Here is a 102,868-nt window from a genome sequence, read left to right as displayed (position 1 = left end):
ATACTTTCAATGTATTCCACATATGTTTATATTTTACATCCTCAAATCTTTATTGTTGTTATTGTAAATATTCTTCTCTCTTTTTGCACTATTTTATTTATCTTATTTGCACCATGTATGTTGAGTTGTTGGAGGACCATGGGATATAAGAGTTTCATTGCCAACATATACGTTGTATATGCTGTGATATGACAAATAAAACCTTGAAACCTTGAAACATATCTCTCCGTGAGACTACTTTTGTTTTTGGAAATGAAGCAAGGGTAATTATGAAAAAATGTTGCTTATAGTATGTATCATAGAAAGAGTATATACTGTGCAGGTCATTGTTACTAGGACTAACTATTGTTACTAGCCTTATTTCACAGTTAACAATGAATTGAACAGATGGGATTTACAAGTAAAATAAGATGCTTTTGCAGAAGTCCAGCTGCTTTCATTGTTGCAGTGCTCAGGGAAACACTTCAGTCATATCAGCAGTGTAGGAGGAGAGAGAACAGACTCCTGTTGGCAAGCTGACAAGTAACTGATCGGTGTTCTCATCCTACGCATCACATTTCAGCTTAAGACAGCAATGTATGCATATTAATGAGCCTAAATACATAAAGCTGTTATTGTCACCATTGTTACTGTTATACTGGTACAGTAGACTTCTTAACTGACATTTTCCCTGTCTCAAAGCAACAATTATGAAAACCATGAAGCTGTCAAGAGTCATCCTCTTTCGCTCAACTTGACTTTCCTCCTGAGTATTAGCTTCAGGGCTTTAGAATTGTTTTATGTGTTAATGAACAGTGAGCAAAACAAATTTCTCAGAAAACCCTAATTCTGGGTCACTCTCAGTTCAAATATGATCCTTCTCCTGCATGTTGAAATCCAACAAAACTACCCAAAGCCATCGGCTTTACACAAACAGGGATTTGTAAACTATGTATATCATCTTTCTCTTTTTTAAGCTTTAGAAAGGAATGTGTGTAAATGTTTAATAATTTATCCCAGACACAACATAGAACAAGCCAGAGCAGACGTCATTTTAGCACAATAAGACCTCGGGGATCTGCCAGTGGGTATAAACCACAGCCAGACATATTACAGCATGAGTCAGTGTATTACCTAGAAGCAGCAGATGCATTCATAAACAACAGCAGTGTGGGATCAGTTGCTTTACTGCAGCACTGTGGTTTTTAAAGTAGTGGTAGCATAGGCAAATCTGACGTGATTTGTTTATTTGGGGATTAGATTTGCCCAGAGTGCTCTCTAAAATCTGGATTAAAGACGGATGTGCGTCACACAGGAAGGTTGTGTCTGATACATTATTCTTGGAAGTTATGAATGTTTTCAGTGAAGCTGCCTCTTAGCCATTGATGTCTTGAAAAAAAAGAGAGAGGGAACCAGACAGCAGTGTTGCCCGTGGTGGTCCGATCTTCAAAGCAAAAAATCAGGACTCATTTATATGTGTAAGAAGGTTTTTATTTATGAAATTTGCTGTGAAAGAATTACATTCTGAGCGTTTTCTGAAAATAAAGATAGAAGTGATGTTGGTTTGGAAGCTAACGGATGTGCAGGCGTGCTCGTCTTTCTTTTTTTGGTTTTGCATGGAGAAATCAAGTAATATGCTGTTATGAGAGTTTCATTCCAAAATGATATGCACCATTAAAATAAAGATATAAAAATCACAATAGCTGTGGCGAATGGTTGCTGCCATTAAGCAAATAGAATGATAGTTACTGAAAATGAATCGGGTCGACAACTTTGTTTAGACATTTCGCCCAATGTGACTTTTCACTTCTGACCGAGAGCTAGATGAAAGATCAATGCCACCGAATCTGTGGAAGAACTGTGGAGCTAGAGCTTAGAGGTGATTAAATTAGTTTAGCATAAAGACTGGGAGAAACCTATCCTGGTTCCCGCCTGTGAATCACCTCACATGTGTTAGTTTAATCCAAAAGGTCTGGTGCTGTCCTCCCTTATGTCTGCATGCTCCTGACTCATTGAAATGGGTAAAAAATATCTAAGTTACCTCCATATCAAACAGCAGTGGCATATTAACACAATATCAAGCTAAATAACGTTTGTCTTTTCCTAAGTTTCTTCCTACATCTCTGTTTGATAGAAATACAATAAGATCAAACATGGTAAGTAATGCGCTTTAGAGTTGTTGATGGCTTCTAGCCTTTATGCTAAGCTAAGCTAATGATATGAGTTTAAAACACATCTTCTCATCTAACTCTCAGTAAAGTGAAAACTCCCAACATGTCGAACCATATCTTTAAGAAAGTGATATTTTTGAAGGTAAAATCTGCCTTTGAAATACTGAAATTGCAGAACATCACTGCATTGCTAGCCTAGCAATAGCTTCAAGCTTACTATTTCCCCACATGATTAAACCCCAAAATAAGTATGCAGTCAATATGCAGTCTCAACTATGCAAGTACTCAAACAAACACATTAAAAAAACAAGATTACAGCCATTAAACCATGTTGATGTATAAAAAATGTTAATTTAAGGCGCTTCAAGTTGGTTACATCACTGTTAAAGCTTTCCCTGTTTTTTTTTTTAAGTCATTCCGAAGAAATATACATACGGTTTTCCACATCTGTAGCATGCATGCAAACCCTGATTCCTGCATCTTTGCAAACTTCAGGTATAATAGCACATGGATCTAATGCTGCACTGACTTAAATAAATAAATAAATAAATATCAAATTAAAGAAAACAAGCAGACCAACAAGCTGTAAATGCATAAATACATAAGATTCTCAGCAACAGTTGTGTGGTGCTTTAAAACTCCTGCTGTAGCAACATCCTGCGAAGTCCTGGCTTTATGGGATTGTTCAGTCTGGAAATGCCAACAGTAGTCCATGTTTCACACAGTGCAGTCGCATTACTGTCACTTTCATTGAAATGTGATCACTGTAGTAGGAGCGTGGTATTTAGCTCACTCACTGCCTCATTAGCCATCTGCTCTCGTCACATTTAGTGGTGTGACTCAGTCAGATCCAGAGGTTACAGAGGCAAAGCAGACAAATTATCTGCTCTTATTATTTTTGACAGTTTCATCATGAACATCTTCAGATAGGAGAGTGGTATTTGAAGTCTGGACGGGGGCTGGTTCTACAAAGATTTGACTGGCTCAGATCAAACAGTCTAACTTCAAAAATTCTTCAGTTGTGCAAATCTCTCCTAATAATCTCAACGGTCGGTGCGAATGGCCTTTATTCCCACCGACACATGACATTTCAAAACACAGCAAGTTTTCTCAGGAGTCAATGGAGACTTGACCAGAGATTTTGGCGCTTTACTATAGTTTTTGTTGGCCTACAAACACATATTTGCTAATATTGCTCAGGACCTGCTGTGGGTGTACAAATCAAATTGGACAATGTTTATAGGATGACAAAATGTGCTTGTTTGTGCTTTTAAGCTTGCTTTAAAGTTCATCTTTAGCCTTGTCCTAGACCTTTACTTATCAAACAATTCTCCAATGTATTTAACAAATGAAATACATAGATCTGGTGACTTTATCATACCAGATATTTTCCCCCCATTGAAGGAACAATTACTCACCCTGACTTCTGTTGCCAGATTAAGAATAAGGACCTCAAATATATAAAATCATGACCAGTGACATAAAGGCAGCCGGAAATGGTAGCCCAAGAGGGTGCTATGTACGCAGCTGTACAGAAATAACATCCCTTAAATCAGCTTGTTTAAAACATCATGATATTTGATGGGCAGCTCTAAAGCAGCCCACGGGAGGTGGAGCATTACCAGTTGGATCTGGTGGGGCTCACCTCTCCACACAGCGTCGGCTCTGGAACCTTACTTCTTGATAGGGGTTGGACTCTATACTTCTCCGGAGTTGCCCAAGGTGTGAGGCGCCGAGCGGGTGTGGGGATACTCACAAGCCCCCGGTTGAGTGCCGCTGTGTTGGAGTTTACACCAGTGGACGAGAGGGTCGCCTCCCTACACCTGCGGGTCATGGGGGGGGAAAACTCTTGACTGTTGTGTGTGCTTATGCACCAAACAGCAGTTCAGAGTATTCGGCCTTCTTGGAGACCCTGAAAAGAGTCCTGTATGGGGCTCCCAAAGGGGACTCCTTAGTCTTGCTGGGAGACTTCAACGCACACGTGGGCAATGATGGAGACACTTGGAGGGGCGTGATTGGGAGGAGCGGCCCCCACGATCTGAACTGGAGTGGTGGTTTGTTACTGGACTTCTGTGCTAGTCATGGATTGGCCATAACAAACACCATGTTCGAACATAAGGATGCTCATAAGTGTACGTGGGTACTCCTGACGCAGTTGCAAGGTATCGACAGGCCCGAAGGGCAGCATCCTCAGCCGTGGCCGAGGCAAAGCAGCGGGTGTGGGCGAAGTTCGGAGAAGCCATGGAGAAGGACTTTCAGTCGGCACCAAAGTTGTTCTGGAAAACCGTCCGACACCTCAGGAGGGGGAAGCAGGGAACCATCCAAGCTGTGTACAGTAAGGATGGGACGCTGTTGAACTCAACTGATAGGGTGTTAGGGCGGTGGAAGGAGCACTTTGAGGAACTCCTGAACCCGACAACTCCGCCCTCTATGTTAGAGGCGGAGCTGGAGTATGAAGGGTGATCAACTCCGATTTCACGGGGGGAAGTCACTGTGGTAGTTAAACAGCTCCACAGTGGCAAAGCCCCGGGGTGGATGAGATCCGCCCAGAAATGCTGAAGGCTCTTGGTGTTGACACGTCTCATCAACATTGCGTGGAAGTCGGAAACAGTACCGAAGGAGTGGCAGACCGGGGTGGTGGTTCCTCTTTTTAAAAAGGGGGATCAGAGGGTGTGTGCCAATTACAGAGGCATCACATTACTCAGCCTCCCCAGGAAAGTTTACTCTAAGGTGCTGGAAAGGAGGGTCCAGTCGATTGTCGAACCTCAGTTTGAAGAGGAACAATGCGGATTTCGTCCTGGTTGTGGAACGACAGACCAGCTTTTTAGTCTCGCAAGGTTCCTGGAGGGGGCCTGGGAGTATGCTCATCCGGTGTACATGTGTTTTGTATATTTGGATAAGGCGTATGACCGGGTTCACAGGGAGATACTGCGGGAGTATGGGGGGAGGGGGTCTCTACTCAGGGCCATCCAATCTCTGTACTCCCAAAGCGAGAGCTGTGTCTGGGTCCTCGGTAGCACGTCGGACCGATTTGTGGTGAGGGTTGGCCTCTGCCAGGGCTGCGCTTTGTCACCAATCTTGTTTGTGATATTCATGGACAGGATTTTGAGGTGTAGTCGTGGGGGAGGGGGTCTGAAGTTTGGTGGGCTAAGGGATTATATCTCTTCGCTGGCCTGGGAGCGCCTTAGAATTCCCCAATCAGAACTGGTTGATGTGGCCAGGGAAAGAGAAGTTTGGGGCTCTCTGCTGGAGCTGTTACCTCCGCGACCCTGACGGATAAGCGGGAGAAGATGGATGGATAGATGGAGCTCTAAAGATCAATAGAAACCATAATAAATTGAAGCAGACTTTCCTGCTTAAATCCACATGATGTGATGTACAGTTCACATTGCACGGTTTTACAGTCCTGCTGACGTTTTTCTGTTTAACAACTAACAACGATTTCTTATTTATTTTGAAGTACTTTACCATAATCATAACCACGGCAAAAAGTAATGCAACATTTGCATTGATTTATTTTCGTAAAACTTTCATTAGACTGGTTAAGGTGGCAACTTGTGCAACCAGCCCCACAAGGTATAATTGGTGTAAAAATGAGTTGGGCCAGGTCAGCGTTGATCTAAGAGTTGGAGATATTCACACCCAGAAGTCTCTGATATTCTCAAGCCTCACTGCCAAACTAGTTCATCCATCTGAACACGCAGAATGGAAACAACTGAATCTGTCTTCTAAAGTCAACGCTAGCATTCGGAGTGGTTTCTTTCACTGCGTCAGTTTAGGGTTAAATGCAGACATTCAGCAGTACACACACCAGTAGATCAGGTTAAATAGGATGTATGCGCCGGGGAAGATCATGCGAGAGTAGGTATCGATGGCGTGGGTGTTCTGAATAATCCGGAAGCCCTTCTTCTTCTTGGTCTCTGTGGGCTCGTTGTCCAGTGAGAGATGCACCACTATTCGCTCTGGTTTTTCCGACGCATCATCAGGCGCCATGGAGCCCCGTGTGTACCCTGCCAGGCTGTTGGCGTCCGCCTCGCTGTAAGTTCCGTCCAGCATCATGGTCCTGCCGTGGGACATGCCACAGGTGCAGGGGAGGTTCTGAGACTGAGGAAAGGGGGGGAAAGAAGTTGATTAGGAATGTAGAAAATATCAATTTGACACGTTAAACTGTTCTGGAAAGGACTCTGTACCTGTTCCCTGGCTTTTTCTCTGAGCTTACGGTCTTTCCCGTCCCTCACCGTCGTAAGGTAGTTGACAGCAGCGTATTCAAGCACTGACAGGAAGACGAAGACGAAACTGACCCAGAGGTAAATGTCCACAGCTTTGATGTAGGACACCCTGGGCATGGAGGCGTTGACTCCAGTGATGATGGTGGACATGGTGAGCACCGTGGTTATACCTGAGGCACACAGAGCATACAACCTCATGAAGATTTGAAAAGCAAACCACAGACATTTCTTTGGACTGCTGTGGCTTTCCTGGCGTGGCTAAAGAACCCCTAGGCCTTTTTCTGGCACAACCTAAAGTTCTCGGATAAGCAGAGCAAACACTAAAAACTGTGGAAACAAACAGATAGGAGGAGGAGGTTCCCAGACAAAGAATAGAAATCAGGTATTAGCTCTCTCTATAAACATTCTCCATATGAATGTAGAATCGGAAGATAAAAGGACAAGATTTTGGTATTGGAAGCATTCTGGTGTCCGTTTGTAATATCTTTGTAGTCCAAGTAGTATTGAAGAATAATCAAAGGGGTTTGGTTGCAGTAAGGTGAGCGGTCAGAGCAGAATAGGCGGTCATGCGTCAGCTATCATGATGATGATTTAGCTTTTGTAGAAAGTGACCATAAACAAAGCCCCGGGGGTGGATGAGATCCACCATGAAATGTTGAAGGCTCTGGGTGTTGAGGGACTGTCATGGTTGACACGTCTCATCAACATTGCGTGGAAGTCGGAAACAGTACCGAAGGAGTGGCAGACCGGGGTGGTGGTTCCCCTTTTAAAAAAGGGGGATCAGAAGGTGTGTGCCAATTACAGAGGCATCACATTACTCAGCCTCCCCGGGAAAGTTTACTCTAAGGTGCTGGAAAGGAGGGTCCGGTCGATTGTCGAACCTCAGATTGAGGAGGAACAATGCGGATTTCGTCCTGGTCGTGGAACGACGGACCAGCTTTTTACTCTCGCAAGGATCCTGGAGGGGGCCTGGAAGTATGCTCATCCGGTCTACATGTGCTTTGTGGATTTGGAGAAGGCATATGACCGGGTTCCCAGGGAGATACTGTGGGAGGTGCTGCGGGAGTATGGGGTGAGGGGGTCTCTACTCAGGGCCATCCAATCTCTGTACTCCCAAAGCGAGAGCTGTGTCCGGGTCCTCGGCAGCACGTCGGACTGATTTCCAGTGAGGGTTGGCCTCCGCCAGGGCTGCGCTTTGTCACCAATCCTGTTTGTGATACTCATGGACAGGATTTCTAGGCGTAGTCGTCGGGGAGGGGGTCTGCAGTTCGGTGGACTAAGGATTGCACCACTGCTTTTTGCAGATGATGTGGTCCTAATGGCTTCATCGGTCTGTGACCTTCAGCACTCACTGGATCGGTTCGCAGCCGAGTGTGAAGGGGCTGGGATGAGGATCAGCACCTCCAAATCTGAGGCCATGGTTCTCAGAAGGAAACCGATGGACTGTCCACTCCAGGTAGAGAATGAAGCCTTACCCCAAGTGAAAGAGTTCAAGTATCTCGGGGTCTTGTTCTCGGGTGAGGGAACAATGGAGTGTGAGATGGGCCGGAAAATCGGAGCAGCGGGAGCGGTACTGCAGTCGCTTTACCGCACCGTTGTGACGAAAAGAGAGCTGAGCCAGAAGGCAAAGCTCTCTGTCTACCGGGTCATCTTTGTTCCTACCCTCACCTATGGTCATGAAGGATGGGTCATGACCGAAAGAACGAGATCGCGGATACAAGCGGCCGAAATGGGATTTCTCCGCAGGGTGGCTGGCATCTCCCTTAGGGATAAGGTGAGAAGTTCAGTCATCAGGGAGGGACTCGGAGTAGAACCGCTGCTCCTTCGCGTTGAAAGGAGCCAGTTGAGGTGGTTCGGGCACCTAGTGAGGATGCCACCTGGGCGCCTCCCTAGGGAGGTGTTCCAGGCACGTCCAGCTGGGAAGAGACCGAGGGGTAGACCTAGGACCAGGTGGAGGGATTATATCTCTTCGCTGGCCTGGGAGCATCTTGGAATTCCCCAGTCAGAACTGGTTGATGTGGCCAGGGAAAGAGAAGTTTGGGGCTCTCTGCTGGAGCTGTTACCTTGGCGACTCTGACGGATAAGTGGGAGAAGATGGATGGATGGAGGGACCATAAACAAAGTAAAACTATTTGGTCGGATATCTATTCTATGTCGATTGCATATCCGCTAGCTAGGATTTATCGTCGTCATATCGATAGCCAATGAGTTTTGAGATTGTGTACACACATTCACAGCTCAATCATGTTTGTGTCTGGCTGCTGATTGGTCGACTGCACATGCTGCTGCTCTCCTCCGCTCAGTGAACCCAGTCAGCCAAGACACATGAGAGCACACTTATTTACAATTATGAATTATGAGTGCCAAAAACAAGCTAGGTGTTTCACAAAAAGGTCTCCGAGGGGTTATGCAGTGCTCGAATTACGTGGGAGCCAGAGGGAGCCGAGCTCCCATAGAGTGATGACTGGCTCCCATGAAAGCAACAAAGTCACATTTTTGAGGGGGTCTCTCATATCTGAAGGTGTCTGCCATATATTGCATTGTAATTTAATCGTAAACAACACTCATTATCCATCCCTTTGCGGTCTCCAACCTTTAAAGACGTTACATTAAAATAGGCTAATACCGGACGTGCTTATACGCTCAAGAGCGCAGCATACTGCACTTCACCACCACACCACTAGGCTACGTGAGCAAACTGGATAAGATCGATTTGACAGCACTCGCAAGTCCGAAGAAGTCACATAAAAATGTGCTTTTGAGGTAAAGACCAACAACACATCTTAAATTTAAATGTAATTGCCAGTTATGCCGCCGAAAAAAAGGCAACCTGCACCGAATTCATATTCGGCCCTGACCAGTTTCGGTTTTACCACTAAAAAAACAAAAATAGTTGCAGATTTAGAATCAGAAAATGGCCTAGCAACAGCTAGTTCTAGCCAGGCGCCTAACTCTACTGAGCCAGAGGACGTTGTGGCTACAACCAGTCATCATGATGTTTTAGCTGGGACACTTACCAATGACGATGAGGACGTTGAGGAGGAATTGGACGGAGAAGAGGCTGCGGAGACGGGGTCGGGGTCGGGGTCCGGGACCGATATGGAACTGAAGCCCCTGCGCCACCTGCCTCAGAACTGGGGGCTCACACAGTGGCGATCGTGGAAGGAGAGAAATCCATGGTTGTGTACAAGTGAGAGTGGCCTTGGGTGCGCTCCCTGCCAGGCAGCAAAAACTCTCTTGCTCCATGAAAAAAAGACTGGGGTGCACCTTTCGGATGCATGGGTTAATGGGACCGTCAGTAGCTCATTGCAAAAGCAATTACGTAAGAAGATTTACCTGCACCGGGACAGCCTTGCTCATAAAAGAGCAGTGGAGATAGCAGAATTAAAACAAAAAGATGTTCTGCCCACCAAAGTTGTAGAGCTGAGTTTGGCTGCCATCGACGTTACATCAAGCTCATTTAGGGCGGCGTACACTATAGCCAAAGAGAGATTGCCATACACCAAAATGACGCCGATCATGACAGTTAATGAGCTTAATGGTGCAACAGTGGGCCCTGCACACAGCTCCGATCACTCCTGTGCTGCTATTGTGAAACATATAGCAGATGAAATGAAAAGAAGACTTGTTTCCCATGTCTTGAAACTCGACTCACGTATCAGCATAACGTTGGATGAAAGCACTGTGCATGGACGCTCCTATATGATTATCTACATGAGGTGCGATGTAACAGGTAATGGAGACGTAGAGAACGTGTTTTTGGACATTGTTGAGTTGGAAAAAGGAGATGCAGGATCTCTTTACAATGCGTTAAAAGACAGTCTTCAAAATGTGGGGATAGAGGCAGAATTTCTTAAGAGGAACTTCATCAGCATAGCCACAGACGGAGCCGCTGTCCTTACCGGTAGGCATACAGGACTCATTGAAAGACTTAAACAAGACTTCCATCGACTGCAGGATGTACATTGCCTGGCACACCGATTAGAACTAGCTGTTAATGATTCTTTGAAGGCTGTGGCTGGGTGCAACCATTTTGACATTTTTATTTCAAAGCTTCATAGTCTGTATCACCAATCCACCAAAAACGCACGGGAGCTTGAAAATGCTGCTAGGGAACTAAACATGCAGATTTTAAAAATAGGCAAAGTCTTCACAATCAGGTGGGTGGCAAGCAGTTTCCGGACAGTTAAAGCTGTGGTGAAAGATTTTCCTGTTTTGGCACAGCACTTTACAATGGCCAGCGAAGATGCCTCACGCAACGGTGTGGAGAGGGCGAAGTATGGTGGCCTACTCAAGCATCTGACATCTACTGGCTTCCTCTCCGATTTGGCAGTGATGAAAGATGTGCTTCGTGAACTGCAGGGGCTCTCATTGAGGCTACAGAGAAGGGACACGTCTCTGGTGGATGGCAGCAGACAAATCCATCAAACCATCGAGATACTGTCTGCTATGAAAGAAGATGCCGGTAAAACGGAATCCAAGATTCGCGCAGGCATAGCAAGTGGTCGGTTCAAAGGCGTTGTGCTTAGGGAAACGCAGCCTAAGATTAATAAACCCCAGTTTTATCAGTCCATCCTTGATAATCTCAGATCACGTCTTCCTGACAGTGAACTTATTGCCATGCTCAAGCCTCTAGATCAGCACTTTTGGCCTGCAGAGAGGTCAGACCTAATGCTATTTGGAGAGCGCGAAGTGGGGAGATTCGCAAAACTCCTCTGTGAATCTTCTACCGAGGCTATCGAGGAATTCCGAGATTGGAAGCTTCAAGGTTCTCAGGGGAATACTCTTAAGAAACTTATCGTCGCATGCCGCACTATACTCCCGACCTCAGCAGAGTGTGAGAGGGGTTTCTCGGCTTGCAATGACACAGACGATAAAACTAGGAACGGACTGCGTGCAGCGAGCCTCACTGCCCTGCTATTCATTGACTTGAATGGACCTCCTACTGAGAAATTCAACCCCGTGCCGTTTGTCCACTCATGGATTAAGAGTGGCCACCGGACATCAGCATCATGGATTCCTGGGCGCAGGCCCCAGCCAGCTGAGAGCAGGGCAGTTTGGTCTCTTTTGTCTCCGTAAAGCCCAACAAACATGATCAGAGCATCGAACTGAATTGTTACATGATGGGTGAGTTTTGTCTATATATGCGTTCATTGGGTTACATTATTTGACAAGTCCTGAGAATGTCATGTTTGCTGTTGAACTTGTGCTTTCTTCTATGTTGTTTGACAAAGCCATAGGCTACATAATGCATAACAGTTCACAGTCTAGCCTGTCCCTAAACTGAAATTCAAAAGAATATGTTTAATCTATTTCCGTAAAGCCCAACACGGTCAAACATGATCAGAGCATCGAACTGAATTGTTAGGCCTACATGATGCGAGTGTTTTGTCTATATATGCGTTCATTGGGTTACATGATTTGACAAGTGCTGAGAATGTCTGTTGAAGTTGCGCTTTCTTCTATGTTGTTTGACAAAGCCAATATAGGCTACATAATGCATAAGTTCACAGTCTAGCTAAACTGAAATTCAAAAGAATATGTTTAATCTATGTATTTGTATGTATTGCGATATTGGAATGAAATATGGACAATCAATAATATGTTTAAATTAAATGGAACCGATTTCTGTAAAACAAACCCCAAAAAATCTGTCTGTTGTGTTGTGCGTGTGTTACGTGTGTAAGTTGTGTCTACCGTGCGCAAAAGCGCCATTCGCACCTATTCGCGGCTATTTAATTGACATGTTAGGTTATGGGGGGGGGGGGCGGGGAGTCCAACTTGTTTTTATAAAATAGAGAGACCCCCTTGAAGACAAAAACATAATTCGAGCACTGGGGTTATGAAAATAACCGAGTTGAGTAAAAAGTAATTAAGGTTGTCAACATGTATTTATTTTAATTATTTAACCTTAATTTAGCCAGAAATGTCCCATGGACACAAACAATCTTCTTATCCAGAGGGGCTACAACAGCAGAATAAGCAGTTTTACATCTAAACTATTTCACATACCAACTAATTCATAAAAGATAGTAAAATAGTAAAATAGGAGATATATGCCAAACCACACTCATCCTGAGTCAAGGATCATGTCAAACCGCACCATATTTCCCTTTAAGGCGGTTTGTAAAAGACCTGTAATTGTATTGAAAGGGGGTAGTACTTCTAAGGTAATGATGTCTTGCAGCTCAGTCCATGCCCAGGGTGCAGAAAAAGAGAAAGCATTCCTACCCAGCTCTGAGCGCACCCTGGGGACATTTATAAGAATCTGATTAGTAGAAGTACTGCTGGTGTGAAAGGATTAGCACGCTCAGGCTTTAACTCCACTTAGAACCATAAATTGTTGAATTACATTCCTATATAAGCACGGATTGGGCACGTAAAAAATTTTGTTAATGCTTCCTGTCTTTGTGCTAATCTAGGCTCACCACGTCTTGACTCCAGCTCCATACTACGGGGACGTGAGAATCATATTGATCTTCTAAAATCAGGATGGTAGGAGTTGAGGTACATTTCCCAGGATGTTGAACTTTTCTTTCACAGTTTGATTCCCTCGGCAGTTCTACTGTGCAAACTGGTCCATGTTCTCAGGTCACCACGATGTGGTGTGGACACAAATCAAATATGAACGGGAAATAGGGTCCTTGTGTTGCATATCGTCTCACCTAATGAGACCCTGGCAGGGACAGCCCTACGGTCGATCCAGAAGGACACCCAGGACAGCATGACCATCAGAGTGGCAGGGAAGTAGGTCTGCAGCAGGAAGAAGAAGATGTGGCGGCGCAGGGTGAAGTTGATGTACAGACGGTTGTACCAGCCTGGAGGAGAGAAGATATGTAATAAAAAGTACCGTCAGAGGTCAGAACAAAAAGGGTTTGATAAAATTCCTCAATAAACACAGAGCCAGAAGTGAGAGTCCTTATCCGCACAGGATGATAGAACTGTGTTTGAGTATATTAAACCAAACTTAACAAAATAACATCGTAATAGAAAAATATATCTGTATTTATGACAGCAGGGCACAGCACATAAAGTAGCAAATGGCAAAACAAAAACCTGAGGGGAGTAAAAGAAAAATAAAGAAATATCCCAATGGTGTATTTTTTTAGTTACAAAACCATTTCTCAGCTCTCCTGGGCACAGTGCACATCCCACTGGAAAGCTCAGGCAAAGCCAAAGAGTCAATTTCAGTGCCTTTACATAAAGCTTCTCCAGTCTTAGCTCGGGGGACAACTTTTATTAAATGTACTTATATAATAAATATGTGTTACAATTTCGACCCTTAGTAGCACTGTGTTTTACCACAGTAACTGACGGGGTGAGTAACTAAAGACGCTGCAGAATACAAATGTGATAATGTGTTTAAAACGACACTTAACTCAGCTAGGGTGGGGATAGGTTTTTTAATTTGAAATTTGAAATTTGAACATATGACATATATTTAATCAGTCTTTGTTCAAATACAACAGGATATGCGCAATAATTGTCCTATCGCAATTCTCTTTAAGATAGTGTTCCTTTTCACAGCACTCATTTTGACAGTAATGATGGCTCCATATTCTATATTCTAGTCTAAGTGTCCTAGAGTGACACAGGACCAGGATCCTGAAACTCTGGCCTCTAAATGAAATATATGTTTCCTTATTGATATTATTTACACCTGGCTTTTCCAATTTTCTGTCAAACCCTGAAAACGTTTATTTATTGTTTTCCTTGCTCACTCAAAACTGAGAAAACGGGCATATTGAGCTAAACATATAAGCATCTCAGAAGTGAAAAGGGGACACAACTGGGATTCAAAACCATAGTGGGAAATATTCTGGTAAAGTAAGTTTGCTGCATTTTACACTAAAGTTAAAGTATCATAAATATATCTGAAAAATATCTGATATATTATATAATATATCACTTTATGGCTTCTTTGATTTCCTTTGCTATTTCTATTATTTTCTTTTTAAAACACTCAATTAAAAAAAGTGTTTCAGTTTCTTTCTGTTTTTTCTAAGCCAAAAATCCGGAACATTGGCAATGGGATTTCAAAACTATACTAAAGGATTTAGAACAACCGAATATTCAAAATAGTGCCATTCAATCACAGTGGAGGGAAAGGGAAGCACACCACTTCAGATCTCTGCTCTAGAAGACCATCTGACTCAGAGACAGGGAGGAGTGCAAGCAGATTTAAGATCTTCAAGTCAAGATGTAGCAATGTCATCACGAAAAGTTTGAAATGTGCACCATATATTAAAATATTTGGTAAAATGGTGACAAAAACATTATATTATTCTATATCAAATACAATACAAATAAATATAATTTAAACATATTCTGCACAATGCAATAAAACGCTGATGATAAGTATTAGATGCAATGACAGGTTGCACATGACAGCAAGGGATATTAAATAAGAGAGAGCTGAGGGGCCCTACTAATTTCCCCTGTGTTGACCAACTTAGTTAGTTTTTCAGAATATGCACCAAGTAAGCGTAAATTTACCTGAAATATTAGTGGTATTTAAAGTAGATTTTGACTAGGGGCCCCTTGACTACGCACGACTACCGACATACAATGAAAGTCCTTTCTATTTCCATTTATATTAACCAATTACTCAGATAACTCCATACCAAAGTCTTCATTTTTGGCCCCTGGGTAAACCAGCCGCAAATAAAACTCAGCGGTATGTGGGCAGTGTACCTGTGCTGCTGTAGAAAGCCAGTCTGGAAGTCGTGTGGAACTTCTGGATGAGGAACTGAGACAGAGAGATCCTGTCGTCGGTGCTCAGAGACTCATCGCCGCTTTTCCAGTACAGCATCAGGTCTTCATCTGTGTAAGCATCTGAAGGACAGAGAGCAGGAGGGTAAGTGTGGCCTGTATCGGTAATAACTACCCTTGACATTTAAAAAATGAATATGCAGACAAGTTTGGCCTTGTGGATGTACTGTTTACCAGTGCAGCCATTTGTCTTTTTTTTCTGTTAGTGTACATGATCCTTTTGAACCCTTTCAGACAGTTCTGGTTCCAGACTTTTAACCCCCCGACACTCCAATTGCAATTAATGTAAAGAGAACATTTATTTAAAGTCTCTACTGGGACATGTCTCCATGCTTTAATGTTCAGAAAGCTCTTTATTTTTCTCATACTGCCTGTGCTGCAGAACCTCTTTTCACCCTCTGTCTGAAACCAGAGCCCAGTCTGTTCTGATTGGTCAGCTGGCAGGCTCTGTTGTGATTGGTAAACTGCTTAGTGATGTCCCGCCCTTTAGCCTATCACACAGCATATGTTGGAGAGCTAGCCAATAGATGTGCAATTGTTAAATAGTGATGTCATTATGTTACAGAAATGAACAAAGGAGTTCAATCAAGGCGTTTCACGCCGGGGAGAGAAACTCCCTCTGTAGGGAACACAGGGATTTTACTCTTTGCAGACCATTTACATACACTTAAACATATATAACACACTACAGGAAAAGGGAAAAGGGAAACCCCAGAAAGTACAATAGGGTAACTTTATTACAAAATTATTTTACTGCTAGAATTAGTTGTATTTCTTTTCAAAAGATATCACAATTTTACATTTTTCTGGATGCGTTTGGCCACCATAGTTGTTTCATAATAGTCTGACATCAACATGCTGATGTAGATGATGTTGATTACATCCATGTTGGGCGCCTCCTTCCTCCTGATAAACAGCAGTACAGCAGTTAAACAGTAATGGATAAGAATTCAGTGATTTTACTCAATGTGCTGCTGATTGCACATATTCTTTGGGCCTTTAATAATTACTGGCACTTTATTTCCCGCAGCAGTGGGAGTGGAGCATGTATGAGTGCTTACAGCTCTCCAGCTCCAGCGTGCATGTCTGCGAGTCCAAGGGGAAGCGACTGAAATCCATGTTGCACGCAGCAGTCACTGTTACCCTGGGGAAACAGGCAGAGTGTTAACATCACCAGCTCTGGGCCGGCTCCAACCAGGCTGCCAAGTGGCATTTAGTCAGTGTGAAACAACCCTGTGATGGCAGATATGAGCGAATGTGTGTGTGGGAGGTGGGGTCTTCCTGCTGGTGTCCTCACCTCAGGCTGTACAGGACGTGACCGTCAGGGAACACCCGCAGCATGATGTTGTCAGTGGTGGTGTCGTGGATGAAGGACCTCTTGGAGTGGACGAAGAACACATCAGGCACCCAGATCTTCTTCACCAGGCGCCCGTCAAAGGTCATGCTCTTGTTGGTGGTGCTGGGGAAGGCCAGCCTCTCGTCCTTCCAGTAGTGCCTCAGATACAGGGTCATGGTGAAGTCCTGAGGCAGCGGGGGAGGGGCCACACAAGCACAAACAGCCTCTGGATTAAGTCACACTACGAGGACTCACTTGCTTGCCGCCTCTGGTTTATGGAATTCCTCTGGGATTACAGTCCCTGTTATGGAATGATTATGACTAAACATACACGGGTAAGAGAAGTGCTGAACATATGTTATCTAAGCTTCCATTGGTCCTAGATTACCCTTGTCTTCTCGCCTCCTTCCCCTGTTGCTATGCAAGCCGGCGTGACCCTGTCTCTGCACTACTCACCCGCCCCGCCTCCCTCCTCACTCGGCTACAGAGATCATCCCCCATGCCACCGTCCTCATGGCATTACATAAGAGCAGATCAGTTTGGAATAATGGCTGCAGCCGCACATTGTACTCTTGGCACCCACCATACGGCACCTTTAATGTTGCGTAAGATGAGTTCAGGGGCATGTCTGGATGAGTAATCACTGTAATGTACTATAACTTCACTAATGAGATGTTTTAAAGGGTTAGGATGGAAGTGTTCTTGACCGCATGTATAACTGCCAGCAGATTAGCTGTATAAAACCACAATTTCATTATAACGTTGCTGAAAGCTGAATTTCATAATGCAAGAAATCATTTTGTCTCTAAGGAACGAAAAGTAAAAATTATTAGCTGATCAAGTCACAGCGGGCTACACTCTCACTGCTACACTCTCGTTCTGTTGGACCCTGCAGGTTTTCACCGCTTTGTTTGCTAGCCTTGCAAATGTATATAGGAATTGCTGTGTAGCTGTCTTTTTTTTATTATATTTGCGACACATTTTAAGTTAAGAAACTATAATTAATAACAATTTAATTTAGATATAAATAATTGCAATGCATCAGTCGTTTCACTAACTTCATGACTCTTCTTTGGGCTCGTGTCGTGCTTTATTTGAGCATCCATTATCTTATCACTACCAAAAAACACTGTTATATACACCAGCAAAACCCATAGTACAGACTGGTGGTATTTTCCCTTCTTGTCATCAAATACAATGCACAAAATCAAACCAACAATAAATAATTGATTAATGTCCTGTATATGAAAGCCGGATATATCTTCTTACTCAGTGTTTCATTGCAGAGACACTTCACTAAGCCTCACTGCTGCTCTCTGTGACATGTTCCTTTATAACCATGAACACACACTGAGTTTATTTTCACTCAATCGCTCACACGGTGCTGCTGTAGCTGAAAATAGTCTCCACAAACATTTCTAGGCTCTGTGTATGCAGCCTTAGCGCATGTATAAATAACTGAATCAACAACTTAACACATGCCTCACTAATGGAATAAGGGTTATCAGTAATGAACAGTGTTGGGAACGTTACTTTAAAAAAGTAATTGGTTATAGTTACTCACTACTTGTTCCAAAAAGTAACTGAGTTACTTAAGTTAGTTAAGTTTTTTATCCAGGCTATCCAATTTGTTTCTGCCACTCCCTTCCTCCTGATGGATTACGTTAAAAACTAGTAGTCAGCTCTTTTAGGTATACTACTGATTTAGCAAAACGTAAACAATTTCTTAATCTCTGCTTCAAACCATTGCATTACATTTGCAAATCCATTTCAATCCAGATGAAATCAAGTTTCTAGGGAGTCCTATCTCTTTGCTTTGAACCTGTTTCCCTCCCAATAAAGCAGCCAAGAGTGTTTTCTGCTTAACTGTTAAGCATCCTGCAGCTTTGTGATATGACATAATGTCATTAAGGGCAGTCGTCATCTGGAATCATTCATTTTTACCCCCACCCCATGTTCCAAAACAATTAAATACACACTGGGATTCAAATTAAATGTAATCCTTGGCTGTCCTTGGAAACGGGGGCTTACACAACATCAGGACGGCAGTTCAGATCCAATTTATGGTTCCAGCACAGAAGGTTGATTTAATTACATTAATCAACATTCAGTCTGGGTTTGAGGAAAATAAACAATTCCTACCATTGAGCTTTCATAATCTGATTCTGATTATCCAACTGAAAACAACATCTGAATGACTCAAAGTTCATCTGCCAGTACAAAGTAGAGAAGCCCTCTGATGCTCAGCACACAGAGAACCGCAGAGAACTTTAAATATAAAAATAACCTATATTCCGGCTCCGCTCTTCAATCACTAAGTTGGACTGAGAAGGGTGTTCTCACAGTCTTAGTCACTGTTGTGCTCGTGTGTCCATCCTCCTGCTGCTAATGGAGAATGTTCCTGCTCATTAGCCTCTGTGTCTGAGCGGAGCGGCTCTCCATGTGTTGGAGCAGTAGGAGCTTGATTGTTGAAGTCAGCAACTTCCTGCAACTACATGCTACCAGAGACATAATCCACTGGGATAGTAGCAGTAATAATGACATCATATTTTTACGTCCTGTATAATCTCCTTACTTTGAGCTTTCTGTTGGTCTTTGCTTCCAAGACAGAATGAGTAATTCTATAGTTTTACATCCAAACTGAATGTACAGCTCCGGAGGAAATTAAGAGACCACTCCACGTGTTTCTTAAATCTTTGTCTCTACATGTATGGCAACCATTCCAGTGTCTGTTGAATTCCAACACAGAGAAAAAATGCCAGTAGTTTATAGAATACGATAAAATAAATGAACTCAAAGACAAACCTATAAATAATAAAACAAGAGAAAATGATAATGCTGAAGTGGTCTCTTCATTTTTTCCGAGGCTGTAGATTTCAATAAATGACCAGTTTCTGCAGATCTCAGGTCTTCTACATTATTTGTAATCCATTTTTCCCATAATCTTACTGTGTGTCCCAAAAGGCGTTCAACACGTTTAAGCCACTTACCATGTCCACCTCTGATATGCTGTCCAAGCTCTCCACCTGGACATCCACTCCAACAGGGACAGCTGGACCTGCAGAGGAACGCCATACAGATTACAGTTCGCTGCACATAAGACACATTGACAAGTATAGGTCCATTTACCATTTATTCCATTTTGGAAGTAACTGGCCCATCACTGATTATTACACGACCCACTTCATTGTGAGCCAGGCTGCCCTAAGGAAGCTGAGGGATGTAGTAGAAAGACAGAGTCCACCGACTGCTGTTCATGTCTCATGTCACAGCAAAAGCCAGCCCTGACTCATCTGAAGCTCCTTTTGTTATGCAACATACGTACTAAGAAACATACTGATATGAACCAATTACCAAGATATTTTCCTAACTAACCATTTGTATAGGCTGCACTGCAGGCTGTGACCAGGATAGAGTCTCCTGTAGTGTGTTCTATAGGTTTTTGTGCATGTCAATGGTTTGCAAAGAGTAAAATCCCGTGTTTCCTCTAGAGGGAATTCCTCTCCCACACCCCCTCTGCCTAAAACACCTCCATAGGAGGTAGGTAACAAGCATGGAGGAAATCAACATCATCCACATCAGCATGTTGAATTCAGACTATTATAAAACAACTATGGCCAAAAGCATTCATAGTAATGAAAGATTGTGATATCTCTTGAAAACGCGCTCAGGAAAAACATCCTACATCCCTTCTCTCTTTAGGGTTTCATTAATTTTGTTGGCAGCTCATTCCTTCAAACAGAAGCCTCAGATTGCTGATAATAACAATAAACATATGAAGGTTAAATTTCAGCTTCTTATAGAAATAAGTCATTGGGCTCTTTTTTATCAACTAAGATTTGTTAGAAAATGTTTTACATTTTAAATGACTACATTTATTTTAAAATTGGGCTCATTAATATATTTGAGCATATACATTTGAGAAATACAATATAAGACAAGAAAAAGTTTAATTTGTGGGCCATATTGCATTACACTTAGAATTTGCAGAGGGCCGATTCAAAATGACCTGCGGGCCACATTTGGCCCCCAGGCCGTAGTTTGGGCACCCCTGTTTTAGTGCATGTAAATGGTCTGCAAAGGCTCAAATCCCTCCGTTTCCTCCAGAGGGAGTTTCTCTCCTGCCTGAAAGCCCTCCATTGGACTCATTTATTTACTTCTGCAACATAGTGACATCACAATGTAACCATTGCGCTTCTATTGGCAAGTTCTCCAACACATTGTACGTGATAGGCTAAGGTGCGGGACATCTCTAAGCGTTTGACCGATCACAACAGAGCCAGCTAACCAATCAGAGCAGACTGGGCTCTGGTTTCAGACAGAGGGTGAAAAGAGGTGCTGCAGCACAGTCAGAATGAGAACAATAAAGAGCTTTTGAACAATAAAGCACGGAGACATGTCAGAGAAGAGGCATTAAATAAAGAAAATATCATGGTTATACGTGGTTTCCATTACAGGTTGGCTCACTGCATCCCACTAGTGTAGGTAGTTTTGTGTCTGAACTGACACTCTGAGGAAGAACAGAAATGAAATGCAATCATGTCATTGGATTGGAGTAGAGAAATTCACACACACTTAAAATAACAAGATGGCATATACTGCTAAGCCATAACTGCAATGACTCCAATCATTTTTATTTACAAAATATTATTTGCAATAATCAGAACACAATATTCTCATAGCTGGATTTGTATCTGACTGAGAGGATTATTGCCCAGTTTGTGATTTACATTTAGATGGAAGAGTGTAATAGTAGCCTTCTCATCCACAGCCAAACAAATTCACACAGCCTTCTGTCCCTGGAGTATTAAAGGCACATTGACCGCTGTAATACTGTTAATCTGAGCAGCATGCGGGGGCCAGCCTTACGTAACCGGTGGCAAAGCTGCTACCTGGAATGAAGGATATCAACTCATGTCCGCTTCCAGCTGTCCTCCCTACTCTTACTCACACCATATGCCACATATCAAGTGCCAGATCCAGCAGGGCCTGAGCTCCTGACATGATGCCTCATGGAACAGCGGACACCTGCCGAGAGGAGAGACCAGCGGAGCGCAGGACACAGAGGAGGAATAAAAGATCTCTCCAGAGGAGGTGTGTAGCCAGAGAGGGCAAAAGTACACACAGCCTTCACTCAAGTAATACAGATACTTGTGTTTAGAAATACTCTGGTAAAAGAAGAGTACTGACTAAACTTCTTTACTCAAGTAAAAGTAAAGAAGTGTGGGCTTTGAGATGTACTATAGTACTTAATATTCCATTCATTGCACTATGTTATCTATTATATCCTGCTTTATATTCTGTTAACTTCAATAGTGTTTATTTGTCTGGCAGTTTAGGGATTATTTATCTTTATAGTCAACTGTATATATAACTTTTCTCTAATGCTGGTTTATTTCTATTTCTTCTTTGAGATGTTTATACTTTAGAATTGTGTATTTCTTCTTTGTAATTCTAATTATGTGCAATGCCTTGTATTGTTTTATGATGCTGCAACACAAACATGTCCCAGTTTGGGATTAATAAAGTACTTCTTATCTTATTTTAGTAAAAAGTAACCATAACTACCAACTATTTTAGAGTCAAGCTGGACCTCCCTTTATATTAATAGAACATTAAACACTTCTATTTCAAATTGTAATACTGTCATTGTCATACATACACCAATTTTGTATTGCATTAGGTGGAAAATGAATCATTATGATCACTGCCCTAGATTACAACTATAATAATGAGCCTGTTTTGAAAATGTAAGAAGTGGAAAGTATAGGTATTATGGTTAAAAATGTGAGAAATAAAAGAAAAAAGTGGTCAGAAAAATAAATTGTGGAGTAAAATACTGATACCAGAAAAATCGACTTAAGTACAGAAACAAAGTATTTGTACTTCACTGCTTCCCACCTCTGGATTTGTTGACAGTTTTCAGTGCCCCAAGAGTTGGCCGATTGAACCTGAAGAAGTGACGTTCATATGTTTAGGCTGGACACTCAGGCGCACATGAGTCGTCCTGCGTGTGGGTTCGCCGGAAGATTTCCATTTGCTATTTTGAGCTGACAGCATCAGTGAATTATTCCACGTCACTGATTATCAGATGAGACCCACGAATGCGTCATAGCCAAGCCCCACATCATCATTCCTTTTGACCCCACGCTACCCTCAGTAGCACTTCCTGTTTTCAAACGGGACATGAATTACACTGAAAAAACTGAAGCGTTGACTTTAATTAAATGTATGTCAACAGAGTTCACATAACTGTATTAGGTTAGTTAAAATCAATAGCAGTTTAAACTTAATACTATTGCTTTTAACTAACCCAATACATTTATGTTAATCTGTTGACATGATACATTTAATTAAAGTAAACGCTTCAGTTTTTTCAGAGCAAGAGTGCGTGAGCCAGTGTTCTCCCTCTGACCTCACAGAACCACAAACAGGAACACTGAGTATCATCTAATAAGTCCAAATGAAAACGTATGAACAGCCTGTTTATGGGCAACATGCAGAAAAACCATATTGATAGTTTCATAGTTCTGCTTTCCGGAGAGCCCACTAAAACCCGGCAGCTTCATTTAATAACACTCAGTCTTTAAAATGGAATTATCGCCAAAGTACAGACGCGTAAACAAAAGCACATAATCCATATGCATTCACAGCGTGCCATAAAAACAACAGGTGGGGGTTTATTAAGCTACTGCATATTTTATCAGGCTAATTATTTTAGTCACTGAGTATATAGACTTTCCTTTATCCCTGTGGATGAAAATTCATAATGTGTTTAATTAAGAAAGTTACAGTTGTAGGCTACATAATGATCATTAATCTAAGGAACGCAGGATGTCAGTGTTGGGGGTGGGGTGGGGGGGGACCATTCATTCTGATGGTTACCAGCAGATGTTCAGGAATATTAAGGTGTAAGCCTAAAATTAGGCAATGGGGGAATATTCCCCTCGTGGCGGCAGTTTCCTGAGTTTTTCATCCCTTTTTTACGACTCTGTGCTAATCGAATGAATATTATCTTTATGTGTTATGAGCATAAGGCGAAGAAAAGAAGAAATAAAGGGCCAGTTCCCCCAAGCAAGCAAGTATTCATCCATTTAACGCCTGGGGAAAAAGTGAGCTGCTTTAAATGTCTACCTTCACACTGAAGAAAGCACTTTATCATCATTTCACCATAATAAATAAGACATTCTGAAAGTTTGCAGAGTGGGAAATAATTTTTTGGTAATTAGAAAAAACGATTTATACAGAATATGTCATGGACTATAGGGTTCATGCTAGACTGGGTCACAGGGTGATGTCATACACATTGTCCCGGTCATTTCTGATAGAACTGGGATTGGCTTGGTGCTTGGATAAATCAGACAAGAAAAATGAAGCTGGTGTTATTAGGGGCCCTGGGCAGTTCAGCCATGCAGATACTCTTTGTGTCCACGTTTAAGATTTAAGATTTCTGCTTCTACACAGTGCAGGAGAATTAATTTTTTTGTTGCTGGTGCTCACAGAGCTCGACATTTCATATAGGTATATTTAATATGGGTTGATAAAATGGCCTTTGTGGGTCCGGGGGTGAGGCGCTGTCTGTGTCCTGGCCCCGGAATCCTTTGTTCCTTCATTTCCTCTCACCTTTACTATCCACTATCTAATAAAGGAATAAAATACCCTCAAAATATGATTTCGAAAACAACCTTAAAAAATGTTCAGTAGTTTTGGAAGAGATTAAAATATCAGTCAGAATGTGAAGTACGGAGCTCAGAGCTCTGAGAGACATGAAAGCTGAATCCTCTGCAGGATGTGAGCAAACGTCTGCAAGTAATAACTCTCCATCTTATCGACTTCCTCTGACTTTTAATTATTTTCTTGTAAAACACTGGATTTAAAAGTCTTTTGCTTTCACATTTAAATTGAACTAAAAAGGAAAAAGCACTCTTTAGTTGATCTGCTCACAAGGCATGTCTTCACCAAAGCTATAACCAGTGAGGAGGCTCACATGAAGATGATTAATATTCCACATATTGTTTATTTCATTTTTATATATATGATGATGAGTTGATGTTTTCATCAGTCAATCGACAGAAAAATAATCGGAAATGATTTTAATAATGGTTTCAATAATTGAGTTCCTTCTTATCTGGATTTTAGTCAAACAAAACAAGCCATTTGAAGTCCTCATTAGCATGTGAGTTGGGATGGTCATACAGACAACCTCTTGACATTTCATAGAACATATTATGTCTGTTAAGAACATAAGTTCTAACACCTGTTTGTCACTTTTACGATTCAAAGTCGTTGCAAACTTTATTTTGTTTCCGCCAGTTTCCTTAAAGGTCCCCTATTATCCAAAATGCACTTTTTGATGTCTTTTATCCATAAATATGTGCCCCTGGTGTATAAGGAGACTCACAAAGTGTCAGAAAATACAACCCTCTCTCTTTTCCTCCTTACCTATATCTCTAAAAATGGGGGTACAAACGTTCAAAATGTTGGCTGACTTTACATTGAACTCCTGGCAACGTCCCCCCCACCTGACACGTTCTAACCTTCCGTCCCCCATATACAGTAGTGAGCTGAATCCCCTCCTCAGCACCTGTGTGTCTGTGTGTTCAGCAGGATGTCTGCAGGAGGGACTTAGAGTTGTTGTTTATATAATACATAATGTCTCTGTTCTAGTGGTAAACCCTGAGAAGTGTTTCAGAAATAATGCTGGATGTGGTTTGGAACATCATATGGCGTTTAATCACGGCAGCGTTTAGCTGAGTTTCTCCCGGTAGAAAACTCTCTTCAGAGGAGAGATCATGATGCCCTAAAGGGGCGTGGCCAGCAGCAGCTCCAAAGGGGCGTGGCCAGCAGCAGCTAGTTCATTTAAAGCTACAGTCACAGAATCAGCACTTCAGGAACAGGGATGAAATAGAGGGGGATGAGGCATGCTACAATGGGGGATCTGTTTGTATTTTGAGCAAAACACTTCACATATGTATGCATTTTATAGATATGGTCCTACAATATATAGTTCAATTATAGTATAATAGGAGACCTTTAACATCGACATGCTAACTTGGCCACCAAACAGTAGAATGGGAAGGGTCTGCTAGCATTAGCCACCATAAGCTAGTGGTCACACTAGGCCCAGTGAGAGTGTAGCATCAAATTAAACTGAACAAGGGACCGTTTGGATGGTGAGCGATGTATCTTACTATGCAAGGGGAATAATTAGTTACAGCTTGTTTTTGAATGAGTGCTGCAGATAATTGAATATACCAGGGGAATATTTCAAAAGTGGATTAGTTTTACTTGACCTATTTAAATGATCTTGGTGTAGAATCATACATTTCTGACCATGTAGAAGCCAAATTCAGAGGAGTACTGGAGACCTCATGGTGTTCAGTGACAGCTAACTAATTCTGCTAGTATAGAAAACTAGTATAGTAATAGTGTTGTTAATCAGCCCAGATGCTTTCTAATAAGATTCATATATAAACATGTTGTGTTTAAAATGAGACAAAAAAGCTTCTGAAAAGTTTTGTAAATAGTACGTTTGGATTCCCCATAGTGAAAAACATGTAGTTCAATACCAAAATCCCCCAAATTGATCCAATGGTTTAAAATGATGTGGTAAAATACCTTGTGATCGGCTGGAAATGGCAGACATTTTGGAAAATTGTAGCCAGGCTTCTTTAAGTAATAGGCCACAGAGGGATGGACATGGACATTTCGGTGCTTGTCTCCACTTTTGATACATTTTACAGCTATCTGCAGCACCAAAAGGTGTAGGCTAGCTTTAAGGACACATGAACCTGTCCATCACCCTCCTAACAAACATCACAGCTGATGCTAAAACATGAAAATTAATCTTGGATATTTTTCCACTAGGCACACAGGAGGCTGCACTCCCCCCCTCCCTCCAAACTCTCCCCCCTGCCCCCATTGTACCTGGACTTTAACACCCCACACATAAACACACAAACCCACACATCCAGCGTTAATTTCGTATATATTGACTGTTGTGCCTTTATTTATGTCTCTTAATGTGTGCATATGTGCCTATGTTGATTATGTATGTGTAGAGAGAGAGAGAGACCACTTCAGCATTATTATTTTATCTTGTTTTATTATTTAAAGATATGTCTTTGAGTTAAATTATTATTTTATTTTTTTCTTGTATACTATAAACTATTGACCATTTTTTTTCTGTGTTGAAATTCAACAAAAACTGAAATGGCTGCCATAAAGATTTAAGAAAAATTTGGAGTGGTTTCTTAATTTTTTCTGGAGCAGTATAAATGTATATCTTTTTTTAATTTGTATTTTTTAATCCTCAGGATTGACTTGACTTGACTTTGCAGGGAGTCTAATTGGTTCATTTCCTCTGAGACGCTCTAGCCGGTGGAATTGTCCTTGTGTTGGGTAGAGATGGAGGGGGAGCAGCACCCTATCCATTCCACCTAATAAGGCTGGACTGCCCCTCTTTTCATGGATTAGCAACTGTAATCCACAGCTGGTTTACCCTGGCTCCATTAGACAGCATTACACAATACCAGGCTGGAGAGACATCCAAGCGAGAGGATGCATTTGGTTAAAACGAGGGGGAAACATGATGTCTCTTAAATGCAAATATGACTAAAGCATGACAGATCTATCCACCCCATCGGATGAGTTTTAAACCTGAGGCATGCACGAAGGAGGAGCTCCATAAATAGATGTTCCCAGGAAAATCACAACTAGATGTGATGACAAATATTCCATCTGCAGCTTCCTGTGTGTGTTTGGTTACTGGGGCAGTGCAGGAGCTTTAATTGGGATAACATTCAAAGCTCCACCTGCACACTGTTGATAATACACACCTCGCTCACTGCTGCTCTCTGAGGCACACTGTAGATTCTTAACAAAGCAATTAACATTTCTCTTTTCAATATCTTTGTTCTTCGGGATATGGAATCACAACAAAGCAGTTATTGTGTTTATTTTGTACAATACAATTCTCCAGACTCTGGATTTGTCTGATTGTGACCTGGGAATTCCCTCCGTCCCTACACTGACATCCCTTTTTGGCATGTAAAAGCATCTTTTTTGATAACGTTCCTGTAAGAGGCTTCCATTAGTAACACTGCAGTCGCTCCTTTTGAAGCCAGTAGGAAGCACAGCAGCTGCAAACACACTTTTTCTCCTCAGCCAAATGAACGCCTGGCAGTCTCACAGGCAGCAGCAGCTTACACCAGTCAGCTTTTGATGGTCTCAGAATAAGACCATCACATTCTTCTTCTGCTGTAAAAAGCTGCCTGTGTCGGCAAATAAAGGCTGCCAGACGCAGGACAAAAAGCGCTCCTCAGTGAGACCCGAACTCCCATCTGTGGCTGCTACTATCATCCCAACGGGGCGTGTAATTCACTGCGGGACGTTTCATTTAGCTCGCCACCTCCTCCTGTGCTGAAACAGGACCCGTTTAGGCTAAATACCAGTGAATGGGACATTTTGGTTCAACAAATAAGCTTCTTATTTTTAATTGCTTCCCCAAATCCCCGCAGCAGTACCATTCAAGGTGTAAAGCTAGGACACACACGACCCCCCCTGCTGACTTCTGCTGATGGATCATGGTCACTGCTGAAAGATATCAGAAGTGACAAATAATGGCTTCAAGTAGTTTTCTACTCCATCGCCTCTGCTCAGCCCTGTGTCACCATGTGTTTACAGTGCAGCAGAACCTGCCGCGGGTTTCTTGTTAGCTCAAGGCTGTCTCCACATCTCGCCTATTTCTGTTCTCTTTAGGTTTGGCAGTGGAACGGAAGACAAGAAGTGGGAAAAACAAACCTGCCTCTCCTTTTTTTCATCAGTTTTACATCAACATTCACTGCACACTCGGGTTCAACAAAGGGTGAAGCCAAATGAATCCTGTTGGTGTGTGCCATCAATCAGATCACTCACTTCACTGGAACTCCCTCTAGGATAATGTTTCAACGTGCACTGGACTCTGATGGAGAATTCAAACTAAACCCATTCATTTGGTTCAGAGAAGAGCTGGTTTGGGTGGTAACTATAGAAACATAAAGTATATCAGAAAGATGAGTCGGCGGCTTGGGCTCAGGGAGTGAATGGGCGTCTACCAATCAGAGGGTCAGTGGATCGATCTCCAGTCCCTGTGGTCAGCAAGTTGTTGGGCAATACTTAACCCCAGAATGCTTCCATGTCTAAGGTTTTGAAGAAGACAAATCCTGCTCACGTTCAGGTTCATATTAGTATTCTGTGACATGTCTCCATGCTTTAATGTTCAGAAAGCTCTTTATTTTTCTCATACTGTCTGTGCTGCAGCACCTCTTTTCACCCTCTGTTTGAAACCAAAGCCCAGTCTGCTCTGATTGGTTATCTGGCCCTACTCTGTTGTGATGCTCAACCTCTCATGTCCTGCCCCTTAGCCTATCATGCACAATATGTTGGATCTTTAGCAAACAGAACCATGATTGTTAGAAAGTGAGGTCACTATGTTACTGAAGTAATCACACAAGTCCAATGGTGGCGTTTCAAGCGGGGGGATTTTAGTCTTTGCAGACCATTTACATGCACACAAACCTACAGGGAAAACCCCCATCAAGCAGAATAGGGCGTCTTTAAAGTGTGTGTAAGTTGCTTTGGAAATAAGTGTCAGATAATATGTTATGGACCTGACATAAACACCTGACATAGCTGATGATAAAGCTTAACTTTGGTATTTAAGTAAAGAAAGGTTAACATTTACTTTTGGTCTCCAGGGTTAAAGGTCCTGTGTTTGTTTGACCCACCCCTCACCCTCCTACACATCCTGTCCTCTCTATGTAACATCACCCGGCTTCTTCCTTCACTCCCATCATAATAACCCAGGCAGTTCAGCACACAAGGCTGACACTGGAAGTGTTGGTGGAGCCTTTGACCCGGCTGCAGGGTTTGGGAGGCAGAACCTTTTGCTCATGGAGCTCAAGGAGCTTACCTGCAAATGCCGGCCTCATGGTGAAGTCATGTTCGTCTATGCGCAGGAGATGGCTGGTCTTCAGCTTTCGGGATTTGGTTCCGTCAGCAACCTTCTTGGACAAGGGACTGGCAACAGGCAGGCAGACAGAGAGGAGAGGAGTCATTAGGGTTACTCATTCCAATAGTTCTCTAAACAAGAGGACATTGTTGGGGACTGTTTTCCGTGGCACATTCAAGTGCACATTTGGTGCTCTGTTAAGTATTTCTGGCAGCAGGACGGCGTGTGTGGGATTGAGTGAAGATAAGCCACAGAGTGTGTGTTCATGGTAATAAAGGAACATGACACGCAGTGCAACAGTGAACAACACTGATGTGTGTTTAATCATCTGGCACAGAAGAGGAGGAGATATCAGGCTTTCTAAGTAAGAGGCATTCATTTTTACTTTTGGTCTGCACATGGGATTTGTTTAAAAAAAGAACATCAGCAGGCTTTATACCAGGGCTGGGAGGAGTGTATCATGTAAGACAACAGAACAATGTAACCTTAGAAAATAAACCAAGATAATTACATTCAAAAACGATTTTATTGACAGGAAAACCTGCCTTTGCATATTCAGCCAGTGGCCCAACACTGAAACACATGAGCACATACTACACAATGAAATCTGAGCTGACAGAAAAAGCTCTGTTTTAGTTTAACACACACAGTTAAGCTCACACACAATGTTTTATGAATATATAAGTTCACCTGCTGAATTAAAAACTGAACCAATGAACCAAAGAAAACCATAAAGCAGATTCAGGCAAACAAAGTTACCATTCATATGGTTATTGATTTGTACTCCCTAAAAAATAAATACTGATGAGGTTGTAGTTCTCCTGTTAGCATTTGGTGATCCTGAAGGGGTCAGCATGTGTGCTGGACTGAAGTAGTGCTGAAACATTTAGTTGTTAAATTAATTACCAGAAAGATCATCTGCAAAATATCTGTGACTTCTTTTAGTCATTTAAATTATTTTCTAAGCAAAGCAGCCCAAATAAATCTGGTTCTAGCTTCTCAAAACTGATTTTGCTCTTATTCTGGGTCTTTTATGACAGTTAATGAAACATATTAGGGTTTTGGACTATTGGCTGAAAAAGAAATCCAATTTGAAGAGGTACATTTTGGTTCTATGGGTGAAAGACCACATTCAGATCGATAATTGGAGAAAATAATAGATTAACCAACGATGGAGGTTTGCAGTCCTAATAATATTCAGGACCCATTAAAAAAATGGAATAAAGCCCTGCAGGTAATACTACAGTATGCTAGACATAACAATCCAAGTTTTGCACGTATTATGAATTCATGCAGGCTACATGATAATAAATCTGCCTGCTGCTGAGGGATGTTTGATCCTGTTTGAAATGACAGAAGTGTGACAGTCAGGGGGAAATCGCAGCCACACAACAGGCTCAAAGAGAATATCCCTCCACTGTCCAGTCTCTCTGTTCGGAGTCCCTGAAGGCAGAAGTAATTAAAAAAAAATCACCTGAAAAAAAATTACAAAATGCTGGATCTGAGGGAAGGCTCCAACTGTGTCGTGATTATGAACCTGCTCAGTGGAGGGTTGTTTTTACGCACCGTTCGATTCCGAAAAAAAGACTCGTATTTGGATTTATTCCAATGTATATGTTCTCGTTTTAAAGCGCAAAGATAAAGCTGTTTCCCACAACCTCACTGAGGAGGGAATTCGGCTGAAAAAGGAACCGCGCCATGCGCACAAATGTTGACATTCTGGATGGAAACTAAGTGAAGGTAAAATCCACAAAGCTGCTGCATCATCTGTATCTGAACTGTCTCTGTGCTGTCAAACTAGAAGTGATTCTCCTGCCGGCCCCATGCTGTTCCCGAAGGGCAGATTTAAATTAGAGAATGAAATAAAGCATGTTCAGTACTCACGTGCCGGGCTTGTGATTCTCCGCCGGCGCGGACCAGCGCTTTCTCCGACTCCTGTGTTTCCTGCACTCCCCGAGCAGGATCAGACATACAACTATGAAGAGAATCCTGGCGTAGCACGGCATGGTGGATTTCAAAAGTCCCGCAGCGAGTTGGTGAGTGACGCCTTCGGTTCACGTGTAGGAAGCTCTGTGCACGGTACCATCTTCGTGTCAGGGGCAGGAGGAGAGAGTGCGGGTCGGAGGACGGAGGCGAAGCAGTGCGCTGGCTGCTGCGCGGAGGGGGGGGGGGGGGGGGGGGGGGGGGGGGGGGGGGGAGAGAGAGAGAGACGGGATGGGGAAGTTTGATGCACGCTCTGATTGGTCTTTGGCTCAGACGCACGCAGCATCAGCACCATGGATGCTTCTCTCATATTTCATAAAAACAATTTCATATTATTGTTGAACTAAAATGCTTTGAAAAGTTTAAATATTTAATATCACGTACAAAATTGTCTTGTTTGTGAAGTTCTGAACAGCCAACAGTTACATCAGGATGTGTTTCTCTTTCTTCTGATTGCAGTGTATGACAGTGTGAAGACATCCTCTTACACTGACGTCACACTTCCACATCTCGCGTCTCCTCTCTTCACTCCAAAAGCTTGCAGTCATAGAAAAGTTTTCGTAACAGAGTGAAAGTAATTTCTATCAGACTCAGTTTACTTATGTCTTTACATGGATTTTCTTACCATGGGCGGTTCTACGGGAGGGCCAACAGGGGCCAGAGTCCCTGTAACACTGAGCTGTGGCAACCCTCCCAAAGAAGAATCTATAATCCCATTTGAAGTGGTGTAAAGTAACATGAACTCAAGTACTGTACTTAAGAACAATTTTACTGTACTTAAGTATTGACATGTAAATGGTGTACTTTTACTCCACTAAATGCATTGAATAGCTTTAGTTACTTTACAGTTTTAGGTTAATTATGTGAAATATAATCAACTTTTAACCCTTGTGTTGTGTTCGAAAGCTGTTTCCGTTCATGGTGTTCTCGGGTCAATGGTGACCCATGATTTAAGTCAGTCCAAAACACTCAAAAATAATGATCCAATATTGTTTTTATTACATCATGACTAACTTATTATGCATTCATAACCGTACAATCCTGTTGGAATTTGATTTTATGGCCCAAAGCACATCACACCACATATTTTTAATTAAAAAATAGGATTCAATTCACTCATTAAATTCCCTATAGTGAAGACAGCGGATAATTATGTTATCTGAATATAATAGAGTAATATTAGAATACAATTTCAAATTATTGTTACAGTGGAGGAAGGAGATGGGGGTGGGGTAAAGTCAAAGATGCCTTTTGATTGGGCCAAATTTGACCCAGATTCACCCACAACAATGCACTGCTGGGTCTTCCCAGACCCGAACACGAAATTAAGTATACCTTTTTTGGGAGGTAAACCTTCAGACTTGGCTAAAATTGTCAAAATGAGTTTTGTAGTGTTTATATAGCTGTTGTGGAGGATATCATGAAGCCTTGTTCCGATAAAAAAACTGTAACCTGAGCCTAAGATAACAGGAATGTGTTTGTTCTCTTGTTTTGTGCTATAAATTTGTATTAAAAACCTGTCTCTAATGTCCTGTATTACACACTCATAAAGTAACGGTCCCCAGCTGGGCCTCCGTAAAGTTGATCTGGAACTGCCCACGTTAACTACAAATGACTGAAATGGGCTTTCCTCAGTGTAGGACAGAGAGCCTGTTACTGCTTACTGCCTGCAGTAGGAAGGGAACATTGGTTTAGTGTTTTCTAAAGGATGTTGATTGCTGATTGTTTTCATCTTGACCTTTGCCCTCACAGAGTCTGGTGTCAGCTCGTACTCCTTATGAGCTTCAACTTGAGTCTTTGTGAAAGCTAAGAAACATTGTGTTCCCTCACTCAAAGTGTTTTTGATCTCAAGAGATTAAAAAGTAATATCCAGTCCCAATTCCAATCCAGCCGCTCCCCCCCCCCCCCTTAGTCACAGAGTGAACTCCGTCTGTAGTCACACCCTCAGCTGAATGAGGTTCCATCTTCAAGGCTGAATATGAAAAAAACACACATTAGCCCAGAAAAATTGCAACAAAAGCTTTCTCAACAGTTTTGTTTAGTATTAGGCATCTTTAAAAACATACTAAAAGTCTACTGATCTGACCGTTAGAAATGGGACATTTTCAAGACGGCATCAAAGATTGCCCCAAATTCCTTAGAATACCCTAACTCCTTCATTATGTATTTCAGACAAGCCATTTCGGTGTCTAAACCTATGTGGGCCCATAAATCAATTGGACTTGTCCGAATTGCAATAATATGATTACATAATCAAATAATTTGGATGTGTGACTCTATTAAAACCTCTGAAAGGGCCAACGGTTTCAAATAAACCTCTTCCTTAATATTTAAAAAATACTGTTTAGTTTTCTTTTACTGTAATAAGGCTTCCTGATATCTAGGTGTAAACACAGCGGCAAGCTTCGGGATAAACTCCCCTTGTTTTTGTCATCAGTATGTCCAAAGAATTGTAAAGAATAACAGGAATATCACAAGTATTTTTGCTGAATTAAAAACAGAACAAATGAACCAAAGAAAACCATAAAGCAGAGTCAGGCAAACAAAGTTACCATTCATATGGTTATTGATTTGTACTCCCTAAAAAATAAATACTGATGAGGTTGTAGTTCTCCTGTAAATTAGCATTTGGTGATCCTGAAGGGGTCAGCATGTGTGCTGGACTGTCCATGAAGTAGTGCTGAAACATTTAGTTGTTAAATTAATTACCAGAAAGATCATCTGCAAAATATCTGTGACTTCTTTTAGTCATTTAAAATGAGCTAAGCAAAGCAGCCCAAATAAATCTGGTTCTAGCTTCTCAAAACTGATTTTGCTCTTATTCTGGGTCTTTTATGACAGTTAATGAAACATATTAGGGTTTTGGACTATTGGCTGAAAAAGAAATCCGATTTGAAGAGGTACATTGTGGTTTCTTTGGGTGAAAGACCACATTCAGATCGATAATTGGAGAAAATAACAGATTAACCAACGATGGAGGTTTGCAGTCCTAATAATATTCAGGACCCATTAAAAAAAAGCCCTGCAGTATGTCTAGGAAGAATTCTAAAGAATAACAGGAATAATACATGTATTTTTGTTTTTTGCAGACAGTCGCCGTGAACAAACAAAACAGTACAATCCAATAAACACAGCTACCGTTTTATAGACTAGACATGGGTACATTTGAAGAAGGAAAACAACTAAAATACTGTGTGAAACTTCAAGTTGTTAACGTCTGTACAAGGATAAAAACTGTCTGTAGTGAATGTCGGTACCTACAGCATGTTTCAGGTTGGGTTCATGTTCATGTTACTTTAAACTCACCTCCTACACACTAGCCTTAAAATTCCAGTATTTAGGATTTAGTGCCATCTAGTGGTGAGGTTACAGATCGCAACCGAATACCCCTCTGTTCACCCCTCCCATTCCCGAGTGTAACACGCCCTCTCTAGAGCTTGCTTGGTTTTTCTGTTTTCATTCTGAGCTGAACTTAGCCTTTAGCCTTTTTTCAAATTACAAAACTTTTCAATCCGTCAGATTGATTTGGTAATGAAATGCTAATACTACTGAAGTACAGCATTCTTGTGAGCCTGACTACTTTGTGTTTGGGCTGTTAGCCAAATGTTAGCATGCTAAAATTAAACATTAAACCTGTTAATTACACAGCTTTGTTGAATACATAATTCTTATTTGTCAATAGTGTAATTCTGTTAAATCAATATTTTGTGTCAAATGATTGATCTCATTAGTATAAAGCTGTGGAATAAGAGGGGTAATGTAAACCGTGACAGGGTATCCTGGACGTGAAGCATTTAGCTCAGTCACAGAGCCAAGAGCATGGCAGTAAGATCCCGTTCAAACATCAACCTCTACGTGGCTCTAACGTTACATTTTTTAAAATCTGGCCTCCCTTCTTAGATCATGTCGGGTCCCTTCACCTAGATGTGGCCCCTACTGGCTGAGCAGCCGCGCATCAAACCAACATCCTGCACCCCCTGGCCGAGTCCTGCTTTCCCCGCACTAGTAGCACACAGTATGTCGAGTAGCTTAAGGCCTTAAACTGTCTTGTATATGTTGTTATTATTATTATTATTATTATATTATTATTATTATTATTATTATTATTATTATTATTATTATATTATTATTTTATTTCAATATTGTTTTTTTGTTGTTTGTTTTTTGGTATTATTGACCCTGGTACAATGGTCTCTTTACTCCCTTTTAATTAGTCATACATATGAGGGTCTTATGTATGTATGCTTTCTGTGTTTGAACATTTCACAAATAAATCATATATAAAAAAAACATCAACCTTTAAAGTTCTAATTTGAGCGCCGGGAGAATAAGCTGTTAACATTAATCAAACCAGGTTCCACTGACACCAGAAAGAAAGAAACCGTTTTCAAACATCTGAGAAATACACAGCTCATTTCCTGTGCCACCCAGAGTCAGACATCTGTCTATATGACTGATTATTCACAGCTCCATAGAAACTGTGTGCTGACAAAGGGGAGAAAAATGTATTCTACACACATAAGGACAGGGAAATACTGGACACATTATCAGGAGTGTTGAGTGAAATTCACTTCAGCATGTGAAAGTATGGCAGCTTGACACATGACAACATTCTTTTATTCAAGTAATGTATTTTCCTTTTATGTTCGAGTAAACAAGTCTTAAGCACAATATGTGACGAGGCAGAGAGATTCTGCTTCCTTCAAGTCATACCTGGACACATGCAGGAGGTAGATGTTGCTCAGATAAAAGCAGACAGCATTCCTCCAAGCTGTTTGCATGCTGCCAAGTTGTTGTAGCACCCACGTCAGAGAGCCATCAGCTAAGAGTTCCCCGTTCCTCTGAGACTGATCTGATGAAGCCTGCACACATAAACAAGGGTTACTGTGAGACAGTGTTCGGTCCCTGTGTACAAGCAGGGGGAAATGACTGTTTGCATAGAGCTTTAACAAAATGCAAGCAAACCCAGGGATTAATGCATTTCTGTTTTAAATACTATGTGCAGGCATTTTTTATCCAACAAAACAAGTGTGTAAGGTAAAAATACACACGTATATAAAACATCCTGCTTTATGTTTTGTTTTTGTTTATTTTTTGTGTACGTTTTTAGTCCGACATAGTATAGTTTATTTTTTGGAATGCTACTTTATTTATATTGTAATGTACGATGCCTTGTCTTTACGTTTCTGCAACGCCAACATTTCCCAAATTGGGATCAATAAAGTACTTCTATTCTTCTATTCTAATAGTGGGCTGTTTTTATTTTTCGTCTCTATCTATACTGCTGTAACAATACACGTTTCCTCTGTGGGACGAATAAAGGAATTCTTATTCTGAAGCAGAATCACACTCCCATGAGTCATACCTGTGTGTGAGGTTAACAGTCGGTGGAACAAGTCATGTTCACTGGTGCAAATAATCCCTGACATTATCTCACCTGTAAACGTCGTCGTAGTGACAACAGTTCAAAGCACTCTGCCCTCACGCTGTGCTCCAGTAAACATGTTTTATTCCACCATTCCTGGATCAGTGAACTCATCCCCTCATAGCATTTCTGGAACACTCCGGGCTGCAGCTCGGCGGGTCAGTGACCAGTGCAGGCAGCGCTCATACAGTTTCTATTTTTATGACCTTGAGATTCTCTTTTTGCTTTCATCACTGTGCCCAGATCAGGTGGCAGGTTCTTTAAAAGCAGGGGTAGGAAGCAGGCAGGCTGTCTTACTGGAAGCAAAGTGCAAACACAACAGGAAGAGAGGATATCAAGGCGACAACAAAAAAGTTACCGATCATGGTAGAAAGGGGAACCAAATACAAAATAAATACAAATATATCTTTTTTTTTTTATCCTCTTTTTATGCAGGGGTTTTTTTTACTGAAAAGGATCATTATTTAAACAAATTCTGTAATACAACAATTATATTTTTGTTGTTTATCCAAATGTAAAGTCAAGTTATCAAGAGTTTTAAGCACATGTTGATGATTATCGGTATAATTCCATAATATAAGAATGGTCTTATTGTCTGAGTTGCCTAGAATAAAATGACACAACTCAACAGAATATATGACACAGGTCGAGATGTTTTTAGACATTTTAATGTTCAAATGTTACATATTATACCTGTAATGGGGGGCTGCAGGTGGTGCTGTTCCAAGGACTGTCACACAATATATCTTTTTATTACATAACATTAAAGTTTATTAGGGGTTAAAAAATAAGCATGAATAACATTTGGATGAACTTTTTTTTCTTCTAGCTATAATAGAGAGGTGCAGGAATGAGTCCTAATACCCAAAAATGTATAATTGCGGCTAACACGAGCTAAATATATTTCAACTGTTTATTACACACCATAAAATATGTCACCCCACTAATTAATGTCTGAAACCTCTATGTTATAAAAACAGTGGTTGCTAACGGTGGCTGAATGAGACTACATCGCCCCAACATTAGCCGCCTTTAACTTAGCCGTGGTGACATGAAGTCATAGTGACCGTGATGTAGTTTTGTTTAAAGCTTTCTACTTCTGGTGATTGCATTGTACGCTTCACAAATGATGAAAAGGAGGAGACCATCCTGCTGAACAAAACGAGCAAAGATCTTTTTTGCAGTTTTCTCAAATCCAATAGAAACATCCCATTGGTTTGTGTGGAGGGGGCCCTTGGGATGCTTTCAGGTCAGCCTACAAAAATACATCATCCCTGCACCCCTCTACAGGGTCACATTTAGTGATGTCAAACAGTGTGACCTACGGGCATACTCTCCACTGCTCACTTGCAGAAAGTGTGATAACATCCCTTCAGCAGCAGCCCCCCCCCCCCTCTGCAGTCACACATTACAAAGGTCAGAGAACATGGTGTATCACACATGTTGGTATAGCAGTCTGCTTACATTCATTAAGGATTACCAGCACACTGAAAAACTGAAATGTTGAATTAAATGTAGAATGTCAACAGATTTCACATAACTGCATTAGGGAAGTTGAAAGCAAAAACATTAAGTTGAACCAATTTAAACTTGAAATAATTGATTTCAACTAACCTAATACAGTTATGTGAAATTTGTTGACAAAATACATTTAAATAAAATCAACGTTTTTCAGTGTATTACAGAATCTGCTGTCCTCAGCTGCTTTAGACTGTATGGAAAGCTTCTCCTCCACCTTATTAAACCCCCCCAGCACAACACATGTTGATCATTCTGCAGCCTCTGATTACAAAAGTGACGGCATGCTCACACACACACACACACACACACACACAACGTGAGGTGCAGGACAGTTAAGGTTTAACTTCCATACCAACCACACCCAAACAAAACTGCCGGTGCAGTGGTTGTTGTATGATGTGACCTGACCAAACAGGAAGTCAAAGCTCATGAGCAGGAAGTCATTATAGCACATACACTCTATGCAGATTCTTCCATCGCCAGCTCATTACTTTAAAACAAAAACCCTATAACCCTGTTGAGATACTATGTTACAGTTCTAATTAAATAATGTGGACAAGCGGGAGCCAGGGGGCAAGACAGTCATATGGAACATGTGGTGTGTGTGTGTGTGTGTGTGTGTGTGTGTGTGTGTGTGTGTGTGTGTGTGTGTGTGTGTGTGTGTGTGTGTGTGTGTGTGTGTGTGTGTGTGTGTGTGTGTGTGTGCTGAATTCATCACAAACACAACAAAGCTTCCCCTTAAAAAGAGATGCCTTACACTCGGGTGAGCAGAATTCACATTGATTAAAAGACAGCCTGGAGGTGTTGTGGACAGGAATGAAAGTTGCCCCCCAAACCCTCTGTGGTGGAGCGGGGGCAGCAGAGACTCACAGTCAGCCCTCACCCGCGGCTCTACTTTCAATTTCAGCAGGCCATAGTTCTGTCAGGGTGGGACCGGGGGGGGGGGTAGCGAGTGCGGTCACAGCTCGTAGTCGAACTTGAACTCTTGGGCCAGGTAGATCCTGCGGAAGATGAGAGCAGCCAGGGCCAGAGTGAGCAGCACGATGAGGACCACCGAGCCCGCGTTGCTCTCCTCTTGGGGGGGGCGGGGTGCCGGGGCGAAGGGCGGCCTGCTGGCGGCCTCTCTGCCCTCCCTCTGGTTCCTCTGGCTGTGCTGCTGGGCGCGACGCTGTCGGGGGCTGAGAGGGCGCCCGGTGCTGGGAGCCGCGGGGGGGTTAAGGCCCTCTATCTCTGTGGCTGCTGGAGACACCTCTGCCTGTGGAGGAGATTCAGACAAAAGCAGTCAATAGAGGAGACACAACACCTATTACATTCCTGTTGTCCACAGGTTACCTTGGACCCGTCCTCAGATGTCGGGATAGAGGGTTATTTTTTAGAGTAATATGTTTGCTTGTATTCTATGTTTTCCACGAGAAATGAATTATGATTATGATGATTTTGTACTAAGTAGGAATAAAGTTGCTAGATAGTTCAGTGTTTGCTGAAATCTTTTATATTCTGCACACATTTACAGCTCTTTTATTTGTGATCCTATGAGGCTGTCATTTTTATAATAAGCCAGCTGCCCTTCCCTTCCTCGTCTTTTATTGGCAGTTTATTTACAGAGATATTAAGCCAATATTATCTATAAATGCATATTTCTGTCTCCTTGCCTTCGGAGGGTTTGGGGCAGTGTGTATCCTTTTATTTCCTGGGGTCACTCTTCCTGAATGTCTCTCACACAGTGTTTAATAATCTGTATTTATGTTTATTCTGCCAGACAACGTCGTCCTCAGAAAACAAGGAAGTTATTATTAACGGCTAGGAAAAAATTAAACCTTTGATTTTATTCAAATGTCATGTCAACAGATTTCACAAAACTTTATTAAGTTTAATGAAAGCAATAATATTAAGTTTTACTTGAAAATATTAGGATCAACTTATTATTATTGCTTTCAACCTAATACAGTTATATAACATTTATTGACATATTACATTTAATTAAAGTCAACATCTCAGTTTTTTCAGAGCGCTGACTAAAAGTTAGTTTTCATTAATCATTAATTAATTAATAAGTATTCCATTGTTTGACAGCAGAATTATAAACTTGTTTAAATGAGTATAATGACATTTCAATTATGGCTTTATGAAAACACAGCGAATATGAAAGAAATCATTTATTTATACAAGTCATTTACAAGCTTCCTGGATCAGCACATTAAACCCTTTTGGCCTGTTCAGCAGGAAAACCTTTAGTCTGTTAAAGAAACAGTCACGGGACTCCTGTTGATACGTAGTGACCGGTGCAAAAGCAGACAGAAAACAGCTCACCCAATTAGAGAGTGACTGGAGGGAGCATGCAGAAACGGTTCAAAGTTATCCTGCATCTCTCTGTACTCGGGGAAGAGCACAGAGGCAGTGTGGGAAGCCGCAGGACCGCGCAAGTTTTATCTCTCCAACTCCAGTGGCAGATGGTGAGTGCTATTTTTGACGTGGCCCTCCTCAAACTCAAACACTAATCTAAGTTGACCCTCCTCTGCTCCTTCAGACCAGGGTCTCTGTGGCAGCTGGCACCAAAATCAATCCTCTTAGGCAACAAAGCTTGTCCACATCATCTGAAGTGGTGAAAAGAAGTCACAGCAGCACAGGCTTCACGCTCCCATAGCACATCCCCTGTGACGATGAGAGAAAGTGCTGATATCTAGCCGCTTGACTTCACACAACTACAGTAACTCGGCAACAAATACAGCTGGCATGGCACTGCTGCTAACTCAGCATGCAGAATCATTTCCTTCCTTACATATTCAAAATAATTTTGGAGCTCAGTGGGATGTCAGCGGGGGGATGAAGCGTGCCACCAATTAAAAAGGGACAATATGAATGATGTGTAATTGACTGCATAAAAAGAGCAGCGTGTAAAGCTTCTGATTGTACACGCAGGAGCTTCAGAACACCCGCCGCCCCGTCCAATACCGTGGAGCTTAAATGGATGGGAAAAACCAACAACAGAATGCTGAAGACAGGTCAGGATTTTAATTATGCCAGACATCAGGAGAAGGAATTAGCAAAGCCCAAATAATCCTTAGTATCGACTATGCTGCATGTCAGTGGTTAAGATCCATAGTTCAGGTGGATATTTGGCATCAAGGCTCCGGTGATGTAACACATTGCAATTGTGAGGTAAGCACGAGTCAGGTTATTAGTGTCGGTCCCCCGAAGTCAGTGTTTCTACAGCATGTGTTTAGCTTCACACAGCCAGAGGTCCGCTGAAGGCAATGTACCTTCCCTTTGTGAGCACACTGACCAATATCCATCCCATAGCAGCAGAAAGTGCAGAAGGGTTGCTGACTTAATCCTGATTCATTGATCCTTTATCTGACTGGGGTTAGTGCAAGTTAGAATCCAATCTGTGAAATATCAGTAGCCTGGGTGTTGAGTGCTCCACGGTGCTGTCCAAGGTGCTGAAATACAAGACGGACAACTTATTCTCTTCCATCTGTTGGTCTTGATTCTACCATGTTATCCACATAATATAGCTGAATACAGAACCAAAAGATTTGTTAATGGGCCGCTGCACTAGTAAACAAGATATACCGTATTTTCCGGACTATAAGTCGCTCCTGTGTATTAGTCTCTCTTATCAAAATATGTGTTGTTAAGAGAAGAAAAACACATCCAAGTCGCTTCGGTGTATAAGTCGCTTTTATGTTTTATTTTTGTATGTTTATTTATGTTAACTTTTTCAGTCACCCCAAAATGTCTTTCTGCTGGTCGATTACCGTTTCAGCTGCATACTTTCAGTGGGGCACGAACAGCTTAGACAGTTATACAGGCTTCTTGTACCTTAATACATGGAGTAAAGAGCGCTATCACAAAGCAAAACTTAACAATAACAACAATCGACTCAGCATGAACACATCAGACTGTATAAGGAAAACACAGACACTCGTCACCGTGGTTACAATATCAATAAACCCAGCAGATGTTTAGCCTAAAGGCTAACACAGACATCAACATAAACTATACTTTCGCTCACCAAAGCTCCAGTAGAGGGTCAACTTCTTTCATTTTCTGTTTGTATTATTTACCGCTGGTGGTGTCTCTCTCATGTTCTCTTCATAACTACACTTTTCACCGCACACACACTTACAGCAAATCAGCTCTGACTTATGAGATGACGTTGTAGTGGGGCTGCGAGCCCTCTGCCCCACTTTTCTTTTTTTTTTGCCGCACACATTGAATAGAAAAAGACTCTGAGCATGCGCAGTGTAGTTTTCACAGCACACATTGATTTTCACTTGAACGCAGTCAGACAAAATACAATATATAAGTCGCTGCGGAGTATAAGTCGCAGCACCATCCAGATAGCTGACAAAAGAGCAACTTATAGTCTGTATACTTATCATTTTATCTTCACAATATAGCTGAATACAGAACCAAAAGATTTGTTAATGGGCTGCTGCCCTAGTCAACAACATATAGCTGACAACAACAAGGACAACAACGTCCCCATAAGCACGCACCTAATATTCACTGAATACTGAGGGAGCGAGTTGGAACATTGTTATGGGCCTTCCAAACCCCATAATTCATTTTGCATGGAGAAATGTGATTTTTTAATTTTGGATTTATTATTATTGTACTCTGCCGGTTTAAAAATAAATATTTAAAGGGCTGTTGAGTAGTTTAAAGGGGAGCTTTTAAAATATATGGGATAAAACAGTCACTGAATATTACAGACCTTATCTGAATAATCTATTCTGATTGGTCAATTTGGACCTTTCAGAGATTGTTATATTGCTATAATAGTGATAAATGCTAATTAACGCAACTTATGAGAATTGTGCTCAATTACTCAAAATATGCAAGTTAGCATCTAACAGGTTCTATGTGCTGGGGGCCCCTACTACACATTTCTCACATAAAACTTTGAGGTACTCAACATCTCCAGGTTCACAGTGCTGGCAACTACACCGATCAGCCTTAACATTCTGGCCACTGACAGGGGAAGTGAAGAACAGTGATTATCTTGGATGGCCCCTGTCAGTGGGGGGGGGGGGGGGATATGTTAGGCAGCAAGTGAACACTCTGTCCTCAAAGTTGATCTGTTGGAAGCAGGAAAAATGGGCAAGCGTTTAAGGATGTGAGTGACTTCGATAAGGGCCAAATTGTGATGGCGTCTCCGAAACTGCAGCTCTTGTGGAGGGTTCCTGGTCTGCAGCGGTCAGTACCTACCAAAAGTGGTCCAATGAAGGAAAACCGGTGAACAGTCTACAGGGTCATGGGCGACCAAGGCTCATTGATGCGCATGAGGAGCGAAGGCTGGCCGGTGTGGTCCGATCCAACAGATGAGCTGCTGTAGCACAAACTGCTGAAACACTTAGTGCTGGTTCTGTTAGAAAGGTGTCAGAACACACAGAGCATCACAGCTTGTTGGTATGGGGCTGCTTCAGGCTGACTCCTTCATGGAGACGGTATTCCCTAATGGCAGTGGCCTCTCTCAGCAGGATAACCCTGCCACACTGCAGAGATTCTTCAGGAATGGTTTGAGGAACACAACAACAAGTTCAAGAAGTTGACTTGGCCTCCAAATTCCCCAGATCTCAATCCATAGAGCATCTGTGGGATTTGCTGGATATCAAGTCTGATCCGTGGAGGCCCCGCCTCTCAACTCACACGTCTTAAAGGATCTGCTGCTAACGTCCTGGTGCCAGATATCACAGCACTCCTTCAGAGGTCTAGTGGAGTCCAGGCCTCAACGGGTGAGGGCTTTTTTGACCGCAATAGGGGGAGCTACAATATTGTGCAGGTGGTCATAATGTTTCGTCTGACTATAAGGTGAACAAGAAATTACCAATGACAAAGCCTAAAAAAGGTTGCAGGCCTCACACTGGGACATGTCAGCGTGCTGTTGGTGGAGGAGAGCACAGCTGTGACTCCCCTGACAGGCGCCGGCTCGTCCTGCTGTCATTGAGTCCAGGGGTGAGAGAGCCCACACATGTAGATTGGAATGTGCAGCACCAGTGCCGTCGGACATTGATGGACGTCCATTTCTAAAGCGTTGGCCAAGTGTATTTTAGTTCTGCGTGTCACATCAGATTCAGTCATGTCAGACTGCGATGACTCCTGAGTCACAAAGATGGTGTGTTTCTATGTCAACCAGCAACTTTCAGTCATCATGTCTTTAGCGGCAGCATCACCGTTTATCAAACTGTGAATTGGATTTGTTTTTATTGATTTTACTTCCGCTTTAATATGTTTGAAAACACTACACAGTTAATGTAAAGGTATCAAAAAAGCACATTATGGTCTATACTTGGGTTCTGTACTCATGCGGAGGACCCAGATTTGAATCTGGACTGGGACCATTTGATGTTCTGTCTCCTCCTTTTTACACTGTCACTTCAGTGAAGGCAGTGATGGCTCAAAACATCTTTAAAAAAAGAGCCAAATAAATAAACTATGATTAATCTTGCTGCAACAGACTTGGAAATCACTGGTCCAATAAAACAGCTTTCCTTTTAATGCTTGTTTTTCAGTAAAGAACTAAAAAATCAGGCTCAAAAGCACTGTGTGTTGTCTGTGTGTTGAACCAAACAGTGAGCAGCAGACCACAGATTATCATGTTTTGTTGTTGTTGACCTCCAGAATGCTGTTAGGGTGATTTGAGGAAATTAGAAAGGAAGGACCCCTTTAATATCTCTGTAGTATTGACCTTTGTTGATAAAAGCTTCAGATCAATAAGCAGAACAGATTTATGGCAATACTGGATATTGACATGGATCATGTATCAACGTGATGAGCACCCTGATGAAATAGTGACAAAATATCTTGAATCATCTATCATGATGTCTTTTTTGCAATAAGCTTAAATATTTTACACATATACAGAGGGGCAAAAAAGTATTTAGTCAGCCACCAATTGTGCAAGTTCTCCCATTCAAAAAGATGAGAGAGGCCTGTAATTTTTATCATAGGTATACCTCAACTATGAGAGACAGAATGAGAAAATAAAATCCAGGAAATCACATTGTAGGATTTTTAATGAATTTATTTTCAATGATTGTGTAAAATAAGTATTTGGTCAATAACAAAAGTTCATCTCAATACTTTGTTATATACCCTTTGTTGGCAATGACAGAGGTCAAACGTTTTCTGTAAGTCTTCACAAGGTTTTCACACACTGTTGCTGGTATTTTGGCCCATTCCTCCATGCAGATCTCCTCTAAAGCACTGATGTTTTGGGGCTGTCGCTGGGCAACATGGACTTTCAACTCCCTCCAAAGATTTTCTATGGGGTTGAGATCTGGAGACTGGCTAGGCCACTCCAGGACCTTGAAATGCTTCTTACGAAGCCACTCCTTCGTTGCCCTGGCGGTGTGTTTGGGATCATTGTCATGCTGAAAGACCCAGCCACGCTTCATCTTCAGTGCCCTTGCTGATGGAAGGAGGTTTTCACTCAAAATCTCACGATACATGGCCCCATTCATCCTTTCCTTTACACGGATCAGTCGTCCTGGTCCCTTTGCAGAAAAACAGCCCCAAAGCATGATGTTTCCACCCCCATGCTTCACAGTAGGTATGGTGTTCTTTGGATGCAACTCTGCATTCTTTCTCCTCCAAACACGACGAGTTGAGTTTTTACCAAAAAGTTCTATTTTGGTTTCATCTGACCATATGACATTCTCCCAATCCTCTTCTGGATCATCCAAATGCCCTCTAGCAAACTTCAGACGGGCCTGGACATGTACTGGCTTAAGCAGGGGGACACGTCTGGAACTGCAGGATTTAAGTCCCTGGCGGCGTAGTGTGTTACTGATGGTAGCCTCTGTTACTTTGGTCCCAGCTCTCTGCAGGTCATTCACTAGGTCCCCCCGTGTGGTTCTGGGATTTTTGCTCACCGTTCTTGTGATCATTTTGACCCCACGGGGTGAGATCTTGCGTGGAGCCCCAGATGGAGGGAGATTAGCAGTGGTCTTGTATGTCTTCCATTTTCTAATAATTGCTCCCACAGTTGATTTCTTCACACCAAGCTGCTTACCTATTGCAGATTCAGTTTTCCCAGCCTGGTGCAGGTCTACAATTTTGTCTCTGGTCTCCTTTGACAGCTCTTTGGTCTTGGCCATAGTGGAGTTTGGAGTATGACTGTTTGAGGTTGTGGACAGGTGTCTTTTATACTGATAACGAGTTCAAAAAGGTGCCATTAATACAGGCAACGAGTGGAGGACAGAGGAGCCTCTTAAAGAAGAAGTTACAGGTCTGTGAGAGCCAGAAATCTTGCTTGTTTGTAGGTGACCAAATACTTATTTTACCGAGGAATTTACCAATAAATTCTTTAAAAATCCTACAATGTGATTTCCTGGATTGTTTCCCCCATTCTGTCTCTCATAGTTGAAGTGTACCTATGATGAAAATTACAGGCCTCTCTCATCTTTTTAAATGGGAGAACTTGCACAATTGGTGGCTGACTAAATACTTTTTTGCCCCACTGTAAGTGTTTTCCGAAAAGACTACAATCATTATATTATGATTATGATATGGCAATACAAAATAAGGTAACACACTCTTTAGGCTTTGACCGGCTCACTGTTTACACATTAGAGACACAAGGCTCTTCTGATATATAACATCATGTTTCTGATTTGCCTGACACATTTGCTTGATGAGCACCACATGTTCATTCATACCTACTTGTACTTTATATGTAATTTTATTTCCGAATGACCCTTGAAAGCCTCGCAGCAGAACACTCATGGTTATTGTCACAGCAGCGACAGCACAGGTGGGACTAATAACATTAAGGAGGCTCCTTTCCTGAAATGATTGCAATAAACCTCAGCAGTAATGAAGATACTACGAACATTAATTTAACTTTCACTTCATATTCCTCCTGTGTGAAACTTCCCAAAAATGCCAGTGATATTTGTAAACAGCAACCGTTTTTGAGAGGGTGGATATTTCTCAGAAACATTATAGATAATTCGGGTTTAGATTATCAGATATTAAAACAGGCTCGCTGAAGCATCCAATGAGATTTGGATATATGGAAAAATTGTTAAATCGGTCAAGATCGAAAACCGACAAAGAGTTAATGATTTTACTTTAAGCATTTTATTCTGCCAGTGTCCGTCTTCAGCAGCAGAAGGTGCCACTGTCGTGGCTCAAAATCTGTCATTCATAGAAAAGTTTGGTCTGATTTTTAACTGGAGCATCTGCAGATAAATTCCACCAGGGAATGTTATGGTACACTCAAATAAGGCATGACACTTATTCCATCATATTCTTATCATTATTGCAATCCGGTACTGTAGGAACGATTGAGTAACTTTTTATACTTTTCTATTTGCCCTATGCAATAGATTTGCCAAACTTTCAGAATTCCCAGCTGTTATACGAATACAATGTTATCATAACACAAGCATATTAAGACATATTGGTTATTTGTATTGTTTATTTGTAGGCTTATATTTATTAGATTGGCCTGCAACATGTTTAAATGACTAATCTAGCAGTGTGGACAATTCAGGACAAAATGTAAAAAGATTGTATTTATAATGTATATTATTTAAAACACAATTTAATATTATACCGTTTACCTATAGTTTTCTTTGTCTCTGGACTGCGCAAGGTTTGTGTTCATTATTTTTTATGAGCAAGGTGGCTGAAAATGTTTTTGACCGCACGCGTCCGCACGCCTGATGGTATTTGTACTTGTGTTTATTTATTTATAAGCAGTTTAAAATGTTGAAGTCAGTAGTGGAACGCCATGATATCTATGGAATATGACGTAAATAAAACCCTCAATAAATACCCGTGACTGTGGTATTCATTAAAGGTATTTGGATGTTTTAAACGCAAGTCAACACTCAAAAAGTGTCCTTGGAAATGTGTATATTGCATAATCGGCCACCACACTATCCTTCTAGAATCTGTTGTAGGCTGAGGGCAGGTCGTATGTTGTGAGGGGGAGGGGGTAGTGTAACACCTACCTGCTCAGCCAGGGGCCCCTCAGAGTCTTGCTGCTCTGCAGACGAGGAGGGGTCTCCCTGGGAGGACGTGGAAGGCTCATTCTCTGCACCCCCGCTCTCACTGGGCTGTCTGGATAAAGTAGACTCTTCCTGCAGGAACACACCAGACACTGCAGTCACAACATGGCCTCACGTGTACGAGTTAAAACAAATATAATCACATTTACTTCAACAACGTCAAGTATAACAATACAGTCAATTATATTCCCCTCTTTCATCGTGGGTTCCCTTCAGATGGCTTGTGCTTTATGCATAAAAAAAGCACATAGCATGGCTATATCTCCAATAATAGCAGATGAGCCGAGACTGAAAATAAAAGTCTGTTTGTTGACGGATAAAATCATTAAGAAAGGCAGAATTACTGTAATGGTTCATAAGCTAAATTCAGTATAATGTACATTCACACAGTACCTATTCATTGCTCCTAGTCAGTTGCAGGGTTTTATAAAACATTGAAGATAAACTACTGATTTTGTTACAAGACACAGTTCCTCTTTATGACATTTGAGTCGTTACAGGACTTTTAATGTGAAAGATTTAGAGGAAGTGTCAATGATACGCTGACTGTATAATCATGATGGATGGATGGATGGATGGATGGATGGATGGATGGATGGATGGATGGATGGATGGATGGATGGATGGATGGATGGATGGATGGATGGATGGATGGATGGATGGATGGATGGATGGATGGATGGATGGATGGATGGATGGATGGATGGATGGATGGATGGATGGATGGATGGATGGATGGATGGATGGATGATGGATGGATGGATGACTTCGAGTGAATATGTGTGTTTCATATATTTTCACATGTTCAAAAGCCTTCATCATTGTATAAGTAATTTTATATCATGTTAACGTGTTTACATGTTGATATTTTCTGTAAATGAAATAACAAAATGGTTTAAAAACATCCTGTAATACAACACGTTTATCTGCACTGTTACAGTACTGGGGCCTGGAGCGTCCAAAGGGGTGTGCCACCCTGAATATAAAACAGTGATTCTTGAGACAAGGGACAAAACAGGTTTTCATTTTCAAAAAGAATATTTTGATAATTTGCTAAATATATGAATACAGTTTTGTTCAATTATTTATTGTCTATCCAAACATGCTTTGGTTCAACCTCCCAGTTGTATATTTTTAATATAAATTGCAATTTTGCTGGATCAGCACTCATTTTTTGTCAACACCGTCAGAAACATAAAAATACTTTTATAAATTCTTTTAAATTATGTTATCACACTGATTTTCACTCATCAGGTTTCCCAGTTCCCCTAATTATGCACAAATATTTTGAAATCAATGAAATACCAGTTTTAAAGCCAGAGAAGTCAATGATTAATTACTATAATTGAAATCGTACATATCAGATACATTTGTCTTTAACCTCCAGACTTAACAGTGACATTTTTAAGCATAAGAAATACACATGAACGTTGGACATGCGATAAAATCATCACCAACTGGAAAAATCTCATCCAAAATGTCTTTCTGAACTTTCACAAAACTCTAATACTCGAAGACACTTGATATTTAGAATTATTTTCTTGAATAACGGCTAAGAAAGGGACAATGTATTCAGGAACAGTTTACTAATCAGGTAAGAGATGAATAACATGTTGTCACGAATTGGCAGACGACACAAAGATAACTGTGATGGGAGTTTTAATAGTACTGGCAGTACAGGGTTAACAGAGGAAACACGAGCAAAAACAGGCAACTCAGAATTCAAAACACAGGAGATGTTCACAAATGGGACGCAGGATTCAAAACACAGGAGATGTTCACAAATGGGACTCAGGATTCAAAACACAGGAGAAATGTTATAAACAGGAAAGCACAAAAGATACGGGGCTAAACTAAGAACTACTGACTAAACTCAAATGCACTGTTGCGCAGGAAGAAACTTGGAACCTCACTACGAGAGTGAGGCAAACAGGACTAAACAGCGCAGTAAGGCATGAACAAACTAAAAGTCCAACAATCTGGTAATCCTGGCAAACTGTGAGCTATGACGAGATGTAGTCGTGGGGAGGACTGACGTGGCTGCAGAGGTCGGGGAGGTGTTTGAGTGTCAAAGTGACGACAGGGGGCGTGGCCAGAGTTTGGTTCAACACAGACGTGACACATGTTCCCCCTCTATGTAGTCCATTACCTCAGGATATCTGATATATCTCCCTGGTGCTGCTTAAGCGAGCCGGTGAAGATGGTGCACTCAGCTTCACCAGAACATCCGGTAAGGGAACAAAGCAGATATCTGGGCTTCCCTTTTTTTGTTGAAAACAGACATTTGGCCCATGAGGATGAAAACATTCGACTTCAACATCCTGATGCTCTGCATCAACAGATAATGCTTTTGCAAGCCACCAGTACTGGTCGTACATCACAACAAGCCAATCTTCCCTCTGGATATCACTGGGGCCTATCCCAGTTGCTGTGCCCTCAGGCACTCCACTGGGTTCATTTTCCATGGACTCCATCAATATCGCCAGAGGACTCTTTGCAGGAGTGACTTGAGGGATGCAATCCCAAGCATGGGTAACTGGACTGAAGCAAGGACAGATGCGTGGTACATTGCAAAAACAGGAAGTGTGCCTACAATGGATGACACTGCCCTCAGCCACAACTTGATGGATCTTCCTTGTTCCAGGGATAGATTTCAATGGTTGGGTAAGGAGAATGTCATAAGCCTGGAAATCATCACTGGTGACAAGTTGAAGATGGATGCCACTTAGGCTGTTGGAGACCTTCTCATAGAAGTCTTTGCCATCAACGATGTTCTGACCTCTAAGAACTATACTGTCAGCACATCTCTTCACTGTTGCCCCAATGCCATCAGGGGCACCCTTCCCATGTGATGTTGGAAAGAAATTCCAGGTTGCATTCTTGAATCCCAGCTGGGGAGGAACAGCACAGACAAGGAAAAAGTTCTTTCTGTTTTTATATTGTTTGCTTGGGCCATCTGACCAAAAGTGTGCTGTCTCAAGATTTGGAAAATCTTGCACGAATGTCTGTCAGGATTTGATGCATATGTGTCCAGATGGCTGCAGCATCCTGGCGCTTGGACTGAGAAACTGTGCAAAACCCTGCCTTTTCGTGCTTGGTGTGGAACATGCCTGTATGAAGTGTGATCTGTGGAAGGTTTTGGCCATAGTAACAGGCTTGTATTTCTGAGGCATATTTGCATTTCCAGGCCTCAGAGAAGTCCACATGCACAATAACGGTGGTATCATCACAGTTAGCTATCATGTCTCTGTACTCCTTGGTTTGGTTTTTCACCAAGTGGACATGTGTGGTCGTCTCAGTTTTGAGTTTGTCTTGGTAGAGAATCATAAGCTCAGACAGAGTACCAGTGTGTTTTACAAGTTTCGTGTTGAAGTGAACGCCTTCTTCGGTTCGATCTTCAATGCGTGCGTGTCCACTGTTCCCACTCCACTTGCGTTTCCCCTAATTGTACAGACAGACCTATGGATTTTTTTTGGCACCGAGAGCAGGTGCGCAAAAGACATGACTCACTTGTTGGAGAACAACACACAAGATTGAAACTCTCTTCAAGCCTAATTGTTGACACAGCATTGTGGAACTTCAAGACCTCAAGCATCATCTTTGCATTCTCATGATACTGACATTGACATGTCTTTCTATCAGAGGCTCTTGGTGGTGTGATGTAAAATGGGCGCAATGCACAAAAAGATGAATAACTAAGCCGAAAATCTTGGTGTTGGTGGAGAAATGTAGTGTGAAGGTTTAGCATTGTGTCGGACAGAATCATCCTTTGACGCTTTACTTTGTTCCTAGTGATTGTGTCTTGTCTGTCTGTAGTTATCCTTGAACTGTTTTCAAAAAACATTTGGACCTTTCGGGAGACGGTCTGAAGGAATGTAGGCTTCCTTTGGGAGAGTGACCTTTCTCTCAGTGTTTTGTATGACAAGCCAAATTCATGAATGCGATGTATCAGTCGATATTTCTTGAGGATTCTGCCAGACAAAGCCAGTTGTGGACGCTGTGATACAAATTTGCCTCTTTTTTGAATGTGAGGAGCATTTGTTCTCAGCTCAGCAGTCATTGCATGGTGGAAGAGCAATGACTTTTTAATTGAAGGATTTCTGATTCTACTCCCTTCAAGCATCTTCTCAGTCTGTGTCCGAGGCGAGTCATGTGTATTCTTATGAGTGTGCTCTCTGCGTTTAAGACGCTTTCTTAGCTTGTCAGCTTTTTTTGCCAACTTCTCAAGTTTGTCTGTCAATGCTGCAGTCTCTCTGGAATGTCTTTTTCTAGTTTTAGCTCTCTCCCTCAAGCCAGCATGCAGTTGTCTGTTGCTCCTTTGCTCCTCAACGCTGTTGTCTAAGGGACTCTGTGGCGGAGAACCTAAAACTTGCTGGATTCCCTCTGCTCTTTTTCTTTGCTTCTTGATTGTATCTGTGCCTGTCTCCAAAACTTTCTCCTACGCCTCTTTCTTCTCTCATCCAAATCATCGATCTTTTTAATTTTGCCCTCCTTCACCCTGTTACTCCATCTTTCCCTCTCCTTTGTCAGGAACTCCTCCTTCAACTCAGGCTGGCTATTAAGTTTTTCTCTCCTTCTCTTTTGGTAATCTCTGTTCCTTTTCTTTCGCCCCTCCACTGACAACTTCTGTCTAGCCATTCTAGTCTGAAATGCATGCCATTCTACAGTCAGTTCTTTGTTATGGATAGCATGGAACACTTCATAATATCAGGTTGGCGGTAACAGTAGGCTACGGTACATCACAACTAGTTTGAATGGGATACATGAAACTGCAATAATGGTAAAAATGCATAGGATATTGGTATAAATTACATTGAAATGCTTAAATTGGACACTAAAATGGCTTTTGTCAACACCATCAGAGAAAGTGTCAACACCGTCAAACACAAATTCTGACGGTGTTGACGTCTGATGGTGTTGACATAATAGCACATTTCTTCTTATATCATGCATGATTCTCACAGGAGCCATTTTGTTTTTCACATGTTGGTTATGGTCCTACCAATCTATATAAATCAAAGCTATATTGCAGAAACTTTTAAACAGATGTTTGACTTTTAGACACTTTGGAGTTGATACTCTATGGTTGTGACATGTGCGCATTAGTAAAAAGATAGGAAATATAAAGTATTTAAAAAAACTTACCTCAAGTTTTCTTGTGGCGCCAGCAAGACCAAAAAGGAGGGAAAGGGGTCCTTTGACTTTTAGCTGCCCTAAATTATTCCTGATTTTCCCCCCAATTTAAAAATGTCTGACGGTGTTGACGAAAACCTCGGACACATTTTCAATTGACCAGAAAGTACATTAAAAACATTTTAAATTTAATTTTCTTTAATGTTAGTGAAATAAATACTACTTTATTTGCAAATAATATTAATAAAGTTCAATTTTATATAACTTTTTGGACTTTTTAAAGAATTAAAGTGTGGTGAGACCTGCTTCCGGACATGGGTTTTTCTAGGCACTGGTCACATATCATATCATTTAAAATGAAAACAAAATGTTAGACAACTTCAAACCATAATTTGTTGTGCTACCCTTGTCTTGATTAGTGTTTGGGTTCATTTTTAAGTATATTTATTGAATATTTTAGCCAAAAAACTTTGATTTATGTCACGGACATGTTTTGTCCCACTTCTCAAGAATCACTGAAAAACAACTCGAAGTGTATTGTCTCTCTGAAGTGCAACTGTTCTCCAACTCTTTCACTACACTTGCATACATAATTCCACCTTCCTCAAAGACAGTCTGTAGAGTTTTTTGAAAATGTTAAGCCTTAACAGAAACCCAACATTCTAAGAAGCTTTTTTCCCATGTGGTCTTTCACAAAAAAGCCAAGAAATTAAATAACAGACAGGAAGCTTAGCTGTGCAATGAGATCCATCCATCAAAGAGGCAACATCATCACACTATAATGACCCTTGTCTCTCCCATCCTTGGACTGATTTACTTCATGTTTAGCATGTGTGTTGTGGACAAGCGCAAAGAAAGCAGTGTCACCTGTAAGTGTTTTCGGATCAGCAGTTGTGTAAAAAAAAAAGTGAAAACCCTGAATATCTTGCTAGAGTTTGGTTAACTCCTGCTCTAAAGCTATTAAAGTGCAAATGCATATAGATGTATCAAAGCTGGGGCATACAGCTATAATGGGGCTTTGACTTTATTAAGCCCATAACATATTCATGGGAGCTTTTGCACTCATGATGCGTATATTGTAGAGTTTCCCCCGTAATCGCGTTCATGGACTCACTAGGAAACCCACCAAGCAGCAACACAAGCATCCTGAACGCTTACTGCACCAGTAACATTAAAAATAATAATAATAATAATGTAAAGAAGTGGTGGGTAGAGGATTAATTGGAGACAGAAATCTGTATGTTTGTATTATAAGAAGTATCTAAAGTGATAGTATTAATTGTATTATTATGATATAAAGGGGCTTTGATCAACATGTTGATCAGTGAGTATGCAAAGAGAGATAAATACAGAGAAATCATAAGTCTAATGACCGACAAAATCCTCCTTTTGTTTCTTCACAACGGAGAAAATGTTGCATCTATTTTCACAAACTCTCTGAGTATTTTCCTCCCTGAGTCAGGAACCGACTTTTACTGATGACCACACTTTGCTGTCGGCCAAGAAGAGACCGTGCAGCAGAGTTTTAAGAAGGACATGAATTTAGTACCATTGTTGAGTTGGGTTTACATGAACAGCAAACACAATCAACTGCAAATATGATATATCGTAAAACGTAAAATGAAAAGCCCTTCCAAATAAAGCCGTGATTTCTCTTGACTCTTGAGATAAACAGAAATGAGTTTTCTCAGTTGTATCATACGGTATTGAAACAATTATTTGAAATGTTGATGTTAATGAGCTTTATGGAGGTTTTTTGTGCAGCACTCGTGTTGCAGCCAGCATTTGTACCTTGAAGTTGATTTGCTGAGCCAGCTCTTTAGCCTGGTCGTCCTCTGCGCTGGGGTCACTGTTGGGGGTCAGAGCCAGGAGGGCGGAGCGCATGGAGCCCCCACACGCCTCACAGCAGAAGTCCTGGGACCTGCAGGACAACAAATGTTACAGGGTGAGGTCGTCCTTCTGCAAGAGCACCTTTTAGTCTTCTCTTGTTAGAATAATAATAATAAAGCTTTATTTGTAGAGCACTTTTCATACACCAGCTGCAGCTCAAAGTGCTCTATCAACAAGGCACACATCACAATTTAAAACAGAACAAGAATTACACATCAGGACGGATGTTAAAACCTTTTAGCACAAATGCAGCATAGCAACATGACATAACAGTTTAAAGACACAGGAGGTCAAATCAAACACAATTCAATAAATAATGATCCCTTCTCGGTAAAATAAAGGACAAGATAAGATAAAGACAAAACCAATAAATACGATATAATATAAAAAACCTATAAATAAATACAAATAACTAATCAAAATAAGATAATAATAATAGTAACAATAATAATTAAAACAACTAAATCAATAATAAGAATAAAAAACCAAAAGGGAATGTCGCTAATAACATTTTGAATAAATAACAAAAGTAAAAACCTAAACAATAAATAAAACAATATACAGATAAATAAATAATCAAAAATAAAAGACTATTTATAGGTGGGGTGATCTAAAAGATGTGTCTTTAGCTGCTTAACCCATTTTATTTTGGGGGATATGTCTGTCAGAATAGACATTCAGTGTTTCCAATTATTAACCTAGATAACTTGATACATTTTTAGATGGAAGTTTGTTTCCACAGCCTTATTAAAACAAGCCTGAACATATGAATTGTGTAACTGTGGATACAATGGCAGTGGTCCAACTAAATGACCTGTGAATTATGAATGGTGCCAACATAATTGTTCTGGCTGACTTGTCACAGTACAGGTGTACCTGCCAAGTTGCCAAAATTGACCTGATTTATTGCCCAGCGGCTTGTAGATTAATTTGATTTTTCACGGGTCATGCTTGTAATTGATCACAGAGTGCAATTAGGTTTTTTTTTTTAAACCCTGACGGTTTACACTGATGCATGCGTTGGCTGCCACACAATATCTTAAATGTTGATGTCATAGCTCTGTGGTTTGAGCAAAATGCTGATGATATGTATTCCTTTTTGTGTGTCTATTCTTCCTCGCTATCAGGCTACAATTTCTCTCCCCTCCCTTGTAGAGATTTGGGAAACAGCTACAACATACTCAACTTACAAGTACTGATTAGTCAGTGTGGCTAGGTAGCTATATAGGAAGATGACGCCCCCTTTCGTTATTCCCTTAACAGTGCAAACTCTGATCAAATCCAATATAGTTAAATTCCAGATATCACCATGCGTCTCAGTTAAAGAAGTTACAGCTATGTAAATTAAACTATGTCACAAACCCAATGCTAAGCTAACCTTCTTACCCTCCAAGTGGTCAGAACAGCCACATGAAGAGGTGAAGGCCTCCTAAAAGTTCCTCTTCAATGTGATGTTAGCTCAAACATGCACACAGAATATTGTGGAGCAGTGCACCAGTTTTAAAGAGAACATATCATGCTCATTTTCAGGTTCATATAAGTATTTAGTGTCTGTACTGTGAAATGTTTCCATGCTTTAATTTTGAAAAAGCTGTGTGTTAGAGAAAATCCCTCTGAAGGAAACTTTGGGATTTAAGCCTTTTCACACTACCTATAGAAGATAGAATGGGAGGATGAAACCCTCTTTATTAGTCACATGCATGCACACAGCAGAGCACACACAGTGAAATTGGTCCTCTGCATTTAACCCATCCTAGTACTAGGAGCAGTGGGCAGCTATCGTGCAGCGCCCGGGGAGCAATGGGGAGGGGGGATTGGAGGTGTCCGGTGCCTTGCTCAAGGGCACCACACCAGGGCCAAGGAGGTGAACTGGGACCTCTCCAAGTAGCAGTCCACTTTCCATATTTCAAGTCTGTTCGGGGTCTTAACATACACACTAGTAAAGAAAAAAACCCAAAAGCATAAAAGATGCTTTCCAGATGACATTATACTTGTGTGCTACCTGGGTAGACGGTGGCACTTGGATACTTCTGCCAAAGAAAAATGTAATATCATCTGGTGCATTGGTAATTTGGCTCCTTGATATTATATGATATTATACAGAATTTTAGACTGAGCAGCTGCCCATACTTTCCAGAGCTGGGTATGAATCCCGTCAACAAACTGGCACACAAGCCATGTGCATCTGTGTGTACCAATGGGGTTGTGTTTCTGGAAATGGCTGTCTGTTTGCATTGTTGTCTTCGTAATAGTGCCACAGCGGCCGACAGGCTCAGTGTGCCTTCTCCACCTGCGGCACATTCACACGTCAGGCCCGTGTTAAGGATTTGTTATGTGCACCTTCACGCCCTCATGTCAACCACAGCCTCTTAATGCAACACATTACTGAGGTTTCTGCAGATTTGTCTCAGGAAAGCTAATCGTCCCTCACACCAGCTAATGGGCTGATGTCTCATCGATGTAAAGGAGGGATGGATCAGCTCTGAGTAACACCATGTCATCATCGCGGCGCTCCGCAGGCTAAAAGGTGGCACGGACAGATTTGGATACATTATGTTAGGAAATGATCCCAATCAGTGTCATCCTCTGGAGCCAAACTGAATTATTTTCAAGTGAAATTAGGATGAAGCTGGAAGAAAAGCTGGGCTTATTAGGCATCAGACATTTTGCAAGGCAAGGCGAATGCTCTTTGCCTCCAGTCATCATGTCAGTACCGCACCACACCGCACCACAGGCAGTCTATCTCTTTAAAGCGGACACCATGCAGACAGGCACCGTGGTTGGTTGATGGTTCCTCAGTAGAATGACTGTTTAAGTGCTGATCATCAGGAGAACATCCGATCTGAGGGGGAAAGGGCAAAGGCTGGAGATGTGGGATGACGCACACTGAGAGAACAGCAGTTTCAGATGACTTATTTAGATAATTATTGAGATTCAGTTAAGTGTGTGACCCAGTATTATCTAACATGAGTCAATAGAGCAGCACTAAAAAAACTACTATGAAAAAAATGCCGTTTAAACTTTAAAAAAAGCCTGCAACGATTATAAACGAAGGGGGGAGAACATGCTTGGGAGAACTAAGTGTGCTTTCTTGCACTTTGCTTAGTTTTACCTTGTCATGTTTAATAATTGTCCCCCTGAGCCCACCAAAGGCGATTCCCAGGGGTCTGTGAACAGACAGAGTGTTTACACAACTGGAAGCTGTGTAAAAAGCAGAGTAGAAAATGTTTTTGCCCAGGGGAAGAAAGAAACATGGCGCATAACACTATTCAACTGAGTGGTCGGGGTTTTACACTAAATATAATAAAACAACATTTAATATATATGTTATAAAAAGGTAAGAGACTATTTTTCTAGTCATCTGATTTACCTTGGGATTGCCAAGCCAGTCCCGCTCCAAAGACGTACCAACACAGGAAGTGTTTCAGCAGCGTCTTTCAGTCATCGGTCTCTCAGCTGGCTCTACTTTAATCAATAACTGCTCACGCTTCACGCACTTTCACGTCTATCTCTTTCTATTCTTCCTTTCTATCACAATAACACTGGGATTCTCTGGAGAACTCACAGAGATCAACAAAAGGAGAGGATTGAGGATTTTATTTTTTCCCCGACCAGTTTTAGAGATCAAAACATACAATTTGCCACTTTTTTTAGCATCTTTGTCTACTCTTAAAACCCATTGAGGCCACTACATCCACACACTGTAACTTACTTCTAATAATTACTATCACAAAATGCAATGAGAGAAGGTCTTCTGGTTATGAAATGCATCCTCCAGTGTCAGGAATGACTGACATTTTTCATATTCATTTCTGAGACTTCTGAATCCTCAACAGGAACCTCTATGTTTGCCCTGCAACATTACTTTGGCAGTTTACTTGTCAGTTACAAACTCAGCAAACTCTGAAAACATCCTGCTGTGCAGAGGACCTTTTAATGAATGACAGCTCTCAAAATCACCATGGGAACGGAACCAGAAGATGAGAAATCAAAGAAAGTTGCTGCCTCAGCCTTAGAGGGGAAAAAAAATGGCTTTCCATCAGGGAGATAAGCAGCCATGTATTTATAGAAAAGTGCGTCTTCCTGTCTTTCTCATCTCTGTGTGATAATGAAACAGGCAGCTGATCAAGGCCCCCGTCTGCTCTGCTAATAGAAGAGCAACTTTAGCTGAGTCCTCGCCATCGCTGGCTTTGTACTGTGTCTGCCGAGAGAAATGTAGTGTGAAATGAAGCGAGCGACATGCCCACTCATGCTCCCTCCAGATACCGAGTATTTTGGCGATAATTTCATTTTTTCATCCTCTAATACCAGGATTGGCTTGGGCACATCCTTCCCCTTTGTGACTGCTCAATTATTCAAGATTCAAGATTCAAGAAGCTTTATTTATCCCGAGGGAAATTGAGGAACTATTAACAATTATTAATGGGATGCATGTCCACCGAGGCCCAGGTGCTGATTACATTACATTCTTTTGCTTTGTTAGGGCCTGTGTCCACACAGCACCTATTTGTGAGCGCTAGTCTTTTTTCCATTGTTTCCAATGAAGAATGAGCCGAAGATGCTGCCTCGGACTTTGCATCCTGCTTCTTTTTTCAGAGCGCTTTGTTTGGCCTCTCTGAGCATTTGTATTCGAACATGATTCCACTTTTTAGAAACAGCTCCGGTGACGTCAGTACAGAAAATGGAAATTGGTAACCAAGCTCGTATCGTTGGGGAAAGAGGGGAACAATGGATAAGTTAACATTTACAATGACCAGGTGGTGAGTTCTGACAATAATGTACGTATGAGTATTAATGTTGTACCGATAATGCGTAAGTGTGCTGGCCACAGCCATACAGGGTAAAACAATTACACTGCACCCTCACCTTCAGTAGATTCGCTTCAGTTCAGCTGCAGTAAAACATGCCGATTATTAACACCACACATTTGATTTAAATGGTAACCTCTTGATTTGACTGTAATCTGACATTACTTGGTTATTTTCAAACATTTAAGTAAAGCCAACACAAGTATTTGTTTGTATTAATAAGTTTCTTTGTCTTGGAGTTACCGTGGTCATTGGGGGAGGTTACTTCCTGGTACTGCACAGAACTTCGACTGTGCAGACGCCTTTCTGCTTGCTCCTGCTTTTGCTTACTTTTTTTGATAGTTTTTCCTATTTATCCTTTCTGAAAACCTCGAGCAGCGGCTCCTGGACATTAAGTGATCACTGGGACAGTGATTCTTCAAAAATAGACGGAGGGCTTTGGCCATATTTCAGTAGTTTTACGACGACCTTAGTCTGATAGTAGCGTGGCCTAGCAACAGCTAAAGCCTAGACTGCTGGTACTGTGTGCTACTTAGCTTAAGCTAGTTAGCAGCAAAATGCCTCCCCTCTCTGCAGATGACTTCCAAACACTTCTACAGAAGATGCAGTGTTGGAAATAAAAATGCACCGGTTGGAAGTTAACGTGGAAGTGAATGGACTATGTTGGAATGACAACACTCTACCAGTTTTCCAAAAGAATCGACAAGGGCATGCTAACTCACAGCTAGTTAGCAGCTACAACGATTCCAAGGAACAGGAGGGCTTTGTGCTGTGTGATAAATCTACAAGTGGTAGTCCTCCCTGGAACTCTCTGGGTGCAAAGCCTAAGAGTAAATCATCTCCATGGGATTTGGGAGGACGAATAACCGGCAGAGCTCAGTACTCTGAGGTCTGTGATGCAACCGGCTGGCCTGCATTGATATCACCCAGGCAGAGCGCCTCCTCAACCCCAGTTCATACTAGGAATCAGCCGTGAACTGCTGCTAAAGGGAGGACTGCAAACAATCCTCCTAAACAACCAAGCGTGCCACTTCAGAACAGATATGCGCCACTGACACAGAACCCAAGATCTTTTTCTGATGACCTGGATAACCTGTCTTCTTCACACAGCAGGGTAAGGACCAAAAGTTACTCGGAAAGTAAAAGGCTACAGGGAAAGCTAACAACTAGGCCTGAAACTCTGATTGTGGGTGACTCTGCTGTAAGAGATTTAAAAAGTCTAAACAACACCAAAGTTCTCTGTTTTCCCACGGATATGGTCTCTGACTTGGCTAACAAGATCCTGCATATTGGGGCTGAACACCCGACTGTGAAAAATGTGGTACTGCACATTGGAACAAATGATGTTGTGAAACAGTAGTCAGAAGTGCTGAACGAAGACTTTAAATGTCTCTTGCAAACTGCCAGCTCTCTAAATGCTGAGGTGTTCATCAGTGGCCCTCTACCGCCAGTCAGAAGAGGAGTGGAGAGATTCAGCAGATTGTTTGCACTGAACACAAGGCTCTCAACTGCCTGTACTGAATATTCTGTCCATTTTATTGACAACTTTAACTTTTTCTGGGACCGAAGACATCTTTTTAAGGCAGGTGGACTTTTTCTGAACAAGTCAGGAGTAAAATAGTTTATTTCTAACATATTCAACTGCCTGCGTCATCAATCTGCTCCCTATGCCAAGGACAAGCAACAAGAGGAATCAAAACAGGAGAAAGACACAACACAGTACATAGAAAGCCTTGAAGACCTATCACTGCACCTTCCTGAGGAACGTCGTGATTATGGGAGACCTATGAGACAAAAGGAGGGGTCTCGACTGCCACCCATCCCCCTTATCAACGCCTTTGAGGATACTCTCCCTTCAACACCCAAACCGCCATCCGGCTTTCTGAGCCCAGATTCCAACCAGCAGCTTAGTGACCGCCTACAATCCTGCCTGAATATGGTTCACGAGATTCGCAAGCAGACCCCCGTCCCTCAACTACAATCACTGAAGCAGACACGTGCACCAGCTCCCCCGTATTCATCACCATGCCTACCACAATCATCCGAAACAAAACGGGCACAACCTCCTCCCCCTTCGAGACCGAATCAGCTGTCTCCGGTGCCTGATAAGGATGTGTGTGTAGAAAAGGCAACAAGCTCTAACTGATATGTTCTGGGTCCAGGCTCAAGGGCGTATGGCACTCTCAACTCTTTCTAGAACATGCCAGGACCCTGCCTGCCAATAGCTTGGCCGATATCTGTGTTGATAGGTTATAGATTACGAACGGTGAATCAGCTTAGAAACAGAAAGCGCTCAACTGTTTGTGTGAATTTATCAAACTTAGCTGCGATTCCACGTAGGTCACAGCTTGTCACACAAAATCAGACTGATAGTGTATTCAACAAGCTGAAACTAGCTTTATTAAATGTCAGGTCGTTTTTTTTGGGGGGGGGGCTTTTTGCCTTTAATCGGATAGGACAGTGGAGAGTGGGTTAGGGTTAGGGTTAGGTGCCCCAGCCAGTTGCGCCACAGCCGGGGCCTGGATTTTATGTTTTTAACTGAAACTTGGATAGACCAAAATAACAGCACAGCTGTTCTTATCGAATCAACCCATCCCAACTTCAGTTTTATGAGTCAGGCTAGAATGCATAAGAAAGGGGGTGGAGTTGCTATTTTGTTTAATGATTCCCTTCAACTCAAGCAGACCTCTTATGGAACCTTCTCATCTTTTGAATATGTGGCCCTTCAGCTCAAATGCTCCTCTCGAGCTATGTTCCTAAACATCTATAGAACCCCCAAATACTGTGCAAGCTTTTTTGATGACTTTGCTGAACTGCTGTCTATAATGGGTTTTGACTTTGACCGTCTAGTCCAGTGGTTCTTAACCTGGGTTCGATCGGGGTTCGGTGAGTCAGTCACAGGAGTTCGGCAGAGGTCAAGACACACACTCGACTCATATGATTCGTGATGACACGCCCCGCTTGGCCATCACTGGCTGCAGGTGATCACCGTACATCGCTTGGCCTATCTGTGCTGCCCGGAATTTGGTGCGCTCAGTAGTCGACTTGTGACTGTCGTGATGGTACGTTGTGTGATTTCTTTCTTAATATTTTAATCCCTTCATACTAATTATGTCAAGCAAAAAAGGAAAGTGGTCGGACGAATATGTACAATATGGATTCACATGTATACCGGAACGTGATGGGAGTCAGCGTCCTATCTGCATGATTTGCAATGCCAAGTTGAGCAATTCTAGTCTAGCACCGGCAAAACTAAGGGAACACTTCCTCAAGCAGCATGGAGATAGGGAATACAAGAACACAACGCTTGCTGAATTCAAGGTGAAGAGAGCCAGATTCGATGAAAAGGCTACTGTGCCTGTTCTCGGATTTGTACCCATCAACAAACCGATCCTCACAGCATCGTACGAAGTTGCTTACCTGATCGCAAAGCAGGGCAAACCACACACCATTGGTGAAACACTCATAAAACCAGCTGTGTTGAAAATGGCGAATATCATGCTGGGAAAAGCGGCTGAAGTTAAGTTAACCCAAATTCCTCTTTCAAATGACACCATCAGCGACAGAATAGAGGATATGAGCAAAGACATCTTGGCTCAAGTAGTTGCAGATCTGATTTCAAGCCCGGCAAAATTCAGCCTCCAACTCAACAAGACCACAGACGTTTCCAATCTAAGCCAGTTTGCTGTATTCGTGCGCTATGTGAAAGACGACGTGATAAAGGAAGATGTTTTATTTTGTAAGCCTCTTACAACAACAACAGCCGATGTGAAGAAACTTGTGGATGACTTATTCAGAGACAACAATCTTTCGTCGGATATGGTTTCTGCAGTTTGTTCGGACGGAGCTCCAGTCATGCTGGGAAGAAAGTCTGGTTTTGGTGCGCTAGTGAAAGCCGATGTACCACACATTGTTACGCATTGTATTCTGCACAGGCATGCGTTGGCAACAAAAACCTTGCCTCCAAAACTGGCAGAAGTATTACAAATTGTGGAATGCGTGAACTATGTGCGAAATAGTGCTCTGAGTCACCGCATCTTCAGTGAGCTGTGTAAAGAAATGGGCTCTGAATTCGAGGTACTTCTGTACCATTCTAACGTTCGGTGGTTATCCCGGGGACAGGTGCTGAATCGTGTTTTTGCCATGTGTGTGGAATTAGCCCTGTTTTTGCAAGAGCACCAACATTGTCATGCAGATTGCTTCAAAAATTCTGAGTTTATTCTCATTTTAGCGTACATGCTGATATCTTCGCAGCTCTCAATCGTCTCAATCAGCAGATGCAGGGCGGTGGAGTCAACCTCATCGAAGCGGAAGAAAACCTGAAGGCTTTTCAAAAAAAGCTTCTGTTATGGAAACGACGAACAGAGAACGATAACTTCGCAAACATTCCCCTGCTGGACGACTGTGTAAGTAAGATCGAAGATGTGTCTGGAATTGGAGACATTTCTGTACCCGCGGAACTGAAGCAAGCAATTGCCACGCACTTGGATGAGCTTGCAAAGTGTCTCGATGGATACTTCCCTACAAGAGAGTCATATGGGTGAGACAGCCGTTCACGTTTGGTGTTGAGACAGCAGATGTCAATGATGAATACCTCCACGAAATCATTGAAATTCAGCAGAGCCAGGTTCAACAGCAACTCTTCAGAACAACAACGCTCTCAACGTTTTGGTGTCAACAAATGGTAACGTACCCTGTTATTGCTAAGAAAGCCCTGGAGATTTTCATACCGTTTGTTACAACATATCTTTGCGAGCAATCCTTTTCGAAGGTGCTGGACATAAAAACGAAGAAAAGGAACAGACTTTGTTGCGAAAATGACATGAGAGTGGCACTTGCCAAGGTGAAGCCGCGCATTTCTGAACTGGTCTCTCAAAGGCAACAGCAGAAGTCACACTGTTTTGCAGTAAGTATTCATTATTATGTTTTTGTTTTTGTGTGAAAATCATGTTTTGCTGGTTTTGTTCTTTGAACACAGTGATGTTGATGCACGGTTCATTTTGTGCACCAGTAAAACATATACAGTGGGGCAAAAAAGTATTTAGTCAGCCACCAATTGTGCAAGTTCTCTCATTTAAAAAGATGAGAGAGGCCTGTAATTTTATCATAGGTACACTTCAACTATGAGAGACAGAATGAGAAAATAAAATCCAGGAAATCACATTGTCTGATTTTTAAAGAATTTATTTTCAATGATTGTGGAAAATAAGTATTTGGTCAATAACAAAAGTTCATCTCAATACTTTGTTATATACCCTTTGTTGGCAATGACAGAGGTCAAACGTTTTCTGTAAGTCTTCACAAGGTTTCACACACTGTTGCTGGTATTTTGGCCCATTCCTCCATGCAGATCTCCTCTAAAGCAGTGATGTTTTGGGGCTGTCGCTGGGCAACACAGACTTTCAACTCCCTCCAAAGATTTTCTATGGGGTTGAGATCTGGAGACTGGCTAGGCCACTCCAGGACCTTGAAATGCTTCTTACGAAGCCACTCCTTCGTTGCCCTGGCGGTGTGTTTGGGATCATTGTCATGCTGAAAGACCCAGCCACGCTTCATCTTCAGTGCCCTTGCTGATGGAAGGAGGTTTTCACTCAAAATCTCACGATACATGGCCCCATTCATTCTTTCCTTTACACGGATCAGTCGTCCTGGTCCCTTTGCAGAAAAACAGCCCCAAAGCATGATGTTTCCACCCCCATGCTTTACAGTAGGTATGGTGTTCTTTGGATGCAACTCTGCATTCTTTCTCCTCCAAACACGACGAGTTGAGTTTTTACCAAAAAGTTCTATTTTGGTTTCATCTGACCATATGACATTCTCCCAATCCTCTTCTGGATCATCCAAATGCCCTCTAGCAAACTTCAGACGGGCCCGGACATGTACTGGCTTAAGCAGGGGGACACGTCTGGAACTGCAGGATTTAAGTCCCTGGCGGCGTAGTGTGTTACTGATGGTGGCCTCTGTTACTTTGGTCCCAGCTCTCTGCAGATCATTCACTAGGTCCCCCCGTGTGGTTCTGGGATTTTTGCTCACCGTTCTTGGGATCATTTTGACCCCACGGGGTGAGATCTTGCGTGGAGCCCCAGATGGAGGGAGATTAGCAGTGGTCTTGTATGTCTTCCATTTTCTAATAATTGCTCCCACAGTTGATTTCTTCACACCAAGCTGCTTACCTATTGCAGATTCAGTTTTCCCAGCCTGGTGCAGGTCTACAATTTTGTCTCTGGTCTCCTTTGACAGCTCTTTGGTCTTGGCCACAGTGGAGTTTGGAGTATGACTGTTTGAGGTTGTGGACAGGTGTCTTTTATACTAATAACGAGTTCAAAAAGGTGCCATTAATACAGGTAACGAGTGGAGGACAGAGGAGCCTCTTAAAGAAGAAGTTACAGGTCTGTGAGAGCCAGAAATCTTGCTTGTTTGTAGGTGACCAAATACTTATTTTACCGAGGAATTTACCAATTAATTCTTTAAAAATCCTACAATGTGATTTCCTGGATTGTTTCCCCCATTCTGTCTCTCATAGTTGAAGTGTACCTATGATGAAAATTACAGGCATCTCTCATCTTTTTAAATGGGAGAACTTGCACAATTGGTGGCTGACTAAATACTTTTTTGCCCCACTGTACCTATGTCTTGAATTTGAAAAAATCATATTTTATTTTTCCAATAAAGAAGGGTTCGGTGAACGCGCATATGAAACTGATGGGGTTCAGTACCTCCAACAAGGTTAAGATCCACTGGTCTAGTCATTGTTGGTGATTTTAACATCCATGTTGACAAGCCCGAGGACAGAGGGGCTAAAGAACTGTTCTGTGTTCTTGATAACTATGGACTGACTCGGCATGTAATGGTTCCGACGCACAACAAGGGGCACACTCTCGACTTAATCATCTCAAAGGGTCTGAACATCTCTGAGGTTGCGGTGACTGATGTTGCACTCTCTGATCATTCCTGTGTTTTCTTTGAGAGCTCTATTTCTGTTCACAAAAATGTTCAAAAAGAAATTACCACAAAAAGGCACTTCTCTGAAAACACCAGGGAAATGTTTGTTCAGAAGTTTTCTCCCACACCAGCCCTTGCTAACATCTCAGTAAATGACCTAGTCGATCTTTTTAATTCAAAAGTTAAAAATGTCATAGATGTCATTGCTCCCACTAAGGTAAAGGAGGTATGTGGCAAGAAAATATCTCCATGGAGAAAGGCCATGAGCATGAGAACAGAAAAAAGAGAGTCTAGAAAAGCTGAACGCAGGTGGAAAAAAACAAATCTCCAGGTTCACTTTGAAATCTATAAAGGAAGACTTGGCTTTTATAATTTGGAATTAAAAAAGGCACGACAGTCTTTCTTCTCTGACATCATTGCCAAAAACACAAACAACTCACGTGCCTTGTTTGCTACCGTTGAGAGACTAAGAAACCCCCCAGTGTCAGTAGCCTCTGAACTTCAATCCACCAGGGCCTGCAATGAATTTGTCTCCTTCTTCACTGACAAAATTCAGAATATCTGACAGGCAGTCTGCGTTTCTGTATCAGGTACAGCAAATGCGTTGTCCTTGTGTCCACTTAAAATCAATTCAAACACCATGACACAATTCCATCAGATTAATGATAAAGACCTAGAGGACATTATTCAACATCTGAAGTCCTCCTCCTGCTGCCTTGATATTATACCTACAAGATTTTTCAAAAATGTTTTTCATAGCATGTCCTCAGATCTACTTCATATAGTAAACAGGTGTCTTCACTCAGGGGTATTTCCACAGGCCCTGAAAACTGCAGTAATTAAACCGTTCTTAAAAAAGAATAATCTGGACGCTTCAGCAATGAATAATTACAGGCCCATATCAAACCTCCCATTTCTAGGTAAGATCATTGAAAAAGTAGTTTATAAACAAGTGAGTAATTTCTTGGATGCAAATAACTGTTTTGATGTGTTCCAGTCAGACTTTCGACCGCACCACAGCAATGAGACTGCTCTTGTTAAGGTGTTAGCCCAATGGTTTAGACATCCACTTAAACTCAGACAGTGGCAGAATCTCAGTGTTAGCATTATTAGATCTCAGCACTGCATTTGACACTGTTGACCACAACATATTACTAGACCGACTAGAAAACTGGTTGGGACTTTCGGCAACAGTTCTAAATTGGTTTGAATCCTACTTAAAGGACAGGAAACACTTTGTCTCTATAGGCAGCTACACATCAGAGATGACAAATATGACATGTGGGGTTCCTCAAGGTTCCATCTTAGGGCCTCTTCTCTTTAACATCTACATGCTACCACTGGCTCAGAAAATGAAAAGCAACAAAACAAGTTACCATAGCTATGCAGATGATACACACATTTACATTAACATTTCACTAGGAGACTATGCTCCAATTAAAACACTGAGTGCATTGAACAAATCAGTGACTGGATGAGTCAGAACTTTCTCCAATTAAACAAAGACAAAACCGAGGTAATTGTTTTTGGAACAAAGGAGGAACGACAAAAAGTCAGTGCTGAGCTTCAGTCAGCAAAGTTCAAAACAACAGATACCAGAAACCTAGGTGTAGTCATGGACTCTGAATTTCAACAGTCATATTAAAACAATCACTAAGTCCGCCTACTATCACCTGAAGAACAGATCTAGGATTAAAGGACTAATGTCACAGCAGGATCTAGAAAAACGTGTCCATGCTTTTATCTTCAGTAGAATGAACTACTGTAATTGTGTCTTTAGAGGTCTCACTAAGAAATCCATTAGAAAGCTGCAGCTGATTCAGAACGCTGCAGCTCGAGTCTTCACTAACACTAAGAGAGTGGATCACATCACTCCAGTTCTGAGGTCTTTACACTGGCTCCCTGTCTGTCAAAGAATTGATTTCAAAGTTCTGCTGCTGGTTTATTACGCATTGAATGGTTTAGGCCCAAAATACATTTCTGATCTCCTGCTACATTATGAACCATCCAGAACTCTTAGGTCTTCTGGAACAGGTCAACTTTCTGTCCCCAGACTTAGAACTAAACAAGGAGAAGCAGCGTTCAGTTATTGTGCTCTAAATATCTGGAACAAACTCCCAGAACCCTGCAGGTCTGCTGCAACTCTTACTACTTTCAAATCCAGGCTGAAAACATTTATTTTTGCCGCTGCTTTTAATTGAACTGTTCTGATCTAACATTGCACTGTGACTTTTATTCTGCACTGTAACTTTTATTCATGTATTTTATACCTGTTGTGTTTATTTTATTATCTTTGCTCTTAAATGACAGTTTTTAAATGCATTTTATAATGTGTTTAAACTGCAACATTTTTTAACGCTCTTAATGTCTTTCATGTTTGTAAAGCACTTTGAATTGCCTTGTGTTGAAAGGTGCTATATAAATAAACTTGCCTTGCCTTGCCAAGCTTGCCTTCAGCAAAAGGCGTGGCTGATCACTGAGGACTCATAAATACTGCACCCAAAATGCTAACTCACCTGGAAGTGAGTTAGCATTTTACGCCTTCTGGTTCCCTCTTCTCAGAGTGAGTGGGATTTCTTCGTAGGATTTTAGAAAATAGCTCGAAATAAGGTCTGTAGTTGTCACAAATTTAAGAGACGGATCACATTTTGTTCTACAACATTAAATACATCAGCATTTTGCTTCTGGCGATTAGATTTATGATTCAAAAATGGTAAAAGTAGGGTAGACGTGGAGATTATCTGGCTGAACAAAACATACATTTATCAAACAGGTTTGTTTTCCACAGATCTTATTTTTTACAATATTCCAAAACCCTATGGAGAAATCCCATTGCTTTTTTGTCGAGGGAACCCATGCGCATATTAATACCAGGTCGGCCTACAAAAATAGTTCATCCCTACACCACTCTATTGGGACGGATTGGGACAAACCACGTGCTTCCATGTCAAAGGGGGAATTTGGGTTTTGTGGTTATGCTAATCCTAATGACCCCTTGGTTTCTACTTGGCTTGGCCGAGCCACTATACACATTCCTTGGTCTGTCATTGTAGCAGATCAGTTTGTTGAGTTAACACTTGATATGTGATATGTGAGGTAGTTGACCTAGTTATTGGAGATTTTTGGTTTATAATGTTTTCTTTGGATTTATGGGTAAATTAAAACTCCAGTTTCTTTAAACAACTCCTGTGTCCTGTTGCCTCCTCGGTCCCTGATAGTAAGCTATACCTTATTCAATTCAATGTGTTTGTTTTTTTCTTTCCCGATTTGCCGTCTGTTATATATTTACATTTATGTTTCCATGTGTTATGTATGCCTTGTAATGAAATCATCTCTTAAAATGCAAATTAAAAAATGACTCAAACAAATTGGGAAGATCAGCTGGCAAACATTGGATGCTGCAGCTAGTGAGTGTCTCACTTTTACCTCCTTTCGCAGATCGTTCCCCTTCCTTTAGAGCTGTCACACTGAGCGGTGAAGCTCATTCAGACAAGAGAAAGGGTCTTCCGGTAGGTTGGAATGATTTAAAAAATGTCAAACAAACTAAAGGCCCTTTACTCGATCGAATATATTCGATTTAATATTCCATTTCATTGTCTTATTTGTACATTTGTATATTTCTAATTTTTACTTTTATTTTTTTAGTTCTAATTATTTCTATTTGTTTTGCTTCTTTTTGTATTTGGCTGCTGCAACAGGAAAAAAAGTCCCAGTTTGGGATAAATAAAGTATTTCTGATTCCGATACGCCGCCTGACCAGCATCATGCATGTAATGTCGGCATATCTTTTAACCTGTTTGCTAACCCGGCATGCGAGCCCCTCTCATCTATGCGATACACTGTTCCACACCACTCACCTCATCAGTGTCTAGCCACAGCACACATGCCCTGCAGAGTGTGAACAAGAGAAGGATATTCATCTAGCAAATCTTACTTCTTGGCAAGGGCCCTCCTCTCTTCTGGAGTATAGTCGAGAGATCCTATGGCCCCCTCTCCTTTCGTTGGCATGAATCCGATTATAGCTATTAGGGCAGTACGGACTGAAAGAGAAAAAAGAAGGAGATCAGAGCACAGAAAGGGAATCAGAGAAGGTTGAATAACACAATGTTGCACATGTCCTCACGTTCACTGCCTATTTTACATAAGTAGGAATGACGCTTTGTTTTCTGGACATAAGCCTGGATTTACCCTGGACACCCACCTTGTCTCTGTGCTCACACCTTCTCCAGCTGGCACAGGACCCTTTGGACAGTACGGTGAAGGCCACAGGTTTGTTTGTGTCTGGGTTATGACGGCTGTGTTCGGTCTGAGCTCCAGTCTATCCAATAAAGTATCTGGAGACCCGTTATATCTGACTGTTTTAGTCAGATAAGCCTACCTTAAAGGTTATCCACATGTGACTGTATTATGATAACAACATAACATTGAATATAAGGATATACCTAGGATTAAAGGACTTATGCGGGATTGGGAGAAATACTTATCTTCAGTCGAGTCGAGTACTATATTGGTTTCTGTTCGAATATTTTGGACATTTGTACACAAGCTACCTCAGTATCTCCACAGCTTTCCATTTTTCATTACAATACTCAACATACTTCTTTAATATTCTGAGTACTTTGTCATAGTATACCATATGTAGTTTTTGGGTATATCCAGATTTCATGGTAGTCATTTTCTAAATCTTAACGTATAATCGTTTTAAATAAAAAGTATGATAGTTTTTATCTTTTTGGTTGTTTCTCATATGTAAACCTACTTGACAATAAACTGGTTTCTGATTGCTGATCCTGCAATGGCACAACTTATGACTCATTCATTCAAATATTAGAGCCCTTATTGTTAATATTATAGTAGTATAACAGAATATATATACGACCTATAAACAGACCAGGAAAACATAGAAAAAAATATAGAAATAAGCATGTATTTATAAATGAATTTAAGTCAATTGTATCTGACTTAATATATATATTGTTTTACTTTATTTTCCTTTTTCTTAAACAACAACACATTTAAACAGTGTCAAAGACAGAAAAACAGGTGTGCAGGTTGTTAATTCTATTTTAACCCCCCCACCCCCCCAGGACAAGACAACATTAATCGTAAAAAACAATTAGAATGATAAACAAACAAATGGTTGAGATAAATGTAAGTCATGGTTGACTGAATCTGTATTCTTATTAAGTTTATTATTATGTTTTATAAATAAAACATGATGAATCAGTTAGAGCAGAGTACACAGCTTCAAACTTTTCATCTACGTTAAAATGGTTGGTAAATGTAAAAGTATTCGACTGTCAATAACCCTGGAGTCACTGCTGCTGGTCTGAAGAGCACAACATGAGACACAACCTTTGTTTTGATTTGGTTATTGATTTAAAAGTGTGTTTTAGTAGGTTAAATAGTAGGATGGTAACTCCCACTGACTTTCTCCTGATTAAATGCCACAAAGTTAGTCAAAAAAGCACAACTCTAAAAAGGTCAGATAGCCTGCAGAGAACTAAAGTAGTTCTCAGGAGAATGTATTACTGGAATGGCCAGCACTAAAGACATTTCAATTCTAAGAAAATACCCAGAAAGTATAGGACCTTAATGTCAGAGCAAAAATCATTAAACATGATTCATATTGGAGTGGCAATGTGTTCGTATACATTTTTAAAATTTATATATAGAGTTTGAAAATTATAGCCGGTCCATGATCTGCAGGAGATGAGTACTGTCAGACCAAAAGGTTTCATTTTCACCAAAGACTACAGCACCTTCAGCTCTGGTTAAAGGTGATTCCTGTCAAACTGCAGGCCTTTCATTTTCAACCCAACTATCTAATAACTGTGGTGCTTTTGTAGGAAGCCTCTGTTTTCTGATCTGATCCTGTTTTAACAGTTTTGTTAACTCTTGGGGGTCAGAGCCCTTTTTTTTTATATTTGGCTCGCCTGGTCTTTTTGGGTAAAAATGCTATTAAGACATGACCCCTGTGCTGCATAATCAAGTAATCTACATGTTTTTATGCATAACAAGCTAAGCTATCAGCATATGTAGGCTACAGGGATGTCACATGGATGTAGAAATAGTAATGAGACCATAAGTACAAAAGAAAAAACAAGTGAAAAGTAGTCTGCATGTCTCTGGACATCAGAAAATAGTTCTTTCAAGGCTTGGTGACCATGGGAAAAAAAGGACATTTTTCAAAGCACCAAAATTATTATGTATCTACGATATTTACAAAAAAATTCATGGCGCTTTTATGTCAAGGTTAGTTGTGCCATTCCTCAAAGCAGTACCTGTCAGAAACAAGCCAGAGGACCCCAGTACACTGCCTTCACTGGCTGGCCTACAAAAAAACCCAACTTTTATGCAGCCCCAACAACAGCCTCTGATTCGTCAACAGACTTCATGCAATGTGTTATGGGATGCATAATTAGATCTATAATCTCTATCCAACTCCTAGAACATCTAAATCTACTAACAATATGGATAAATGTTCATAAAAGTCTTCCATTGTTTGTGAATACGTTTCTTGAAAAAACATCGTTTTTCTAGAAGAGATTACAAATCGCCTTAAAATGCTACAAACAGAGTCAAAATGTACCATGAAGGTGTGGCGCTGCGCTATATCGTGCATTTGAAAGTGAAACTAAACGTTGCTCCGTTGCGGAGAAATTCCCGGAAGAGAGCGGAAAACTTTTTCCGGGCTGCGGCGCCAGGACCGAACTCCAAGGGTTTTGTTTGACTCAAAACTTCTTCCATGTTGTCTTGGTAACTTTATAATAATGTTTATCCTAATGTTAATCCTCTAAAATTCAGCACTTCCTGCACATACTGTATGTTTCGAAATAAAGGTCTGCGCCACAATGTTCATTTGAGATCCTGTTATTATCAGAATACTGTCTTTTTCTTTTGGTGAATTTATTTCTGTTCAACAAAATATTTAGATCATTCAAGATTCCTCTCCAGAACACACTAAATAAAACTGTGCATGGACTTACAAATAAGCACAGAACATCAATAGTTTCCCATACATTTGCTAGACAATTTCCATGATTTATAGTTCTACAATTCAGACTGATTCTGATGACTAATTAGAGAAACTGGGGGCATGCACTACATGTGGGGAACTAGGACTTGTCTTTGAGCTGCTCGTACCTAATTGCCTCTTTGTGGGAGATAAAGTTGTTTTGAGTTTGAATAGAATTCAGCTGGAGGAAACTTACTGCTCCAAGAGGGCTGCCATGTCTCTGGATGGTGGCCAGAGATGCTCAAACAAATTTTCTTCCCAACTTCGAATCTTCCATTTGGCTAGGAGGGAACGTAGAAAGAGAGAAGGTGGAGGTGAGTATGTGGGTAGAATACATCAATAAAACACACACTCTCAAAATATGAGAAATATAAGTAGACAGACATAAGAGTTGAGAGTGAAAAAAAAAAACAGGCTGCTATTCAGTAAAAGTTTTCAATCAATGAATGCAAACTAAAATAGAAACATTATGAGGAGCTGCAGGAGCTGAGTAGCTGGACACAGTGAAAAAGTGTCAAGAGAAATCAGACATTTTGTCAGTCTGTGATTGGTGCAGGTGTCAGACCGATGTCTGAATATAATGAGAAGTCTTATCTTTTTTACAAAACCCGTGCAATCCCCTCTGACAGTGTGACGACAGCGCAGGCTTTCATCTGACAACTGTCACTGCGTCTGCTGCAACAGACAGTCTGATGGATCAACGACATGCTGTCCTCCTAACACTTTTTGATCATCTGATCTGACGTCTTCCTGTTCTGTTTCAGCACAAGAAGAACACTCTGTGATTGAGTGGGGGCCGTGCTCTGTGTCTTACCGTGAGGAGGATGATGCTCGGGGGCTTCATTGGATACTCTGGGGGAAGCACAATCCTGCCGTGGTAAATCCCGCCATCGAAATCAGAATCTGGGGGCCCGCGAACGGAGAAGTGCCATTCGAAGAGGTTATCCTGCAAAGAAGAGAGAAAAGTCACACAGAGCCGACATGTTCCTCCACAGAGACCAAAGCTGTGGAGTCTCAGGTCTGAAGGGACAACACTGCGTGTGTTACCAGCTGTTTGCTCTTATAAAAACATGTTCTACTACTGGGCATGATCTCACTAATAAAGATAGTCTAATTCTATTTTTAACAAAACGTCACTATATCCTATAATATGACATTAACTACATATTTCACTTGTCTTCTTTAACCCATTTGTACCGGATGCTGCGCAGCGCAACATTCCATCTACTGCCGGCTGCTGCGTAGCACAGCTTTGAAGCTCCTGCCGGCTGCAGCGTAGCGCAACATTGTTGATTTGTCGTCATTTTCATGAGGCATGCAGCATATAATGCACTGTCATTGGTTCAAATACACATAAGGTGTTTTGGTTTTTTATTAAAATGTGTTGGTATGTTATTGCTAAGGGAGCATGTTTTAATACAACCTGTGAGTCTTACCTTTTAAATGCAATTTATTTCATGTTTCTATGTGCTACAGAGGCTTAGATATTTTTATAGACGTTGCCAATTCTTAGTATTTTTTCAGAAAACCCTCAGGAGATAAGGACATTTATATCTATTATACATAGGGTTTTAGAGCCGTTTTTTTCAGGCGTTTTAGGAGTAAATGGGTTAAAGAGGACATATTCTCATTTTCAGGTTCATATCAGAACCTAGTGTCTCTACTCTAATGTTTAAAAAGCTCTTTATTTTTCTCATACTGCCTGTGCTGCAGTACTTCTTTTCACCCTGTGTCTGAAACCAGAGCCCAGTCTGTTCTGATTGGTTAGCTGGCCGACTCTGCTGTGATTGGTCACCTGCTTTGAGATGTCCCGCCACTTAGCCTGTCGCGTACAATGTGTTGGAGCGTTAACCAATAGAAGTGAGACTGCTACATAGTGATGTCTCTGGAGGGAACACGTGGTTTTTAGGCTTTGCAGACCATTTCGTGCACTAAAACCTATATGAACACTCTACAGGGGAGGGAAAACCCCAAAAAGCATAATAGGGTCTACATTTCCAATCTCCTGCTAGTCAGAATGAAACATGGAGAAGCAGTGTTCAGTTATTATGCTCCAAATATCTGGAACAAACTCCCAGAAACTCTTACTACTTTTAAATCCAGGCTGAAGACTTTTCTTTTGCCGCCGCTTTAAATTGAACTATTCTTTTCTTACATTGCACTGTAACTTTTATTCATGTATTATGTTCATGCTCTTTGCTTTTTAATAGCTGTTTTTAAATGCCATTTGTTTATGCATTTCTTAATGCTCTTAAAGTCTTTTATTTTTGTAAAGCACTTCGAATTGCCTTGTGTTGAAAGGTGTTATATAAATAAACTTGCCTTTACGAGTAAGGTTAAAGGTCCATTTATTGTCATTCCACAACAGATTTGAAAACAAAATGTTGCAGTCACTTCCTGCTAGACATGGAAATAATCAATTGAGTTGAGGGGAGAAAGATGCTGCTCTGTAGTGTGGTGTTGACAGATACTTCGGTATCGCTGCCCAGACAGCTGTAGGGTGAACAAGCTGTTGTCGGGGTTGGTATTGTATAATATATTTTTGTTCGCAGTCGTGGGTGTACAACGAGGAGGAGTATGCAGGAGTATGTGGCCGCCAATCTAAACTGCCTGGGGTCTGTTTGTAAATAAGTCTAATAACCAGTGTGATACTCAAGCCCAGAGTGCAGAGTTTACAAATCACGGGGGACACTGTGTTGAATGCCAAGCTGAAATCCACAAACAGCATTCTGATGTAGGTGTTGTTCTCTTCCAGATGTGTGAGGGCTGAGTGGATGACAGTGGAGGCGGCATCCTGTGTAGATCTTTTTGTTCTGTATGCAAACTGGCTGGCAGGGATGTTGTTTTTGATGTGCTAGAGAACCAGTTACTCAAAGGACCCTGAGAAACACATCACTACGGGGATGAGAGCTGTAGTTGTTTTGATGAGACTTGGGTTGCAGGGATGATAGTGGGATCCCCGGTGAGATATGTGGGAAATGTCTGAGCGGATATCAGTAAGCTGGTTGGCACAGGTTATCAGTACACGGCCGGTGATGGGGCGGCTGATGTGCAGATCAGATTCAGCTCACATCTGCTCTTGATCCTGACAGTGGCCGGTCCTCTGGAGGAGGGGCTGACTTGGGAGCTGCTTCTTTGTTGAGGAGATCAAATTGAGCATAAAAAGGGCTAAGCTCCTCTGGGAAATGTGGCCTCACACATGAACGACACACTCCTGCATTGAACTGTGGGATATTTGGCAAATCATACATCACTCATCCAAACGATTAATTTGAATGACCTCATTGGCACTGCAAGCTGATTAAAGAGTTTGTAGGTAAGTATTTTCTTTTAGTTTTTTATGACAATGAGTATCAACTCTTAGAACAAGGGATTTATTTTGATGCAAATAGGTCCGCTTCAAAAAGACCAACAGTTTAGCCAGATTTGATTACATCATAAGCTAGGTATATGGAAAAAGTAGAAGTTGTGATGTAACAACTCTGTTTATGACCAATCAGCTACTGAGCTTCACTACTGCTGCCAGATTATTTAAACTATTAGGAAGTACAAACTTGTAGCCCAAGAGTCGTTTGGTCACTTTGAAGACAGGATTGGCCAAATTTACACCTCTCCATCTTCCACCAGTCTCATCACTCCACCGCTGCTTTACCCGCCCACCTCTTGATGTCCTTCAGCCATTCTCCCAGTGGCATTCCTGCACCTGATCTCTTACAGAATGCATTCTTTTTTAAAGAGGCCTTATTACACTTTTTGGAGGAGTTTCCGTCCCACTCCCCCTGCCCTGATTGAAACGCCTCCATTGAACTCTTTGTTTACTTCCATATCATAATGACATCACTATGTAACACTTGCGCTTCTATTGGCTCTCACTCTGACATTATATACGTGATAAGCTAAGGGGTGGGACATCTCTAAGTGATTAACCAATCAAAACAGAGCCGGTCAACTAACTAATCAGAGCAGATTGGGCTCTGGTTTCAGACAGAGGGTGAAAAGAGGTGCTGCAGCACAGGCAGAATGAGAAAAATAAAGAGCTTTTTGAACTTTAAAGCATGGAGACATGTCAGAGAAGAGACACAAAATACAATATGAAACTGAAACAAGCAGAATAGGGCCCCTTTAAAGCCAGAGGTGTTGTGTTTTGTGATCCTCCACTGTACATGACAGGAAGTACAGCACAGTGTCCTGCAGTAAACATACCTCCAGTGGCTGGGCGTGGTAGTGCTCGGTGGGATCCCTCAGTTCAGCAGCCTCTTTCATTAGCCTCTTCACCGCTTGTGATTCAATGACACAAGAAAACAGAGGTTAAAGCATTCACTGCTGATGTAGTTAATGTCGCAGAACAAAACGTGAACCGTCTCTTAAATGTGTGTCAACCACAGACCTTATTTCAAGCTATTTTCCAAATCCTATGGAGAAATCCCACTGACTCTGAGACGAGGAAACCAGAAGTGGTAAAATGCTAACTCACTTCCGGGTTTTAGGACTTGTTCCTGCACCACTCTATGACTACAATGAGGGGCCCTATTATTTGAGTGAGGCAGAAAACATCGACAAAGTTCCAGAATTTGTTTTAAAAATATGTAATCAACTGTAAAACACATATTGTGTTAATAACTAAATTCTCGATGCTACTTGTCCTAAAAATACTGAGGTTTCCCCACCATTATGATGAAAAAATGTGATGCCAAACAGTGGTTAAATTGTAAAACATAGAATTCAGTAAAGTACATAAAGTATAAAGTCCAAAACAATGAATTTGGGAGAAAAACAGGGATTTTTTGGCCCCTATATATACCAAAAATTAGCAACTGATGGCAGAGGCAGTTTGCGGGCCAACATTTCTGATTTTCAGATGCAGAGGGCTGCAAATGTGCTGCTCCGCTGGGTAGCAGGACGCTAACACAGATGGACAGATGAGAAGAGCCTGCAGATGGACATGGCTCCATGTACTGGCATGTCTCTATTAAACATCACACTCATTCAGATAGCTGGAGTAAAAGGCTCCTTCAAATATGCAATCCAAAAAGATCTTAGTTTAACCCCACCTTAAAACTTCCACTAAACGCTTTGTTTGGTGCTGGCTTCCTGCATGGTTAAATCATACCTGTTTTGTTAAATGTGTTAGATAAAAACTTTTGAGGATATGGATACAAATCAGAGCAGAACCCACAGTAGTCAAACGTTTCTTCATAGTTGCTTTGTGAGCAGATGACAGCAGGAGTCCTGATCCTGCTGCGTGCTGAATAAAAACCTATTTTAAATAGACATGCCTTCAAACACAGTTGAACTCATGGCAGGGAGGGAGTAAACAAGTTTGTTTGTGGGGTCAATCTCTACCCATGGCAGCATGTTGTTATTTGATGTGCAGACCCAACATACTGAGACAAAATGAGGTGGAGGAGAAACATCTGCCGGCATTAACCCCTGTGCCATGACCAAGTCAACAACACTCAGGCCTGCTGTGTTAATCTGAATACAGACAACCTCATCACTCTGGGAACGATGCTTACACAAGTCCAGCTGGTCACGGTGGTGAGGACACTTGTGAAGGGGGGGTTTAATCGCTGTCCTGGCGCTAAAGGACACTATGATGCTCCTTGATGCAATAGAATGGTGCAGGGATGACGTATTTCTGTAGGGCTAACTCGGAAGTAAGATGCGCATGGGTTCCCTCGACAAAAAAGCAATGGGATTGCTCCATAAGATTTTGGAATATTGTAAAAAATAAGATCTGTGTAAAATGAACGGACAGTACAGCAGGGTTGCACAACTTTAACGCCATGCCAATTTAAGATTCTTTCAACTGACAAAAATACAGATGAATAATTGTGCAAGTTGAAGCGTTTGTTTTAAGAGTTTGCAAGAGTGCAGGTCTTTGCTTTCAAGCAGAACAGGGGCAAACCAACTTAGCTGGAGTGTTTACATGTTCGGTGTAATGACGAACAACGTCCTCGACAACTTCCTATTCAGCCACTTATCAACAACCATCGTTTTTCCAAAATCCGGGAACCGGAAGTGGTAAAATGCTAACTCACTTCCGGGTTTTAGGACTTGTTTCTGCACCACTCTTTGCTGACCATCAGGCTGCAGCTACACCAGTCCGAACAGGAGGCTAGCCTCATAGTGAGGCCACATGACAGTCCACACAGAGCAGAGCCTTGGGTTGACTATCCCATAATGCTTCAACACAAGGTCATGAGTCACATCTACAGGGCTGATGTCACAGTTTCAAGTTAGTGCTCAGCACAAGTTAAGGAGTTGTTGAGCTGACCGCATGTGCTCCTTCTTTAGGATTGCTACATCTTGAGCTATCAGCTAGCAGCCCGCTGCGAGTAGGAACAGGATAGGGCTGCAAATGAGAAAACTAATTGTGAAAAGGAAGCGGAACTAAGAAGTATTCACAGAGGCAAAATTGGTTTAGAATCCAATCGAGAGAGGACTGATATGTTGTTGAGCTGGAAATGGAGAGTGTGAAATGAACATAGGAGAAGACGAAGGGCCGCAGTGGTATTGGGTGGGAGGGCTAATAACAGGGGATGAAGGCGAGGCAGGCTGAGAGGATGTGCAGCTGCAGGGTGAGTGAAGCAGTGGAGCAGAGAGATGGCCTGACACCATGCAGCTTTCAGGGCACGTGTTCTGTGTGATCCTGCCCGGGGACAGACACTCTTCAGAGAAGATTTGAACCAACCACAGTAATCTCACATCAGAGCCACAAAGAGCAAGGGGGAATAGTGTGTGTGTGTGTGTGTGTGTGTGTGTGTGTGTGTGTGTGTGTGTGTGTGTGTGTGTGTGTGTGTGTGTGTGTGTGTGTGTGTGTTTACAAGGCTTCCCTGCCTTCTCCTATTTACAGCTGCATGCAGGGGGTCACTGACTGCTTGCAGTCTTACTCAAGTTAAAAAACTATCAAGACCAGGAGGCAGGTGAGCAAGCGATGAGCCTGTGTAAGCAGAAATTGACTATAATGTTTTGGTGATTTTTCGATTTCAAAAACCTGTATCCCTTGTTGGAAATCATGTTTTTTTTTCCAATTGATTAAATGCAAAACAGCTTTTTCCACTGAATAAAGCCTTTTTTGCTTTTCTCTTTTTTTGGGGGGGGCTGGGGGATTGTTAGAGAATGATTGCATGTGCCTTTATTGTTGTGTGCAGAGGCTTCATACATAATTCCACCTTCCTCAATGACAATCTGTAGAGTTTTTTCTAAAAATGTTAAGCTTCAACAGAAACCCCCCAAAATATGACAAAGCTGTTTTCCCATGTGATCCCCTACAAAAAGAGACAAGAAAATGAAATAACAGGCAGGAAGCATAGCTGAGCTGAACAAGCTGCTGCAGCAACCCACAGTGAGATCCATCCATCAAACGAGGCAACATCATCACGCTATAATGTGTGTGTAGCAGAGTTTTAATGATGTGTAATGCTTGGACTGGTCTTCTTCGCGCATGTTGTGGACCAGTTGAGAGAAACAGCAGTGTCACATGTTTGTTTTGGATCAGTAGTTCTGTAGGAAACTGCGATAAACTAGTTACACCCAGCTACATTTTGGGTAGCTCCTGTGCTGAGCTTTAGAGGTGCAAATAGATATAGATGAATGAAAGCTATAATGTGTCTTTGACTTTGGTTATCAAATCTTTATGGGAGCTTCTGCACTCATGATACGTTGACAGTAGCGCTGGTTCCATAAACACACGTGCATTGACTCACTTTGAGACCCATGGCAGCGGCAAAAGTTCATCTAGAACGGCCACTGCTCTTTACATTTCATTTCATAAATGCTAAACTAGCCCAAGGCAGGCAGTTTGATTGTTAATTATCAGAAAATACACGCAACATCATCTTGAGTTGCGTGAATGGATTTAAATAGTGCTTTTACATATCAGTATTGATAATAGGGATGGGAATCACCAGGGTCCCCAAGATACAATACTATCGCGATAGTTAAGCCACAATATCATAGTATTGCGATTCTACGATATGCTAAGTATTGCGATGGATATATTGCGATTTATAATTCCACACTTTTGATTTAAACGCGACCAGCGCATTTCTGAATTCTTTCTATGCTGACTCCATCTTTGTTTTGACTCACTCCCTGCCAATCCCACTGACTTTACCCCTGGTCATGACCGCACAACAAACAGCTCAGCACCATCTAGTGGATTGAAGACGCAATTGTTACCAACAACTTTTATTTGGATTTGCAATATGAATAGTTGATATAATAAAATATCAATACTTATATAGCGCCCGTGTATCGATACATTATCGCCACGCAAAGTTTCCCGATACTATGCTGTATCGATTATTTCCCTCACCCCTAATTGATAATGGCAATCAATACACCAAATACACTCAGGCAGATGCTACCAAACAAGCTTATGCTCATCAGGAGTGATAAACATTCACACACTCACCACCAGCCATGCCATCAGAAGCAGGGTTCAGTATCTCGCCAAAGGACATATCGACCACAGTGGCCGGGGTCAAACCACCGATACCAGAAGTCTTCATGTTTGTTTTTTTTTATCCAGAGCCTAACTTTAAATTCAGTAATATTCCAGAGTCCTGATTTTAATGTGAAAATCTATAGGCATATAGATTGGGATAGGAGTAGCTCAGTCTGTAGGGACTAGGCTTGGGAACCGAAGGGTGGCCAGTTCAAGCCTCGATCTAAAGAAATACAGAGTAGAAACTGAAATGTTGGCTTTAATTAAATGTATTATGTCAACACATTTCACATAACTGTATTATGTTAGTTGAAAGCAATAACATTACGTTTAAATAAATATTAGGTTCAACTTAATATTGTTGCTTTCAACTAACCTAATACAGTAATGTGAAATGTGTTGACATAATACATTTAATTAAAGTCAACATTTCAGTTTTTCAGTGAGGTAGTTAGTACTGTTTGTGTATTTCATGCCTAGGTATATAATTGAAAGTGTGAAAAAGTGATTATTAAACCGATGGTTGTTTTTTTTAATCTGGAAAATAAATATGGTTAGTATGTTAGTTAAAATATATAATATCCACTACTGCTGATATTTAATATCATCAAATCATTGTCAACAAACACATTGTGTATTTTATTGAAACACACACTAATGCAAATTAAAGAGCCTGGCATATTCTACAGTCTGATGGTGTCACATTTTTGGAAAAGACGGTATAATTAAAAAGCAATAAAGCTATAATAACCAAAGTAAAAGGAGCTGATATTCAGGAGAAAACGTGTCCTGAAGATGCTCAGAAAATAAATAATAATCAAGGAGAGAGAAAGAGACTGTAAATTAATTGAAAAGAGTAAATGAGGACAAATCAACTGAAATGAGGCAACTCTTGAAGTCAGTTTTAACAACACAACCAGAGCTGGGCTGTTTTGTGTGAAGAAATGGTTTGAATCCACCATTAGGGACACTTTGCTGTCGATGCAAAGCAAGTGGAGGAGGAAAGACTGATGGACAAATGTTGCAATGTTGAGAGTGAAAAGAGAAGTGAATGAGGTACAATCCTTCAGTGGGATTCCCCTCATTTTACTGTTGGTGTCCTTCATGTTTCCATTTAAACATTTCAGAGTTTATCCAGCATTCAAATATTTAAGTCTTAAATAAATATAGTAGGTGATTCTGATGGAGTAGTGGCTGGATTTATGGTTAAGGATAAGGCCAAATCACAGAAGCTTGTTCTGAACGATTGGCTTAATTTAGTAAAGGCTCTGGCTGTAGAATCACAAGTAATATGAACTGTTATGTCTGTTGTTTCTTCCTGTCACTGTGTTCACCTGGTGCCCCTGTGTTTCTCTTCCCTCCCCCTCCCCCTGTGTCTTGCTCTTGTGTGAATTGGAAGTTCTGGTTCTTCTTTCAGTTGTTGTCAGAATCTTGATGTTGGACGTGTATTTACTCAGAGAGTTTCTGTTTGGGTGTTTGCCTTGTGTTGCTTGGCTCAGCGCCGTGAATTCTGGGTCAATTGCCAATAAAGGACTTTTAATTTAAAAAATGGTCATCTGCATTTGGGTTTGACATGAATATGTAGTAATACTATGTGTGTCCTGGGAGGTTAGTAAATAGCAGTGTGGTACTGTTGGTATGTACACCTTTGCAAAACCATCCTAACTCTTTTAACTTAACATTTAACATAAGGCTGAAGGAAAAAATAAGGAGTGCTATGTTTTTGTCACGTCAGTTTCTCTTTTCTTGCATTGTTGTGCTTGAGCAGAACAGCCAATTAGAGGGATTTATTTTGCAGACAAATCTGCGGTAGATTGAACATGCTGAACGGGAGAGGAGGATATCAGAAGTAACGTCTCAAACTTGGCCGAGGTTGGATAATGGGCTTGGTGTGTCAGGACTTTAAGTTATACTTACAAAGAGTATTGCACTTTAATTTGTATATAATGTTCATAATACATTTGAGGGCTGCAATCCAGAGAGTCCATGTAGGGAGAAGCCCGGGGTGGATATGTATTACAACACAGGGTTAAACAGAAGATTTCCATTTGTATCCCTCCGTCATTTTTAAGATATGCTTGTATTCTGAAATTCTCATTGCATGTCGATGTCACCCTTTCCGTAAGGGGACCTCTTTCCTACAAAAACAGACAAACCGTAGTACTTTGTTTTCTCTCTCTGGTCGTGTCAGTGTCTTATTTTCTGACCACGACACTATAAATTATGATTTAGTTTTTCACAGAGTGAGAAATGTCAAATTATTTTTCACAGGACTAAATACCGGGCCAGGATTGATCGTAGGACCAGGAAAAAGTTCAGCGAGGTTAGTCTTCTGTATGGATTGTATAAGGATAAAGTTTATGGTATATGCCTATGGCCAGAGGCGACACAAGTGTGACGTGTGACCTAAGTTGTCCTGACAGTACACAGAGTAGTGGTCTACTCAACAACTACCCAGCAGGCATTGACCAGCAGCACATTATGGCTGTGTGGAGGAGGACGAGCTGTGCAGGAACGACAGACTATTTTAACTTTGGGAGCAAGGTCCAGCTAATCCCATCATCCTACGTCCCACCTTTATCTCCACATACTGTAAGCAATCAGATTTACATTTTTTATTCTACTAATTCAATACTAATACAGACAATTAATGGAACCAACAATCAAACAGAACTAGTAGATGCATTAGCCATCCGGTTTCAGCATTTTCATTCAAGGACCCAAATACTGTATTATGTCATTTTAACTGCAAACTTAGGACGTAAGTTTCCATGTGTGTACGAGTATAAATACACACAAAAATAATGAAATTCTAGATATAAAAACACATACACACACATACACATGTTGTACACATGTACACATATACATACAGCCATTTCCAGGGCTAAAATAAAAATAAAGGTCCATCTACAGATTACAATACAGTTCTATCTCTCATCATATTTTTAAAGCAATTATTGAATTTGTTCTACATATATTTTTTAAATATTATCAAAAACAAAAACACTTTAAAATGTTTGCTGTGTTTAATTTGTTTCCCTACCTAAAAAAATGTAAGTGGCATTTTTCAAAATTCTTGGTTTAGGGAAGTTCAGTTCAACATTCCAGAACATACTGGTGCTGTGGGTCAGAGATGAAGAAAACAATGACAAGACAGAGAGCTATAACTGAAAGCTATTCAGGTTAAATGATTCTCTCTATCTTCCAGGCCACCAGTAAGTCATGATTTTCCACTTGGGGAATCCATCAGCGCCCTGCAAAGAGGAATTTAGGAGCCTTCAGGGGTGTGATAGGCTATCAGGGCACGACAGGCCCTTAAGAATGAGAGATGAATCACTTTAAAGAGTATTTTCAGTACTTCATCCACCAGTGTATTCTGGGAGGGCTGTGGGTAGCTACAGCTTTGATGGCAGGGCCACGGGCAACTTAAACTAAGCCGGGGACACCTCGGGTCTTGGCAAGATGTGTCCAAATCTCAGAGAGCAACACCTGACGTCCCATGTCAAGTTATCAGTCCATCAGTCTGTCCAGCCAGCCATGTAAAAAATAATTTTCAGGACAATTTGGACCAATAATAATTTTTATAGTTCAGAATCAGAATTCCTTTATAGGTCCCACAGCGGGGAAATTGACAGTGTTAAAGCAAAAGTGGCATAACGGACATAAAAAAAAAGGCATGTGTAACCCGCCTCAGCGCTTACTATCATTTAATAAAGACACTGGGTGGTACAGATATTTCTATCAGTGTGCTATTTACCTCATGGACTAGTTAATCTGAAGTCTAGATTTGCTATAGGAGAAAGGGGTATTTGCAATCTGCATTGAGTGGAAGAATAAAGGAGCCGCACAACCAACAGGTACATTTTACGTGTTAAATTGTATTGAGTAAAGGGAATGAGGAAAATAAAAATCATACAAAAATAAAATGTCAACACACACAAGATATCAAATCATAATTCACAGTCCAAATCCTAACTCTCTAATACACAGCTCTATGTTGGGTAGCTCGCCACGACTACTGAGTCCCCTCTACCTTACAGAACTGGGAGAGTCTCAGTAGAAGAAGTGTTCATGTAGATCTTGAAACAGGAACCATATAAAGAAAAGAATATAGAAAAGAAAAAGACCCGGCCAGAGGCTCAAGTATCACACGCACACACATATATTCTCCGGCACAAATGCAGGTTTCACGGCTCTCGTCCGTCCAGGCAACAGCTCTCGTTCGTCTTTTTTTGTAGAATACACGATCCACTAACCAAACGACAGCAAAAAAAAAGGTCTCGCTCTCTGCGGCGATTAAAATAGTGACTCAACAGCCAGACATTTTGCTCTCTACATTAGCCTCTACAGCACCGCGAAAGCAAGCGTGCAGCTGCCCCGACGTCGGTCCGGGAGAGAGAGAGCGCGAACCGCACGCACGTCCCGACGGCGTCCGATTCGGCACGTCATGTGAACTCCCCGTCACTGCCTCCCGCACTTCCAGAAAGGCACACCCACCATACTATCCAAAAAAATGCCCTTTTTACCAAATCTATTGTGCTGTTAATTTATGTATACTAATTATTTTTAATCTATTTATTGTCATATTTAAGATTTTAATAAAAAACCCTATTTATTCCTCCTATGTAAGATTATTTTAAATCAAACCTATTTATTTATCTGACACATAAAAATACGAATGTATTTACTTATCTATTTATTTCGCCAATGAGCTGATACCTATTAAGGCCCTAGTAACCTGGGTTACACATGCAATAATAAAAAAGAAAAGCAGACATTAGTGGCATACATAGCAATCTATTGTGACCTTAAAAGAGTAAAAGTTTGGGGATATTTATGAAAATTTGAGTTTTCTACATCAAGTGATTATTGCACTACTACAATTTCAAATAATTGTTTAAATTAAACATTGTATGTTCTGACCTAATCAGTAAAACTATACAATACATGCAAAAGTAGAGCTGCATGAATGTGGACTTTTGACGCAGATCCCGATATTGGTTTTAGTGATTTGAAAATACAAATGTTCTAATATAAACGCAAAACAGAAATAAACATGTTGTGGTAGGGCTGCACAGTTAATGAGAATGTTGGCTTGACACAATGAACATGAGTGCCTGCAATATGACACTGTGAGCTACTTCTGAGAAAACTCAGCTGCATATCAGACATTTTGCATGCTGTTACAATTCATAACCAATTATTGTATTATTCACTTGTTTACTAGAGAACAACATTGTCTATCTAGCTTCTTATTTTATTTTTTCTGAAAGTGCACCAGATTTGGTTAAACAGTGAAATGCGGTATATTGGATAATTTCATACATTTCCCAAAAAAGATTGCAATGTCATTGTGTGTGCAATTTCTCTGTCTGGAAAAATGCTACAAATTCTTAAGCAAAGATATCATGTCTTGCCTGTGGATGAAAGTGACTAGAGTTAGCCCTGAAGTTAGCCAAGGCTCACTTTAGTGACAAGCCACTGATCAGCTTTGACCATTAAACAGACCTCTAATAATCTAACAGTTATTCTTTTAAATGTCTGGAACAGCCCAGTAATCACTTGACATGTTAAAAGGAAGAATGAGGTGTCACATTTCTACATAGCAGAATCAGGTTTGTCCTATTTAATATTCAAGATAAGAATGAGTGGGTACTCGTTGCTATCATTGTGGCATTAGCCATTTTTGACCAGGATATGTATAGATTGGATATTTTGACTATCACACTGACAACTTGTTTATGTATTCATTACACCAGATGCATAAAAACAAAAATATGCCAATGGTCAAGAGTGGTATGCTGCTGTTCAAAGTGGGTAATGCCACAATGATAGCAAACAGGTGCATGGCGACTTTTCAATCTCGGCTAGACGCTATAGAGTGGTGCAGGAACGAGTCTTAAAACCCGGAAGTGAGTTAGCATGTTACAACTTCCGGTTCCCTCGTCACAGAGTCAATGGGATTTCTCCATAGGATTTAAATACCCAACAACGCTCTTGTCTTCGTCATAGTCGCCACAAACCATTGTTCACGTAGATCCCGCCCCCGCCTCTGACGTAAGCTTCTGACAAATGCGGCTCTCGGCATTTCAGGTCTCAGCAGAGCATCCTCTTAACTCCACAGTCCCTGCCAGTGCTCAGATGCACTGTGACAGGCTCTCCAGTGCTCCATATCCAATGCCCATTTTTGGCTCTTCCTTCCAGTAACACTAAGCAGAGATGACAAGGAAAAGCCCTATTCCACACAGGCCTCTGGACTCTGTTGGGCTCGCAGAGGTCCAGGCACTGGCCCAAGGCCTACGCAAAATCATCTTACGTAACATGTATTCTGAGTGTTTGCCACTGGTAATGAAGTTGTTCCAGAGGGGAGAGAGGGGACCCATTGCATAATAACAGGCCAACATTAAAGCTGCGAGAGCACAGAGCACAGAAAATGAAAGAAAAAAAAAAAGACTTATGCTCTGCTGTTGTTGCTTCTTTGACAACATACAGCCAAAGAGTACAAAAGAGAGCTAATCCCACTCTTTCCGTCAGCTCTTGAATTTAAAGAAAACAGTAAGGTACGATAAGGTAGAGAGAGGATGGCATACAGAAATATCCTACACCATATGGTGTATTAACTGAAGCATTCAAAATCTGAATTGTAATTCACAGCACTGTGGATGTGCTCATCATGGAAGTACACAGAAAAACAAAGGGACTTGACTCAAAATAGAAACAGTTGGCAAATCCAAAGTTCCTTTTAAGGGGGCAACATCAGTATACAATCATTTAAAAGATAATAATAATTGTCCAGACTCCAGGCTGTCAACTCTCTGTATTTCTAATTGAACCTCATGGGTGCCAATAGCTTTGAGAAAGCTACTAATGACGCTAATTATCTTGTTCAAATATATAGCACATAACACTTTTTAAACTAAAAATAATAGTAAAAATGTCATTCTTATACCAGAACTGAGCTTGTTTAAAATAAAATAATAATTAGATGATGTTATTATTCCCAGTTGGATTAGCACTATGATATTAATTCTGAAACTCTCGCAGTAAAAAATTGGCAGCCAAGTTCCAACTCAATGGCTGTAAATCAACCGACTGTGACAGGGTTACAGGATGTAGTTCCCCACCGCCCTCAGTCACAGACCCAGTCAAAGTCCAGCTTTATTCAAGATCAAACTGTTTACCAGGATACCTCTCTCCAAACAATGCTCCAGGATGCTAATGGCCTGGCAAATGAAACTAAATCCCTGTTCACAGCTTTAATCTGGGATTACTAAGTGGTGCAAGCGCCTCAAAAACCCTAATTTAAGCACAAAATGAATACCTTAAAATCAAGTTAACACTTACAGTTTACGAAAAACAGAGAAACCTTTCAAATCAAATCTACTCCTGTTATCTTGCAGTCTAAAAGTAAGATCCCTGCAGAAAGCAGAATGACCCTGATGGACTGCACGGACCATAGGCTCATTGTTTCATGACATCTTTTTATTTTGTGCCATGGTGTCTTTAATCTCTCTTTATTTGACCTTCTGTCTAGCTGTTTTTACACCACAGGATTGCCATGAGTACAGGAGAACTGTAACAGATAGAGTTAGCAGCTTTTTTTTTTTCTCACCAAAGATCAGATCACTTTAACTTTTTCAACAGCAAATGATTTTTGCCAACTTGATTTATGATTTAATATAAAAAAATGTGTGCAGCCTTATATTGTATTTTGTAATATAATTCATTTCTCAAGTTGAACAAAAAAAACAACAACTAAATAGCTGTGTATTGTGTTTGCCTTAAGAAGGTCAGTGAGGAATTGGCCCAAAGTGATTTACCATAAAACACAAACTCCAGTAAGATTAGCACTGATGCAGTCATTCTGAAACTCTGAATATTAAAACCGAGAACTGAAACTTGACAGCCAATTTCCAACCCGACGGCTGTAAACAAACCATCTATGTACCTTTCTATATACAGTCTATGGCCTGCATGTGTTTGCATACTTGTACACTCCAGTGTCCTAAGAGCAAAAGTTATACACCAATAGGGCAAACATTACGCTTACATGTTGACACAGTACGTGATATGTGGTATGAACTCAATAATGTTTTCTTTATGTTACAATAAGCTTTTTTTCTACATTTCTGTACAACATCAAAACATCTCACAAAACCCATCAAGTCTGGTAGATGAAGAAGATCGGTTGTAAATTTGTAACAAACCTTATAGACCATGAACTAAGACAAAACCACAATCTGAAACCATGTGTCCAGGAGTCTAGATACCATATCATGGTTAGTGATCCTTAAAACTGTTCTCTGTCGTGCTCTTCTTTCACTGGTTGACACTAATTCATTCACATGATGATGCCAGTTCAGTCATTAAACCTAATAAATTCTTCTTTCTTTTGAGATTTGGAAATTCAGAAATGCTAAATGGGAACAACAAATAAACTTCTTTAAAACAATTAAACAGGGCAACCGTTTGGGATACTCTTCTAGGAAACAATGAAAATGTAGTAGTTAATAGTAGTATAAATCACAGTTTTTGCAAAATCATTAAAAGCCATTGGCATTGGCAGAAGTGAATACAAATAAAGACCAGTGGAGTTAATGGCATACAAAATATCCATTATGGTATGCAGGCCATCAACAGATTCCTATTTGTTAAAGTTACACAGCTGGTGACTCATGTGTTGCTAGGAAAACACCAATACTGTATAGGACTTGGTAAAGATCCTCGCTAAATACTATTGGTCGGAGGTGGAAGTACTCAGATCTTGTACTTAAGTAAAAATAGAAGTACTGAAGTGCAGGAATACTCTGTTAGAAGTACTGCATTCAAAATTGTACTCAAGTAGAAAAGCATCAACATCATAATATACTTAAAGTACAAAAAGTAAAAGTAGTGATTGTTTGATTGGTCCATTTCAGAATAATATCTCTGATATGTTTTATAATGATTGATCATTAAAGTGTTCTCAGAGCTGGTAAAGGTGCAGCTAGTTTGAATGGCTTTGTATACTGCAGGGTAGCTGCTGAATTTACTCCAGGTGAACTAAAGTCTGATTTAAGGGCTGATTATATTTACCATCATTAATCCAGATCAGTAAAGTAACTCAAGAGATTAAATACATGTAGTGAAGTAAAAGTACACATTTTACCTCTGAATTGTAGTGGTGTAGAGTAACAAAGTAGCACATAATTGCACATAATCCTTAAGTAAAGTACAATTCCTTGAAAAGTGTGCTTAGGTACAGTAACTGAGTTAATCAACTAAGTTACTTCACAACACTGCTTTTGCTATTTTAAACAAAAAAACAATGACACATTCTTTTGTAAATGGCCATGACTGTAGCTAAAGTAGACGTGTCCTAACAAAGAGATACGTGTACACAACGGAACACCAAGTACTCTCTCATGCCAGGACCAGAGCTATGCCAATATACTTCATTTGGCAGCTAATTAATGTAGATCGTTTTCTTTTGGATACTAAATATTGCAAAAAGAAGTATAACTTCACATTTGAAGCAAAAATAAACAATAAGAAGAAAACTAGCAGATTATATGTCATAGTCGGTTAATGTCCGAGTAGTCATTTAGATTTCCATGAATGTGTTAAAAATTAGTTATTGTAACGTTATGCTAATTAATACATGTCAACAATCAACTATTGGGTTTCAACGGTGTCGGTCATGTTAGCAAACTGTTAGCAGCAGAACAGAAAGAAAACATTTAAAACTGAGCTTACCTGGACTTTTCAGGTTGTATTTATTCTCCATACTAGTAGATGTTGATCACTGTTCAAAGATTTGGTTATGTTGAGTTTCTGTTGCTGACTTGCAAGCTAGCTCCCAGCTAACGCTACCTACTTATCGTTAGCTACACTTAGCAGCCAGGTTAACTCCCTTCGGTCCTCAAAATAAGCAGGACAGCTAAAACTGGAGGTCGTCCACTCGCCCCGATGTTCCGATATGTAGCTAGGATGGGCGTTATTAGAAATCAGCCGTTGCGAGAATATTAAACATTTGTTTCTTAAGTTATCGCCTGTTTCGGTTTTAAATCTGTCCGTTTAACGTTATCCGTGTGACGTCACGTTGGAAACGTAAACAGGAAGTGACTGCCAACTACTGGCCCGGCTTTCTTCTTCTGTGCAGATGTGAGGCAGCGCATGCGTATTATGGCAAGAACCTTTTAACCTCGTTATAACAGGGTAACACGGCATGACAATTTTGTTGAATAATTGGAACATTTATTTTTTTAATTGTTGCCTAAATGAACAGACATACCTGCTGTCACATTTTGTTTTATATTGATAATTTCGAATAATTGTTTAGGGTGAATACCATATACACTGCTATAAATTGAGAGCAGCCCTCCTTTCCTTGATTTATCAATGAATTCTAGTATTTTTTTCTGTCTCTTGAAAAACTACGGTCCTGGACAATTGTGTTTTAAATAGGCCCCTTAATGCCTGTTTAATGCTTTGCTTTCCTTTTTTTTCATCCCCCTGGCTCTTTTTCGATGTGTTATTTATCTTGTTTGTCTTTAATGTGAATTCATCTTTATTTTTGCACATATGATGTCGATAACTTGACGTTATTTGTATCCTTATCAAAGGAGCTATGTGGTAAACCAACATTAATAATGCTTAAACATTTTGTTTAGATAACTAATCTCACAAATTAACAATATTTTATAATGTTCAAAGTGTAAATTTAAACCCAAGAATTTAAAAGATAATGATATAAAGGCACTACATCAGTCACATGTCTTCCCGTCACTATCGCTAAACCAAAGGCAGCTCATTTTCAGCGTTTAGTTGTCTCATTTAGCCACTTGATAGAAACCACTCTTTTCAAATTCACAAGGTGGGTATTTACTGACCTATTTATGTTGTGTTACAAAACGTTAACATCTCATCAGCTAAGGTCAACCACAGACTTTCAAAAAAACATTGACTTATTTTTTCATGGTTTGTGGACTCTTTAATGCAGCTATATAGACTTAATGCAAATAAGTAATAGACAAAACAAAGACCAGAATGTTGTCGATTTACTTTTTTGAAATATCCTGTGGAAATAATCTGTTCTGCAGCTGCTGCACAGGACAGGTCGAGGTGACACACTTAATGTTTGGGTTTAACAACAGCAGTGTGCAGTTTCTCCATGCTGCATACACACATTAATCAAGTGTGCCAGTTAATATGCATTACACATGTTTTATGTGCAGTGTGTGCTACATGCAGAGGGTGTTACCTTCCTGAATTTGAATGTTTTGAATCCAGGATTTATCAGTTTCATCCTGCACTCCCTCACTGCTGATAACGCTGGACTCCAGTCATCAAAAAATGTTTTACTGACAGGAAATAACAAATTCATCTGGAAAGACAAGAATTCTGCCGAGGCTTTAAGAGGGTTGCCACAATAAAAGACATTCATGTATATGTAGGCAGTGGTGTAATGTAAGGAGCTAATATCCTGCCAAAACTCCACAAACACCGTGGGTTGTGCTCTGCTCAACCCAAGTAGTTCCCCGTTTGTGAGAAAATCCTCAGCACAAGCACGTTTTCTTCATACTTTTATAAAAACATTTTTGTGTAGTTAAGACCTATGCTGTACAGTATGTGTTTCTGAAACATCATTTATTAGAAAGAAGAAAAACAAAACAAATGCAGAAGTTTGTAGATGGTGCTCAGTTTTTGTAAACCACACTGTGTTTGTTAGTGACTCATAGAGGAATGAGTCAAGAAAATGTACAAGGTCTTTCAATTTTATTGTTTACAATGTTATTTGATTTTAATCTATATACTACTTCAAATGTTTACATCCATCCATCCATCCATCCTTCATGACCATAGGTGAGGGTAGGAAGAGATTGGATGGCCCTGAGTAGAGACCCCCTCACCCCATACTCCCGCAGCACCTCCCACAGTATCTCCCTGGGAACCCGGTCATACGCCTTCTCCAAATCTACAAAGCACATGTAGACCGGATGAGCATACTCCCAGGCCCCCTCCAGGATCCTTGCGAGAGTGAAAAGCTGGTCCGTCGTTCCACGACCAGGACGAAGTCCGCATTGTTCCTCTTCAATCTGAGGTTCGACAATCGGCCGGACCTTCCTTTCCAGCACCTTAGAGTAAACTTTCCCGGGGAGGCTGAGTAATGTGATGCCTCTGTAATTGGCACACAACCTCTGATCCCCCTTTTTAAAAAGGGGAACCACCACCCCGGTCTGCCACTTCTTCGGTACTGTTTCCGACTTCCACGCAATGTTGATGAGACGTATCAACCATGACAGTCCCTCAACACCCAGAGCCTTCAACATTTCTGGGCGGATCTCATCCACCCCCGGGGCTTTGCCACTGTGGAGTTGTTTGACTACCTCAGTGACTTCCCCCCGTGAGATTGGAGTTGATCCTCCTTCATACTCCAGCTCCGCCTTTAACATAGAGGGCGGAGTTGTCGGGTTCAGGAGTTCCTCAAAGTGCTCCTTCCACCGCCCTAACACACTATCTGTTGAGGTCAACAGCGTCCCATCCTTACTGCACACAGCTTGGATGGTTCCCTGCTTCCCCTCCTGAGGTGTTTTGGACGGTTTTCCAGGACAACTTTGGTGCCAACCAAAAGTCCTTCCGGTGTCTATCAGGAGGTTTGAGGGTTACTTCCCCTTGAGGCACCTAAGACCTTGAGACCACAGCTCCCCGCCGCAGCTTCAGCAATAGAGGCTTTAAACACCGCCCAAAGGGATGTCTGAAAATCTCCGCCGGAGGTGTGAGTTCAAGGCCTCCTGGACTTGGGACTCCTCCAGACGTTCCCAGTTCACCCGCACTACACGTTTGGGCTTACCAGGTCTGTCTAGAGGCTTCCCCCGCCACTCGACCCAACTCACCACCAGATGGTGATCAGTTGACAACTCCGCCCCTCTCTTCACCCGAGTGTCCACAACATGCGGCCTCAGGTCCGATGATACGATACCAAAATCGATCATGGACCTTCTGCCGAGGGTGCGCTGGTACCACGTACACTTATGAGCATCCTTATGTTCGAACATGGTGTTTGTAATGGCCAATCCATGACTAGCACAGAAGTCCAGTAACAAACCACCAGTCCGGTTCAGATCGGGGGGCCGTTCCTCCCAATCACGCCCCTCCAAGTGTTTCCATCATTGCCAACGTGTGCGTTGAAGTCTCCCAGCAAGACTAAGGAGTCCCCTTCAGGAGCCCCATACAGGACTCTTTTCAGGGTCTCCAAGAAGGCTGAATACTCTGAACTGCTGTCTGGTGCATAAGCACACACAACAGTCAGAGTTTTCCCCCCAATGACCCGCAGGCGTAGGGAGGCGACCCTCTCGTCCACTGGGGTAAACTCCAACAAAGCGGCACTCAACCGGGGGCTTGTGAGTATCCCCACACCCGCTCGGCGCCTCACACCTTGGGCAACTCCGAAGAATAGAGTCCAACACCTATCAAGAAGTAAGGTTCAAGAGCCGACACTGTGCATAGAGGTGAGCCCCACCAGATCCAACTGGTAGCGCTCCACCTCCCGCACAAGCTCCGGCTCCTTCCCCCCCCAGAGAGGTGACGTTCCACGTCCCCAAAGCCAGCTTCTGCCGCCCGGATCTGGTCCGTCGAGACCCTCTGCTTTCACTGCCACCCTTCTGGCAGCGCACCCGACCCCATCGCTGTTTCCCGTAGGTGGTGGCCCCGCGGGACGGGGAAGCGGAGGTGTTGCCCATGTTGCTTTTTCGGGCTGTGCCCGGCCGGGCTCTGTGGCTCCTTCTGCGCCTGGCTCCAGAAGTGGACCCCGGGCTTCCTCCGGGCTGGGTATCCTCGCTTTCATGTGTGTTTGTCATGAGATCTTTTGAAACAATCTTAGTCTGGCCCCTTACCTGACCAATTTGCCATGGGAGACCCTACCAGGAACACAAGGTTCCAGACAACACAGCCCCCAGGTTCATTGGCGCACACAAACCTCTCCACCACTATAAGGTGCTGGTTTACAGTCTGTTGCAAATGTACTTCACTCATTTTATTTTAAATATTTAGTTATTATTTACTTTGCATATTTAGGTAAATAAACCATACATAATGAAACATACAGTATTTTATTATAGTAAGCCAAAAGTAATCGAAACAATTCCCACCTTTACCTATACAACTTTGAAGGGATGAACACATTAATGCACCAATAATTTGTATGAAATAATAAAAAAAATAAAAACCTTATCATGTTGTACTTGCCTGTGCAACCTTATTATGTGAGTGCTCTGAATAACAAAGGTAACATTCTAAAATCCTGTTTGATTTAGTATGTTTCGAGGCTATTCCATAGTTAGAGCAATTTATTTTATTTTATGAAAAAGATTGTCGCCACAATTATTTAATGCCCTTTTGGTCACTTCATTATTCGTCACTTGTATGACTAAACAATGGATCGCTGATAACACTGCACATCCCATCAAATATACTCAAAAGGATTTCCTCTCTCCTGGAGTGTCTAGCTAGCCTCGTCTGCTCGCATGAACTGTTCTTGTTCTGATGCCTGCCTAGCCCCTACGGTTTCCTGGAGCTGAGCTGATGTCAGGGCCAAGAGCCGGCACAGCTGCAGTAGAAACACAAAAAAGAGTGGTTAGCAATTGGGCACCACATCCCAACCAGCCTTGGTGGAAGAGGGGTAAGCTGTGTGTTTGTGTGTGTGCGTGTGTGTGTGTGTGTGTGTGTGTGTGTGTGTGTGTGTGTGTGTGTGTACACACCCATTGCATATTGTGACCGTGATTTTGTAGTCCATCTTTGCTTTTACTATCAAAATGTTACAATTCTTTCTGGCAACTAGAAAGAAAGTTATTGCTCCAGATGTTGATTCAAAACTGAAATGTTCTCATAAAATGGAATGTACAAGCATTATTTTTCGGAAATAGTAATGCTTGATTATTATTATTTTTTAATTCATTGGCTACACGGCAGATGGTTTTACAATACCACATTCATCCCCTGATAGTGACTTGCAGAATGACATAAGACAATGGCCCAAAATCTCATATAGATCTTTTTTAATTCTGAAGTGTCTTTGGTAAGCAGGTCAAATTCCATACAAAAGCTCATGTTGGCAGTTTATTATAACTCTCACTGCCAGAAGGGAAGACAAAGGTCCTCAGTGCTGAAACAAGTTACCCTAGAGACCCAACTGTATTTAGCGAGCAAAAGTTAGCTATCTAACAAGACGGCTAGGAAACATACTCACTCTATCTATCTATCTATTGTAAGCTATCTATCTATCCATCCATCCATCCGGCTATCTATCTGAAAGTAAAGCTAGACAACTTTCGCTACCCATCCCCCTATTAAGCTAGTTGACATTTTCTTACCATCCAAAAGGTTAGCTAGCTAGCTATAGGGAATCTACAGCGAGTGGAGTAGCCATTACTATTTCACTTGAAACGTTTTAAACATGCGCGGTAGGCACTGTTATGTCAACAGGGAACACTGAAATACCTGAAACCTCGACTTTATTTAAATGTATATATTTAAATAAATAATACATTTAAATAAAGTCAATGTTCCCGTTATTCAGTGAAACGAGGGAAACGTAGATAGCAATATACTGAATGTGTTGGCAGTCAGCTGTCTGCTGACTGTTTACTGAAATGATGAACTGGTTAGATTTAAAACAGAAAGAAATGCCAGTAGGCCCCTATAGATATAGTACAGGGAGATTAATTATTATATGTAATGCCAACATTTTGTTAGCCCTCAGTTAGCATAACATTAGCTGTCTTACCTTGATGATTCAACAGTTGTTATATTGGCAAATTAATGTTTCCAATGTCTTATTTCCGTTTTGCCATTATTTCACAGATGAAGTAGCGAGTGATCGTACGCTGACACAAACAAGGTGGTTTTCCAGTCAGCAGATGCAGTTTAGTTCAGGTTTATTAAGAGTTTAGTTTACAATACAATAATGTTGTGGTGATTAATGAGATGTATTGATTGTTCTTCCGGGTCTGTTGTTCTGGTGCCAGTGGTCTGGTAGGAACTGTTTGGTCTTCACCTGTGTTCCATCCCTTACCTGTAACCTATGACCCCAATTTATACACTCCAGTGCAGCTAATCACTGCCACCAAGTGTTCAAAATAATATTGCAAGACAAATACAAACAAACTAAATGGACATGACAACAACACACATAAAATGGCTCCTACAGTTGTCATAAAACAGGTAGATCTGAAGGTCCTGTATGCCCCCGTTTGTAACCTTGACATGTGCCTCTAAATATTTCAGGAGGACGTTGCCTGGGGCTTTTATGACATCCTGTACAGGAGGGCATCAGATCAGCGTTTGGGTCTATAGTGATAGGGGGACCTTGTGGGCCCAAATGCTGTTGTCTGTGTCACATATAAATGATCTTTGATGTTTTCCTATAAGAGACTCTAGCTCACAATGTCTCTTATGCACTCGTGCACGCATTAAACAAAATATCTTAAAAGAATTTGGTGTTTCTTTGCATATTTGCCTAACTGGTCTTTTTCTCGAGACAGCAGCTGATTTTAAGTTGCAACGACAGCCCAGCTATTGATAGCCAGTCAGCATGCTTTTAAAAAAAGCAGCAAAACCTTAGGATATATTATTCAATGTGTCCTAACCCTTTCCCATAATTTTAAGCCTTCTATACAATGATTCCACATTTGGCAATACTGTTGAAATGTAGAAAAACAGAGGGAGAGAGATGCATGATGTGGCTAACATATGTATTCCAGTAAAACTTCACGTCTCTGTGTATGTAGATATACAGCAAGGACAGCACATGATCCTCAGAGCGGAGAGACAGTCTACCTGACATGGATAAGCTGCTGCTGCTGCTGCTGCTGTGGAGTTCAGGTAGGACTGCACCTTAAAATGTATAATTCAAACATCTGTTTTGGATTTTTTTAATGGAGAACAGACTGCTCACATAGACTAAAATTTCCCCCCCCCCCCCCCCCCCCCCATCCAATCAATATAAGAGGTTGCATGATTGGCAAAACATTGTTGAAAGACAAAACATATTTTCCCCGTAAGAAATATGTGTATTGAAAACTGTTGTGAAAAAAAGTACAATACTCTGTGTTTTTTTTGTGAAAGACTGGCAATGGCAAAACAATAAATAAGCAGTAAGTTGTTTTGGTTCTGTGAATTGATTAAAAATGTTTATTTTCTTTATCACAATAGGAATCTGTATTGAATCTAGATTGATCATGCATCTATTTTTGTGTTTATTAAAATGTATGTCGTTTTTAATTCACGCTTCAAGCTTTCCAGATGAATTGCCATTGTTAATGCGTTAATGTTGACAGCAAAAAAATGTTTTAAGTCATCATATTTTTGTGTTTATTAAAATGTATCTAGATATACAGTGTAGAGTAATAGAACAAATCTCCACTGAAGCAGAGACAGCAGTGTTTTGTATTAAGAACATCAATGTGTTGTTCCTGCAGGGTTTTTAACTAACATGTACCTGGTCTTATCAGAATCCGTAATCAGAATCAGACACAGGTTTATTGCCAAGTAGGTTAACACATACTGTACAAGAAATTTGACTTGCTGCATACATCTACATGAAAATGAAATATATTCACATTGAAATATGGGTGTACCCATAGAGATTGAATAAAAATTGGAACGAAATAAGTGCATTTTCAATGTGCAGAATGTGCAGAATTCAGGGATGTATATTATCAGGTATAGTATGAATACTTGAATATAGTGCTGTCAAAGTTAACGCATTAATTTTGGCGATTAATTTTAAACATTTAATGCATTAAACAAATTTAACGCAATTAACGTGGTTTGTTTACTTCCGGTGGCGGCTGACCCATAACCTTTGGTCACGTGCGCGGGCAAATCGCGCAAACATCTATCATAACTAAAGGAGAGTCTATGGCGGAAAGATGGATCAGGACGGACTTTTAGGGGGAAAGTTTCATTTGAAAAAGTTGCCCGACGGCTCGTTGGACAAAACCAAGGCAATTTGCACAGTTTGCAAAGCCGAATTTAGTTACCACAGAAGTAACACGTCTTTAGCGTATCACCTCAAAGCAAAGCACCCTACTGAAATTACCTCCACGGGACCGCGCCAGTCTACACTACAGGAGTGTGGCACTTGTGGGCGAATAACGAAACCTGTAAGTGAAAAGTTAACCAATTCCTTGGTTACTTGGATAGTTAAAAACTGCTGCCCAGTTAGCACAGTAGAGGGTGATGGACTGAGAGAAGTAATTCGTGTTGCATCGGGAGATACCTCTTATAATTTACCCTCGAGAGGAACCATCGTGTCAACAATACACACGTTGTATGTGTAACAATAGTAATTGTGACCTGTTTGAGTGTGACACCTGAGTGAGAGTGGAACGTGAGATGCACGTAGGTCATGCTGAATGTAGACTCGCTTGAGAGTGAATTAATAAACCAGTTGCCCTGTTGGGCTATTATATAGTTATTCTGTAGTCCCTTTATATGTATAGGAGCAGAATAATACATGGTGGCAGCGGTCACGGACTTGACCAGTTTGTCGAGTGTCTACTTCAAGTTAGAGCGTTATCAGCTTCGCGGGAAGAACGCTAGTTGAGAAGTTAGCTAGAGATTAGCATACCACCACCCAGAATGGAAGGACTGAAACCTCCCCAACAGTTATGCATGGACCCTCTCAAAGTCATGGAAGACCTGGAGGGGAGAGTTTATGCTGTATGCGGATTTAACCGTGGACGACGACGAAAAGAAAACGGTGAAACTTTTCAGTTATCTCATTGGAGAGAGTGGGAGAGAGCTGTTGGACACACTAATGGGTGAGACCGCGAAGGCAGATTGGAAAATGAAGGACGTTCTTGATAAAATGGAGGCGTACTGCAATCCGAGTGTCAACGAGACTGTGGAACGTTATCGTTTTTTCTCGAGAAACCAAGGCTCGAGTGAACCTATAGACTGTTATGTCACGGACCTGAGAGTGTTAGCAAAGACGTGCAACTTTGGGACTTTACGAGACTCACTCATTCGGGATCGGATCGTGTGTGGAATCATCAACGTCAGCATGAGGGAGCGGTTGCTCCGCGAGAAGACCATGACGCTCGACACATGCATTCAATTGTGTAGAGCCACGGAATTGTCGCGGGAGAACGTTAAAACCATCTCCGGACCTAAAGTGGAGGAGGTGCATGCAATACAAAGACCAGGACACTTCAAACACCAAGCAGATAAAGTGGACTGTAAATTTTGTGGCAAATCACATGAGAGAAGCAAGCAGAAATGCCCAGCATACGGTAAGACATGCAAAAAGTGTGGCAAAGAGAATCATTTTGCAGCTAAATGTAAAGCAAGTCAGCAACCAAGAGAATGGGAACAGAGAAAAAAACAAGTGCACAATGTAGCAGAACAGGAGAGTGATGAGTTTGACGAAATTCTCTGTGTAACTGAAGAAAAGATAGAGACAGTGAGTTCAGTAGACTCTGATAAACGACACAACACGCAGCTTTTTGCTGGAATGCTTTTGGGGAAAAAGACTGTGAACTTCCAAATAGACTGTGGTGCCACTTGTAATATAATTCCAATCGATCTGCTGGATTCGAATACAAAAATTGAAGACACAAAGAGTGTACTAGTGATGTACAACAAGAGCAAGCTTAAGCCACTGGGAAGATGCAAACTGAAGCTGAGAAATCCCAGAAACCAAAAGCTGTACCAGTTGGAGTTCCAGGTGGTGGATGAAGGAGGGACAGTGCCACTGCTTGGCAAGAGGGCCAGTGAGGGCATGCAGCTGATTAAAGTGTACTATGAAAATATTATGGCAATTGACAGCATAGTTACAGCAGTGCCAGAAGTGCAGACTACAAGGGGCCAATGGACAATGGAGCAGATACAAGCAGAGTATGCTGACGTGTTCAAGGGTGATGGCTGCCTTGAAGGAGATTATAAGATGGAGATAGATGACACAGTGAAACCTGTGCAGCTGCCAAAGAGGCGGGTGCCAGTTGCCATGATGAAACCACTGAAGGCCGAACTTCAAGACCTACAGCGCAGAGGAATCATCACCCCTGTAGAATGCAGCACAGACTGGATTAACGGAATGGTGGTTGTCCAAAAACAGAATGGGAAGCCACGGATATGTATCGATCCAAGACCCTTGAACAAAGCACTGAAGCGTAGCCACTTCCCATTGCAGACGATTGAGGACATTCT

General features: G+C 41.3%; 2 protein-coding genes across 2 annotated transcripts; both read right to left on the bottom strand.

Annotated features, from left to right (window-relative positions):
* Nucleotides 1–1,513: 1,513 nt before the first annotated feature.
* Nucleotides 1,514–31,602, bottom strand: LOC134877282 (gamma-aminobutyric acid receptor subunit rho-2-like). The gene is made up of 9 exons (XM_063902741.1): nucleotides 31,363–31,602; nucleotides 29,440–29,546; nucleotides 19,478–19,545; nucleotides 16,449–16,672; nucleotides 16,213–16,295; nucleotides 15,074–15,214; nucleotides 13,045–13,197; nucleotides 6,341–6,549; nucleotides 1,514–6,254 (listed from the first exon to the last, which is right to left on the bottom strand). The coding sequence occupies exons 1-9, from the start codon at nucleotides 31,482–31,484 to the stop codon at nucleotides 5,946–5,948; spliced, it is 1,416 nt and encodes a 471-aa protein (XP_063758811.1). The 5' UTR covers nucleotides 31,485–31,602; the 3' UTR covers nucleotides 1,514–5,945.
* A 5,936-nt stretch (nucleotides 31,603–37,538) lies between these two features.
* Nucleotides 37,539–92,775, bottom strand: ube2j1 (ubiquitin-conjugating enzyme E2, J1). The gene is made up of 8 exons (XM_063902250.1): nucleotides 92,414–92,775; nucleotides 78,427–78,500; nucleotides 75,038–75,169; nucleotides 74,420–74,504; nucleotides 71,140–71,245; nucleotides 55,357–55,486; nucleotides 48,376–48,504; nucleotides 37,539–39,662 (listed from the first exon to the last, which is right to left on the bottom strand). Exons 1-8 carry the CDS (start codon nucleotides 92,442–92,444, stop codon nucleotides 39,366–39,368), a joined length of 984 nt encoding a protein of 327 aa, XP_063758320.1. The 5' UTR covers nucleotides 92,445–92,775; the 3' UTR covers nucleotides 37,539–39,365.
* Nucleotides 92,776–102,868: the final 10,093 nt, after the last annotated feature.

The sequence above is a fragment of the Eleginops maclovinus genome, chromosome 15 (assembly GCF_036324505.1).
Source record: "Eleginops maclovinus isolate JMC-PN-2008 ecotype Puerto Natales chromosome 15, JC_Emac_rtc_rv5, whole genome shotgun sequence".
Classification (NCBI taxonomy): Eukaryota; Metazoa; Chordata; class Actinopteri; order Perciformes; family Eleginopidae; genus Eleginops; species Eleginops maclovinus.
Note: the sequence above shows the minus strand (reverse complement) of the source record. Positions and strands in the feature narration are given on the sequence as shown.

What these genes read in the sequence shown, in the direction of transcription:
- LOC134877282 (XM_063902741.1), bottom strand. Translation starts at nt 31,484, where the DNA reads ATGCCGTGCTACGCCAGGATTCTCTTCATAGTTGTATGTCTGATCCTG. An exon ending in CATGAGGCCGGCATTTGCAG is followed by an intron (nt 19,546 to 29,439) that starts GTAAGCTCCTTG and finishes GTTCCTCTGCAG; the next exon opens with GTCCAGCTGTCCCTGTTGGA. An exon ending in GGCTTTCTACAGCAGCACAG is followed by an intron (nt 13,198 to 15,073) that starts GTACACTGCCCA and finishes TCTCTCCTCCAG; the next exon opens with GCTGGTACAACCGTCTGTAC.
- ube2j1 (XM_063902250.1), bottom strand. Translation starts at nt 92,444, where the DNA reads ATGGAGAATAAATACAACCTGAAAAGTCCAG. An exon ending in ACCACGCCCAGCCACTGGAG is followed by an intron (nt 75,170 to 78,426) that starts GTATGTTTACTG and finishes TCTTCTTTGCAG; the next exon opens with GATAACCTCTTCGAATGGCA. An exon ending in CGAGCATCATCCTCCTCACG is followed by an intron (nt 74,505 to 75,037) that starts GTAAGACACAGA and finishes GTTCCCTCCTAG; the next exon opens with CCAAATGGAAGATTCGAAGT.